General features: G+C 41.3%; 1 protein-coding gene across 1 annotated transcript; it reads left to right on the forward strand.

The window, feature by feature from the left end:
* The first annotated feature begins 8,216 nt into the window (after positions 1 to 8,216).
* Positions 8,217 to 98,948, forward strand: cdh22 (cadherin 22). The gene is made up of 11 exons (XM_018755729.1): positions 8,217 to 8,432; positions 18,796 to 19,090; positions 40,048 to 40,167; positions 42,876 to 43,043; positions 45,247 to 45,434; positions 46,486 to 46,742; positions 52,855 to 52,991; positions 63,720 to 63,841; positions 76,330 to 76,447; positions 86,396 to 86,647; positions 98,366 to 98,948. The coding sequence occupies exons 1-11, from the start codon at positions 8,217 to 8,219 to the stop codon at positions 98,857 to 98,859; spliced, it is 2,367 nt and encodes a 788-aa protein (XP_018611245.1). The 3' UTR covers positions 98,860 to 98,948.
* Positions 98,949 to 144,179: the final 45,231 nt, after the last annotated feature.

Here is a 144,179-nt window from a genome sequence, read left to right on the forward strand (position 1 = left end):
TTCTCTACTGTCTTCAGTTAAGATCTAGATAAGGTTGAATGCTGTCTCACGTAATGAGAAGCAAGTAACATCTTGCATTCTGCTTTACGTTTCTACATCTTGTCTTCCATATTATATTGTATGTCCTGCAGAGATTTTGGATGACATAATGTTATAAGATCTTGTTCCATATCTCAATTTATTCCTGCAAAAAATGTAGTTCAAGATGAGATTAGTTGTTCACGTGCAGTAATCATTTCAGTTCCTGCAGTCTGAGGGAATAATTTGAGGTGTCATTTTGTGGCCAGTACTGCGTGGTTTTTGTCTATTTTTCACTCATAGCGGCAGCTCAGTCCAGTGTCAGTACTTGTGTTGGTATCATGAAAAAAGTGGGTGTGGGGGTTCCAGAATTCTGGTAGAACCCTGTGTCACTTTGACAGTTTAATTTAAATAATTATTTTATGTCTATTTACTTAATACAAATGGTTATCCTAATTCCTGTCCTTAGCTGGTGTCTCTAGGTCTGGGTTCCACTCCAACTCAGTGTGAGGAGTTTGCATGTTCTCCCCGTGTTCATATAGGTTGTCTTCAGGTGCTCTGATTTTCCGGCTGTTCGTTTTTGCTTCAGTTGTTCAACTGCAGTGGACCGCAGTGTCCAGACCTTGGGGGCGGACAGCAGCCAGCTGCCCCTTACCGCCCTTGAGTTCAGGAGAAGGCAGCCGGTGACGTCCAACCGGAGGTGGGCGGGGCTTATTTGCCAAGCATGCGGTGAATGACTGAGTAATTGTGCAACTGCAAGCTGTATGGGATGATGAGGGTGGGGAGGTGGGGCCAAGTGCCAGCCATCCCGTTTGACCCCCACCGCTAGGCCTGCAGCCTATCTGTGGGGGGGGGGGAGTTAAAGAGAGCCGTCTCCGTGGACCAGCGCTGCCAGGGGACCGTTGAGGTGGCGCCCATGTTGGAAGGAAGCAGCCAGGAGGGAGCGAGCAAGGGGATGGGGGAGGAAAGGCGTAATTAGTATAATTAGCAGACCAGCTTTAGTGAGGCTCCCACAATATATGTCACCTCTCATTACATCCACCAGGCAAACACAGGCCTTAATTTGAGACGGCATCCTTTATATATCTGTTGTCTTGTTCTTTTTACTTCCTGCTATGAAACATTTAATTTGCGAGCTGCCAATCCTGTTTTTTCAGACCGCAGGATTATTTATTAATTTACTTTCCATTCCTTGCTTTCTTCTGCGTCGCGACATGGGCAGCAGCGCAGAATGATTTGGACAATGCATTTGCTGAGTGGAGGACAGCGGTGTCATGGAATCAATGCCTTTCTAAAGAAATTCTTCTTCTATTTTCAACTTTCTCAAGAAAATGCCAAAAATAAAAAAAAAATGCATTTACTGCATTTTGGTATACTTCGGTAATTGTGCTTCAACAAAAACTAATAAAATACATGTTTTACTGAAGACATAAGCAGAGTCTATAAAAATTTATTTGATAGCTTTTTTCTTTACATTCAAGCCTTCATGTACTTTTTGTCCAGTGTACGCAATGTTTCTATGGCATCTTTTTCAAAACGATTCACAGTCTTAGGTTTGATACTAAGATGCTTACAGTGATTTACCAGTTTATACAGCTGGGTAGTTTTTACTGTATTAATTCAGGGTAAGTACCTTAGCCAAGGGACAGCAGTGGGAGCAGATACTCAAACCTGGGTCCTGTGATTAGGCAGGACCCACAAGTGCTGTAACCCCCACACCACCTTTTGGTCCAAATTTAGCCCACATTCAAAATATTAAACGTATTCATTTATATTAATTTAAATTTTATGTGTTTTGAAACAGTTATTGTATATCACACACACACATTTTCTGAACCGCTTGTCCCATTTGGGGTCACAGGGAGCCAAAGCCTAACCTGGCAACACAGGGCATGAAGGGAGGGGACACCAGTCTGCCGCCATGCACCCCAAGCAGGACTCGAGCCCCACACCCACCCAAGAGCAGGATCCGGTCCAACCCACCGCACCACCGCGCCCCCCTGTCGTTATTGTATATCACACACACACATTTTCAGAACCGCTCATCCCAGAGGGGGTCGTGGGGAACTGAAGCCTACCCGGTAACACTGGGCGTAGGGCCAGAGGGGGAAGGGACACACCCAGGACGGGACGCCAGTCCGTCGCAAGGCACCCCAAGCGGGACTCGAACCCCAGACCCACCACAGAGCAGGACTGTGGTCCAACCCACCGCGCCACCGCACCCCCCTGTCGTTATTGTATATCATCAAACACTAATTGTTTTGAACACAATCATCAAGCCCATTAATAGCAGACCCTTCTGACATCTCAAACTGTCTGTTCTCCGCATCTTCAGGAAGGCGGTGCATTGGTGAGACAGATGCCTTGTGCATGCTGGGTCTTTTCGTTTGAGGCACCTCTCTCCAGTTCTCTGACACAGGCCTGCGGAGCTGAGCATCTGTGACAAATTGGGGGCTTTAAATGACAAAACTGGTCTGCTTTAATAAGGGCAGAGGTATCTGAGTCTGGCAGCCGACTTGCGGAGGGGGGCCTCGGGGTTTGGACTTCTCTTGGGGAGCCCTGCTTTGATGGCTGCCTTTATCCCTCAGATCCGAGACGAGAAAACATAAGAGGTCTTGTGCAGCAAATACATGACAGGCGAACAGATTACATCTAATAATTTTAAAAAATTAACTAGACTCATGCAAAATATGTATTTTTGTTTTTAAAATTATAGAGAGAAGACTGTATAATAAGCTGCCTACACATCAGTTATACATAGAAGATCAGTTAGCACCTTTCAGTCTTAAGTTAAGTGCACTGATTTGCCTGTTTATACAGCAGGGTAAATGTTACTGTATCAGTTAAAAGTAAATTCTTTTTGAACGGTACTGAAGAATATTTATTCTGTAACCTTGCTCAGCTCTACTTATGATGGCAAAAATCACTATATAATATGGACGGACACCAAAGATGTCAACAGAAAATGAATCGCATCAAATTTCAGCATTCCTTTCAGTTTTAAAATTCCACCCATTTATGCATCTACCCAGATTACTGTATCATTAGAAGGATTCATAGGGCTTCATTTGTGGGCCCTTCAAGTGTAGGGTACAGTTTGATCCACTATATCATCCACACATCTCGAGGTACTAGTTCACCTGCTCTTCTTACACGTGTATTTTCGTTTGGCCTTCATTAGCATACAAGAGGAGGGTTGGGGCGGCGGGGGGAGACGATGCAGGTGACTGTTAACCTTCTTCCCCTGCTACTGGCCTCAAGCCCATCACTCTGGGACTGATTAGTCCCCAGTCATTCACTGGATGCCAGCTGTCACGCCCCCCCCTCCCCCCTCCAGCCACCCCCTTACGCCACAACAGATGAGAAGTAGCAGTCGTGTCTTCTAATCAATCCACGACCTAATAGGTCACGAATGGCTGCTCCTGGCTTGCCAATAGCACTCGTTGGTGGAAAAGACGCCTCACAACTGTATTAGCAGGCCGGCGCCTTCGGAGGGGGCACTAATTGACAAGGCACTAATTAGCTGTGTCCAGCAAGCTGTCGAGCGAGGCCCCGTCTCCTTCCAAGCCATTAACTCTTTGTACTTTCATTCCAAATTAAAAGACAAAATGTGTACGCAGTTAATCAAATCTTTAACGCGGTGCTGGGACGGGAGAAAGGGACCCTTAAACAGCTTTAATCTCACAAATTGTGTTTGTTTTGGTCCAAAGAACTACTTCAGAGGAGCACTTTGGCAACGGGAAGGCCTCGACGCAAATGGTTCATAATTAATTTTGCACACGCTCAAATGCACAGTGGAAATATTGCAAATAAAAGGAACAGTAATTGTTGATAGCCAAAAAAAAAAAATCCCTTTTCGTTTTCTTTCCGAAGTAGCTACCGGTTGAGGCGAAACAGAGGACACAGGGTGCTTGTGGTATGGCTTTGAAGTGAAGTCTTTGCAGAAAAGACACATTTCTATCTGACTTGTTCTTGATTATGTTAATATCAAAATTTATAAATACTTTCGGAAAAATACTGTCTGTAAATCCTTCAGAATAAGCCGTTGCCCTCTAACGCGTATATTTCTCATTCTTTAGAGTAAAAAGTTGCATGATAAGTGTCAGAAACTTATTGGTTCTCAGAAGGCTATATATTGATTCCACATCAAAGGTCCATGTCATTTCATTACTTTAAATAACTTCTCCTGTGACATCAAAATTATAAGGACTGCACGTATATGTTTCACAGCAACTATCAGGGCATACGTTTCATTTTTAAGCAGCGGTCACAAAGCAGGGATATTTTTCCTGCTGTCCTTCCTGTCATTAATAATTGGATATTTAGTTAATGAGCTTCTAGTCTCTGTCTGAAATGGGCAGGGTGATTTATATATACATTTTACATTTACAGGGTGATTTTAACAGTTTTATCTGTTTTCAGCTGAAAGTTGCAGAAAAATTTTGATCAGAACATTGGAAAGGCTCCTCAGATGGTAGTAACCACAAAACCTGGCTGGCTTTGCAAGGCTGATGTTCTCTAGGTAATGGAGACCATTATCTCTTTGTAGCTTTGCAGGCCAGTAGTACAATTTTGATCTCGCAACACAAAGTTGCTATTTTGAGGTTTACAAGTGAAAATGAGTCCAATTGTTGAAAGTCAGACCAATGGAAAGTCCACAATGGACACTTCATATCCACAGAGTCTGGCAGTATTTATGGTGCAAAATGTTTATGAAACCAGCATCTGGGAATGGTTTTCGCAAGTGGAAGCTTGCAAGTCTCTGACAGCAAGTGTGTCAAACACTGTAATCTCGCACCTGAAGGTTCTGACGTCTTATAAGCAGAAAATGGAGTTGCTTTTTTTCCCTAAAGGCCCCCACAAACTGCCATTAATGACCACCACCCACAATGCCACACCTCCTATGCATACCCTTCTGCGCTTGAGCACTTTAGTTGCCTTCTTCTGCAATATTACCCATAACGATTATGGTATTTGCAGTAAGGTGGCGAGTTACCTGATGAATGCCATTTATGTTTTTTGCCTTCTCTGTTTTCACAACCAGCTGATGACTTCTGGATCAGTTCTCTTAACCTTGCTGGTCTTGCTTATTGTTTTCTTGGTCCAGTCCCAGTCTGTCAGTGGCTACAAGTATTAGACTATGACAGTGCATTTGGGCAACTACTAAGTGTACTTTCCATCTTCTCTTTCAGTCCACTGGAGGGTTTGCACTTGGTATCGTGTAAGGTTGTTGAAGCTCTCTTGGGACAAAATGAAGTGTAGATATGAGTTTGGGCTAATGCTGTACTCACCTCCCAATATTGAATTTTTGCAAAACTCCAGTTTTGTACTTTAACTCCGCTACTGCTTACTCACATGCATCGAGTAATCATATTCAGTAAGCAGTAATTATTTTTGTCAAACATTTGATCTCAGATACAGCTACCAACAGGTTTACTTTTTTCTTTCAACACATTTCTATACACTACTTTGATTTCATGCTGCACAGTGAATGCCTGGTGAAAGTCAGTATTTTTAGAACATCAAAATGAGAGCATAATTTTTATTCATGTTGCCGTTCATGTTGTTCTACTAAAATCTGACACCAACATTTAGCATAAATTAAAACCAAGTACTTGTGAGGTCCAGGTTAGGGTGCTTACCTTGTCAAAACGGGTACTTTTTATTGCTTCGATTTTAAGACATTACAGAAGCAAAATGCACACGGATATACACACACACACCCACACAGCGATAAGAACATAGTCTCTACTAATGCATTCTGAACAATGGCTAACATATCATGGAACAGCTAGCATGTCATGCAGAGAATTTTAATAGAGTGGTATTTTATGAAACAAAAGCTTACGTCGAATGAATGAGGAATAGTTAAAACACTAGAATGTTCCTCGGTAAACATCCGCCGTCGGTGCTTATTTCATGAAAGCTCTTTTTTGTTGAAATCCCTGTGTGGTCAGAGCTGCTTAATTTGGTCCCAGCATGCCTTTTTACCTGAACACCACTGGCAGTGGCTCGGCGAGATGCGACACATATCGACCGTGTCTGCGATTTCATTCAGTTAGCTCTGATAACCGAGGAGACGCTTGACCCTTCTGGGACAAGGGGACCTTAAACCTTCGTGCTCTGCCCTTGTATACACTAGTAGTGGAAACCCAATAAGGTCTGAGAGATCCCTGAAGAAACCACAGACCTTTGCTGCAGATCAACAGGTTACACAAGTGCCAGATGTTGACTGGAGCCCGTCCCATCGCAGGGGCTGGCTAATTAACCACGGTATCACTATATGCACTGGAGCACTATTTGTGTTGGAAGGCAGAAAGGACATCTGCTTTTTATTTGTTCATTTCCATTTCATTACACCCCAGAGATCTGAATCAGATAAAAAATACTCTGAGGTCACTTGATATTTTGCCTTAGGAATTTCAAAGCCTCTTATATTTACAGTACATTTACATTTATTTGCTTAGCAGATGCTTTTCTCCAAAGCGACTTACAATGGATACTATGTAGTGTTACCAGCCCACACACCTCGTTCACCAAGGTGACTTACACTGCTAGATACACTACTTTCACTGGGTCACTCAACCATACATCAGTGAAACACACTCTTTCTGCAACACTCACACACTATGGGGGAACCTGAAAAGCATGTCTTTGGACTGTGGGAGAAAACCAGAGCACACTCTTCTTTAAGTTGCATCACTACTACTGGTTTTAATATCTGAAATGTCCATTTATTTTCATACCCTGTTTTTTGTCCTGATTCAGATTTGGTTTAGCAGCCTGTTTAACCAGATGAAAAGTTAGTAGTCTCTACAGCATGAGTACATTTGTATTGTATTGTTATTCAGCAGAAGGAATACCTTGTGGCGGGGGGGTGCTTTTCTATTGTGCATTTGACAGTGGCTTGACTCCTGTTCCCTTGTGTCTTTCAGCTGGCCGGTGAGAGAGTTCATGCTGTTCCTCCCGGGACGTCACAGATGGGCTGCATTCTGTGTGCACACGCTTTTGATGAAGGATCCATGAATATGGCACTCCACGGATGTTAGCCCCAAATCAGCTGAGCCAACCACCGCCAGGGAGCAATTTGAGACTGTCACGACCACCTCCCTTTGTCTAGCCTTCAAGAGGACCGAGCATCTAACACAAGGAGGAACCCTCGAGTGCTTTTGACTTGTTCTTGAAAGGGGACAAAAGGAACCATTGGGGAGTTCCTCTCATATTCTTATTCTTCCGGCTCGACGTTCCTGATGCTTTGAAGAAGTTTACAAGGATTAGCCACGCTAAAGCTTCAGTGGATTTCTGCCATCTCCGGTAGGATGAATGGATTTGTTTGTGTTTCAAAGATGTATACAGGACATGTCATTTGCAGCCACATCTCACTTTCCCAAGTAATCGCTGACCGGAGTCATCCAGAAGAAACGGCTTCCTGGTTTTCTGCATAGACAAGTTCCTTCTGCTGGCAAGTTTCTGATGGAGTCCTCTCTTTCATTCTTGGCATTTTTCCTGACATGGATACCGAGCAGCAAGCAAAAGTTCCCTTATTGATTCTACTGGGATTCGGTTCTCTTGAGGATATTTATTTTCTAAAGATCTGAAAATGGGGATGCTGCTGCTTCTCAAAAGGAGATTGCTACGTTCCGACCATGCAAAACTACAACGGTACCCCTTTTCTCACTCGTCCTCTGCCCCACCGGTCTCTTGCAGCACAAGAGTCCTGTAGCTTAAATTCCCTTCTGTACCAAGGATGTTGAGCTGTATAGTTACACAAAATACCCCATTTTGGTAAATGATGTAGCCCTTTTTGACTTAAGGGGTTCTTTTTAACAAAAAAATTTGCAGTTGAACTCTTCACACTGAATTATCTAGAGGTGTTTTGTTTAGCATGAATCAAAAGGTCTGAAACATTATTCGACTGAGATAAATGACTTGCAGTAGCTTCATATGCATTATTTCAAACTCATGGAGATGAAATTCATGCACTATGTTTATATCCAGATCAATTTAACAGTTCAAAATGGCTGAAGTGCCTTGGGTTTTGGGAAGACGTAACTAGGCCAAAAACAAACGAGGATCCAGGTGCACAAGCTGTACTTGATTTTGAATTTTGGTTTGGAACCAATACCAACTGGAGGACAGAGGATACCAGCCCTGCCCTAATTCCTCCAACCCATGTAGGACTTTAAGAGGTGTACCTCATGGCTCCTACTCAGGTTCTGGGGGGCCCATTCCTTCTCCTGTTTCTGGGCGTCTTGCACTGCGGATGCGAGCTGTCGGCCAGGACTAGTAGCACTGCTGATGAAAAAGCCAACGCCGAGGGGATTTCTCACGGGAGAGTGAGGAGAGGCTGGGTGTGGAACCAGTTCTTTGTGGTGGAAGAATACACAGGAACGGAGCCGCTCTATGTCGGAAAGGTGGGTTCCTCACCTCTACTGTCCCTGATGCTCAGCGGAGTTGTAATGATAACAACTCCAAACAGCCTCTTTGACAGCAGACACTGTTGCACATACTGCCTTGTCATTTTGTTTGTTTCCACGCGTTTCTGTAGTGGGACATGTGATTGACAGGATCACAGAGGAAATTCCCACAGCGTTTGTCTGCCTCTTCTGGTCTCCAGTTCAATGTTCATTGTTACACAGTCAGAGTTACTCATTGTTTCCATACCACGGCCAAGCACAAAAGAATACAACAGCAAATTCTGCGACTGGTGGGTGTTGTACAAAAAGAACTGTTGCCAGCATATATGTTTGATATCAGCGAAGCCTTTATCTGCTCATATTAAAATTTGCTAACCAGTCTTTCACAACATTAATATCAAAGTTGAAGAAACTGCAAAAACTGGAAGATGTATACAGTCATGGGTTTCAATCTGCTTTACTTACTCTTTTAAACAGATTAAGGGGAATACCGTACAGCACGGTTCTATAACTACACACACATCGACCGAAACTGCTTGTCTCAAGCGGGGTCACGGTGAACCGGAGCCTAACCCGGCAACGCAAGGTGCAAGGCTGAAGGGGGACGAGACACATCCAGGATGGGGAGCCAGTCCGTTACAAGGCACCCTAGCGGGACTCGAACCCCAGACCTTCCAAAGAGTGGGACCTGGCCAAACCCGCTGCTCCACCACGTCCCCCACCAGTTCTATAAATAGCTATAAATAAATATTTATTATGAGTTGGTGACTGACAGTGGAGTTTTTGTTTCATTTGCCTAAGACACAAAAGCATGAATATACTAAGAGTGGGACAAATTATTGCGAGTCCGTCTGAAAATTGCAGGTGCCACTGTTTTCCAGTTAGATGGCGATTCTGCAATGAATGATTATGTAAACAAACTCGGGGGAAACCTGCTTATTTGAACGCTGCCATCTCGAATTAAGGCCTGTGCTGTGTACGTCGTTCAGAGAAAAGCTGAATTTACACCTGTGGAGCTGGTGGCTTTTCATAGAGGAAACTGAAAAAACAAAAGTGTGCATTTGCAGAAATGCTTGGATCCATCCCCTACGGCTCTTCGTGCCCCCTCCCACACAGCCCACCCTCCATACTCCCTTTCACATACAAATATCGAAGGAAAGCGGAAACGATTCTTTTGCAACTAGAAACTACAAGGAACCAAAAGGGGGAAAAGAAAACTCCTAGACAGTGATGAAAAAAATAACAACTGAATAAAATGCTGAAATAACACAAACATCTTTGTAAAGCTGCAAAATCTAATGCGGTGATTAATTTAACGCGCGCAAGCAGTCGCCCATTATTGGATATTTTTAGCAAATGAGCATAAAACGGCATAAGTGCAGAGCATTACTTTGTGTCTTCCATTTGGTCTGTTCCCTCATTTGCATGCATGTTCCACCTGGTCGAGCCGATCCGGGCGACTCTCTGAGCAGCTTGCTGGGAGCAGAGCATCGTCGATCAATCCGCCAAGTATGTTTTCCTGCTCACAGCGGCTGTGAGCAGCTCAGAGACACAAGTCTTGCACTCTCCCCCGAGACTCTGCAGAGCCGAGACTTGTTTTTATTTATTTATTTAAACTAAGGGAACCATGTATGAATGGTTTCCCGCACACGCAGTTATCACAGTTATTGTCAGCAGTCATCTGTAGGCCTATTCTTATCTTCCTGAGGTTTTGCCCGCTGTGAGACATCAGAAAACGGGAGTCACATCAGACAGGTTATTGATGGAGTGCCCCCATCACATCTCTAAGAGAGGCACGGTTCGCAGATGGCTGACTGTGAAAAGTGGCCGCTTTCGAGCATCCTCAAGCCGACGGCACCTCGTCGCCACGGCGTCACATGAACTCCCTGACTTTTTCTGATTTTCGCAAGGTTTGAAACTGAACATGTTTCCCCTCACTGTTTACTTTTAGCAAACCAAAGTTACAGTTAAAGGTGGGAGGTCTCGACACAGACCGAAATGTAGCTGAGCAACTCCATCATTTAAACAGTTGTCTTGGGTACTCTTGCCTCCTGATTCAATATTTCATCCAAAAAAAAGAGAAATGCTGGCTAGTCTTTTTCCCAAAATGAAAGATTTTCTCTTGGCTGCTGTAGACAGCATGGTACATAACAGTATGCTCAGATGTGATGTTTTTTGCAACATTTACTCAGTGAAATGCTTTTGGCCCCTGTAGCTAGTAGGGGACTTGTGGAAAGCCCAGATACTGCAGTATTTAAGCAATGAAAGTATGAAAATCGTATTTCTGGCATGGTGTTTCCTGCAACACTTTGTTACATATAGTTGTTCCGTATTTTATTTGGAATATGCTAATTGGTATAAGGAGATTATTGAATGTATTATTTATATTTGGAATTCCTCCATATCTGAGTAATAACTTAAAATTGGTGTATGCATCAAAATGTTGTTCTGCAAATAACTGCCTCATTTGGTCAAAACCAGTTGCAGTTCACAGGATACTCGTTGAACATGCATTAAAAGAAAAATGAAACATAAACTCAAAGGCAACAATATTTGAAGAGTCTGTGTAGTATGAGCAGTCTGTGAAAAAAATAAAGAAATAATATTTTTATTGGGTTTATTTTTGTCTTGGACTGGAAGGCCTGGACATAAGGAGATTTAAAGTGTGCATGAGCAACTGACAAATGTATTGGCTCACTACATGTTTCACTTTAATTATTTATTTTCTGACTTCATGCTCAAAAATATGTTCCTGTTTAGTTTGTAGTATCATGGCAATGTAACATATTAGTTTTACAGTTGATTAAGTCTGAGATCATTAACTTTGAATTTAATTACTCTTTGAGAGGTTAATGCAGCTTCCAGTAATTACCATGAGGACCATAACTGATCATTTCGAATGGAGTTTATTATACTGTCAAGGTTTTTCTGTTTTGCAACCCAGTGCAGCTCTTTCTGCCCCAGTTGTAAAGGAGACTTGAAAAGGCCATTGAACTCCTTGTTGAATGAAAGAGACCACACATCATCTACAAGGCAGGTTGATCTTCAGAACTGTCACTCCAGTATAGTGGTTCCTTAGGGTGTCTCAGGTTTGTGTGCTGAAAGCTGTTGCTTCTAGGTTCAGGAGTTGCATTGGAAATCCAATGCGTTATGGTTTAAAATGAGGGAGTCACTGCAACTGTGCATCAGGGGCATATGGTAGTAATCTCCTGGTGTGTTTCTTGTGCATAACCACACATGCATAGACTTCCTGCAGAACACCAGTAAGGTGAGCATGGTGAGTTTGCATGCTCTTTCCTGCCGGTTTGCGTTCTCCCTGCATTCCTGTGCCTTTTCTCCAGGTGTGTTGGTTTACCTCCAGCATTCCAGAGACATACGGTACGCTGCAGCTGAGTCTATGAATGTACCGTAAATCAGTGTGAAGATGTCCTGCCATGTGCCAGCGTTGCACCCTAAAGGGGAGGAAGGGGGCAGCTTCAGAGGGGAACGTGACCCTTATGTGGAAACAGCCCTCTACCTCCCACACACATCCCTGGCAGACAGCTGCTGGCCACCCATGTATGGGACTTAATACACGGATGCATTATTTAACAAACGTGATGAGGTTCCATTCAAAACAGTAAGTGATGCATTGTGGCTAACAGGGGGCTTGTGTTGCCTGTTCACGGGCATGTATAATTCAGCAGGGGCAGTCGAGTGCGGGAGGAGACACTCAGGCCAGGCACACTTGATGTGTTGCACAAGGCTATTTGTCTTCCCTCCCAGCTCTTGAGGCCATCCTCTCAAAAATGCCAATTCCCTGTCTCATACTTTCTGCCTTCCCCCACCCTGTCAGTACCTTGCGCTCTGCTGCTACGCTGCATTATTGTTAGCAAACATTACCTCTACCAGTGGGCTTGAGGTTGGGTTTCAGGCTGGAAGAACCCACTCATTATTGCATGCTGTTTGGGTGGGTGGGGCATAGAGAGGTCAACCGCTGTGATATCACTGGGAAAGCACCAGGAAGAAAGATGAGTTTATTAATGAAATTATTGAGTTATTGCACTCCTTGAATGCAGGACAGGAGCCAAGACTATCAGCATAGGCTCGTGATGTTGCTGGACTCATCCCTGTGCAGGAGGTGTCAGAAACTTAATTAGGGCAATATAGGATTAAATACAACCAGCATGCATTTTATCAGCAATGCCCCATTTAGGATAACTTTCATCTAGCTCAGCAAAAATTCCCCAAATGTCCTGCTTATTACTTCACTAATGAAGTGCATGTCCGCGCGTCCGTGTGTGTGTGGATGTCTATTTTTTTCTCAGTGGGCACACACAATGTAATAAACTGCTGTCTTTATTTGATACATTTAGATGATAAGCTTTCATGACCTGCGGTGCGGTGGTGCAGTGGGTTGGACCGGGTCCTGCTTTCCGTTGGGTCTGGGGTTCGAGTTCCACTTGGGGTGCCTTGCGACGGACTGGTGTCCCGTCCTGGGTGTGTCCCCTCCCCTTCCAGGCTTTCACCCTGTGTTGATGGGTTAGGCTCTGGCTTCCCGTGACCCCATATTGGACAAGCGGTTTCAGATGGTGTGTGTTTTTGTGACCTGCAAGGCCTCTCACATGTTGCTCTGCTACCAACCATAGTTAGCCATTATTATTCCTTATTTGCTGTAGCTGTTCACTTTGACCACTTACAATTACAGAATATAGAATGTTTTTGCAATGCTAAAAGCTATGCTGGCAGCTGGTGGCATAGTGATTGAAGTCGTTGAAATCAAAGGAGCTTGGTTTGAATCCTTGCTCCTTCTGCAGTACCCCTGTTCTTACCCTGGATTGATACTGAAAAAAATTGCCCTACTGTAGGAGTGGGTAAAGAAATAGAAATGGTGTACAAACCTCACATAATAAGTTGCCTCAGAGAAAGACTCAACTAAATTAAAAATAGATATGTGAAAAATGTTCTTAAAACAGTCAGAAAGAGAATACAATAGGCTGCATCTCCCCAGTGATCTAGTATACTGTTCATACTTAAGATCCCCTCCCCTTCAGCTCATGTCTTCATTACAGCCTTATGTACAGTATGGCGTTGCTCAGTGTATATGTGGCTCATGTCGTCCCAGGTGGCGCGCAACGCTTCCAGTTGTTTGAGAATCTTATTCTGCTCTTCTCTGTGTTTCCTCATGCCAATTCCCCACATTTAAAAGAAAGATGAAGTGCTAGAAGCAAACACAGTAAAACATACATAAATATTCATTTCAGTTTATTACACCAAAGTTCTGACAATTCCAATATGCATCTGAAAGGAAATGTTAATGATAGGAAATTAATTCTTCACTCAGCTATTGGGTTTATTTCACCAATGTTCCTAAATAAGAGCCTACAGATCAATAATGTAATGTAATCAATTTGACTGTAAACCCAGCAAGAAAGTATCCAATACTTTAATATTAAAATATTATAAACTATTATAAATTAAAGTAATAATAATCTTCTTATTGTTATCATTACTACTGGACAGCAGGCAAGCTCTGCTGCTGTTTTCAAATACCCACTCTTGCTGCTGTATCATTGTGACAAGTATCAGCTTATCCTAAATTGATACAGTAAAAATGACCCAACAGTGTAGTAAATGGTAAATCAATGTGAATATCATAGAGTAGGTCTAACATCATAGGTTACTTTGGAACAATGTGTCAGATAAAAAATAATTGCAATAATATCTCTAATAATTTCACATATTTCAAAGTGGTCTAGATCCACAAAATTTCCAGTAAACACTGAGACACCTGGAGTTTCTATGGACCTCACATCACTGTATCAATATCAAAGGCCAGAGAACCCTTGAAATCCCCCAAGAAAACCTGGTCAAGACCCCTGTTTTCCACACAGCAAACATGGCTGTCCTGAAGGCATGAGAAGAAATATTAAGGAACAGGTGGAAGCCAAGCTCAGGGAGTATATGAAAGGGAACCTCCCTTTGCAATCGATCACAATGTTCCTCCTGGAAATTTCTCAGTCGCCACACTGAAAAAAAAAAAAAGTTCCCGAGTCACCATTACAGTCAGAGGCCTTCTCCTTTTTTTTCTACTAGCATTTTTTTCTCCGTTGCATTGCATCACTTGATATGACAACTAGATGTTGAATTACAATAATTCAGGTAAATTGCAAAAATTAATAATAATGAAAAATAAATGCAAGAGCACTAAAGAGAAACATTTCTAAAGATGCAGGGTATATAGTACAGAACTATGGTTGGTTGGAAGGGCTACAAATTGGTCAAACCCTTAACATGTTTAGATTTGATAACATGCCTAAATTTTCACTTCAGCATTCATGAGGTATTTTCCTTGACTGTGCTCAGCATCCTCATCAATATTACAAAGGACTGAAACTCAACCCTTTGCTCTGCATTGAGGTTGGCTCTGAATCTATGCACTGCGGCCTGGATGCTTTTTGCCAGGTTATTTTTGGGGCTCCAGCTACCACTAATGGGTTCTGCCCCTCGGCAACTCTCAAGGTGTCATGGCCAAGGAATCGCTTGTCCTGCATTGTGCTGGGTCAGACAGAATGGATTAAGATCATGCATATGGACTATGACCCAGTAATCAGAGGTTCTTTACATCAGTTCAGTTCTCATCCAGTCTTTGGTTTTCTTCCACTAACTGACTCACATCACAATGATTTCAGAATATCTGAGATCTCCTCTTACTTTTTGTTATTGTACAGGTGGTCCCCGATTTACGACGGGGTTACGTTCCGTGAAACCCATCGGAAGTCGAAAATATCGTAAGTCGAAAATGCATTTAATACACATAATACACACCTATGCGTGGCAGATTGGGAGATGCGGATTGCTGTCGCTGCCCAGCATTGGGAGAAAGTATATCGCCGCATATTGATTGCCAGGGAAAAATTCAAAATTAGAAACTTTTCGAAAAGTACGGTTTCTACTGAATGTCTATCCGCAGCTCACCATCGTAAAGTCGGAAAAATCGTAAGTCAAACCATCGTAAATCGGGGACCACCTGTATTCCAAAAGAGAAATGACATTTACATTTTTTCATTTAGCAAACTGTTTTCTCCAAAGCGGCATACAGCTCAGGTCATTTTATAAAGGCAATAGGTGGCACAGTGGTTAGGGCCATTACTTTATCTTAAGGGTCATGGTTTGAATTCCCCCTTCTGCTGTATTGCCCTTGATAGAAGTATTTACCATGATACAGAGAAAATATTTTGCACCACTGTGTATAGTGGAATATCTAACATTGTAAATTCCTTTGGGCAAAGAAAATGTTAAAATAAATATTAATAAGAAATAATGTGCCACTGTGCAGTATGCCAGCAAGGGGCTGTTTGGCATTGTTTCAGTTCTGTATTTAATGTAAGTTAAAAATACTTGAGAGGATATACTTGAGACAATAACCATGTTATTTATATGGCTGCTACTATGTCAATGGCCACAATGAGTTCACTGTCACAGTAAAGAAAGGGACATGTTCACCTGACTGAAAGCCAAGTTGGAGGCCATTACTGCTTCGACCTCGCCGGTTAAGGTCATTTCATATGTGGGCCATATCTTTCTGCTGCAAACAGGTCAATAAATGCTTTCTGCACAAACAGCAAACAAGCAGTTATCACTTTCAACAAAAACACATCAAAACTAAAAAAGTATATATGAGACCTCAGTGATCCTGGGGCCATTCAAAATTGTGTTGCTTTTTGGTTTTGGCCACCAAGAATAGAACTGAGCAGGATGACACCCTCTATTCCTGGCTGGGGTCAGGGAATAAGTGCAGATATCGTACGGGGCGTCCCAGCGTAAAAGAAACATAACAAAGAGAGGCTGTTTCCCCATTTTCAAGCAAACCAGATTCATGGGACCTAAAGTTTACTTCAGTGACTTTGAAAATATCTAAAAGTTTACATTTTGGTAAAGAAAGCATTTTAAAATAACTTTTGCATTGATATAAAACATCTTGACATAGTAACATAAATTTTACAGGTACAAAAGTAACTTGAAATATGATTTCATTAGTGACATGAAGTGGATTACATTATATTTACATTTACATTTATTTATTTAGCAGATGGTTTTCTTCAAAGGGACTTCCAGTGAACACTATGTAGTTTTATTTGCCATTTTAATTGAGTTAATTGCCTTTCCATTTTTAAGTTCATTGGTTTACTCTGACTTCAACTTTTTCCAAACTAACAATTTCTCTTCCAAAGCTTTGTTCTATTTACATCGTACTATTTCTGATTTTCTTCTTAAACAGAGGTATAGTCAAACTGTTATATTGGGTCCTGATCCTCCGGGTGCTCTCGTTTCCTCCCACAGTCCAAAGACATGCCGCTCAGCTTCGCCCACAGTGTGTGAGTGGCAGAGAGAGTGTGTTTCACTGACGTATGGATGAGTGACACAGTGGAAGTAGTGTATCTAGCAGTGTAAGTCACCGTGGTGAATAAGGTGTGTGGGCTGGTAACACTACATAGTATCCATTGTAAGTTACTTTGGAGAAAAGTGTCTGCTAAGTAAATAAATGTAAATGAAGAAGAAGAAGAATTTAGAAATCCGTCATCTAGACTGTTACTCTCAGCTAATTCATGCTCTAAAAACTTGCTGAGTAAAATTCCCTGGGCTTTATTATCGGCTGTGCCTGGCTGAAACACACAATAACCACATTCTATTAGCCGTAAAACAGGCGAATAATGCAAGGCCAGGTGACTGCAAAGTGACTGAATACTGAATAAAGAAACACACATTGTATTAAAGTGTTGCACTAATTGTTGTGTATGCTGTAGAACCATTGCCACTGTATAAAAATAAACGTTTTCTTTTTTGAGTCTCACACTGAGATATTGCAGAGCTCTCCATATCTGGCTTCCGGAGATAGGCCGTGTTTTATTATTGCTGAAATATTGATACTCAGAAACTGTATATTTTCTGGCCACTCATTTATTTGACTTGGGGTGGATTCAAAATGAAAAGGGGGGAAAATGCAATATTGTATCTGGCCTTGCATTATTCGCCTGTTTTACGACAAATACTTAATGAAAATCCCTGCAGGGGGAGATAGAATCCTGTATTTAATTAAGGGTTTATAAAATATTAACATGGGAGAAAGGTTTTTTTGCTCATTCTCTTTCCTGTTTGTGTGAAGAGGTCTCAGAACATGGTGATACTGACTGTCTGAACACCGCTTTCTTAGATTTGGAAATATGGAAAGTTCCGCAAAATTTTGTGTATTCTTTGGAACTTCATGGTTCACTTTGTCAGACATTCATAACTTATAATTCATCGCCAAATTCCGCTTTCTCAGGTTGTTACCACAGTTTGTAGTTGCTCTGAGATTCCAGTTCATGGATCATATCGTTTTTGGAGCCTACAGGTGGCATTGCGGAAAGGACTGTCATCTTTTCTGGTGTAAATTCCTTGCTTAAGGTACTTCCTGAGAAGTGATACAGTAAAAATTACCGTAAAACAGGTAAATAACTGTAGGTATCTTAACACTCTAAGTCACTCTCAAGTGTTATAGAAATAATGGTTAATATTGGCCTATAATGAATCAATAATAGTCATTTTTACCCATCTTCTATAAATAATGCATATTTACACTTGTCAGTGTGATAAATAGTATGTAGGACAGTCTGTTATAATCCAACATCTTTGCAAACACTCTGAGAATCTATAAATTTTATGGTAGCGAAATTGCATACATCATATTATGTATCAGCCTGAAATGGGTAAACCTTGCAGTAGAAGTATAAGTACTAAATTATACAGGAAATGAACTGAAAATAAAAAGAGGGTTAATAGATGGATTATCATGCCTGTAATCACTTTTTTTATACAACTGGTGATTAAATATTTGAATGGAGGTCAAAGAATCAACACAGTAATTATGTATTTGTCAAATGTTGATTTTAAACAGTGTTGTCATATTGTCCAAAAAAATCGTCTACGTTTTCCTTTCTCTCATTATACTTTTCAGTCAGAAAGTGAACTGGGATTTTTTGCAAAAATAAGTTTGAGACCTAAAAATTAAATATGCATGTATTGGCTTGAGGAAAAAAAGAGCAAGTGTCCTGCACTCCGAGAGGGCTGCAGTCATGCAAATTGAAGAGATTGCACTTTTAGGCCTTCTGTGCAGCGCGTTCTGTTGGCTAGTCAAGCAAAAAAAGGAGTCTGTTGGAAATTTCCTTCAACAAGACATGTTTCTTTTTTATTTTTTATTGCTTTATGCTGTTCACTCAACATATGGTGTAAAACTTAATTACGTAACTTTAGTTGCATGATACTGTTTTGTCTGTCGTTTAATTAATGAAAGAAGGCTTTTTTTTTTTCTGCCCTGCACGGTTCCTCTCTGCTCCGACAGATCCACTCAGACTCGGACGAGGGCGACGGCTCCATCAAGTACACTATCTCTGGGGAGGGAGCAGGTACCATCTTCATCATCGATGAGATCACGGGGGACATCCATGCTACCGAGAGACTGGATCGTGAGGAGAAGACTTACTATACCCTCCGGGCACAGGCCAGGGACCGCCTAACTGACCGGCCACTGGAACCCGAGTCTGAATTTGTTATCAAGGTGCAGGACATCAACGACAGTGAGCCCAAGTTCCTAGAGGGACCCTACATTGGAAGTGTGCCTGAATTGTCTCCCATTGGTAAGATGGCCAACTTCAACCAATTTATTGTGGGGCTTCATGTTCTGTACAAGTATACAAATGAGACGGCGAAGGGCGTATTGATTATAATCTATATGATATTATTTTGTGGCCACTTATAGTTCATACTAAATTTATTATTATTGTCATTGTGGTAATACTGCATGACTTTGAAGGATGTGAGCATACCAAAACAGATTGTCAGATATTTGGTTGGCATTATGGAGGATGAGGAGTGCCATGTGAAAGCAAAATTAATTAACCATAATTAATCATTAAACAAGTTGAAATGAATAACAAATGCAAAAAGGAAATGGCAATTAATAAAACAAATTAACATAACAATAGAAAAATCTAGAAAAAGAATCTGATAGTCAGTAAAATAATTCACAAATCAATGTAAAACTAATGTGCAAGTTAAAAGTTAATTTATTAATACATGTTTTTCTTTGCCTCTTGTTCATTGTTTTTTTGTATTTTCTCTTTGCTTATCGCCTTTTTTTTTGGAGCTTCACTTGTCATTAGTGCAAGTTTTTGGACCTGCCCTATTATAGGATTACTTTTTAATGATATAACGTTCCTCATCCACCATGCATTTAAGCAACACTTATATATTTGGAAGCTCAATGGTCATTGATGAACATTTGAATCCGTCCTATGGCACTCCTCATCCTAAAGAAGGCTGACGATACGGTCATTTGAGGGGAAACTTTTAATATTCCCATTGCTCTTGTTGCTTCTCACCTGGATCAAGAATTCAAAATGTTGTCCTGAGAACAGGCTCTTGTGGAGAGTTTACTGCAGAGCCAATGACCCTAACACTTCTGTGCAGCTGATCCTGCAATGATGACCTTTGTGAGTTCGGGGTAGAATCCTATACCTTGACCTCAGTTTCTAGGCCATGTCAATCACCATTTGTGTGGAGAAGTTTCCGGAAAGGAGGAACACAATCCGTTTTGTTGTGCTCTGGTGGGGAGGGTGTGCAGTAAATTGGCAGGGTTATCTCAACTTACTTCTTTATAAGCAGATTTGTGTGTTACCGAATCAAATCTCACAGTTTTGGGCTGGAGGAGGTGAGGATGCGCTTTTCCAATGACGGGAGTCTTTTCTGTTCCTCTGGCTGTGTTTTAAAAGTAGTTAACATTTATAAAAAAAGGGATTCTGAATTACTAGGCAGTGGGGATGGGGCTGTTTAAAAGCCAATTGTGTGTGTGTGTGTGTGTGCCAAAACAGCAGGGGTGGGGCGGTCAGTCGGTTGGTTGAGTAACTCTAATCGCTCCAGCTTTCCTCCGAAACGAGCCACCTAATCAGAGCAAATTCCTGCCTCCTCAGCATGTTGGCAGCCAGAACCGGGGAACCTCTAGTCCTTATAGAAACAAGAGGGAGCGTAAATGCTTCATGTTGAAGCAAACCCATCTCTTCCTTCTTCTCCTCCTCCACCACCAACCCACCCCCAACCCGTCTCGCTCAGATTACACATAAATGAGTGCGCACTTCATGTTTTATACATTGAATGGCGCGCCGGAGCTAATGAGATAACACAAGTGCTTAGTTAAGCATTTCGGGTCCGGCCGTAGCACCACAGTGGTTAATGACGACCTGTTAGCTTGGCCACCACCTCCACACATACTGTGCAGTTGGTAAACTGACAGGGAAGTATCCAGTGGGGGGTAGTCTGGCAGCGCTACCAGCTAACCACATGTTCGCAGGCAGCTGGGTTGCTGTGCCACAGCTGTGCACGCGGCTTCCTCAGTAACCGTGACAAAACGGCACTTTGCATCGCACCTCCGGGAGTTAACAAGGGCGTCTCCTTGTGTTTCGATTCATTCTTCACCCGAGGGTCACAGTACGGGCTGTCGTGTAAAAATGTCTGGGAATAACTGTCCGGCGTATGAGGATTTAAAATACACTCCGAGCGGTCAAGTTGGCATCGGATATATGAAGCACTTTGGGCTTTTATTTTTTAAAGCTCTTTCGACTAAATTAAATCTAGGTTTTGTTGGTGCACTATAATTAATGTCTTTTCTTTATTACATATCACTGGTGCCATTAGCAAGTGACAACAAGGCACTAAATAATGTTTGTTACTGCATCTGCGCAGACATTTTATTAGACAGGTTGAACCGTATAGGTGCACCTTATAACACAGTATTCCAGGGAAGCATATTCCGGAAGATGAACACTGTTCATGGAAAAGGAAAAAGGCAAACTGGACCAATGACATATTGGATCCGTTGTAATTTTTAATATTATTTAGTTTTGGCGCATGATTGTGGTAATCTTTTATTTCCAGGGTGCAAAAACACTGTGTTCCCTCAATCACTTATCCTTCCAGTCTTGCGTGGGTGCGTGTCTATCTGTGCGTATCCATTTCTGTGTGTGACTTCCATCTATCCTCGATGAACGACACAATGTTGAGCGACGCAGAGGTGCAAAAGTATGCTTGTTAAGAGCCATTTGTTTAGTAATCACAAAGCCTTGACAAATACAAAGGGTGTTCTGGAATATTCCAAATATGCGAGAGCTGCCGAACACAGAGAAGCCAAGGCCTTTTTTTGCCGAGTCTGCTGCACAACGTCTGTTTGATAGGACTGCCGGTATAAATAGCATACAGCAGCGTTACATGGTACCTGTTCCGCTGTTAATAAAGTTGAATTATATTTTCACACTTCTCCTAACAGTTTGAAGAGGCTCTCCAGACTGTGAAGCCATGGCCGTAAGATTATCCTTCCGTGAAATTGGCTGAGGGGCTTGAGGTCTGTGCTGGCTACCTTTGAGAGATCACGTCTTCAAATTTGGGGATGAACGGAGCGGACTGGATCAGTGACAGGGTGGAGGGTTAGTGCTGAGGGTTAGCTGTGGACCGGAAACCAGGAGGCTTTTGATAACCGAGCTGGAATAGGATGTTTCGCACCTGATCTTGTCAGCTGAAGGGGATTCAAATCGCGTTAACATGGAAACTGCCCAGCTATCATCTGCGAGTGTGCCACTTCATCTCAACGTTATTGAAAATGGATGCCGTAACACAAATGCCGACAGAAAGACACGTGTCTATTGTGACTATAAGTGCATTGATTTACGATCTCAGTGCATGGCGGTTTCAGATGGGCGCTTTTGCTTGGGACGTCATAGAGCCAGAAATGAGTCTGGGTTTAGTGCGGGGGGAAATGGGCCTTTCACTGAGGATATGCGCCCCTGCCTAACGTGGGGGTCTTACATCTGCAAGCAGTGGCAGCTGTGAGCCCCATTTAGCACACACAGCGATGGAAACGATCGCATCCTGTCCTCATCGATGTTGACCCTGGGAGGCCCAGCCACGACAGATGCAGACAGGGTTTCCTAACAGTGTGAAGCAAGAGGATGATGAAGCAGATGGCAGATAGAAATTAATAGTTTCTTTTTCTTGTCCTTTCTTTCTACTTTAAATACGTTGCTTGGCTTGGTCACTTGGCCGGAGTCTTTGCTGTTGATTGCGAGAGGAGTTACTTGTGGTCCGCTGATGTAGGCATACATGACCAAGAGGGGCTTTATTGATGAAGACACTTGATCCCAGTCATATTTCATTTGAGCGCTGGGCTATTTGACATGACTTTCTATGTGGTATAGAGCCAGACTGGGTTGATCTGGGTTGGGCCGGATTGTGCTGGGCTGTGCCCGAATGGGTTGACTTGGGTCAAGATCAGTTGAGCTACGATTACTTTAACTCAGTTGTGCCTGCATAAGCTAGTCTGGGCCAGGCTGGGACAGTAAAAAGAAAAAAAAAAAAAAAAACTGTTTATACTCATTTTCAGAAAATTAACAGCATAAAGTGGTAGCGCCATGTTATGGACAGGGTACAATAAACACAGCATAACTGATTAATACAGTCTTTTATTGCTTTCTTTTCCATAATAAGAAAAAATGAATATTAATGAAGTAATGTTAGAGGACATAAGTGGAATCTAAGTAGCCATAAGAAGCTTGACTGCAAATTTGCTCATGTAAGAAATATCAGTAATGATTATGTTGAGGAAAAGTATGTTTACTGAATAATTTTTATTTCATATTAGTGCCAAACGGGGCACATTTGCCAACTGGATATATACAATTTTTCAAAGTGCATGTGAAACAGCTCACATCATCCCCCCCGAACCACCACTTGACGCTTTACCTGCACCTGGCACTGTTGTAGAATTACTGCCGAGAGGTGTTTTTAAGAAGGTGAGTTCAGAAATGGAGTCTGAGAAGAGCTCTTGTGGGATGAAGACTTTGGTTTGTTTCGGATTTTTGGAACGGGTTTCAAAAACAAGGCCAAAGCCCCGGCACCTGGAAAACCTTGTAAAAAATGCTGCCACGGTGTCCTCAGGAAGAGGGGAGGCCGTGTCAGCAGCATGGTGGCTTCGGGAGAAATCTGCAAGTTGTCTTGGCAGCTTGAGTGTATTACAACATTAACCTTGGAGTGTCAGAGAAGACCTGTTTCCATCCCTCTTTGTTATTGTGCAGGTTTTTTTTTTTTCAGAATTTTTAATTTTTTTGTGAATTAGGATCAAAATGAATGGAATTATTAAGATCTGGAGGATCTGAAGCACCTTGAAAGACAGGAGAAGAAAAAGAAGTGTGAGCAAAAGTAGATCTAAGGTTGAGTCAAACAGAATATTCTGGATGAAGGTTTTCTGCGCTTGGGGACTTTTGCCCCGAAGAGATTTAGTAGCTTTTGTGAACTCTACGAACATAGTTCCAATATTCTGTGTTTCAGGCATTAGGTTCCAGGGTTTCCTTCCTATGGTTATTTTTGTTTTTAATTAAGTAAAGTACCAGCTTGATGACTCAGTGTTTGATAGCTTCATTTTATTGACCTCTATTCATTTGGCTGACCTGTTATTACAAAAACCACAAATCTTAGAGTAAACAAAACAGATAAGGAGCTTTAGACCTCAACACAAGATCATGCATTAACCTTGATTTGAGCATTTCAATTGGCTTGAGTACTGTTAATAGTATATCAACAAGTGGCCCAGTGGTTGTGAACCCAAATAAATGTGAAAAAGAATTATAAGCATGGCTGAGAAAAGTGATGTGAAATACAATTTTGAAGAGCTGAAAATGTTGACTGATAGGCAGTAATCGCTGGACTGGAGGGCAGAGTCTAATTGCTAAAAGCAAACAACAGCTGGTTCAAGACCCATTGATAATAGAATTGTCTTCTTCAGTGCTTTAAATCGCAGGGATCGTGTCTGTAACATATCCGGCTAATTAATTCAAGTGTATAATCGTCCAAAGATGTCACTGGAAGCTCAGACGACACGGCTTCGGCTCTCTGACTTCGGACACATGATGCGGAGAGGACAGTTAACGGAAAAGGACATCATTCTGGGCAAAGTGGAAGGTCAACATAGAAGAGGAAGGCCAGCTACGCGTTGGATCGACACAATCACCACAGCCATGGATGCCCCATTTTCAAGTCTTAGCCCGTTGGTGGAAGACTGGACTCTTTTCAGGACAACTATCCATAGAGTCGCTTTGAGTCACCATCGACTCGATGGCGCCTAACAACTAGGAAGCCGAGAGAAAATATGAGGAAATCATACACGACACAATGTAATTTATAGCTTGTGTTGGACTAATGGTGCTGTATGTATAATGTCTATTATAAACAAGATGATTATATTTATTTATGTATTAATTTTACAGACTCCAGTTGTTTATCCTGAGCAAAATGATAGACAATAACATGAACAGAAAAATGAGTAATAAATACAAGTCATAAAATAGTATTATTTGCATCTATCAGATTTTATTATACTTTGTTGACTTATTAACTCCCTAAAGCGCAATACTGCCACTGGGCAGCAAATTAGAATTTTGACCCTGTTGCTCCAATGTATATTACAATGCAAATGTTTTCACACAGCTTTACCATTACATCACAGAGATTAAATCTGTATGGGGAATGGAGACACCAACTGAACTGCAATCCAGAGATGAAGATATCTTTACAACGAAACACTAGGGATGAAAGAAAAAAAGTCTAAAATAGAAAACGACTCCTGATGCAACTTTGCACATTACTCCCTCATGGCAGAGTAGTTCTCCCCTAACAGATGGTCTACAATCTTCAGATGGTCTTTAAGTATTTATAAGACCTTCTCCCAGTGCATCCTTGAGAGCATCATTCCGCTCTCCACTGGGTGCACATCCCCGGTCTGCTATTAAGCTTGATGATAACAAATTTGGAGTGATTTTTCTGTCACTGTCCTGCACGTTTCTTTTGATGGGGTAACACCAGTGCTTCTGCTGGTGGGGATTCAAGCTGAAGAGTTACCAAAATCCAGCACAATACTCCTTGGACGATGGGAACTCATAAAAAGGTTAGCACATCTAAATGACAGCCACAGCCAGAAGGGCGAGACTTTGATGACCAGCATGCAGCCCCTATTCGAAATGACAAATACATTGTAGAAAAGCTTCCAAAAGTTGAATGGAGACCTATGTGTGGATGGGCAACTAGTGCCCTTTTAAAGATGACACCAGCTGAGGCAATACCTTCTAAAGGACTGTAAAAAAATGGGCCTGTAAAATAATGACCTTTGGTAGCAGTGATGAAATTGTGTTCGGGTTCAAAGTTTACAAAAGCAAAAAAAAAGAAAATCACTTGCCTGACGGTGCAAGGGATCGTTCATGTTAGTCGAGCTAAAAAAGACACGTTCTTTACAGAAAAGATAATACATTGCTGAATCATATCTTTCTGCATGATTTAAGGTCACAAGATTATTATTATTTTACCTGAATACTTTGTCCAAAACAGCTGGAAGTCTTGTGTTAGTGCAATAATCTTCTTACAAGGATTCTATAATCCCATCTACAAAGCTGGGTGAGTCTATTCGTATCTATTCAGGGTAAGTACCTTGACCAGGGGTACTAAAATAGAAGCAGGGATTTGAACCGAGGACCTTCTGGTCACAAAATTATGGCTCTAACTACTACAATACCAACCTTCCCTTTCTCAACACCAGTCAATACATGGAGGTACAGCACTCAAACTGAATCAGCGTGCTGCTCGTGTCCCATCACCTGCGAGTATGACACCATTTGATCAATATCTACAGATGATCTTGGAGACTGTGGCAGATTTAACACCGAGAGAGAGTTTGAGTAAAAGTTTCAAAAGAAATATTGGGAAAAAAGAAAAAGAAAAAAGCAAAGAGAGCTGCAGATGATAGCAACTTTGGTCACTTTTACAAACCTTGACTGATGGCCAGACCCTGACTGGGCTCCTCAAGCCAAAGGGAGCCCAGGTGCAGCCAGCTGACAAGCCAAGAATGGGATCTTGATGAAGACTTCCTCGATGGGACTCGAGAGTGCAGGGGGTGTGAGAAAGGTCAGCTGGGGTTTACCATGAGTTTTATTTTTGTTAGTTTTTAAATCTTTTCCCCAGCGAGCAGAAAAGGTCTGGCTTTCCTCTTACTGTTTTGTCTCCTGAAAGCGCTTTCAGTTTATCTTTTTTTGCCAGAAAGGACTTTTTTTCTTGTCCATCGTTTGATTTCACTGGGTTTGAGGGTTTTTTAAATGCTTTGAGCTCACTTTCAGCTTCTCTCTGAACCCACATCGTTCACTGGACCAGACGTGTTCCGGCGTGTCGCAGGACCACGGGTGGCTCAACACATCTACCGTATATGAAAGTTCCATAACCAGTCCTTCATCCTTTTTCACCAGCAGGATATTTTTCTTTCTTTGAGCACTGAACAGGTTAGAAAAACCTACAAATGAAACACAGAAATACATTACAGATATGAGCAAGACAGTTGTTACTGTAGATTAATTTACCGACATGCCTTATTATTAAAACCATATTGCTCTTCAGGAAGAACCTATATCTCATGCATGTGTTCTTAATATTCTTTTAATGGGTTTATTGCTCCAGGTAAACACTTGACTTGTTCCAGGTTGCACTGTGCAGATAGATATGGTTATTAGGCTTCTTTGAAACTTAAAACTGAAAGGGGAATTCTTGAAAATAGACATTTTAACTTTGAGAATATATATGCCAGAAGAACAACACCTAAGAATGACAAACATGTAGAATATTTTATTTAAAAATGAATTTGTGGAGCACATTTAGAGAACATTTTTATTTTTTTTTTTTAGACACAAACACTACTTGTCACAGTAATGTCAGTATATTTAAATTTGCTCATGTCAAACAGACTTAAAATGGTCAAGCTGGCAAGGTTATGCTGGGGTTCAAGGTTTATATCCTTTTCTGGAAGCAGAAAAAATATGTAAGATGAACCACCTCCAGGGTTTGTTGCTTATAAAATACAACTGTAAGAACTTGAGGTATCCCAGGAAGCACATGTGCAAGACCAGGATGTGCTCCACACCATAGCAAGTCAATGAGTCTTTGAAGTTCTGCACATAGCAATGGAGCCAAAGGCCAATGAGCTCTGTTGAATATTCACTTGAGGTGCCAAAATGTGGATTTAAAGCAAAACATTGTAATGTTTTATATAAAATAACCTCCACTGTGGTTTGTGCAATAAAACACAAACACACACACATTTTCTGAACCGCTTGTCCCATACGGGGTCGCGGGGAACCGGAGCCTAACCCGGCAACTCAGGGCATCGGACTGGAGGAGAGGGGACACACCCAGGACGGGACGCCGGTCCGTCGCAAGGCACCCCAAGCGGGACTTGAACCCCAGACCCACCAGAGAGCACCACCGCGCCCCCCCCCCCGCAATAAAACAAATCAGCAAAATAATAACATATGATAAAGCTGGTGAAGTTATAATTCCGACCTAGTACTCAAAGAACCAAGGTTTAAATTCCACCTCCTGCTGTAGTACTGTTGATCATACAATAAAAATTGCCCACCTGTATAAAGGAGTAAGTAATTTAGGAGAACAGTGTTAGTGAAATGAATAAAGACTAATATGCATTATGAGCCATTGTGATTTTGAAGTAGTCTGGTTTTGTTTTACTGGTATTGCAAAACATGTCCTGCAGTAATGAATGTTAAACGCAAAATAAAAAATGAACTGCAGTACAACAAATGAAAACAATTTAGTATGAAAAAAATTACAGGTGGGGGAATAAACTAAAGCTGCAGTGTTAGTTTTTTGGGTTCTTATCCTGATTTGACAATGCTTGATTTATTCTATGACAAATTATTGATGTTTAAAATGTGTAGTGGTTTAAAGTCTTTCTAGGTATTTATGTTGGCTCACTCTGGTTTTGAGAGTGTCAGAAAATGCTGCACCATTAATATTTCACAAGGAGCCATCTCCTTCCTTGTTCCAACCACACCAGACCATTGTAGAGGTTTAAATATTTAGGCCTTGCGCTTGTCCCAGAATCTTGCATTGCAAGCAGAAATAAATTGAGAATCATCAGACAGACAGCACACCCACTGTGGCTATTCCACGTTTGATATAAAATATGTAAGGATATTGATTCAAAAGGGGGGCAGAAAAGGTGGTGAAGTTGCACATTTAGAGAAAAAGTTGCAACACAGCACACAGGTATATAACTCTGACAGTTACAGTAGATTAACATCACGAAAGAGAACATGGCTGTTGTGCAAAGGGAGTTTTTGTTAAGAACTGTGGAACAGATCACTCGTGATTCTCATGCTGTTGCATTTTTTCGGTTTTCTTCAGTTTGCTATTTTGGAAAATGCTGAATATGTTACAGCAAATCTAATCAATCCCCATTGCCAAAATAAAAAAGTTGCTCTTTATTACTTCTTTAGGCATTATTATTATTATTATTATTATTATTATTATTATTATTATTAGCTCCAGTTTCCTGGAATCAAAAGACATCCTGTTCAGCTGGATGGTCAACCACAGTGTGTGGGTGACAGAGAAAGTGTGTTCCACTGATGTATGTATGAGTGACCCAGTGTAAGTAATGTATCTATCGGTGTAAGTCACCGCGGTAAATAAGGTGTGCGGGCTGATAACAATATATAGAGTTCATTGAAAGTCACTTTGTAGAAATACATCTGCTAAATGAAGTCATATAATGTATTATTATTATTATTATTATTATTATTATTATACAATGACAATAGTTCACATCCTGCCGCCTGCTGTAGTACCCTTGAACAAGATAGTGTCACGACCCCAGCGTGCGAAAGCCCAGAGGTCCCCAGAAGCACCACCATGTAATTCCAAATCCACGTAATTAAGCCAACACATCTGCTGTCAATTAATGATCAGTTCCCAGCCCTACAAAGGGGTTGAAGTCACTGCAATAGTTTGTGGATTCTTGATGAAGCTCTTTACTGCGATTATCTAGTGGCTCTTGTTCACTGATCCGGTTTCTCACGTTACTGTTCTAGTGCCGAGCTCCTATCCTGTCTACGCCAGTCCATCGTGACTCTGTCCAGATCCTGTGCATCACCCTGTATTTGCCACGCCTCATTGTATGAGCGCTGTTTACGCATCACTATTTCACTTACTGTATAACACCGTCTGTGTGTCTCTCTACTCTGTGTAGTATCACCCATGCACTTTAATTCCCTGTTAGCACTGTGCACTTGTATTTACACTCCGCGGTTGGGATCATTGCACTTTACATCTGTGTCCGGACAGTACAATAAAATACATCCATGTTCGTTTTACATCTGGACATTACAGGTAGTCACCCTGAATTGGTACAGTAAAAATTACCCAGCTGTGCAAATGCATAATTCAGTGGCTTAGCACTAAAATACTCTGGAGAAAAGCATTGGCTAAATTAATAAATAACAAACATTGTTTCTGTAAAATAAAACAGAACATTATTTTGTCAGTTCTTTGCTTAACCTATGACTTCGGTCTGGATTTCTCAAAGAGCGTGAATTGTACCGATGCGACAATTGCTGCTGTTCCTTTTCTCAAGCTGTCTAGTTCTTTATCATTTGTCATTATTATCCCACTTTGCAGTGTCTTTTTTTTTTTTTTTGCATCATAGAGAACATAAGCTTGAACTGCAAAATACCAATAAGGACATAATACCATAGACTCTAAAGGTGAGATGCTAAGAGGCACCGTGACCTGAAGACAGCCGTGAATCATTCTAAAAGCAGCGTGCACAGTGTGTCGGGTCACAAAAATGTAGCTAAAAGCTTTACAATTAGATAGAATTAGTCTGTAAGCCTCCTGGTCCCCTGGAATTACTCTGTATTTAATAGCCCAATGGGAATTTCTATGCATTCAAGGGAAACTCGTGATTCACCACACATATATTCTGCAAAGCATTAATATACCCTGCTCAGAGCTGGGTCACAGGTCCAAAATATGTTGCCCCCTCAGAATTTAAACATGCAGTGCCCTTGGCATGATGGGTAGAGGTCGTTTGACCAGCACCAAAATGTGCATTAGCAATTAAACACTTTAAGAAAGAATTTTTTTTTTTTTTTTTTTTTTTTTCAGTATGATTAGAGAGGCATGTGTGGTATATAAATATTCATTTAAGGGACAAATGTATTTTAAAATGACTGGCACTTCAGTGATTTGATATTTCTATCCCTCTTTGTCCGGAGCTGCAGCCGCCACACAGATGTTGTTATGGCAATTTACTGATAATGAGCTGTGTGAAAAGTAAGTGAACACACTTCAGATTAATATTGTCTTGCATACTCCAGTGGTAATGCCATGCATTTTTAAAATATTTTTTTATTGTGTAGACTTCTTTTTTTAAGGGGAATAAACTTTTCTGCTGGTTTTGAGATTCTGCCATTGAATCCAAGATGTGGAGGACGTATTAGCGGCTGTTTACGGTGCCACCCAACACACCTGCTTGCGAAATCAGAGTGATGGCTCGCCCTGAAGAACATGGGGTAACCAGGTGCTTTGGAAATTGCTATACCAACCATCTGCAAACAAAACGGTGGCAAAAAAAATGAAGTAAGCAAATAAATATTTAAAGAATCCTCATTAAATAAGAGAAGACTTGATTAAATATTTGTGGAAAGGGACATCCTTGCAGAAATTGTAGCAGCGGCGCACACAAACTATCAGTAAGCAGACCATTAGCTTTGATAGTGCAGTCATTTTTTTTTTTTTTTTCCCCTCCAAATTTTTTATGTGGGGCGCTGAGAGATGAGAAAGAGCGGAACTGGAGAAGAAATAACTTTTAAAGAGAAGACTCCCGGGCTTTTACATCTTTCCTGAATGAGCAGCAGTGTGGGATTTAAGGTGTGAATCATAGTGTCCCGTGGACGAGGGCTCCTGTGCCAAGGGAGCCTGCCAGGAGTTCCAGCCACCCGCTGTGGTCCAGGCAAACACAAATCCTCCTTTTCACGACATTGCTTCTTAAACAATCATCAGTGAAGGCACATCAAAATGTGGCAGACTCCTCTGGGGCCCCAGGCGGTAATTGAGCCATCTCGCCCCAAGTGCTGGGCTCCATGGAAGCCATTGGTGCGGCCTGCCCTCAGGCCATTAAATAAAACTGCACATAAATTGACATTTTGATTGGGAGGCGGGTGGGGGGGGGTGCTTTATTCCGCCATTATACCTACTCCTCAATCCAGAGCGTCATGATAGACCTAGAATTTCAACTGTACTCATTATGAATCCCATCTCCTCTCTCCCCATCCATTCAAATCATCCTCTCCTTTTATAAATGTTGATCTTCAGACTATAAAGATTGGCATCATTGCGCACTTAAAAGTCATTTATGTACGTGCTATTCAGTCCAAAGCACCATTAGCCTTCAGCCACTGGTACTTGTTTTTCTTCCAGTTTACTTCCTTTTTGTTTTCTTCTCCTCATCTGCCAGATGTGTATTTCAGCACAGTCCTTTTATAAGTGTCATCTTTATTTTGTCTGTACCTTTTTGTATGACTTTTTTGTGTAATTGGTGGAGGATTGTGAAATTAATGTGTATCAAAAGCAGTGAAGTCAATACTTTGATTAAGTATACAGTCAATATAAAGTAGGGAGGTGTAGTAGTGCCAAAATGGGAGTGAAATTTTCCACCAAGTCTAAGATGTGTTCTTGAACAAAGGTCAGATGTTCACTGTCACTGATCATGAAGTCGAATGGATAACGTAGCTTTTTACTTTTTTGATTCTCACACCTACCCAAATAGTCATCTGCATGACGCCATTCAACCCTGACAGCAGCCATGCCTTGTGGGCTACCGTTTCCGCACTCAGCGAGGAACTCTTGACCTAGGGTACAGTTCCATTCATGGGTTCCACTGCAGCCAAAGGGGATCAATATCAGCCTTCTGCTTAATTTTCAGATGCGCTCCTAGCTGAAGAGTATATTTCTTCGTGCTGTGTCACTGTTGCTAAGCAAAGCCAGACCACTACACAAACTGTGTAATGATGTGAGGGTAAAATTCGCCCTCAGTGTGAGAATTCATATCCTTGTTGGCAGAGCATCCTGTGCTCGCCAGCAGGATCGAGGCCAAAATGAAAACCACCCAAAACTCCGGTGAGCTACTTCTGTCTGAGTCCTGCGTTGTGTTCAGATTCAGAAAACCGCAAAACAGCAGACGGCTCTGTACGAAGTGCATCAACCAGGAAGTTATTGTGAAACACAAAAACAGTGAGCTGCTTGCTGCTTTACATTACTCAGGAAGGTACAAATACCCAACAGCTACCCATTTTGACAGTAATATTGACCAACGCTTGTGATTTCCGCATCAGCCTCTCGTGTCTCGTTCCCCTTCTTCTGACACAGTTCACGTAACACAGCTTCATGTCATACTGCCATTGGGAGAAGCAAACCATGAACATCTATTCAATAAAAAGTTAATCTGCAGCAGATTTGTCTATATAAGTTATGATATTAACTTAATGTCTGGTTTATACTCTTGCACTGATTTACCGATTTGTACAGACGGATCATTTTTACTGTATCAGTTCACGGTACGTACATTGATCAGGGGTACTAGAGCAGGTGTGAGAATTCAATCCAGGGACCTTTGATTGCAATGAAATGGCTTGAAACCCCATGTTACTTGCTTCCTCTGTTCATATATCATTGATAATCATTTCACAGTTTACTTTGATACAGGGAGATGACAAGCACCCAGGTAACACCCTGTTGTGGGACTGTTTTGCCAGAAATCTTAATACCTTCATGGCATTCTTTCGAGGGACAGAATTTACTGTCATAACTTGTCCATATTTTAAAGGCATTCAGCCTTCTTTGTGTAATCTAAGACTGGTATTGAATTCAGATAAGAATAAGGTGAATTTTCCAAATCTTTTTTTTTGTCAGTTGTGTGCACCTGGAATTATATCTGCTGTGAATAGTTACCACATAAAAATATTGTGGGATTTGGATGGATGATAAGCTTAGTTTTGACATCCATCAGAAATGCCTTTTGAGAAAAGTGCGGTGTCTTCTACTGGAAAAAAAGGATTTTTTCACCGAACATTAGTCATGGAAACATTTTATGTATATGTGTTGCTTCTATAACTTTGCGTGTATTAGAGGTTAATCAAGATGCATTGCAATCTATTCTCTAATTTTTTATTCATTTTTGTCATCAATCATTTAACACAGGGTCCCCTGCTCATGTAGTCATTTTGAGTCTGGATTTTTTAGTGGTTTTTACAATAATAATTATAATATACTGCAAACTTATAACAAAGTGACTAAAAGAACCGTTAGGAGACGTCTTGTTCATTGCAGGAACCTTGTGTGTTGTCATGACTGGGTTATAAGATATGCAAAGTATACCTTTATTATTATTTTTTATAGATACACATCAGCATGGAGTCCTTATTGATGTCAGTGCATTTTTGGCAACATCATCCCAGAACAATCAAACCATCTCAACCGAGACAATGGCTAAATCGAATGGTGGGGGGTGACTCGCTGGCCAGCAGGCTTTATGGCTTCAGTCTGGGAAGCTCGTCTTTAATGTATTTTTTATGACACACCCGTCACTGCTAATCTACAACAACTGTTTCTACAGCAAATGGACGTTGTCAGATGTGTAAAACAACGCCAGGGCCCGTAATTTATGTCAGGAGAAGAGCATGGTTAAGTGACAAGCCATAATAGAAATGGGGGAAGTGGGCCAGAATGGGGATAAGGTTGGGCTTCCCAATATGCTCCGCCTACATTTTTTCTTTTCCCTCCAAAATCTCTTAGCATCTGCCGTTTCAATGAATAAAACACCGCCAGTCCAATGCAGAGCACTAGATTCCTTGCATTTGCTCTGATAGCGTTTGCTCCAGCTGGAAGTAATCGCAGCTCTGTGATGTCCCATTCCAAGGGTTGTTAATCACAGTCCCAAATGCTGTACGTTTTTATGTCCTTAGCAGATGCTCCCGTCTGTACTGGGGGAGAAATACATCCTCCAAAAAAAAAAGAAAAAAAAATACTGCTCATTTTGTGTCTGCGAGGATTAGGGAGAGGAAGATTATCAAGGGTATTGCTTCTGTACCACTGTGTAAAATCAGCATCCATGATCTCGAATGCCGACTTTACTGTTGGGGCCATTGCAAACATCCCCCCAATGATGGAAATTATCCAGCAGGTGTTTTACAATTATAAATATTATTGTTAACTATTCTCTCACCGACGCCTTTGTCCTGGGTGACTTGCAGTGTTAGATTTGTATGTTAAGCTGCTTGCAATGACCCATTTGTACAGTTGAGTCATTTATACTGTGTCAATTCAGGGTATGTGCCTTGATCAAGGGTCCTACAGCAGAAGTGGGGATTAAACTGAGCACCTCCACATTGCAAAGCCATAGCTCTAAAACCCTGCCACCTGCTACACGTCCTCTCAGGGCTTTCCACCCATGCAAGGTACACCCATCGGTTCCATAGCACTGTGACCCTGACGTAGTGGTTGTAAAAATCAATGCATGTATAACTTTTATAAATTCATACAGACTGGTTATATAAGCATTTAAGATTTCATAGCCACTGAAGGGTAATGACGACTCCATCAGGCCTCTTGCATTTAACGCCGCAGGATTTACGGGATGGGTACAGTTTGAACCTCAGCTTACTGACAGTACAGCACAGAATCTGTTTTTATCCATGGTGAAGTGCTAAGACTCTCAAATATATAGTTTTATACAGTTATAGTTCTAGTATGTAAAAACAAGCAGGGATTTAAAGTGCAAAACAGTGTTGCTTTGCTGGCATTACACTGTCAGCTATTCTCACAGAAGCCATTTAAAAAAGTGCATTTCTTTAACCTGAAATGCAGTAAAAGTTCTGTTGTATCCTGGAGAGAAGATTTTTTCCTTTCAGTGCAGTTAAATCAAGTGGAATAATTAAAATGTGTATGTATTTGTGCCAGTTGCCTGCAAAGATAAAAGAAAAAATGTTCACCTCCTTGATTTCCAGATGTACTGAATTTTCTTAGTTAAGCTACTTATGGGTCAAACATAAATAAAATAAATTCTGATTTATTCCCAATTCATCCATTCATAGTCCAGCGGAGGGTTGCGGTGGTCTGGGTCTTTTAAAAGTTTTGAAGATAATGCCTGTGTCCAGGAGTCTTAATTTATTAGAATGGACATTATACTTACATCAGTCACAGTCATCCTTTGTTTCAGTTCATTCAGTCTATGTTAACACTCCTCATTCTTTATTCAAATAGCTGCTCCTACTGTATCTTAGATGAATAAACATGACTTTGGCCAGCCTGTCTTGTTTAAAATGCAGGCTTAATGTGCCATATGTGTGAGACATATTTTCAGCCATGGTGATGCCGAGAGCTGCACACACAATTATTCACATCAGGGGGCTTTTCTGTTTCAGGAGCCACCTGGTAAGTGCTGCGTGAAGCCCCCAAAAGCACATATGATAAATAAATAAATAAATAAATAAATAAATAAATAAAATTGGGGGTGGGGGGGGGGGGGCGTTCGCAGCTAATGGGTACTGCCACAGAGACGGATGCAAGACGTGGTCAACGAGAACATGGGATAAAGCCCAGAAAGGCTCAACAGCTGGTTCTGCGCTGATAGCTACTGATGTGGCTCACCTAGGCCGTCCGAGCAGCACTGTAAAAATCTTAAGTCCGACTGGTTTCCTTGTCCTCATGTGAGTTCTTCTGCACAAGTGTTAACTTCTGAATGTACAAAGTCTGGTGAAAAGAGCAAAGCCAAGCACCCATAACCAGCTTGGTTTTACAGCACATTGTCATTTTTATTACTGGCCTTTATTTATTGGTTCCTTTGACCTGCAATATTACAAAACCATCTTTCATCGATTTACTCATTTATGCATAGTGTTATTAATTTGGGGTAAATACTTTCCACTAGGGTATTACACCCAGGTTTGAGATGCTTGGGTAAGTACAATCACTCAGTTAATAAATTGCATCCAATACCTTAATGGAGGTAAATACAAAATAAATAAAAATGTGTTTAATATGCTACAAATTACTGTAGAGTGCATTCAAATAATCAAAATACAAAGTAATTGCATTGCATTGATAATGTTTTCAATCAAACAGGAACAAAGAATCTTGCTGTGAGTGTAAATTGATGAAAGACGAAATATGTTTTCTGGCAGTTTCATCAAAATTGCTGTGTACCCAAACCTCAGTTGTAAATTTGGGAAGTTACTGTTATGCAATGAAACAGTGGTTTTTGTTTGATGCATTGACTTACTTTTGGAAGGTGCACATTATTGGATTGAACTGCATCAATGTGCCTTTTCCCCACCTGTTTTCATGTAGGCATACTAGTGGAGGCTGCACCAAATTAGCAGATTTTTTCTGCTTTGTTTTTTATTAATTTATTTTATAGTTTATTCAAGGCAGCTCATAATGTTTGTACATCATAGTACTTATAATTATTTACATATTCTTTGCGAATGGTACGGCAGCAGGAGGGACAATCCAAAAACAGTTTTAACCACCACAAAACCTGCTGCTCCTATATGTGGCACAGAAAGAAAATCAAATATTTTTTTACACAAAATAAATCTAATCCTAATTAAAAATATTTGGACTAGAAGCTAGATTTTGTTTCATAGGTATTTGGGCCTGAAAACATTTTAAAAATCTGGAATAGTTATGTGCCTCATTTCAGAATGTAAGTTATTTCTTTTTTCGCCCCCTTGGAATAGAGATCATTTTTCAGCAGTACTGTAATTATAATAGAATCAAAATGAGAACTTTATTAGAAAGACCCATAAACTGTTCTACTTCCAGAGACAAATACACCAACAAGTAACTAATGACTGCTTATGAAACTCAAGGCCACACTTTACGGTGGGCTGGAGTTTTTAATATGAACTCCAAAAAAAAAAAAATTTGCATTTATATAGGCCTTTCATCCATTGCAAACTCCTGCACCTCAAAACTGCTAAGATTATTACCTAGGGAAAATTAAGATAAGAAAGTAATCCCATAAAAAGGAATGACTTTCCTGTTACCAGTAGGTGTGCAGAATGAACAACTGTCCGTTTTAATAATAATAAAAAATTATACAGATTATGTGTCCCATTTTTAATCTGTAATGAGCTTGCTCTGGACGGGACTGGGAGAGTCAATGACATGTTGGAAGATGAATAATGCATAGTTGTCTTGGCATATTCCTTACTGCAATTAACAAAGGGACCATGAAACACACACAGAATATACTAGAAGGAGCTATAAATGAAGGACAGTATAGAAAGGACTGGGCTGGATTAACTGGTTTTGCCCCACATCAGCACCCTGCATTGCATTAATGAATGAAGGCTTAGTTTTTATGTAGCTGGATATGTAAGCATAAAAATATAATCCATCCTATGGCCAAGTCTGCATTTCCCTCCGGAGTTCTGACTTTAGCCATGTGACAAGTAACTTCTTTGTATAATCTACTTCTTATGAAGCATTCCTGATCACTCCTCACAATTGTTACATATTAATTACACAAGAGGTTATTCAGATGTACTGCAACTCTCCTTCTGACTCATGAATTCTTGTACTTCCATGCAGGTACATCGGATCCATCTCATCATCATGGGTACTGATTTACCAGTAGCATGGGCCTGTAAATGTCTGATTTAAAATCTTTCAGGACAGGCCCTCCTGCTTGAGGGGGAAGGGGTGTTAACATATTTCAAGCAGTTATAGGTTTGCCTTGGGAAAAAGAATAACTCACAGAAAACAGCAAGACCAGTCATAATGGCCAAATGAGAAGTGGCTATGAGATCCTGGCATTATTAATGATTTTGGTTCATGTTATATTTACTTCTAAAGAAAGATATGCCTCCAAACGCTGCATAAATCGATGAAAAAGTAATATATGTCTATAGAAAATATTTTTGACAGCTCTTCTTCACATAGGTGATGAAGGACCTTTGCCTGAAATATTATATGGTCTTCATATCTGGATATCCTGACCATCTCATTGTCTGTATTATACTGTACAATGTATGCATATGTGAGTGTAAATGAGATAGGGTGATAAGTGTGTGTTTGTGTGTGAGAGAGAGAGAGAGAGAGAGAGAGAGAGAGAGAGAGAGAGAGAGGAGTGGAGCATGTTTCGGACCATAGGGGAGTATGATCAACAGACAACCACCCATCACAGGATCTGGAGATAAAGGTTTGTTCACTTTAATGATGACACCCTGTATATCTTCCCGTCTACCTCCCTTAAACTTTCAACCTCCCCAAACTCCCCTCTGCCCCCAGGGACCCCCAGGCCATGACAGGAAACAAACAGCATTCTGACACATCCCTTTAATTAGCGTAATTACCTTGGAACTATCATGTCGCTGGAAAGTAGCATGACAGGTCTCTGGGAAAGCTGCAGCTGTGACCTTTGCGGACAGCACCAGCTGTCAGTAATTACAGACTGCGCAGGCCACGTCGTGGGCGAAGGGGCAGCCGCTCCGTCCTTGAGCGCTATCGGCCCACCCAACCGAGATGCTGCTGCAGTTTTATTCTGCGAAGAGGGTGTTTAAGCAGTTACAAAGCTACTACCCCAGGACTCTGGTCTGCTGAGCTTCATGGGCGATTGGCTGTAAGTTTTGAGTAACATGGAGACACAAATGTGTGTGACTATCTAAATGTAAATATGTCCTATTCACTCTGAAATATAAATGCAAGCCTGCTCACTGTTACCTGTGAACGGGAAAATAGAACAGTATATTTAATCAATGTCTACCTCGCTCAATAAAAACTAAATGATTTTGTTGCCCAGAGTATGTGGTGAGAATTTTTATTCGTAATCAGTCATGATTAAAAGTTTTCTCCTCCTTGGTGGAGATGGGAAAATCTTGATTATATTGAAATGACTACTGAAAAAGAAATGTAATCTGTTGTTTTTCTCTACATACTCCATGTGGCCCAAAATTTACCCAAAAGCAGTCCAAAGAAGTTCATTTTTAATGCACAGAATTATGTACCTGTCCACCCATTTCCAGGTATTGTACACAGCCTTAATTTTTACACGTTTTCATGATAACATGTTTGCTGAGTGGTGTAGAAGGATGGTGTTCTGACAGTAGTTTTCCCTTGTGGTATTGAAGGGTTATTCATGTAAATTTGTTGCCAATGGAAAGCAGTGGAGTTGTGAGACATGGAATGAAATAGGATGGTCAGTAGATTTTAGTTGCCATGCAGGGCACAAAGTGATGCTGTACTGAATGACTCTCTCACGTGGGACCCAGTGGAGTGGTGAATAATGATAGTTTCTCCTTGCGATAGAGAGGGGTACTGAACTGATGGTAGATGCCCAAGTGGTTTAGTGGAATGATGAGCTGATTGTAGTTTATATTGGTTTACTGTGAGATTATTACATGATGTTCTTTGCCCCGTGAGGGATCATGGATTGAGAAGATGATGGTCGTTGCACTATTGGGTACAGTTGGATGCTTAGATGCTGGTCTTTACCCCATGAATTACATCAGGATGATAAGTTGATAGTTGTTGCCTTGTTCAGTAGATTCGAACAGTTAGATGGTAGTCGTTGCTCCATCTGGTACAGGAGGTGATGAGTTAATGGTCTTGCCCCTTGGAGAAGAGTGGGATGACTGACTGATGGTAGCTGCTCCCACAGGCACGTCAGTGATGAAGGTAACGGCATCTGATGCAGACGACCCAACATATGGCAGCAGCGCAAGGGTGGTGTACAGCGTGTTGGACGGAGAGAAGTTCTTCACTGTGGACAGCCAGACAGGTAAGTCTCACCACCCCAGTACTGCAGAACTGCCCCTGCAGTGGAATGCCGAATGTCTTCCTGCTTGTTGAGAGAAAACCCACACCGTGCAAATGTTTTCTCAACCATTATTTGTCCCTGAGTTTCTCCATGCTGGAACAGTAAACACCAGTCCTCTGTTTTCCCTCTTGTGACTTGGGAAATGGTTTTGTACATTTTTTTGTAATGTGTACAATAGGTAATACTGCACTGCCTCCTTATATCACTTCGGCCTTTAATTTGATAAATGAGTCACTAGTGCACATTTGGTATTCTTCTCATCCCTCGATATTTACCCTGAGCAAGCAGTGGAAGCTGTGGCAGCATTGTGGAGGAACAAAGGAGCACAATGCTAATGGTACCTGCTTCATTCCTCCTTTGCATCATGCGTGGGTCTTTTTGTGTTTGTAGTACACAGTGGGGTTGCTTGTGTGCATTAAGTACTGTTTGTTGATCCAGTACAAATTCACAGCAGAGGAAGACTCCAGACTTACAGGTCGTATAGAAGGAGAACCCCTGGGGGGAATGACTGAACTTTTCATGATCTCTTTTTGAGGGTTTTTTTCTGGCTTGTTTCAGTGGGATCTGGAGCGTTAATTAATTAAGAGTTGTCCCTTTCCCAGATCACCAGTTGTGGGCCTGTCTGCTTTTGTTCCCAAGGCATAGTGCAAGAGTTAAGCAGTTGAAATCCAGAGGTGGTCATATTTGTGGTTCCCTTTTTTGTGGCCAGTATTTTACCAGTTATAAAGCAGCACCGAATAATGACAAAAACACCAATGTTGCAAGCTACTGCAAGCAGTTAAGCCAGCATATGACAATTTTTTTCTTTTTGCCAAAATTATTTCACAAAATTTTTTATTTGAACAGTACAGAAAATCTAAATACAGTACAGACTTTAAAATGTGACTGTTTTAACTGTGGGTTACTTTAAATCACAATAGAATGATGTCCCCAACAGTTACAATTTAAGATGTGATAAACATTATGCGAGGTATGTAAAGCTTAAAAAATTGCAACATAACAGGCTAAAATATGACTATATTTAGCCAAAGGCTGGTTCTGTGAGCCAAAGTGTACCAGTTTTTATATACCGCTGTCTCAGATTTTGGTTTTGTGTGACCCTGTGCAGCTGGGGGTCAGTATTTCATATTTTCCCTCATTTTTCATATGACTCTAGTTCTAACATATGTTATAGTTCTTCAGTTCTGTACTTTCCTGGTGATGGGCGATAGTCTTCTACAACAGAGATGTTGAGATCTACATGATAAGAATTGTGAGGAAGAATGAATCTGAGATGCACACTTAGGACACCACAGCAGCCCACAGAGAAAAAAAATACCACCCAGGTAGACATGTGTGGAATTTAATCCAAGGTGCTTGGTAATTTAGTTAGTATCTGACTAGCAGACTACAGCTAGTCTCATCACCTGTTCAGATGTAATAAAAGAAGTTGTATGCTGCCATCAAACTTTTATGTCTGAATACACAAAAGGTATCACAGAGAATACAAGAGAACAAAACTGACAGTTTCATAACAATTTAAAAAATTTATTATTGCTTTTGTTACTGATCACAAGATAGTATCTGCCACCTTTAATGCTACACAGGTCCACTGAACGTGAATTTGTATCTAAAGTCAGGCTTTGTATTAACATAACCTGATTTAATCTTCCTATCCTTGCAACAGTTGGAATATCAGGGAACAAACAGAAACACAGTGGTCTGAAATGCATGGGTGGATGTTTCCAAATCTCCCAGACAACTGCATTAGTCCCATGCTGTTGCACCATCAGGGACTGCACTGCTCCCTGTGAAAATTGTTCAGGTGACCGTGACCGTCCAATTTAGCAAATAATTTAATTAACTCCCTTCACAGTGATTCTGTTCTTCCCTCGTCTTTCCGCTTTGCCATCGTTTGCCAGCTACACTCGCACATAATGTCAAATGTCAACTCTGAGCCCTGGCTACGGGTGTCGAGTTTGACAGCCTAGTACTTAATAGAACTGACATTTGCGTGAGTGTCCTCTGAATTATACATACTGGCATAAACCAAGGCGCCAGCACTTGGAGGGAACTTTTTAAAGATCTTCTTTCCACATTTTGGAGGGAAATCATTGTCTAACATTGTATTTCTTTCTACACTTTAGACGACACTCCAAAGACTCTCACTCTCTTTACTTCCAGATTTATTAATGCATGTAATTTTATGTGCAGCATTGCAAGAATCAAATGAAATAACTGAGGAAACCGAATAGGAAGGGAGATGGCCGTGCACATGCATGATTACGTTTTTCGTCTTTGAAGAACTTGTTTTTTCCCTGATTTTGGAATGATTTTCAAAAACTTTTCATTTCCACATTCACAATGCCTTCAGCACTGACAGCACTGAAATAACTAAGTGAAACAACTGAAGAAACTGAATTGGGGATTTCAGTATACGTACTATTACTTTCAAAATTTTGGAGGGAACTCTTTTCCAAGTCCTTCTCTCCTACCAATTTTTGAAAGGAACTATTTTTCCCTGGCTTTTTGCCATTTCCACATTCATGTTTCTAATAATATGAGAATTGTTGAAATCAACAAATAAATAAGGCAGTTAAAGCAATTTGTGCAGGCGCTGAAAAGACGTGCGATTATGCAAAGGGTGACTGATTAATTGATCTTTCCATTTTTTTTCTGTCTCTTCCTAGGAGTGATCCGGACCGCAGTGGCTGACCTGGACCGAGAGACCCAGGACCGATATGAGTTGGTCATCAAGGCAACTGACATGGCCGGCCAAATGGGTGGTCTCTCCGGGTCGACCACAGTGACCATAGTGATCACTGACGTCAACGACAACCCTCCACGCTTCCCACAGAGTGAGTGATTCTCAGCACAGGTGTAATATAAAAAAGTTACACAACAAGATCCCTTAAAATAGAAGCGACAGGTATTACAGCAGGGGTTAAACTACTCCTCCATCAAGGAAGTACGTTTAAAAGAATTACCAGAAAAGAATGCAACAAACTCATGCTTGTCTCTTGTTTTTTCCGAAAACTAATATGCCCTGCTCTTGACACTCAGAGACGTGGCATGTTCTCCACCTGGAAGTAATTTGTCGAGTCTGAAGAAACGGACTTTGATTCTAGACGGAGTAGCTCTCAATAAATATGTCACCCTAAACAAATGGAAAGCATTTTTTTTATATCCCAGCACACGTGTCAGCAATCACCTGAGAAAACGTATCTGTTTACTCAGTGCCTGGAAAAATAAAATCTCGGACATTTGTGATTTTCTCCAGAGGTTCCTCAACGCATTTGTCTTGCCTCGCTTGCACTCCCTTGTGCGCGAAACAACATTACTTTTATTACAGTGGAGATGCACGCTATTTCAGCCTAGATTGTTCTGTATCACTGTTTTATTTTATTTATTTCTCTTCCCTCGCTTCTTCCAACAGCACCGCACAGACAACACATTCTCACTTACTCTCTATTTAGTGCCAGTGTTTTCAGTGCTCTTTTGTTATCAGTTCAGGGTGGTCAGGCTTGGCAGGAGAGGTCATCACGTTTTTTTCCAAGAGATCAGTAAACAAAAGAAAAGGTCACATATATTTGGGGAAATTATTAAGCTCAACCTTGTGCTTCTGTTTATTTTCCTAGGTCGCAGTTTTCTGAACGTAGGCGGAAATTGAACATGAGCATGCACGATTTAAAATTTATTCATTTTTTCATTTTTAACGAAGACTTGTGGCCTTCATTCTGTGAGAACGTCAAGACTGGTTGCACGAGTAAAATGCTATGAGGATGCAGGTTTTTTTTTGGTCCATATCACTGTTATTATGACAACAGTTATAAAAGTTGCAAAGGATGCTGCCATGGCAAAGATGCTTTTTGAGGATTTCTCAAAACAGATCCACTTCTCTCAGCTGTACTACTGCCTGTGAGACCCAGAAAAAAGTTTAATACCACGAAGCTGATTTGTGTTGCTATTTCAGGTGTAATTAGTACAGAATTGATAGCGTCTTTTGTGTGGGCAGTAAAAGGACACCCACAGTTATGTTGTTTTACTATGGGCTATTAGTGATTAATAGTCAGTAATAATGGATTTTTATGCCAGCCACTAAAAAGAGAACACACTTATGGCAGGGTAGTTGGGTTTATTTATTTGCCCGACAAACAAATGGACAGGAGACAATGACAGAGAAAAACTGAAGCACATCACAGTTCAAATGATCAAAAAGGGCTAATAGAAATACTTCCAATAATACAAGTAAACACACACATGCGCACATGCACACACAGCAACATTCGCAGTTGCATGTTTTCTCTTTTTGGTACATCATCTGTTGTTAGGCTTAATGACACAAATAACATGTTTTTTGTCAACTAATTTAATTGGTATTTAATCAGGTAGTGAAAACATATTTCAGATTGCTTATAATCAGAGGCGGGGGGCACGGTAGCGCAGTGGGTTGGACCGGGTCCTGCTCTCCGGTGGGTCTGGGGTTCGAGTTCCCCTTGGGGTGCCTTCCATCGGACTGGCGTCCCGTCCTGGGTGTGTCCCCTCCCCCTCCAGCCTTATGTCCTGAGTTGCTGGGTTAGGCTCTGGTTCCCTGCGACCCTGTATTGGACAAGCGGTTCAGAAAGTGCGTGTGTATAATCAGAGGCCTTGAACAATGAAAATATACATGTCTTCAATTGTATACCCAAAGTTGTACATTACAGAGTGAACTAAATTAATAAATACAAATATCTAAATGTATAAATTAGAGTAGATGCAAAATCAGCTGTCATTATTCTGTTTGATTTACATTAGGAAATCCTTTAAGTGATATAGTGGTAATCTTTGGGAAGTAAAGTCAAATATAGCATTTAAAAAGTGTAAGTCATTATTGCTTTCTGCTGTGGCTCAATAGTTCACTTTTCACTTTATTTACACTATATTTAACCACTATATATACTGTCATACTGGCAGCAGGGGATGGCTGTCATTTGCTGGCTGGGGACAATTCAGCAAATGGATTCTGGCCTGTACTGGCCCTGAAGTGAGACACCAAACCAGCCTTTATGACCTCCCCTTTAGAGATGTACCAGTTCTCCGTGTCCGAGAGTGCGGCGGTGGGCACCCCGGTGGGCCGGGTGATGGCCACAGACGCCGACATGGGGGAGAACACGGACATGACGTACTTGATCCGTGACGAGGAGGGCGGAGAGCTGTTCCGCGTGGCCACCGACGGGGAGACGCAGGAGGCAGTCATCACCATCCAGAAGGTGTGTGTGTGGACTTTGGGGGGGGGGGGTGGTGGTCCTGCATTCTTAAAATACCATCTAATGGCTGCGCCTTCATTAGTTCATCATTAGACAGTGTTTATCCAAAGTAACTGATACACCTGGATGTATCACTTAAGCACTTCAGAATTAAGCACGTCGCTAAGAGAGCAGTGTCCTTCCTGTAGGCCGTCTTAAATACTTAAATACAAGTTCTGACGATTTACTCTCACAATTCAATTTGAAAACACCTTTGATTTCGCACTGTCCGCACTCAGACAAAGGCCATTGACTTTCATTGAAAGTGGCAGTGACAGCTTAAACAGTTTTGATCTCTCAGAAGATTAAATGTGTGTGTCTGTTTCTGGGTGCCTTTGAGTATTTAAACACGAAAAAAGCCGAGCAAAATTAGATTTTCTTTGGTTTTCTCTTTTTTGCCAGGAAAATTATTAAACCCAGCACTGTAGTTCTTTTCTGCAGCCACCATGATTATATCCTCCGTTTAGAATCCCACTTAATGTGATATATAGGCTGTTTTATTGCCTTTTAACAAAGAGTTGTGAACTGCGTTCAGGAGCACCGAGATAAACTGTAAAGGTGGGCTTTTAAAGCTCCATGGTAAGCGGGACCCTACAAGGACGGTCACAGCCTTTAGACGTGAAAGCGCTCCATTAACGTGTTTTGGTCATCGGTCCTTAACTCCGAAAGTGCAGCTCTTACGGTTCATCAAAGTGCCTGGAATTTTTATTTGCCAAATGTGTTGTTCAGTGCCGAGCTTTGGAGAGTTTACTGGGGCTCTTGGGTATGTCACTATAGTGGTTTACTCTGCGACATGGGCACTGCTTTTAGCATGAAAACCCCTTGTATAACCTGTTTAGATGTGACACCCCCTCAAATTATGATCATTGGGGGCCAAAGCTTGGTGCTGTAATTAACATCTGATTTACATACAAAATACAAGGATGGGTGATTTCCTGTCTGAGCTGTTACTGTAGGAGCAGAGGTGAAGCTTGAACCCGCATTGATAGGTATTCTCTCTCACGCCACTGCCCAGCCTCTGGACTATGAGAGCAAGCGGACCCACAACGTTGTGGTGGAAGCCATCAACAAGCATGTGGATCCGCGCTTTGTGGACCTGGGCTCCTTTCGCGACCAGACCATTGTCCGGGTTAGCGTGTCCGACGCAGATGAGCCACCTCTCTTCCGCCCACCAGAGGGAGCTGTGATGGAGGTGCAGGAGGATGCCAGGGTGGGGGCACTGGTGGGCATCGTGACTGCCGTGGACCCTGACATGGAAAATGCCCCCATCAGGTATGCTGCAGAAAGTGACTTCCATGCATCAAAATATAACACAAAATACTGTAGAGCTGATGGTAAAGCATGTTCTGTGTTCCCACAATGCACTGCAGTTAAGTTTTGTGTGTTTCTGTGCAATTCATTTGATCTAGTTCCTTGTCTTTAAATGTTCGTAGTCGTTGAGTTTCTGTGTTCTGGTTTAATGATGTGTCTTTATCTATATCTCATATAACCGTGATTGTAGTTTATTTTGCCCTCCTCCATTCTGATGAAAGTGTTCTTCCATATCTCCCTGTATGTCTGACAATGTGTTTCAAACATGTTGTGGTACAATTACATATGTTCTCCGTGCTTCCAACTACTGCTGATATAGCAGGTGGTTACTACAATATAACACTATTGCATAAATAGTAATGGAACTAGTGTGATTGAAGCAATAAGACATAAGTTCAACTCGACCTCTGTCTGTATGGCATTTGGAATTCACCTAATGTTGGTCTGGACTTCCTCCCAAAGATACGCCTTTGGGGAAACTTATTTTGGCTTTAATATATGAATATGTAGGGGGCGTGGTGGCGCAGTGGGTTGGACCGGGTCCTGCTCTCCAGCGGGTCTGGGGTTCGAGTCCTGCTTGGGGTGCCCTGCGATGGACTGGCGTCCTGTCCTGGGTGTGTCCCCTCCCCCTCCGGCCTTACGCCCTGTGTTGCCGGGTAGGCTCCGGTTCCCCGTGACCCCATATGGGACAAGCGGTTCAGAAAATGTGTGTGTGTGTGTGTATATGAATATGTGATATGCTGTTCTGCTGTATCGATGCATAAATGATTATAGGGACTTTAGAGCAGAATATCCCGCCTTGTATGTTGCTTTGGACTAAGATGTCCAAATTTTGTCATGAGCACAAAGTATCTTATGAAGGACTTGGCTCTTTTGGAGTCCTGCAGTTATTTGATGTTCGTAGTGAATTATTTAAACCCGGTCACAATTGGAGTCTGTGTGATGAGCATCAGAATATGGGTTGGGACAGGCCTCGACAGGCAGCTACGCGAGACCCTCAGAATGACTCAGTACTCGAGGTAAAACAGGGGCCGCCCCGGGGGCCCACACTGGGCTGGCGCTCTCCACAGACCCAAGGTGTGCCCGTTGGGTTAGCTCAGGGCCCAGGGCACTCTCAGGGCCCCGTCTCTTTAAATTGCATGACGAACGCATCATTGAGGTCGGGGAAGCTGCTCAGTGGACCATTAAGGATCCCGGTCTTCTGGCCATTTCATCACCAATCAAAGTACTTCCATGTGCGTAAAGGGGCAGCTACAGACAGAAAACAATTATTTGAAAACATAAAACAATTCAGAATGTTAAAAGATGGCACGGGGTTGATCTTGACACAAAGTCAACACGTAGAGACCATAGTAGCAATTTCCACAGTTTCCATCAGTATTGTGCACCTTCCCATCGTGGGCACTTTGTCACCTCAGTACTGACTGCTTATTTACAACTACCACAATCTGTCTGTATATTTATTAATATTGTTGACGGGTGAGGAGTAATACAGCCATAAAACTGTCACAGAATTCAACAGGAATACATTAAATGGCTTTACACTGTGTTTGGAGCATGAACTGTGCACAAAAGCACTTTTCTTCACTTTTGGCTAAGCTGCTTGGTGACCAAAGCTGGGCTACCTAGTAACCATTCGTAGGCAGTGTCCATAACATTGATACTCATTATATTAAATAAATAAATATATATACGGTATATATAAATATATCATTATTAGCAGATAAAGCTTCACTATTAGTATTGCAGACAAATTATATTAAGCTACATATATCTGACATGCATGAAGTCAGGATGCTTACATTATAGATACTTTTTGATTATGTTCTGCAGTTTTGTTCACCAAGACATAGTACATTTTTACACATTCTGTCTACACAAAAGCATCTTTTGGCCTATTTCGAAGATAACATCTATTGCTATAATAAGAAATGCCTTGGAAAAGTCTTCAGGACTGTGAAAGCTTTCATAACAGTACATCTTAAATAACATATTTCAGTGTTTCAGAACACTAACCCTCAATCTACGAAACAAGCATATGTAAATATTTTTTACATTTTGTGTGACATGAAGACACATATTTGTATTTATACAGACAAATAGATTAAACTTTCCAGAAAGCATTAGATTCATTCATTCATTCATTTTAAAGCAACTTTTTCATTAATTTATGCATTATTTCTATAGCATCAGGTTGAGGGGTGTAAAGTGTATGTAGCATACACAGGGTACATTCAATGACCACCATCCCACAATAGGTATCCCGTTTCTCCTTTTGAGTCCCTGGCCAACAAGTAGTCCCATCCGTGGCGTGGTGCCCACTCCTGGCCCTGGTGCAAACTGCAGCTGCGGGGATTCTCTCGGTACCAGGCACGATGACACGATTGCTCTGACCAATAGGGGGCTCCATCCTCAGAGTCCACAGCTTAGTCCTTAGACTCTGTAAATCCATTCCTCCACTCATCCACTCATTCATCCAGTCATCCATTTGTACTGGAGGTGGAAAAAACTAACTGTCGGGAATGGGTCAAATGTTTTTTTTTTGTTTCGAGATCCCGAGCTGATTCGCAATCGTGTGCTGATGACAGATTCCTGAAAGTAAAAAAAAGAAAAACCTGAGCCTGTGCTAGTGCACTCAGTGGAAAAAGACCAATTGTACTGATGAAGACGGTCGTTTCCGATCCAGCCTACAGTTCTGGTGTGTTTCCCAAAGCATCATTTTCTTCGGAATCTCCGCCGTACGAGATCCTCCTTTTCTCTATCTTGCATCACTCAAGAGAACTGAACCTGGCAAAATTGCACTTCACCACATAGCTGCGGAGACGCAGTGTAGGGGGTCGATGCTATGGGCGTTAACCGTCGAGGGGTGTCGCTAAGCCGTTGCTCTGCTGAAAGCCCCGTTACCTCCTACAGAAAAAGTACACTTCTGAAATACACACATGACCAAGTGAATAAACAAGCGGTATACAAACCCAGCCTGGCTTGTCGCCCTCTCAGTTAGACTGACTCCGTTCCTCGCCCCAGAAACTGCCCGGCACCGCTGTGATTTGCACATCTGTGGCCTGTTCTGGCCTCTTCAAGAAGCGGTCCTTTCCGGCTCAGGCAGGGAGAGAAGCGTGGGAGTTCGACACCCTCTCAATTAGCATCCGCGACCCGTGAACCACATTGACTGTGTTCTCTATATGTTTTTTTTTTCTTCTGTTAACATAATACTGTGCTCAAAAAACAGTTACGTTCAAACTGACTCCTGATTGTGATCTGTGACCTTTCAGAGATGGGCAGCGGAAAACACCTAGTTAGGATGAAATTGAGACTTGAAGATCAGATCATGGAGATGTAGAGCGAGACTATGGTCCCATGGCTGTCTGGAGGTTCAGTTGAGTCATGTACAATGTGTAGTATTTATTTATCTTATTTATGTATATATATATTTATTTTTAATTTCTTATTTATCTGACTCACGATGTAGTCTGCAAGCTGGGTGGAGCTATGCTTCTGCATAGTGCAAAATTTATTCCATTGGCTGCTGAGGGTGGGAAAATGACTCCTCAGTGTCAAGACTTTGTTCCTACTTTTGACATGTTCACCTTAAACAATTTCAGGAAGAGGATCCAAGCGTATGATTAATGCTGCATAAAGCACACGTTGCCTTGCTTCATTTTTTCCTCCGATCGGATCACTCTGCATTTCATTTTCCTCTTTATGTTTCAGTCTCTCTGACTTTTGCGAAATGATATTGCTGCCGCTGCTGATCTTTCTGCATCCAGTCATTTCACACAGGCGTTTCATAAAACTAAAGAAAACAACAATAATTATTATTATTTTTAAAAACTGCCAGGCGTAGATTGCGGAGTGGCACGCCTGGGCTGTGTGCAAATTACCTCCATTAAAAATGCATGAAGCTGAGGAGAAAAAGCTCCAGGTGTAATAAAGTGCCACCCAGTGCCCAGTCCGCCTGCCTGGCGCCAGGCCTTGCCTGCCGGCACCGCTTTAATCATCTCTATTGGATGGCGCCACGGCAATGGGCGCCCTCCCCAGCCACCCACGGCTCCATCGCTCACACCACAGCACTCCAACGGGGCCGCGTGCCGCAAACCGGGGGAGCAAAGCTGGGATAACCGGTGGGGGTTCGCTTAGCCGCTGTGTGAAATGGCCCCGTCACCAATCGGACCGGAGGGGGGTCTTCCGGTCCAGCAAAGAACCTGTGCCTGTTTGTTCTGGCCTCCACCTCATTGGAATTCTCCCCTCATTTTGTTTTCCATTTTTTTATTTTTCATTTTTCTGTCCAGTTTTATATATATATATATATATATTTTTTTTTTTTTCCTTTGTTCTAGGTGGTCCGGTGTAAATCACAAAGAAGGTAATTATTAGACTCGCTGAATGTACTTGGGATTATGGGAAGAGATCTGTCACCCATTCTTTATTTCTGTGTACAGTGTCGCAGCAGCTTAATAGACATACATTAAAAAAAGTGAAAGTGATAGCAGTATTATTAGAAGCAATGTTATGCTGGGTATTTAATTTTATAAAAGCATCAGAAGTGCCGTGGAGCCTCAGCTGCTAACCTTCCTGCCACATCCGCTCACGTGTTGGGGTTGCCATACAAGTAGAAAATAATAAACTACGTAATAGATACATAATAAAATAAATGTTTCTGCGAGTGAATATAAATATTTCTTAAAGGCCTCGTTTCTAATTTAAATGTCAGATTTATTAAACTGAATCATTGTTACACATGATATCATGTCCGTTATGACAAGCTGTGCTGATGTTCACATCAAAATGAGGCAGCTTTATATAAACAGCTAAGATGTTTGGAATGAAAGTTATTTCAGAATAAATCAAGTTCATCAATGAATCAGTTCATTATGAATTTTTTCTCATCTTTCTCCTGGCTGTTGTGTGTATAACTTCTACAGGTGTCAAAAAAAGAAAGAAAAAGGTAAGCTTAAATAATAGTCACGATAGGATTCACAGGCTAAATGTGTACATTGGGTCCTCAAGTTTTCAAAATACGAACATTTTACAGTCTTTTTTTATTTAGTTTTCTTAAATTCTTATTTTTCTCTAACATTTATGTCTGGCCCCCCAGACATAAAAAAATAGGAAAAAAATAGGACCTGTGTTTATCCATAAAGTAGACAGGTGGCGGAAAAAAGCACCCAAAGAGAATACCAGGACACTTACATCCAGTGTTTACAGCTGTGTGTCAGTGATCAGTAACAAGATGAGCATCAAAGCACATTTATAGGATGAACTGATGAACTGATGAACAACCATCGGCAGTGAATAGGAGTTTGTGGAAATAAAATATTTTCCTTCTTTATTTTGCTATTCAATGGGGTTGCGGTGGCGCAGTGGGTTGGACCACAGTCCTGCTGTCCGGTGGGTCTGGGGTTCAAGTCCCGCTTGGGGTGCCTTGCGACGGACTGGTGTCCCGTCCTGGGTGTGTTCCCTCCCCCTCTGGCCTTACGCCCCTGTGTTCCCGGGTAGGCTCCGGTTCCCCGTGACCCCGTATGGGACAAGCGGTTCTGAAAATGTGTGTGTGTGTGTGTATTTTGCTATTCAATATAAGTTATAATATCAATCTATCTTGAAGTTCATAAAAATGTTTAAAGCTCTCCAAGGATTTTTTTTTTTGTTTTAATTATAGAGCACACAGTGGCTAACCAGAAAAGTTCTAATATTCACAACATAAATGTGTTTTGGCAGGATGCCTTTGTTAGCATACATTTTTATTTTTCTTTTATTTTTATTTCATTTTTAAATAAAAAAAAGAAATAATTTCAAACCAGGAAATAAATACTTTTATTTCTGTTGCTTCGTTTCTGTTTATTTTTTGTAATACAGAAGGTAAAAGTGAATTGGGTTACGAACAAAAATGAGTTACGAACAAACTTTCAGTTCCAATTGTGTTTCTAAGTTCAGTAACCAGTGTGTTTTTTTTTTTCATTTATTTTCTTTTTAAATTTTCCAATTCCTTTCCAGGGACCATCCGAGGCCTCTTCTCCATCCTCTGAAACACGGAGAGAACTCTAATGCCTGTGGCTTCCTCCTACTTTTCCTCCAGGTACGCTATTGACCGGGTCACGGATCAGGAGAAGATATTCAACATCGACACCGTGACGGGTGCCATCACACTGGGGAAGATCCTGGACAGGGAAACTGCGGGGTGGCACAACATCACCGTGACGGCTGTGGAAGCAGGTGAGGCACCTGACAAGAGCATCTTTGAGAAGACGATAGAATAACAACACGCGGCACACTTTCCTGGGCCGCCGTTCTCACATAACCTCTGGAATGAAGTAAACAGGAGGAGACTGTCAGGGTTTACCTTCATGTGCTTTATTCATGTTCAGAACATCACCAACTTACCGGGTCTTTTGTACTTCTGCTCTGGCACAGCTGCAGAAGATGAATGGTTGTCACCATTTGCTTATTATTAAACCATGCCTTCAGCTGATACGGCTCAAAGTCGATGTGACGGATGGAAAACCTCTGCACCCGGTCGTGCCCCTCGTGTAGCCTGGTTCGGCTCTTTCGCTGCAGCGCAATCAAAACCTCCTCACTTATTCATTTGCTGGGCAGTAGGTGGCGTAAAGGTTAAAGAACTGGACTTGAATTCAGTTAAAGGCACAGAACTTGTTGTACCCTTCATCACCAAAATTATATAATTACTCACTATATATATACTGAGGCACCTGGAGCTCTTCAAACGACCTCCAAAGTAAGGCTGCTACCATGAGTTCCCCCAGCAAACATCTATCTGAGTGAAAATTAAAACTGGCATTTAGTCTGGATGAAAGCATCTGGAAAGTATATAATAATAATAATAATAATAATAATAATAATAATAATAATCATCATCATCATCATCATTGTCATCATCATCATCATCCAACAAAGAAATATTGTCTCCAAGATAAGTTTCATTTATTGCCAATGAAAAATTCATATAAATAGTTTATAAACATTATTCTCCAGATAACTTAATAATTTAAAGCTTTTCAATCAAAAAAACTGAAAAAAAATGTACTTATGTAAACAATTGCATGGTGAATTATGCAATAGTACCAGAGCAGCAGTGTTTTCTTCCAAACAACGGATGCCCCTTCCCCAGTAATTCAAATGCACTGTTTGAATTAGACAGCTTTTGGAATGTGAAGTTCCAACTACATACTTGCGCTGTAGTCTCTCTTATACTGAGATTCATTTTACTGTGGTATTAACAGTAACCTTGGTGAACTGTCAATGACAGTCAGTTGTGGGTGTCTGTGTATGTGTAACCATGATACAACAGCACTCCTTTCTTCTGTTTGCTGTCAATACAGTTTGTTTACTCCGAGTTTTGTTTGGAAAAAAAGTCTCTGCTAAATTCCGACGTTTTATAACTGAGCAAAGCTAATATTTTGTCATAAGCATCATCAGAGACAGATGTTGAGAGGCTCTTGGATATAATTAAGTATTGAAATACTATCATACCTTTGTAGAGTTTTAATTTAACTTTAAGTTGCTGAAAGCAATTCAAAAATTAAGAAGCAAATATTTCCGAACATTGTTAATAATAAATGAAGATTCTGGCAGATCTCTATCATAAAGCTCCCTCGGACCTCATCCAGACTTTTGGCTTTATCCGGAGAACCGTGCTTGTGTATATGCGTGGTTCTCCATCCACAACGATCCGCAACAAGCAAAGACGATCCTAAACCCCGTAATCGTTTAAATCCATGTACTTTTGTGTTTTTTGGAGATTTTATCTGTTTAATATCATTCCAAGGCTGATTCCCTCTGTCTTGCTGAGGTTTATTTGAATTTGTGTCATCTATACATAATGTTCACCCAGTGGGCTAATATCCAGCTCAGTTTAGAGGGTAATAACCAACCCAGGGAACATGACTCTTGGGATATTTTAAGAATTGAGAAAGATATTGTACCAGCATGGAAAATGGGGCTGTAAATTTACAGGAAAATATGCATTTCGAGGGTCTTGATGTTGTTAGGTGGGCGTTGGATCGTCGTACCAGCCGGTGGATGAGTTGTTCAGGCAAATTCCTGCTTACTGGAAAAACTGCTTTGGCAAGAGATATTGGATTTTTTTTTTTTTTTTTCCTTCCACTAAATTTGTTGTCATTTAAGGGAGCTACTGGACACCCTGAGAGAAACCATAATTCTCAAGACAAATTGTGCACTTTTGTGCGCTTCTCTTTGTGCACTGGAGTCTGTCACACGCACATTTAAATGTAAATGAACTGTTTTAAGGGGATGGGACAGACAGTAATTTCCCAGCGTCTGGGATAAACAGAGGGCTGTACTTGACAGATAAAGAAAATGCAGTTTTATTTTGCTTTTTCTATTTTTTTTTTTTTTTTTTTAATTTTTTCGCCTCGTCAAATGAGAGGAAACAGCGTTTCACCTGATTAGACAAACAAAGTAAATAATTGCCTGAATTAAAACTCTTCCCAAGCATCCTTGTGCCATTCTTTCATGTTTCTGTCATGAGCATAACTGAAACTAAACTGATAATAATGGGTTGGGGTGGCAAGGGATGGGGGTACGTGTATTTTGAATATTTCAAGCAATTTAGAGCCCTTTCATGGAATCATGGAAGAGCGGCAGTGGAAATGACCGCCCTGACCCCCCACAAGCGTAAGTCACAAGGAACCATGTGGAAAACCATCACTGAAGCGTAAAATTCTTACACAAATGCTGAGCACCATCTTCCTGGCAGGGTGCGCAGACTATTTCAAGACCTGTGACACACAGTCATGTTGACTTTTGAAGTGTTCTAGACAACTGTTAAGTCACAAAAAAAGAACTAATTCAGATGCAAAAGTGAAATAAATATATTATTGTTTATTACATTCACACCTTTAACCTAGGTGACTTTATACTGTTTTACTCATTTATACTGCTGGGTAATTTTTTTACTGTATTCATTTATAGTGGTTTAGACAGTGTGTGTGTGTGATTTATAGTAAGTGCCATGTTTAAGGATACCACAGAAGTTGAGATTCAAACAAAAATCTCCATCTTACAAGACAAAGTAAAGTTACACATTAGAAAAGCAGTTTTAAAAAAAAAAAAAAAAAAAAAAACACATTTACTGAATACCATATTTTGTCAGGAATGATAATTAAGTGAGAAATAATTCATTTTAAAAAAGTGAACAGCAAAGATTGATAGAGCATCTATGTGAAGTGTTGTATATTTATATATATTATATACAGTTTATATATAATGATTTTGGAAGTCATATTACATATAAACTGTATATAAAATATATATATATATATATGTAGTGTCACTAAAACAATGCTATTTTGAGTATAACAGCCTTCAGTTCAGTACTCTAACTGACCATTTGCAATTTTCTGAATGTTTTCAATATGATGAGCACTACAAGTGCAGTCAGTACTGCTTAAAATATCATAGTGAACAACTTAAGTCTACATATTTCCCTAGCTGGACAAAAGAAAATTTGATGTAATGTGGTTCACATTAAATTTCACACTGTACTTGCGACACGCTCATAAATAAATGGCGCTGTAATATATTATATTGAAATTGAGTTTCAAGTATTCTTGTGCACTGGATGAATTACAGATCCATAAAGTGTAATGACATCTCCCAAGGACTCCTAAGCTGTCTTAATCAGTTGGCAAACATCACTCTTATGTCATGGAAAAAAGAGTGATGATTGATGATTAATAAAAAAGAAATGTGCTGTGTTTAAAGCACACATGTCTAGTCTCATCCTCACCGCTAAAGCGAATTGCTGAAGCGGATCACTTCATTTGGAAAAATTCCTAGTTACGTTAACTTTTATGTCTATATCTCAGGGTAAGTCCCTTGATCAAGGGTACTACAGTATGAGGTGGAATTTGAACCTGGGTCATTCTGGAGCAAAACAGTGAACTCCAGCCACAACACCACTTTATACCATTTCTCCCCATGTGAGATCTAACCTGGTCAACATCGTTCTGCACTTCCATAAGAAATCTGATTTAATTAAGTGGCTTTCGTGGAAGAACACACTGACAGCACTTCCATGGGACCCCCCCAGGGTATTGAGAAACACCTCTCGTCTGCAAGAGAAAAAAAAACAACTTGCTGAAGATAAATGCGACACAGCAGTTTGGTCATCTTATAATTTCATGGATCCTGGTTTGAACCGCTCTCTTGCTGCAGTACAAGAGGATACTTGATAAAGATACTTAGCTGAAATTGATACAGTAAAATACCCAGCTGTATACATGGGAAAAATCAGTGCCAACTTATCGAACATTGTGAGCAACCTTGCACAAATGTCTCATATAAATAAATAAGTCATCCCTGTGCACTGGGGCATCTTTGCCCCACAGCCCTTGAAAGCCCCTGGCTTGTTTAAGAACTGCATGGTTTCTGGGCTGCTGCTTTATCTGTCCCCTTGTATGCGTGTTGGCGTGAGTCAGCCAGACCCCTGTCCATGGTGCTTAACTTCCTCACCTCAAAATTAGAGGCACTGCTGGCAATCTCTCCTACGCTGTCCGTGGTGCTGAACTGCCCCATGACCTCCGCTGACCATGGCACCGAACACTATTCTCTCATCCGTCGTCCTTGGTGCTGAACCTTCAAGCCATCTCCGCTGTCCACAGCTCTGAACCGCAATAATCTGCTCCAGTGTTCATGGTGCTGAACCTCCCACTATCCCCTGCTGTTGATGCTGTTGGATTTGCATCTCTAAACTGTCCGTGGTGCTGAACTAGCCTCTCGGAGTTCACAGCAAACTGCTATTTGTGATTGAAATCTTTTTTTTTTTCTGTTGTTGCTTTTTTCCACTTCTAAACTTGTGCAAATTGTGGATCTGAGCACTCTTACAAATCCCTTCTTTCCTCCTTTTTGCCTACAGCATATGCTGTCATTGACTGTTGTAGTTTTAAAAAGACTGGTTTAAGCACATCATTTGCTAGTACAGCATATGAAGAATTTCACTCAGTCATCTGCTACCACCATGCATTTTATTCTGTTAATTGTTAAAATTTCCATAACATACCCCATGTATATTCATTTTACTGCATGCTTTTCATTTTTTTCCAGTGTTAATCACTAGTAAACCATGGTCTACTGTTTTAATACACAGAACACATGCTGTGATTTCCAGTCCATTGATTACGCTCGATAACACGGCCCAAAGTATCTATGCCGTAAAGTCAATTTTGACCAAAACAGGGAGGACCAATCAGGTTAAAGGCGGTAAGGGATGTCCTGCTGCATAAAACAGACGTGGGGTGGGTCAGAGTAAAATCAATACAAGGAGAGTGTGGTTAGTTTTGGAAGCACATCCACACTGTTAAGCACAATTACTGTGGTTTCCTGGCTGTTCTGCAATGACTGGCATTTTAAAAAGAGGGCTTTCTTTGATCTGCTCTGTGTAATACAAAATGGTACTGGAGCCCAACACAAAATGGTGCACATGCTGCGGTTCAAAGACCCTCCTTCAAATGTCATCACCCCGCTTTCTCATCTTTACATTCTCTGTCTCGCCTGGATTGACGGGAGCAAAGTGCCGTGAAATCCAACAGAAAGCAACAAGCACCCAACGTGTGTTCTGCTCATGTTAGTCTTTAGATTTTGAAACACTGTTGACATGTTGCACCATTTAAATTGGAAGGATGTGTTTTCTTTTTGATTTTTTAATACATAAGATTTTTGTTTTTTTTTTTTTTTTCTTTAGATTCAGCAAAGCTAAAACATTTTGGTTCTTTTTAGTTGTTCAGATGTGTTTTCAAGTCAGTTTTCCGAGGTTTTTCTGCACGCCGCTGTGAAAAGCAGAGTGACAGAAATTCCGTTTTCCATTTTGCTCTACTTCAAACTTTGATCTTGATGTCGGCCGTCATATTAGCGGCTCTCTGTTTATTCCTTAATATGCATTTTTTGTGACAGCACTTCTGAAGACCGTAACGAGCTGCATGACGGGAACCATCGGGCAAGTTTAGGATGAGACATGTTTCACTTTGAAAAAACAGAGAAGATGCATTTCACTGTTAAAAGTAAACTAATATCAATGGGAAATGTTTAAATCTGAAGCTACTGATGTATTATTCAACTAGTCACACTTGAACTGATATAACTGATATAAGAAATAATAGTAGAACTTGTCAAGCAGCAGCCTTGCCATAGTTTTTTCAGTTTCCTGAAAAATTTCACACTTCGGTGTCCACAGCAAACCTCCGCAAAGATAATCAATACCATTTGTGCCAGGGCAGCTGTTGGAAAGTACTTTATATTTCTCTTCCATGGCAGTGTAGTGAAAGAGTGTTTATTCCCCTGCTAGTTAAACTGTTATATCATAAACCAATAGCCTTCCAAAAAGAGGTCCTCTTTCGCAGTCAGATACCAAAGACCACATGCTCTAAAATGTGAGAATTTGGCAGACCCATTTCTCCAAAGCTACATACAGCTCACAGTAATCAAACGTTCAACAGAAGAAAAGCTTTAGACAGAGACACAGGATTATTGACCCATAGTTTGTTTGTCTGTTACCACCATGTTGCTGTTTTACATTCCTCAAGTAACTGCCAAGAGAAGTGACTCTCAAACATAGATAGCAGATGGTGTTGGGCTCATTTATGGAGCTGTCAGGAGATCAGGAGAGAAGTGGCTCTGGAAGAGATGGATTTGAGACCCTTCTTGAATGTTGGGAGGGATTCAGTAGCTCTCAAGGACACTGGGGGTCTCATTCCACCACATCAAGGCCAAGACTGATGAACTGTCAGGGCAGCAAAAACTCTATAATTCAAGACTATTAAAGGGTTCATTCATCAGTCATAGGAAGGAACAGGTTTTAATTTGGTAGGTCAGAAATTTTGTACCATTAAGATGACAGTATTGGCAGGACCGGAAAAGGAAGCATGACTGCATGCTTGGTTAAAGAATATAGCTCTTTAGAAATTACACACTGCCTTAAACAGGATAACATGACATTTACCCATCTGCACACCAGAGTGATGTAACATACATTCATGCACACTAAAGGCCACTTAAAGTAATCAGTTCACCTGAAACATGTTGCGAGGCATCAGTGCTACCTGCTGTGCCACCGTGCTGTTTTTGTAGTAAATGGGTACTGGATTATAACAGTTGAGTGGCTCCGTCTTCAAGAGTCCTTCCCACGTAAAGGGCCGCAGCATATACCTATCTGACATCTGAAGTTCATAGGAACTCATTTGTGTTGCCAGGGTGATAGGGCACAAATGGGGAAATTTAAAAAATCAAGGCCACTGTAAATTTGTTGCTTAAAGTACATGCAGATTAACGCATACATCCATGGCGCTCCATATGTTTAGCCGTTCTTCTCTATTAAGGTAAATATGACCAGTTGTTGAATGGGAGGATGACAGTTGGATTCGAAACTGCGTGTTTTTCCTCTTTTGTTTGGCTGTAACCCTACTGCTGGAGGCTTATTGGCTTTGTGAGAGCTCCTCTGCCATCTGGAAGGAGGGTTTCAAGGAGGGCGCCACCGCTAATGAAATTGAGGCCCTTACGCCTGGTTCTGGATGTCATCAGTTGCTCTGAGCTTTGATACTGATGCCAATTATTTTGTGTTTAAATGCCTTTTCTCCAGGCGGCATCGGGTGCAATAACAGCACAGAACAAAGGCAGCATGTTGCCTTTGACTGCACACCTGCATTTCAATTGAATCCCGTTGAGGCATCGTGTACAACTTTAGCGCTGTGTTCAAGTTTGTCTTTATGTATTGTGTGAAGAATTTCACATTAACGTCAGTTTAATTCCTTTGATCAATTAACAGAATTGTGGTTATGTTTTTTACACATTTGAACATTTTTAGCATTCTCCCTTAAAAAACAGGATCATTGTCAGCATCAAGTGCCTTATTGACCTTAAATAAATGTGGTTGGGTAGTTTCGGGATCCATCCATCCATCCATCCATCACCACTTGTCCAATGCAAGTTGGAGAGGTCCTGAGCCTATCCTGCAAACATGGAGCATAAAGTTGGATTCATCTGGCAGGGACACAGGCTCATCAGACTCGAGGAGGCTATTCCGAACTTCCTTGTTCAGAACTGGATTTGTGATGCAGTGAACTTATTCATTCTAACGTCTTCCTAGGAATTTCATGAAGTTAGTGGCTTACTTCAAGGCTTGTTGAAAGTTTGAACCAAGCACTTTCGGTCAGAATAAAATATCACAATGACATTTTGGACTGAGGCGGTTTACCTCACAATGGATCCAGTAAGGCTGGATGAGAAATAAAACATGGAGCTGAGACACATGGCCGAGGCGCATGAGTCCCATTCCTGTACATCCTGTATGGGGAATCTGCTCTTACCTTGTGCCAAGAAAAATATTTTCTGTGCTTTCATGTTAAACACTTCCTCGGGAAGCTAATTTGAAATAGACATATATTTTAGCTGGTAACATAGCATTTAAACCCTTGCTAGCTGATGGTCCTGGGTTCAGTTGTCACTCCCACTGTAGTACCCTTGATCAAATTTTTTACTTTCAGTTGAGTAAAAACATCCTGCTGTATAAATAGACAAATCGTCATGAAATTAACAGGTTGCTCTGAACAAAGGCATAGTAATAATGATGATGATGATGATGTATGGCATTATAGCAAATGTAGCTGATTCATTAGAGGCTGACCTTGGAAATTCTGAAAAAGAAAAAAAAAACCTTTGAAAGAATCAATGCAGATGATGTTTGTGCCTTACTTCGTAGCTGGATATTAAGAAGCCTTTTGAGTCGCCCAGTCAATATAGTGGATTGCCGCTTCAAAATCACAGAGCAAATTACTGTGTCCCAGTCCATTCTGCACACTGACAGTAATGGGAAGATCTTCAACGAGAAATTAGTGCCAGGCAATAAGTTAGAAATCAGGCCGGTTGCATAACTGCAAGCAATTATTGTGTAATTAAGCAGGGGTTTGGAGTGTATCTTTATGTGTGCGTGGCAGACATATTTTGAAAACTTTATGCTCTCTACTTTTCAGAACAGATTTTGAATTATGCTCACATTTATGGTATTCTTGAGTGCGACTAATGTGAGGTGTATGTTTGATGTAGGAACAATACACACACACACCATCTGAAACCGCTTGTCCCATACGGGGTCGCGGAGAGCCGGAGCCTAACCCGGCAACACAAGGCGAAAGGCTGGAGGGGGAGGGGACACACCCAGGACAGGACGCCAGTCCATCACAAGGCACCCCTAACAGGACTTGATACCCAGACCCACTGGAGAGCCGGACCTGGTCCAACCGACTGCACTACTGCGCCCCCCTGTAGGAACAATATCTAATTCCAAATTTTTTAAGCGTAAAGGTATCCTTCTGTGTTGCACACGTGTCATTTGCTTGTATTTTATGAAACTCATTTTTTTTCTTTATGACACTGAGGAATACGGTAGCGGAAAGCAGAAAACTTCCAGCATCTGTAGGATTTGCAGCAAACATATTCTCAGAATCCGTCTCAATATCTTTTCTAAACGTGTCATAGAAAAACTCCACAGTTAAATTTGCCAGCTTTTGGTGAGAATGAACGAACTCACCACGGTATAAAGTGCTTCGTGGAAGGAAGCACAGATTTGTTTTGTCTGATGTTCATGTTTTCAAATCAAGGTTCTCTTCAAGTTCTCCTCCAGTTGATGTGGAACTAGCAAGAAACGAAGATTTGTCTGTCTGTCTGTCTGTCTGTCTCTTTCCATTTGTTTTTTTTTGTTTAGAAAAAGTTTAAAATGATTGATTCTTCTTATATATCTTCACTTGAGAGGCCTGTGAGATTCAGTTAAAAAAAGTTTTGCATATTTTCATCATGTTACTCTAGGTTTACTTCTGTGAACATTTGCCCTCAATGGGGAGAAAAAAAAAAACGTACTGAAGTGGTTACGTTAACTGAAATAATTCAGTATGTATACAAACGATGATAGAATCCGGGGATTCGGCAGCGGGGGGCCACACGCCCGCAGAAGCGATTATAGCCATTCTGCCGTGAGGCCGCAAACTGGGAGCCAAGATTATGCAAATTGATAGGAAGCTCCTAATGAGATTTGTCTAAGCCGACAGTAATTTGGGGGAGTATCGCCAGATGATTATTTTTAAGGGATTTAAAAACGGGTGCCCTGTAACCGTGCCGTTAAATGTATGAGAAAACAAATGTGATCAGTTATGTGGCTTCACTCGTCATTGTCATCATTGCCAGGTTTATTGCTTTATTCTCCAGCAATGCCTTAAAATTTGAGGAGAGAACTGTATCTTCCTTAAGGTTACAATTGCAGGATTTCATTGATGTTACAGTAGCTGAGATTATTGTTGCTCACAAATGCTTTACGAATGCTAATATCTCCCCCCCCCCCAAATTGAAGACCTTGTTTTAGATTCAAATAATAAAAATAATAAATTACTTATCTTCTATATACAGCTGAACATGTTTACACTGAAGAAGGGCATAGCACTTTAGTGGCAACCATATACTTATTTATTATTGAACAACCAAAATTCATATTTATGTTACGATCACATCACTTCTGCTACCCTTATCATTAAACATTAACTGTAATCTTGCAGTCTTTCACTGTCTATAAATATATATAGTCATTTATTTTTTTGTGTATATATAATGGTTAAACACTTTGATTTGGAGAAAAGTTGTATAAGTAAATTTATATTTCGAAGTTAAGTTTAAGTACAGATTGCACACTGATTATAAAGATTCGAGCACACAGATTAAAATGTTTATCAGTTGATTTGCATCACATCTATTGTTTGAACAAAGGCACTGGAATTATGACAGTTCATGCACTAATATGCTTATGTAAATGCGGTAATTAATATTAATGCGAAACCAATTTGTGATGCCGTGCCGTTCTGTCCTGAGTCAGTGTTGACCCCCAATGGCCTTCTCCCTAACATACCCTTCCTCCTCCTCTCCACCCAGATAACCTCTCTCAGGTCTCGCAGACCTCTGTCAGCATCCGCATCCTGGATGTTAATGATAACCCCCCTGAGCTGGCCACCCCCTACGAGGCCTCCATCTGCGAGGACGCCAAGCCCGGACAGGTAGAACAACTTCCTTCTGTTGAACACATTATGTAAGCCCCTCGCCTCCCCCGAGATCACACCTTGATAGTGGCAACACAGCATGTCTTCTCTGTTATGCGACAGATCATATTCAGTTCTTCACCCAAAGTGGGTCAAATATCTGTCAGTTGTATTTTATTTGCACATGAAGTAGGTACAGTTAAGCACAACACTCAAGTGTACAAGAGCAGGGCTCCTTTTTGAACTTGAATCTGCAACCTTCAGGTCACCTGTATAATTCCTGAGTCCTGGCAACCTAATGCTGAAATTAAACCTTTGGTGCAGTCCTGTTAAACTTATAGTTTTTGAGGATAAAATTTATTAAATACTCTTTATTCCTTTCCATTTTCATCAACCAGATGAAAGACAAGAATGGAAGCATGGTGTGAGGCAGGGTACAAATTGCACAGGACATGAGCCCATCTTAGAGCAGCCACACACACACACACACACACACACACACACACACACACACACACACACACACACACACACACACACACACAAAATGGGCATTTGATGTTGTATTTACAGAAACCCGTCAGAGCTGATTCCACTCTCAGAGTTTATAAGTGGTGGCCTCTGCAGAGCTGCAAGGGTTCAACATTTGACATGTTTGGAATGCAAAGTCTTATTTCGTTCCTGAAAATAAGAAAATTAATAAGTAAGCAAATAAAGAAATGCAGCTGCATTGTTATCCAGTGCATAATATAGCAGTTTTTATAATAATAATAATAATAATAAATATTATTATTATTATTATTATTATTATTATTATAGTACACTGTGGATTTAAGGATGTAAAGTTGAAAACATTGTTATCTCGGAACAGTGCTTGTGTGCAAATTGAAAAACTAATTATAAGCCAAAATTGTAGTTACCCCCCCATCCCCCGCCACCGTTACAAATTTACTTCATAGACTGTGCAGTTTGAGCTTGTGAATCCAAGAGATTCGGTGCAGCAGAATCACTGCTTCTCTTCTGTGATGTTATACCTGAATTCTTAGACCCCGAAATATACTGTATTTGAAATGTTAGATCATTTACACTTTAGTGAGTATAAGGAATCACACAAATGAAAAGATTATCAGTGCTGTTTTCTTCTTGTATTTTTTTCAACTTCAACAAAAATCAAAGCACAAATTAAGATTCGATTACTGTTTTCTTTCTGGAATAATTTTCACAAAAATTCAGATCTGACACTGCATGTAATTAGACAACCCGCATTACAACAGATTTTAAAGTCCAGAATTATTTGTGAAGTACACAGATAATTAAAAATACATGTTGATGTTACATTCTTGGTTTAGAGTGTTTGGCACATTGTGTGGTTGGTCATGGGGCTGAGGTGGCCACATGGGTAAGACAAAGGACAACAGGACCTTCTCACAAACTAAGACTTTTATTGGACGACAGCCTGGTACAAGGTTCTTTTAAGGCAAAAGTTAAAGGAAAACCAGAGACAAAGTCACATCACAAGTGTCCACACCCAACCCAACTACATGTTGTCCTCCCTCTTCATCTACTTAAGTCTTTCACCAGGTTTCCCTGCAAATCGTCCCTCCCGAAATCAGCCCAGCAAACCTCCCGGAACTCTTCTTCCCCTACAATATCATTCCTTAAGCCCTCACCAAAGTCTACCTTCAAGTCTCTACCAAAGTCTTTCCCTAAAACATTCTTTAAATCTTCCCCTCAATCATCCCCCAGGTCTCCCCCCTAAGTCTTTCCCTCAGGTTGTCCCCTTATCAGCAACAGCTGTACTCTTCCTTGATGGTCCTTTCAGGTACTAGCAGCTCGTCTCCATGAGCCGAACCTGACAGGGCTTCATCCCCACCCCATGCCATGGCTCACCAACTTCCCAGCTCAGATTACACAACCATATACACAGCAGACATCAGATAGTCACAACTGAGCATCCTGCGTTGTTGTAGCAGATGTTCAACTGTGAAACAACTACTTCCAGGTTCTTTTGCTGGGGTTCATTCTGTTAACTGTTCGCAGTTCAGTACACTGCCAACAAACAATGAGCACTTTTTTTCACAAATCTGATTATTTACGTGTTCTTCTGAAGCCTTCCTCCAAGCCTTTCGCAGTTTACACTGTTACTCATTTACAGCTGTAGATTTTTTTTTCTTTTATTTTTTTTTTCACTTCCAAGGATAACATAGCAGCAACCCTTCTGAGACTTGAACTCGCTACCATAACAAGCTCAGTTCCTTAACTAGCGCTCGGCTTCCGTGATTTCACAAGAGCCATTTTTCGCCTCTGAAATCCTTCAAAGCACCCAATTATTCATGCTGGTTCTAATTAATTAAAATTAATTGACTGTGAATCTGAAGCTGACTCCAAATCTCCTGTCAGTGAGAGGTGGTAAAAGGTATTAGGTGTACCAAATTGAAAGTAAGTCAATTTAAAGGACACTGAAATGCAATTATGTGTGTAATTTATTACAAAATGAATATTTATGTTCCAAATCTTTTAAACAAATATTTGTGGGAAAGTATTGGCGGTGGGGGGGGGGGGATGAAATTATAGCAGTTCCACATTTTACATTAACAGTTTTTTTTGTGTTGAATGTATTTATAATCACACTTAAGAAAATTACAAAAAATTAAGTGCAGGTTATGATAGCTTGCTAACAGTAAGAATGAAATTCTACAGGTTTTTTTTTTTTTTTTTTTTTTTTAACTTTAGAGCAGCTGATCGGATCCTTTGGATGACACAGAGACATTCTGTTATTCTGCTGATCTCTGAGATGGTTAGCAGTCCTTCATAGGGTTTCACTTTGAAACCATGGTGCCTCTGCCCTTGATCAAGGTCCTTTTAATGAACAATGTGATGGATTAAATCAATTCCAAAACCAAGGAGCCGGTCAATATAGGCACCTTTGCCACTTTCACTGAATCCTTGATGCCACTCATTACTGATACCTTCTGGGGAAATAAGAGCCACCATGGCTGAAAAGGAGGAGGATGTTGCTAAATTAGTTGTGCGAAGCTCATGAGGGTGGGATTGTTCGCATTCACCCTCTTTCTTTACTCGGGAAGAGGAGGCTGTGAATAGGAAGGTGATGGGCTTGAACATGTGACACATACTGCCATTGTATGTTTGAACAAGGTGCATTACTCCAATTTAAAAGATTTGAAAGACTTAGGACTTCATCATATTTATGATATTAATTTATATACTCTGTCAAAAGCAATGGGCTGTATTAAAATGGCTGATGTATGCGAAAGGGAGAAAGTCTTATATTTGAAGGGAAAATAAAGTGCCTGTATGCCGTCTGTACTCTATTGAATCAGACTTGTACAAGGAATGAGAACTGATATTATTATTCAGATTTATATTTTTATTTTGGTAATAAAAGTTGGATACCTCCACACTACTTCTAATTTTACATCCCATGTGTAGGTTGTTGATCCCAACCACACTTCATGGGTTAAGAACAATACTCTAATGGAGGGAACAAGTCCATCCCCAAACAAAACATGTATCTATTTATCATATATTAAAAAATGAGGACTTGTTAAACAACACAGTTTATTTTCATACAGTGCATAATACCTTTATTCATTTAGCTGATGCTTTTCTCTAAAGTGACTTACAACAACTTACCCATTTGTACAGCTAGATGATTTTTTTTTTTTAACTGATGCAATTTAGGGTAAGTACCTTGCTCAAGGGTAGTACAGCTGATGGTGGGGATTGAACCTGCAACCTTTGGAGCCAAAGGCAGTAGCTCTAACTTTTCCGAAGACAGACTCCAACCGCTTCCACAGGTTGCAGATAATGCAAAAGACAAACCATCACAGAACACGTTTGTTTAGAAAACATTGTGAATTAAAGTAGGTCTAAAATAAACGGACAAGATACTTCAATAGATACAATAAATTAGAGTCATAAACGATGATGAAGGGGTGGCGATTATCTATGCGCTAGATAGGTGGCGGTAAGCAACATTGCGGTTAAGGTCCTGGTGTCGTGAACCATTCACGATTGGCTCGAGTCCCAGGATGGTTTCTGATCTTGTACCTTTAAGCGAGATACCCACGCAGAATCATTTCAGTAGAACACCCATCTGGCTTTCCTACTGCAGCGGGAGTAAAACTATTAGCCGTTGGACCGATCGGGGCTCCACTAAGACCCCCTATGACTTAGCGTAATGACACTGAGGGAGGAGGTAGACCCCAATCCGCGTCGGGTTCGGGTTAAATGAGTTTTAGCGCCGGTTCAGTGTCTTGGCGCACCAATAATCAGCACAATAACTTGGGTGGAAAAGAGCCTTGCAGGAGCATGTATAATTAAAGCTATCTTTCTTGCACCTGCAAGCCAAACGGTGGCCCTCCAAACTTTGGCCCAGCCAAAGCGTTTCTCCTCCAACGATATCCTCTGTGTACTTTTTCTCCATGAATACTTTATTACCACCAAATGAGTGCCAGTCCTCTATATGAGTTTCCCTGTATTCCGGACGTGTTCATTAAAAAAGCGTGTTTTGCAGCTGCCTGCACTTACTTATTTTTTTTTATTCTTATTGTTTTTTTTTTTTTTTATCCATTTCTCGTCTTTTGTTGACAATCGCAGCGAGCCATGCTGATGGACGACTTACATTGTTAAAGTTGTTGGCCGAAATGAGAAAAGCAAATACACCGGAGTTGGGGGGGAACGCATTCTTATGGAATTGTCATAACAGTCCATGAAAAACAATCATTCTCCAGATCCGCAGGAGGGTTCGAGAGCTGCGTGCGCTGTGCCTCAAAGTATATTGCTCTTTTTATTTTTTATACGTCCATTAAAAAGACCTATATGTCACATATGGTGTATGAACACATCCTTAAAATGTGCTCACAACGTACACAAATTTGTCTGCTAGTGATGCCCTGGAGGGATGTGTGTTTCAATCAGGTGTACTAAGGTTGAGTCATAGTTACTTCTTATTTGTTAAAAGCTTATTGAACGGTAGGTCACACATTTATTTGTTTATTGATTTTTTTTTTTATTTTTATGTTTTTCAACTTATGTTCTTTTTTTGTCCTATTTTTATTTTTACTTGTCTTCTGCTTCGTCGTCCTCGTTTTTATTATTACTATTTGTATTGCTATTATTACTACTTCGATTTTACTGATTTCTATATTAATTTTTAGTTTCACTTTTTTTTGCCTTGTGTCTAAGTTAGGCTTAAGCTTGGAGTTAGTTGTTAAGGTGTCAAACAAACAAAGTGGTAATAATAATAATAATAATAATAATAATTTCCATTCCTTTTCTACCTTGGTATTACACGACACCTTCTTATATGACCCGACTATTGCTTGGGTTACAACACCGGTGAAATTACTGCCAGGTCAGGGTAGAGCAGGCAGTAGAACAGTTCAGGGTCCAGGCAGGAGGTTGAACTAACAAGCCACTTATCGAGAAATGCTCCAGCCGCTGAATGAGCCACCTTTTTTAAATTTAGCTGAATTTACAAGCTTTGAATGAAATCATGCCCCAAGCAAGAAAATAGCAGTAACAGAAGTGATAACATTGCTATCTGTGGGCATGAAGAAAACAATGTGAGGGGACAAACTAAAAGTACAAACAAACAGAGCTGACAAACTCGCCTGGAGGTGGGCTGAAGTTTTTCACCCGACGGTCAGACACAGCTGTGTAGCCTAATGGACAATTTGGTTTTTTCAGACACGTTTGACCTCCGTTAGCTGTCCTTGCTCATCCAGTTTTGTCTTGTAGCAAAAACAGGTGAGGGCTGAAACTCGGCCTTCTGTCCTGCTGTTATTGGGGAATAAACAACAAGCTGCTTCTCCTCGAACGCCTGCAAAATCATCACCCTTATTCAACCAACTTTAATGAAAATGTCCTCACTGTTTGCTCCGTGAAGTAACAGGCTGTTTAAAAACTGAGTGATTTTTATCATTATTAATTTCTTAAATCTCAGTTTATGAATTGATGCCTCAAACTCCTCTGACTGGAAGGGACAGAATAACAAAAAGGTTTGAGAGTAGAACACACGTAAACAATTTTCATCAGATGGAAGCGGTACGAACACCCACCTAATGACCTCTGTGTGTAAGAAAAGAGCACAAACCACTACACCACCTGCTTAAGAGGGCAGGGCATCTCCTCTATTTACCTCCCTGTATGAATGCGTAAGTCATTGCCAAGGGGACTAACTCTGTAGTTGTTTCTGCATAATAATAATAATAATAATAATAATAATAATAATAATAATAATAATAATAATAATAATAATAATAATAAATTCCTTCATCTGTTTTAGGTGGTCAGGGGGGTGCGGTGGCACAGTGGGTTGGACCACAGTCCTGCTCTCCAGTGGGTCTGGGGTTCGAGTCCCGCTTGGGGTGCCTTGAGACGGACTGGCGTCCCGTCCTGGGTCTGTCCCCTCCTCCTCCTCCAGCCTTATGTCCTGTGTTACCGGGTAGGCTCCGGTTCCCCGCGACCCCATATGGGACAAGCGGTTCTGAAAATGTGTGTGTGTTTTAGGTGGCTATATATCTAATTCATCCGCATGATTTTCCTGAGTCTATCTCAGAGGCAAAGGGCATGAGGCAAAGTACAACACAGATGGGATGCCAGTCCATTGCATAATAATAATACATACATACTTTCTGAACTGCTTGTCCCATACGGGGTCGTGGGGAACTGGAGCCTACCCGACAACACAGGGCATAAGGCCAGAGGGGGAGGGGACACACCCAGGATGGGACGCCAGTCCGTCGCAAGGCACCCCAAGCGGGACTCGAACCCCAGACCCACTAGAGAGGAGGACCCGGTCCAACCCACTGCGCCACCGCGCCCCCTTATAATAATAATAATAATAATAATAATAATAATAATAATAATAATAATAACAATAAGAAGAAGAAGAAGAAGAAGAAGAAGAAGAAGAAGAAGAAGAATACTATCACCATGTATTCTGAAAGTTTCAGTCCCAGTCATGACATAGAATACTTGATCAAAGTTCCTGCCCTGAATCAAAACAGTAAGAGTACCCTGCTGCATTAATGGGTAAAATATTGTAAAATCCATTGTATAACATTGTGAGTCTCAAAGAAAAGAGACAGATGAACAACAGTTGATATTAATACTATTCTGTTGCTTGCAGTCTGATCAAGTTTTGTTTTCAAAATTTCTTTCATCTACACACAGAGGCATTGCAATGCTGGACATGCTACAAAGGAGAACATGTGGGGGTTGGGATACGCAGTTTGTTCTCCTTCCTTCATTTCATGGTCCATATCGCTAACTGACATGACCTCCCCATCGTTACCCTCCCCCGTCATGATTGACACATGAAGCGAAAGCGGGTTGTACTTCCCCCTCCCTCCCCTACATTACCTCGCTGACCCAGTGGTATTTGCCGGACCAAATGCAAAGAGACAGGTATCATATAGTGCGCTACGCTCGGGGAAAGGCCTGCCGCAAAAGCAAATACTAAGCCCGGCCCTGGCGGAGGAGGTCTGTCAGGTCGACGCAGATTCCGGAAGGATCCTCTGTCGGCCGCTGTGACAGATCACAAGGGCCCAGACTTTTCCCCGGAGACAGTGCGAGCTCGATGACTAATGTACGCGCCCTCCACCGAAACACGTACACAGGACGAGTACAGTCTCCAAAGTTCATTATTACAGAAATCTGCATAATATTTATATCACTTTGTTTATTTGTCCAACAGCCAGTCCAACGTTCTATGCCTGACTTAACAGGTACATAAGTGGTCTTTTGGATCAAGAGAACTCAGTGGAAAATTCGAGATTTTACTCATTACAGAGCATAAGTGTGCTTTATTACAAAGAATATTTCCTTTTTTGGTTTGCTAAAACTTTATCCTGTAATTTTGAGTTCCGTCACATTGTAGATTACCTCAAAAATAGAACATTTTTATTATTTTCAATTTTTTTCCTATTTTTTTCATTTTATTTATTCATTTTTCATTTAAAAAGCATGGTGGTGCCAGTAAATGCTTTGGAACAAGAACAAACTGACATTGCAATCTGAGACTAACTAGATAAAGTGACAAAGCAAATTTAGCCCAAAAAGCACCTTTAATTGTAATAAGCATAATGTCCTTTCCCTCCGGCTGAGGGACACAGTCAATATTCAAATCGCAGAATGGTGCGGTTAACGTCAATGACTTAGCACAACCAACCAACCATTGTCAACAACCACTTGCCCCAAGCGGGGTTACGGTGAGCAGGAACCTTACCCGGCAACTCAGGGAGCAAGCCAAAAGGGGGAGGGGACACACCCAGGACGGGATGCCAGTCCGTCGCAAGGCACTCCAAGCAGGACTCGAATCCCGGACCCACCAGAGAGCTGGACCCAGCCAAACCCGCTGCGCCACCACACCCTCCCGACCGAACTCGTTTATAGCTAAAGTTTGACAGCACAGCATCTGTGGGCTGCGTGTCCAAGAGCGTTCCCAAAGAAGGCAGCTCCTCTGCTCCATCCCAGGTCCATTCTGGAGAAAGTTCCTTGCTTACCGTGCGGTGCGAGACATGGGGGTCAGGGAAACTGTGCTGACTGACAGAAATCCAATTAAGCGATTGAGCTGGAGGGTCTCGCGTCGGTTACCCAATAAACTCTTGCACGCCAGGGGAGCCCAGACCAGTTTACGCGGCAGGAGCCGTTCCGAGCACCACCATTGTTGTCTTCTGTTATTCTGCGCTTTGTCGAGCAGCAAATATTAATGGGGCTCCCATAACGCATTTCGTCTTTATATAGATTCCTGATTGTGTTTTTACGAGGACAATGAGTGGGGAGTCGCCTGAAGGGCCCACTCTGCTCAGACGCACAGTCACAAAATGACATGTTGGAAATGGAAAGAATGCGTGTTGCTCTGGATGTTTCTCTCGTCGTTTTGCTGATGGGTTGTGCTGAATGGATGCGCCAACTCAAAGGGCGCCTGCGAGGTTTAGGCAGCAAAGAACCGGATCACCGCCTTTTTAGTCTATGATTTGTCTGGCGGAAACAGACAGGGGTGTCTGGAAAACACAGGACAATGAAAGTTAAATATAATGTTAGAATTCTAACTTTCTACACATATAAATGTTTAATAATATATCATATACAGGAAGTACAGCACAGCAAATTAGGATATTTCGCACTCTTGGCTCTTTGATTCATCGTTCTTGGCAGCGGGATGTGTAGTGCTTAGAGTTGCCACAATGAAATCTGTGGGACCCAGGTTCAAATCCCCTCCCTTCCAGTAGTACTCATAATCAAGGTTTTTACCCTGGAATGATACAGTGAAAATTACCCAGCTTTATGAATGTATCAGTATAGTACAGTTGGGTAAATCTAATATTACCTTGAACAAAAGCACAAGTTTAACGATAATTGTCAATATAATGATTGCTTTGATGGCATCGTCACACACAATCTTGAGGTGGCGTTGTGATGTTTGTAATATTCACAATCAAGACCAGGAGAATAAATTTTGACTCTTGACTATTGATATTTGCAAAGTCCTGTGTGAATATAAAGTGATTAGTTCTGCAGATTAGCTAACTAATCTCTTATTTGCATCAAGAACCTCAAGGGACATTTTGTATATATAGCATACTGTGATAAGAATTTATTCACACCACCTTATTCCATGCTTTTACACATAACACAGCAGCACCATATTTCTAAATAACTTTAAAAATGAAAACGTCACTACACACTAAAATTACGGTAACTCTGACAAAAACACCATAGATCCACAAATCACATAGTATACCAATACTACAGCAATCATATACCAATATCACAGTCCACACTAGCTAACTAATTAAAACACATAAATTATAAATAGCAGCACCCCAAAACAAACGGACAGACAAATCAAACGAATAAATAAATGAAAGAATGGAAGAATCGAAGGGTGTTACATGGCTCATGATAATATTGACCTTCATGGTGGGTGACAAAATATTACAAATTAACATAGAAAATATCCCACCTCAGTAGCAAATCAATCAATTACAGTAGGACAGTTCTAAAACATTCACAAAAGAAACAACAAAAGTTCTTAAACTGCATGAAAACAAGATGCTAAGAGGGGGCAAGGCATGGCATGATGGGAAGGCTGTGCTCACCTTTTGCTATACTGCAGTCATCAGTAAAGGCCTGGTCTAGAGTTATGACTAGATTCATTACAACAAAGCCAAAGGAAATAACTTCAATATGTCACTAGACCAATATGTTAAAATCTATAGTTGTAAAAAAAAAAAAAACTTTAAAAGCAGTGGCTGCTCTAGAAAAAAAATAAATCCACAACTAAAGACTCATTAAGAAAAAATCCCATTATTGGAATTAAGGAAAGCGGAAAACATCTGCATGTTAAGTACAAACGGAAACTGAAAGCATGGCTTTGCAAATTTTTTACTGAAATCATAATTATTTAGCAACAAAATGTCATTGCAGCACCATCACCGCTGCAGTTCCCACCTGATATGAATTGTTTTCCTCTTAAAGTCATTAGTTTTGCATCCAAATGGCCGAGGCATTTTAGCAGGGGTTTAGAATTAATTCATATAACCAGTCCCCCGGGGTTTGGTTTGAGTGTAAAATTCTGATGGGAAATGTGTATTCATATTTGCATTTACATTTACATTTATTCATTTAGCAGAGGCTTTTCTCCAAAGCGATATACATCTCAGACATCTCAGATGATATTTAGTTCTGAACTGATATATTTACTGTGGACATTTTTTTTTTTGAGTAGAACTATTGACTTTTGTTTGACTTACGAATGGTGTGTGTAGTTTAAAGCTAAGTTCGAATTGCATGCCGATTCCATAAAAAAAAATGCATCAGTGTATGGTGTGTGGAAATAAGAAACTTTTTTTTTTTTTTTGCTTTGTGATTTCTTCCTGTTGAAGTACACTATCAACACATTGCTTTTATTCGTGTGTTTGTGCTCATCTGCACTGTTGTTTGTCTGTGTGCCAGGCATTTCTCAAACGCCCTGCGTATCAATGATATTTACAGCAATTTATTACTCGTGTGCCAGTTTTGGGCCTTGCATCATTTTTTGAAGGTCTTTCTAGTTGACAAAACATGATTGTGCCCTGAGAGTCCCCAGCCCTCAAGTATTTTTAGAAGTGCCATTTTGCTCAGCCATGCATAGTTTGGCAGAGACATTTCGAGTCTTACCCTCTTTGTCCCACGGTAAGGTGGAGTCATCTTATCCATGGCAATTCAGCCAGTGGTCTACACACTGAGATTCACTTCAATCCATCCATCCATCCATCCATCCATGAGGGCAGTTATTCACATTTCTCATTTTATGTTTACACTCGGACCCTTGTTTAATCAGAACTTTTATTTTTGCAGTTTCCTTCACTTGCAGGCTTTATTCATTTACTGAACCCAAAAGCAGTAGCTGTAGTACACCGGTCACAACAGCTGCCTTTGGATCTAAAAGTTGCAGGTCTGAACCTGACTTACTATTGCAGTACCCTGAACTAGTCTGTTTAACATTACCCAGGTTTTTGAAAAGGTAAATAACTGTAGGTTTCTTAACAGCGTCGGTCGATTTAGAAAAATGTGTCAGCTGAACATGCAAATGCAGAAGGTGCGTGCCATGGGGAGTCGCACTCAAGTGAACTAAATCCGTTGGTTAATGGAAACCTATTGCGCAGCAGCACTTCAAAAATTCTTAACCTTTATTGTATATTTTTGAAAAGTTGCATTGCGAGGATTCGGGCCATTTGTCTTCAAAGGAGACAAGCTTCATATTACAAACAGTGACAGAACATTTAGTCCCTGGGGGGGCAGAGAGGGAAGGGGGGGGGGACACAGTGCTTGTTTTTAATGCTTTGCACACAATGTACTTTGCCCAAGAAAATGTGCATTTGAAATGCATGCACTGGACGTTCTAATTTTGATTTCCGCTCATTCCCCACAGAGGGAAAAAATTCAGCATGAGCCTGTTGAAAGGCACATAATGAGAACAGATTGGTAATTGTACATTGTTTTTTAGGTCAATTGCCTCAAGTGTTCTCTATTCCTACTTCCCGTTCTCCCCCCACTATAAATACATTCATCTGTTTTGCAAGAGCTGTTGATTTAATAACTGCGGCCAATTTTTTTCACCGTCCTCACGACAACTTGCGCATCCCCATCCTGTGCCATTTGTCACTCAACCGCAAAGATTGATTATTGTGACCTTTATTTTCATACATTCTCACATATGTATGTATACATGTACTAAATGTATTTCTTGCTTAGTGAAGTGATTTGTACCCCGTAGGCTTTACATCTTATGTGGAAGAATTCCCCCCACATCCCGCTTTTTGTTATAGCAGCATTTCGGGTTAAGGAGATTCTCAAGGCAACAATAGTGGGCTACCCCGCTCGAAATTGAGCAGACACCCATTTGTATGTACGTTGTGAACCCTAAATGCCACACTGGCTGCTTCTCCCATATGAAAACCATGAACATGTTCTGTGTTCACGTGCACCTCCAGCTCATTCACACCATCAGTGTGGTGGACCGGGACGAGCCCCAGTCTGGACATCGCTTCTACTTTACCCTGGCGCCGGAGGCAGCCAACAACCGCCACTTTACACTCTGGGATGTGAAAGGTAAGAGATGGCCCCTATGAGGGGAGGGGGTCCTGCTTGTGTGGGTGCTGTGGGTGCGGCTTTAGACCAGCGTGCGGAAGGAGAGGGTATTGGAACGAGAAACGTGGTGCCACCATCGCCCCAACCACAACGTCTGCAGTCTGTATTTCATAAAACTCAGTGGAAGGAAACAAAGCCAGAACAATGATGGTGAAGTCATGCGAAAGAGAACTAAATGCATCAAAAGCATGCTCTGCTGTAGGGCTGCCTCTGTTTCCTTTGAGGATGCTTGTTGCGTCCTATAGGAGCTTTTGTGGGCCTTTTAAACATGTTCTGGAAGTGTTCTTCCAAAGCAGGACAATAGCATTTCTCGGGGAAAAAAGATGCTGCGAAATGGGCCAGGAAAATGACTCCCTGCAGTTCACAGAGAATGGTGTTTTAGAACATTGCTGTTTTTCCGTCTTCTATGGGGCCCGTGCTGCTGTATTTGAGTTTACCACAGAGCTTTGTGGTCCGCGGCATAATGTTGCGGTCCTTTTGCTTTCGTTTATTTGCGGGTCACTTTTGAAGTGGAAATAAGTTCAATTCCCAGCAGAGTACTAAACGCAGGGGTCAACTCAAGGAAATCATAACTGCGTTGCTAATTGAAATAGATTATTCTCTTCTTATTTACTGAGCCTCTAATTGAGATGGAAAAGAATCTCTTGTCAGTAAATTATGGCCATTCCATTTGTGCCCGCTTCAAAGGGGTTGTTTTTCTCCTTTTGTGATGCCGGATGTTTCTTTGTCGACGTCCCAGCGTAGCCGGGGAACTGACAACGAGGTACAGCTGCACGGCAAGGTAGAATATACAGTATTTACTAGCTGAACAAAAACTGACCGGAAAAAAGAAACCTGACTTTTTGTGTCGCAAATATTCTACCTCTGAAATGAGTGGAAACAAAACAAAACAGCACAGCAATGCAGGGGGGCTCTAATTAGGGCTGTCGCTCATTATAATCAGTGTGCTACATGTGGGGTTTTGTCGCATCGCCTGGCATGGTATACCTCCTGCAGGTTCCAGATCTTTCCAGGCATCCCGTGACCAGTACGGACCTCATTGCTCATCTGATCAATTACGGGGCCAATGCCAACAGGGAAAATACATTGCTATTTCATCGCCAAATCATTAAACTAGTACAAGCTTCCATTCACTTTCAAACAGTGCCGTTTTATTGCTCAACTACTGCTGTCCTTCTGCTTAACTTCTAAACTAGTGCTACTTTACTGCTATAAGACTGAGACAGGTTGCTATACCCATCTTAGCCTTGCACTCTGTGCTTCTGGGATGGGCTCCAGACAACCACAACCCTGACTTGGACAAATGGATACGGGTGGTTAGTGAGTGAGTAAATGAGCACTATGAGACTGTAGCTGATGCTAAACTAGGGTTGGTTTACACTTTTACTAGCCAGAAATTTCTACCTAAAGCTAGAAACCAGCAACTAGCTAAAAACTGCTGTCAGTTGCTACACTACAACTCCTACTGTATTGCTGAACTAGTAAAAGTGTGTTGTTCTAGCTAAACTAATCCAGTGTTACTGCCAAACTAGTTAATGTTTCCAAAATAGTGTTGTTTCGTTGCTACATTTGTTCAAGTTTCCAACTGTTGCTAAAGCGCACGCACACACCGTCTGAAACCACTTGCCCCAAGCAGGGTCACGGCAAACCAGAGCCTAACCCGGAAACACAGGGTGCAAGGCTGGAGGGGAGGGGAGGGGAGGGGATGGGACACACCCAGGACGGGACGGCAGTCCGTCCCAAGGCACCCCAAGCGGGACTCGAACCCCACACCCACCAGAGAACAGGCACAGGCTAAACCTGCTGTGCCACCGCACCCCCCTATGTTGGTAAAACAGTGTTTTTCTTCTTAATAGAGGTATGTTTATTGGTAACACTGCAAATGCTTCCAGCTGTTTCTAAATTCTGAAGTTTTGATTGACTAGTAAAAGCTTGTAATTTTTGCTAAACCAGTGCTTTTTTTATAATTAAACAAGTAAAAGCTTCAAACTGTTGCTTAGTTACTGTTGCATTTACTGTCTGCACCATTATCGTGCATTTTTCTATGTCAAAAATTTTGAGGGAAGCATTTACTTGGACGAGTAAAAGAAATAATTCCACATCGACGGTGCTAATGTTCTAGTTTGAAACAACCGCAAAGGGAGCCACCTCTATCCTGCGCTCTTATCATCAGCGATGTTCTGTTGTATAGCTTTAGCACTTACCTTTACCTGAATCTAATTGTATACACCAACACAGAGGAATATATAAATGCTTTCACAGGACTTGATCCAGTCAGGTAGCCTTGTACGCATTCTGTTCTTTTCAGAAAGTTTCTACAGTAGTAGATATAACAAATTGCTTTCAGTCTTTGGGAAGACTTTGGGGTGACTCCTAAGAGATACATTGGGCTGTGTGTTTTTATAACATCCCTAGGGTACACTTTATATCTTTTTTAAGTATGGACTTTGAAATGGTTTGCTGGAATAAGTGTGAATATTTTGTTTTCCATTTCCCCCCAGGGGGTGAATGCCTGGGTACACATTGGTGCTTGCCTTTATTCTCTAATTGTGTAGTCTTCTTAATAGAATTTTATTGTATATTTTCAAAACATTTGCAGTGATTAATATTAGACACTCTATGTTTTGATGAATTGTTCATGCGTTTTCATAATTCACAAAGAGAAAAGTAACTGCTACTCTGCTTTTTATAGCAGTTAAATGTAAGTGTGATTTTTGTAGTACGTGTGGTAGAGAAAATAACTACGACAAAACTTTCCATATTTAAATAAAAAAAGTCAATCTCACGTTTTTAGTACAAAATATAGCCTTTTAAGGGCAGCAGTGTTTAAAATACACACACACATTTTCAGAATCACTTATCCCATAGGGGGTCGCGGGGAACCGGAGCCTACCTGGCAACACAGGGCATAAGGCCAGAGGGGGAGGGGACACACGCAGGACAGAATGCCAGTCTGCCGCAAGGCACCCCAAGCGGGACTCGAACCCCAGACCCACCGGAGAGCAGGACCCGGTCCAACCCACCGCGCCACCGCGCCACCGCACCCCCTTGTGTTTAAAATAGTCACTCATTATATGTTTTTGTCAGTATCTCTTTGCCTGATGTGTTCACAAAAGACATTCAGAGATATGTAACTGCCAATCAGATCTGAAATTCCACAACATTGTCTTAGTGATTGTTGACATAAAAGTATACTTTTACATCGTAATGAAGAAACGTAGCGTGTTAACATTATAGCAGCACATGCTGACTGCTGGGGTTTGTTAATTATCAAAGAGTTTACACATGTCTGGCCGCTTAAACATTATTGATTGCGTTCTTTCAGTATTCAGACCGCAGAAAAATTGATTTCCTGTTTCGTTGACATATGATCAGTGAATTACAGACCTCTCACTGCTGCTCACATGCTTGTTTATGCAGTACTCTTTTTTTTTTAGCATTATAAAATAAATCATTTGGTGCTCAATACTTGGAAATTTTTGCATTCTTTAGCATCACTTTCCACTGATTGTATATATACATCTATAGCGACAAATGTATGGTGTAATGCAAAATATTTTGGAAATGCCCCCTGAAAGTCTAAGTTAAAAACATGGTGCTGTCCTACAGGTTAACCTCACCTGACTTCTGACCTTTTCTGTCATCCTCTTAAATCCCCTTACGTGTAAGAAGCGAATAAATGAATAAGTGTAAATGCACTGATAATGTTCACCTCTATATATACAGCAGTTTACCTAAAGGGTGCCATGTATAAAATAACTGGAGTTACTGCAACCTTATGAATTTCCATATTTCATACATATGTCTAATTTCTACGGAAGACATTCTGTGTTACATGTGCAGTTCTTCCCTTCTTATGTACCAATATACACAATGCACATAACAGACCTAATTAATTCAGTGAAGTCACCCCATCCGGTCGGGGTTCCGTTATTCAAAGTTAAGTGTCCATTATTTGTAAACTGGAATGTGAAAAAATAATGTGTTCATGGTCGCACAAAGTGGCACCTAAAATTCAGAAAAACACCAAAATAAAGCCATTGCAAGCGATACAAATTTAGCACACCAGCATATTTTGTTATATTTGTGGTAATAACTATTACACAGTCCCCATTTATTTGCATTTCAGAACAATACAACTAATATACAGTACATCTTGAGCAATGTGTGATTCAGATCAAGTGAAGCATAAATATGGCCTCTATAACAATGAGAAATCCAACTGTATTGAGCCAAAGACCCATTATGTAAGCGAAAAGGTCCTTATTTTCATAAATGGCTATGTCAAATTTGTCTTGTGTAGGACCCCGCTCTGTGGGGGATGAGTCTATTGTTATATGACATATTTTCTGTGTACTGAAGTGAATTGAGTCATTTATTAGATTTAGTGTCATAGCTGAGGCTGTGACTGAATGATGGAACATTTTTTTAAATGTCGCAAAAAAAAGTGGAAGTTTGCGAGAATTGTTAAAGTCGTTGCTTCTAAAATATAGTCGGCTTCTTCAAAATGAGCTGTCACAATTTGTGTCTTTGTTCTAGCCCTACAAATTGACAGCAATTTATCCTTTTGCCACAGTCGCTTTTGTAAACGCGGTATTGTAGAGGAATTAACGCATTTTGTATTATAGCAAGCCCCCACAGGGTTAACGGGACAATTGCAAATCAAAGCTGCCCATCACAATACATCACACTAATTATTATGTGTCCTGATGTAAAATTCCATAATAGTTTGCCTCTGATCAGAGTAATGTTCTAGCATGTGAAAAATATGGTTTACATCAGCCTCCAGAGACAGAACTGGGTTATACAGCAAAGAAAGCAAGGCTTATTATGGAAAGAACAAGAATTAAATTGATCTTGAAATGTCACTGGGGTGACATTTAAAAAAGGTCATTCATTGTCATATATAGTAGTGTCATACACTGTATAATAAAATAAAAAAAGAAGTAATGTAAAAAAAAATGAGGACAGCACTTCAACAGCATTGAGATATCAGGCTGAAAATTTTAATGCTGATTGAATGTAATGGAGTTGCCTGGGAGAAAAAGCAATTGGGAGTATTTTTGTGTCTCATCAGCAATCTTGTGTTCTTGTCTTCTTGACTGATTTACGACATGTCCACATCTTTACATCACTGTGTATATAGTCTTTCTTTGCCCAGTGCACCTGTAATTATCTGACATCTTTGTCCCTGATGACTTACAATTTTTGTATGATAAGCAGCTTGCAATGATTTACCTATTTATAGAGCAGGATCATTTTTACTGTATCAGTTGAGGGCACATACCTTTATCAAAGGTACTAGAGCACGAAGGAGATGTGAACCCAGTCAGTGGCTCTAACCAGTACACTACCTACATGTGGTCCTCAAGGGGCGAATCCTACAGGTCCTTCTGCTCTCTTTCATGAAATTTGGAAATGGAATTAAATAGATTCAGCCAAATCTGTGGGTCCACTGGCTCACCGGAGCAGAAACCTCCCTGACTCGGCCCTTGAGAGCAGTAGCTGTGTAGTTCGGGACCTGAAGATCGGGAAGGTCAAATGACTCTGTTGAGTGGTGGATTGCATGAGTTTCGAAAAACTTCAGAGCGCAGCATGAAAACACTACTCTTCATTTCCTCGCTCTTCATTCAACACTACTTCTATTCATTTGCTATGGATGGATGGATGGATGGATGGATGGATGGATAGATAGATAGATAGATAGATAGATAGATAGATGCCAAAAACATTATATATATATATATATATATACCCCACTCACTCATTAGCAATAAACTGTAAATAGCTCTGCGTTCAAATGTGAGCATTTCTTAAAAAAACTCCACTTCCTTTAGGTGATTATTCACTGGAGTCAAAGCGTGGGAGTGTCAAGGGCCTTTGAAAGCATGCCGTTGGAGAGAAGCGAATCGGCAGCGATGGCGGGAGAATCTCACCTCCTTGCCACCCTTTGCCTCCTGCCAGCGCCGTTCTTATCTGGCCAAACAGGATTAGTTCCTGGCAAATCCCTCTTTAGAGATACGTACATAACTGGATGCGACGTGTGGGTAAATCAAAATTGATCTGACACAATGAAAATGTCAGGGGCGAGAGCGCGGGAAATGTCAGCGCGGAGACGTGTGTTCGGATCTCGCGCTCCTCCGTGCTTCTTGGCTCTTCTGCATGGGCGCCCATCGCATTCGCCTCCCGAGCTTAATCATGGCCCCCCTCCTAAACCTCCCGAAACATTTATGATATTTTTTCAGGCGCTCCCCCGAACCGCCGCTCTTTCACTGTGCTTTTGTTTGCGCAGGCACATTTGTCATCCTGTCACATCCAATCTGTCACTTTTTACTCCGCATTGGGCGCGGTAGCGCTGAGCTTTGACACATGAGGACAAACACACCTTTTTTGTTTTTGTTTTAAAACTTGGAGGCATATGCGTTGCCGACGCTTTTATTTCCTCATGCACTGAGCTGATGCTTGAGATGGGGGTGGGGGGGAAGGTGCTAGCAGGACAGTAGAGTGTTGGGGACACAGGTGTGCCACAAAAAGACAAAAGGGGTCCGGGGAGGACTGTCTCACTGCAATCTTCACCATGCTTCATGTGAAGGGCCTTTTAGTGCTCTCTCAGCTGAAAAAGCAAAAGAGTAAAGTACATAAACATAAGGTGCACAAAATAAGATTAACCTCTGAATTACACATACACACATTTTCGGAACCGCTTGTCCTATACGGGGTCGCAGGGAACAGGAGCCTACCCGGCAACACAGGGCGTAAGGCCGGAGGGGGAGGGGACACACCCAGGACGGGACGCCAGTCCGTCGCAAGGCACCCCAAGCGGGACTCGAACCCCAGACCCACCGGAGAGATGGACCGGGTCCAACCCACCGCACCCCCACAGCTCTAAATTAGTATAATGATATTATTTCATAATATTAATACAAATACGTGGTAAAGGACACGTGTATAACGTGTTTAAAACTTAACCTGTCTTTGGGAAACCGGAAGTTGCACACATATACAAAGAGAAGGAGTTTTAAAATGTTGGATGGATGGATGGATGGATGGATGGATGGATGGATGAATGAAAGCCCATCAAGCCCATCCACCCACCACAAAAGTTCTGTAAAAAGGTCATAACTTAATATCATGCTATTAAAGTAGTCACAGATGCCATGAAAAGTTTAAAGTCATCAGTTCACCTGAATCATGTCTTTGGACTATGGCAGGAAACCAGAGCACCCAGAGGAAACCTACACAAATATGGGGAGGGCATGCAAACTCAACACGGACTGAACTGGATTCAAACCCACAGCCCAGTGGCTGTGAGGAACCTGCGTCCCACATTTTTACCCATTTATGCAGCTCTGTTTTACCTTTCCAGTAGAAACAGCACCGTGATGAAGGAACCAGGGGCAGGGATTCGAACCCAGGACATTTTCCCATGAAGCAACAGCTCTAACCAGTCCGCCATTCATAAGCTCACACTGATTTAACCCTATGAATCACAGTCTAAAAATTGCCATGTTATGAGTGATTGTTCCAAATTCAGATGCACTGATTGTGCTTCCTGGGAAACTGTAACCGTTAATTTAAAGAGATCACAGCATATTCGCGTATTTGCCCCCTATGCCTCTTTGCAATAGTAGCTGACATGACATTTATAATATTCTCCTTCAGTCACTATTAGAGAGGGAGATGAAGTAACGCAGGCTGAACAAACAAAACTGGAAGAGGAGAACAATAACAAGCAAAGGGTTTTCATGGTTGCCACACGGTCCCTGCAAGGCAATAAACGCACACAGTTTTCCATAACAAAGGAGCTGCCAGGATGTTGACACAAGTCTGTGAACGACTTTCATACTTAATGGAATTTTGTTGACACTAGGAAGGTAAGTATGATTTCTTTTTCCCCCTCTCTTCGCGCTCGCATGGCGCGCCTCGCTCGGCTGCAGACAAGAAGAAGTGTCTATAGTTGGACGGAGTTGCTCGCAGAGTGTTAGTCTGCAAGAAAAAAAACAGAGCAGCACTGGTGACGGGAATGTGTTGGGTCTAAGTCTCGTGTTAATTGATGCTGGATTCTGACAGTTATGCATTTCCGGAAAACCTAAGGGGAAATCCACACCACATTAAAATAATTTTGCAGCAAAATTCAAATTCCCATCAAAATAATTGAAAAAATACACACATGCATGTGGTGGTTGGAGCTGCTGAACTCCAACTGATAGGCCTTGGGTTCAAATCCCACCTCCTCCTGTAGTACCCTTGATCGAGGGTTTTACCTTAAACGGATACACTAAAAACACTCCGCTGTATAACTGAGTAAATCCTGTTAAAGGCATTACCTTCACATTGAGGCATTAGCTTCATGGAGGGAAATTCGCCGCAGTAAACGAGTGAAACAGGTGCTTAAATACGATACGAAAACACACCTCGCGCTCCATAGCCGTTGTCATTATTTTTTTCCTTTAAAGCCGTGTCTGAAATACACGTCATAACACTTTTGTTTTTGAAAATTAATTTTTGGTTCATTTCACATAATTAATCAGGCAAAATAAGAGAAGCAGCTCCAAACTCTCAGTCGCCAGAAAGTGTTGGGCGAACATCTCCGACCTCCGCCCCGCGTGCGGGTGGCGTTCGAACCCGAGGCGCGCGCCAAGGTCGGGCAGGCGCCTTTCCCGAGATGCTCCTCGCGGGCGCAGCGGGACGTGATGGATACGCGTCTCCGAAAAGCGTCCCGTGTGAGGCGACAGTGATGTATGCCCCCCGGCAGGATGGATTGCGAGGCACCTAATAGGGGGAGCCGTCGGCTGTGACCACACTTTTCACTCTATTTGTCAAAGCCCCCTCTGTATTGTTTATGCATTCATCTAGGTGTCCGCCGAGAAGTGCGCTGCCATTTTCCGTGGTGTTCGACACTCCTGTGTGAGCCAATGTTGTCTGCTCTCCGGCGCTGAGACAATAAATATCTGCGAGAGGAAGCCTGTCCAGATAGCGCACACGTGCGGGGATGCGCTAATAGTTTTATTAATCAAAGCGGGAACCCGGGTACCTGTCGAGATCATGGCGCGCAGGTGCAGCTGTTGGAGATCACATTTTAATTAGAGCCTCGTTTACACCTCGGGTACCGCGTACGGGCAGCGGGTGGGGTAGGGGTTACAGTGGTGTCTTGCCAGCAAAGACACTGGTTCGAATCCCTGTTCTGGCTAAAGTACCCTTGATCGAGGTACTGACTGTGAACTGGTACAGTTAATATTACCCTACTGTATAAAAGGGTAAACAGTTGCAAGCGGCTTAGTGTACAAACTTAACAGTGTAAGTTGCTTTGGAGAAAAGTGTTTGCTGAATAGGGACAGCTCGTTTTAGTTTGGAGGGATGCCTTTGGGCCCAAAGGCTGCAGGTTTGAATCCCACCTCCAGCTGTAGTACCCGTGAGCAAGGTACTCGCCCTATAGTTGCTCCAGTAAAATTAGATGGTGAGAACATGTAACAAAGTACTGAATATTTGTATGTGACACAGAGTGTGACAATATTTCACTGTGCAGGTCACAGGTGCAAATACACGCATTTTTAAGACGCTTTGGAGAAAAGTGTTAAAAACGTGAATAAATGATGATAAAGTCATTGAGAGCCAAGAGTAGAATCCATGGTGCTATGTAAGAAATACTCTTTTAATGTATATTTCAGCACTACTAGACATAAGAAGTATGTTACACTAAATTTGCTTTTGCATCATACTGGATTCTCAGGATTTTTTAGTTTTTCAAAGGAGTGCAGGCGGAAAAACTTTAAAAGAAAAAAAAAAAAGTGTGTTTTTAGTGGTCCTCTCTGTCCTGTGTGATCACTGTGATTGGTTGTGACATTTCCAACCGGTTGTTTTCTTGTCTCCATCCACCCCCCCGTTTCCCATCACATCCCCACTGAACAGACAACACGGCGGGCATCAGGACCCAGCGTGCTGGTTTCAACCGTCAGGAGCAGAACGTGTACCTGCTGCCCATCCTGGTGGTGGACAGCGGGCCCCCAGCTCTCAGCAGCACGGGAACGCTGACCATCCACGTGTGCGGCTGTGACGCGGACGGCGCCATCCAGTCGTGCAACGCTACGGCCTACGCCGTGTCGGCGGCACTCAGCCCGGGGGCGCTCATTGCCTTGCTCGTCTGCCTGCTCATCCTCATCGGTAAGAATCCTGTCCCAAACACTGAAAGGGAAAAAAAAGATGATAGAAATAGAGTTGAAAATGTTCCCATTACAGAAGAGGTCAAGCTTTTGCTTTTAAAATCATATGCATAATTAAAAAACAGAAATAGGCTGAATGATATGTTCAAAGTTAACTTGATTATTTCTCAAATCATATGCATAATTAAAAAACAGAAATAGGCTGAATGATATGTTCAAAGTTAACTTGATTATTTCTCAAATTACATCATGTCTCCTGTATTTTTTATCTACTGTATCAAAAATCCTTAAAGATAATTAAGTGGATGGATATATTTAATGATTAGCACTGTAATGAAATACAAAAAGCAGTGTACTCATAAATCAAACACATTGCATTACAATTAATATTGCTGTTATCCATCAGAAATGGGATATCCTGTCTTTTTTTATTTTATGAGTAGCAGTGGGTCACAGAAACACAGGGAAAGACAAAGCACACTGAGAAATTGCAAACACCCCCATGCGCGTAAAGCAAGGGCAGAAGGTCAAAAGATTGCAATATTTCACAGGTGTGATCATGTAGCAGTATCTCATAATTGCTTGACGGGTGCAAATCCTGCTGAATTGTCATGCAGATCAAATGTTAGTTTCTCAAACAGAAGGAAATACATATAGAAAAAAATAAAATAATTTTAATGCTATAATTATGTAAATTAATTTTATGTTATGTATATATTTACAGAGGGAATTTGGGTGACCAACCCAATAAATAACGTTTCCTAGCTAAGCGTGTAATCAAATCAAGACAAACAAATCAAATTTTTCCTTTTTGGTTTCTTTAACAGTTAAGTGAAGCCCACATGTGCGTTTTTTTCCTTCAGCCTTCAGTAAATTTTCACACGTGCCTTTATTAACGAACCACACGAGGAAATATCAGCACTACGTTTTAGGGGCGTGAAAAGGATGGAAAAGTAGCACAAGCACCGCGCGGCACCCTCTCGCCGCACTGATGTCCCTTTTCTCGGATGTGCGCCTTAATGGGCCCTCTTCTCTTTATAGCTCCACTTTGTCCTTTTTTTGTTGTTGTTGTTGTCATGTTTTTCCCTCTCCGGTCTTTGAAGGTTCAGATCTCATGTAGAAAGGCTAAAAACAAGAGTGAACAGCATAAAAGACGATCAATTTTTCATCTTCTCCCGGCCACCGACTCTGCGCTCGGACGTCTGCTTTCATGAGTTGGCTGCTGGTGGTGGGGAAGCTTTGATGAAGTGGAGAGCACGACTCCGGGCCTCATGAGTGACACTGAAACGTTTTCTCAAGGAGAATGTGGGCCGAGATGGGGGTAGGAGGGGGGGTGCCGAACGAACCAGGCCCATCCGATGAGAGCCCTGCCTCAGCACCTTGGCCCCGTCAGGACTGTAGGCTGTAAATAGATGAGACTTTCCTGACGTCTCCCAGCTATGCGTTCGCTCAATCCGCACAACGGGGCTCCTGTGGAGACTGAGGGGTGTGTGGGGTGCGGAGGGGGATGTTGAACTGTCGCTTATGAAAATTTTATGAGCTCTGTTCCGCTGTCCCGCTCATATCCGTACGCTGGAAGTCCTGCTTACACAGTCTTCTCCTTTCTTATTTATCTTGTATGTGGTGCTTTGTCCAGAGTTGCCCTCTCTGTCCTTGTCCATACCCCAGGGCGTCGTCCCATCACCTCCTCGATGTTAACTAGAAACAGGAAACTGGCATGCCTATCTATCTATCTATCTATCTATCTATCTATCTATCTATCTATCTATCCTCAGACAGTGCTCCCAGACTACTTCTATCTAACATATGTTAACCTTTCTGGTGGATGAAAGTTAGAAGCTTGAATTAATCACATATTTGTGGATCAAGACTCTGTTCTGGTCCACAGCTGTGGTTGTTGCAATTAATGACCGAAGGCCTTGGTGATGAGTTTGCCAAGTTTTAAGTAAACCAACTTCTGGTTTCTCTTTTTTCCAGTGCACTTCTATTAGGTTTCATTTCTTTTGCCGGAAAGACATTAATTATCACCAAAGAGATCAGGTACACGAAAGAAACAGGACATTTACAAAGATACTACAGTCCAATGAATGGCAGAAGGCCAAGAGAGGTCAGTCAGAAGTGGATATAGTTCTCATGGTTGCTGAGTCACTGAGAGCCGTACAGTACACTTGCGCTCCCCGATTCAGCTCTGCTTCCAAAGAGTTGAGCATTTGAAATGCAGGTGTTGATGATCTGCACTTAAAATAATGAAAATAATGCCGCTGTCATGTTTCTACGTCTGATTTTTGTCTCTTGTAGCTGCTGAAAAAGCCAAGGATTCATAACAGATAAGAATCTGCTAATAACTCACAAGACTCATTTATTTTTTAATTTGTTCAGTTATTTCATCTGATACTTTTCTCCAAAGCGACTTACAGTGCTGCATTTGTACACTGAAGCACTTTAAATCATGTACCCATGCATACAGTATACAAGTGGGAAATTTTACTGAAGTGATTGAAGGTAAGTACTTTGATTAAGGTCACAAGAAAAGGAGCAGGGACTTGAACCCAGGAGATGATCTTTATTATGTCCATGTCCTGTATCGCAGTTGTTGCCGTTAAGTGCTGTTTAGACCAGTACCGTGGCTTTAGAGCTGTATTTATGGAGTGTGCACCAACTTCTAGTGTTTGTGAAGAGTTCTTGGCAATTGTTGGTGACCAGATAAATAGAGTTCCTCTAGAGTGTTCTATCATTCACTGGTGTCCTTAGTGCTGAAAGAGGTGTGTCTGTTGTCACTGTAATTGAGTCCATCCATCTGGTTGCTGCTCTTCTCCTTCTGTTTTCTCCAATATTTCCAGTCATCACGTCTTTTTGAGAATATTCAATCGGATGTGTTCAAAGCATAGCGACCTCTGTCTCATCACATGCCCCTCCAGTGAACATTCTGATTTCATTTGATCCTGTATCTACCTCATCGTTTTCCTCATCCTCACTCATGTCCCAAAAAGTCTCATCCAGCACCACAATTCAGAGGAGTCCCTGTTTTTCCTGTCCTGCTTCTTCAGTGTCCAGCCATTGCATCCATAGAGAGTTACGAAAAATGTCACTGATTGAACAGTCGTAATCTCCGTTCTCTTGGACAGTACCTTATGGTAAGTAAGGTACAAAGCTAGCAATTGCAATGAAACTGGCATTGCAGTAACTGTGGTATTTCAGTATGGTTTCAATGTGGTAAACATGGCATAATTCACATTGACAAGTGCAATGCAGAGTAAAGACTGATCGGTTATACTAATGGCAGTTCTCCCGCAGTTTTCGCTTGCTTGGAAATACAAATGTTCCTTTTTATTATCTTGCTAATTATGTGGTGGAACAGCACTTGCTTCGCTTCTGGCAACGTAACAGGAATATTTACTGGAAAAAGCAGGAATTCCTCTGTCGAACATTGAAATCTCACATTTGGTGCCTACAGTTTGCCCTGTTTTAAATTTAGTTCCACGGTAGTCAATGCCAGCAACAACAACAGCAAAAAATATGATCCTGCAGCCTAACCGTTGGCGTCCAACCGATCAGAAGATTTGCAGCTCTTTGGAGACATCACACTTGAAATGTTTAGGGGAGCAGCTCAAAGGAACTTAAAGATACCACAGTTATTTATCAGTTCTGCAGTTCCACGAAGTTTTACAGCTCAGAAGACCTGAAGCAGCCATCATGAGCTTCTCCACGGCGCCAGGTCCCTTCTGACCGCACGCTTTCATAATAACTCCTTAAGTGTGTACTCCATGCCAGAGCTGCTCTTTTTGTCAGTTACAGACATATTCGTCAAAAGTGATTTTTTTTTTCTGGCTTTAATGAGCCGTTCCAACCTAAAACACACATGCTGTCACGAATATGATGACAGGTCAGCCAGGATACTTGGGCTCGACGCTGAGCAGCTTAAAAATGCATCTTGTGCTATTTTTACACCATACATCCCCGAGCTTCATCAAGCACATCTTTCCCTGGTATCATATTTGGACAGATAAAAGTCTAATATAAATATGAATGTGTATAGCTACATAAGGGACACCAGGTAGCATAGTGGATAGAGCTGCTGCTTTTGGACCCAAGGGGTCGCAGGTGTGATTCCCACCTGCAGCAGTAGTACCCTTGACCAAGGTACTTACCCTGAGATGCTTCAGTAAAATTGCCCATTTGTGTAAATGGCTAAATAATTGTTAGTAGCTTAACGTTGTAAGTTGCTTTGCAGAAAAATGTTTGCTAAATGAAAAAATGTAGATGTACATAGCAACTTTAAAGTGGCTAGAGTTGTTGCTTTGGAATCGAAAGGATCTGCACTTCAATTTCCTGCTTTAGTACCATTAGGAAAGGTACTTGAAATGATGAAAATTACAGTGCTGTATAAAAAAGGTAAATCATTGTAAGTCAAATTGTAGACAATTGTGTCAGCCAGCTAATGTAAATCACACACACACACACACTTTCAGAACCGCTCGCCCCATACGATTCACGGGGAACCGGAGCCTACCCGGCAACACAGGGCGTAAGGCCGGAGGGGGAGGGGACACACCCAGGACGGGACGCCAGTCCGTCGCAAGGCACCCCAAGCGGGACTCGAACCCCAGACCCACCGGACAGCAGGACCGTGGTCCAACCCACTGCGCCACCGCACCCCCTAATGTAAATCATATATAGTACAAATGCATCCGGCCTATATAGTTATATTGTACAAACATCCACTCAACAGACTGATCAGAGATTCAGTTTGGTCCAGACATCTAGTTCCAGAGACGAGAGACCAATCCCACTGAGTCTGTTGTCGGCCAAGTATCAAAGTCCCACAGGCGACGTCTAGCGCAAATCCAGTGCTCCGGCCGGGATCGACGGTGGCTTTGCGCAGTACCGAGAGCTTCCCGTTAATCGTTCCTGCTGATGACAGAACCTAATCACCTTCACAACCTCATTCACAGCTGCCCCACACAGCAACCGCAAGCTTCCTGTTAATCAGCCGCGCCGGCAACAGATGATAATCACCTTCATAATGCCGTCCGTGCTCTGCTTTTCCAACACAATGCATTTGTTTCACACAAGGGTTTATCTCTGAATGTGTTCCAAGTGTGCGTGATAGGTTTACACTGTTTATTATTCTGATCTAAATGATTGAAGGGAGGACCAGTCTCCTGTTAAATCTCCACTCTTTTACACAATCATCGCAGTGAATCATAGGCCCATTATAAGTGACTCATTTAATAGCACAGCAACAGCATACATGCTCGTGGTGGGTGATGTAATATTACATTCAAACATATAGTATAACCTGCTCAGTACAACAACAACAGTGAGCACAGCAAACACTGAGACAACACGCAAGAATGGCTCTTAAACATCATTAAAACATCAACAAAACACTACTCAGCAAGGGATGATGGGAAGGCTCCATCCACCATACAGCTATAACATTATCGCATTCGGTTTCTCAAACTAGCCAAAGGTCATAGAAGGTGCAGAGATCTCTACAAGACTTTGTACTGGGTATTAGGGAATAAACAGTATTCTTGTACCATTTCGAGGGCAGACATTGGTTTCTGCCACTGTAACAATTCCCTAATAAGAAAAGCTACGTGATGCTTTAATTAAGTTCATTGGAATACAAAGGGTATTGAGATGAATATTGCAACTATTTAAAGTTTAATAGAGTTCAGGGAGAAAGTTTCAGCTGTTGACTCAGACGGGACGGAATTCATAACCTCATAACAGCTTTGCATGCTGCTGGTGATTTTCTTGTTATTTATGTTTTATTTTAATTTAAACGTGACAGAGTAATATTCATTCTGATGTGCTCACAGGCAATGTGAAACGAAAAATGAAGGCTGTAACTTGCTGTCTTCTCCCGTTGTTTCAGCTGCAGGGTCTGTGGACGCGTACAGTTTGCAGATTTTTTTTCTTTTATTTAATTTATTTTTTTGTGCCAGGGCCTCCCATTTCTATTTAATGGTATGACAACTGCAACTGAACTGCAAGGAAATAAGGATATACGTCAGCATGGCTTGTGCTGCAGCGTTAGCCTAGGAGTTATCAAACGCTGTCGGCCGCAACTTAGTGTCGAATAAACTTCTGGCCAAATTCAATCCCTGGGCTCGGCCATTAGCCGTATGCCTACGACCCAATGCACTTTGCTTCAAGTGCTTTGCTCCTTGAGTGATCTTTACAATTTATTCCTGGCGCAAAGTCATCTCGTCTTGCCACTTACATATAGGTAGCTCCTTTTACAGCCTGTACCCGCACTCCTCCTCTGGATAATAATGTCTTGGGTAATTTTTCTTTTGCTGGGTCTCAAGCTGTTTAGTGCCTACCTTGTATGGCCAGGCAGATGTGTTAGAGCTTTTCTTACTTTATTTCATTTCATTTTATTTTAGTGATTTTGTGAACAGAAATGTGACCACTGGCCTTCTGAACTTTTTTGCGGGAACAAAATAGCGTGACACATTTGGGCAGTTGAATTGGTGGCACATGCTTTCTTCTGAGGGGCTCTGATGGCAAGGGTGGAAAAGGTGTTTTTTTGCAAAAAAACGTGTGCGTGTAGTTTAGAAACAGGTTTTCAACTTTGACATTGTTCCTATTGCTTTCTGGAAGAAATTCCAGGATTTTTGGGGAGGTGGCCACTTTGGATTTTGGGGAGTCCTTTAAGGATGGATTGTTGTTTTGTAATGACGAACGTTTGCCTCAACTAGAAACAGGGGTCCCTGATCTGTACCATTTATGATACCTATTCAGATTTTGGAGCAAGTCAGACAGAGACCCAAGAGCTCATTTTAGACATTAAAGTGTTCTGGGTAAGAAAATTAGTCAATCAAGAGTTTGCATCTGCTCTCAATTTTAAATAACGACCATGAGTTTTCTAACAAGATAAGGTAGAAAAGCAGGAAAAAAATTCCAGGTAATTTTGAACTGCAGAGTTAAAGTTGCTTAGTGTACTACAAAACTGCAGCCAAAATGCTTCATAAAAGAGCGCTTGATCTGAAGGTACAAGGAGAATGTTAGAGCAACACTGGTTTCAAGATGGAGCCAAAAGAACAAGTGTCGTTCCCCCGAAATTCAGTTCCCTGTTAGGCATCTGATAGCTAAGAAAGCTGGCACCTGCTCCTCAGGAGATCTGGATGCTGTACAGCTACATGGCGTTAGCGCCAGCTACGTTCGAGCGTGCACTCGCAGCGGCGTCTGCGGGCACCCAGCGAGAGTGGTGCGCTGAAGCACTGCCAACCCTCGCATCTCAACAACAGCCACATCAGAGCAAAACGCAACTTGCAGGCAGGCAGCGTTTGTGCACTTGAGATACAAGCCGAGCTTCCAGACCAAGATTGGTTGGGATACCAGGGATCCTAGTGATTTAGTTAGGGGTTGGGGTCGCTAGGGGAGTTTGTGGGGGGTTGCAGGAGAGGTCCGTGTGGCACCTGCCGCATGATTAGATCTATTGCGGCGCGTTGCAACAAATGAAAACAAATTTCTGCCTAATTACCCACAAACAAACAATCCCTCCATCAGTCCATTTAGGAGCCGACGTGATAAATCCACGGGCGCGCAGGGAAGGCATCTGCGCACATCCTTTCCAATTATAGCCCATCTGGCATGATGAGTTCCCGGGCGCACGTGCAGCGCCATTGTGGCCCCAGGGTAAATTAGCCGTCTTGTCAGGAACGCTTACGGGAACATCTGTATGCAGGTGGGTGGGGGCTGTCCTTGCGGGGGTGGAAGCATCGGCCAAGCTCAAAGTACCAGCACTTCCTTCACCGGTCATTTTTGCATTTCACCATTTGTAGGCCCAAACTCCTGACTCCGGTACTTCTTCATAAACTCATTGACATACGTGCATAGCGCATGTTTTACATAGACATACAGTATGTCCGTATTACTCAAGCACATATAGACTCGCGACAGTTGTTTCTCAGCCATTGATCTGCCCAGTAAAACCCTCCGCAGTTTATTTTGTTATCATAATACACCCCAATTTTGATGAAGAATAGAAAATGTGGCAAGCATCCAGAGGTGAGTGTTAAAACACTTATTTGCACGATGCAAAGCACTCAAACGAAAGCCCACGTCTGATACCTTGTTTGTTCTGAGCACTTGAATTTTTATGAGGAAATCGAGGATGTTTACTGGAAAATGAGCTGACACCAGCTTTGAAATTGCCAAGCAGTCACTAAGTCACCAGTACTACATTTAAACGCTTGCATGACATTATTTCCCCATCTTTTTTCCCACTTAAATAGGGTAGTTCAGAATATAAATAGCGCCAATTGACTGTGGTGTGCACAAAATGCATTTTGCGTTGCTTCTGAGGTGCCACGGCGGTGCAGTTATCAGAATAAAAAAGGTATTTAGCGTTCCGCTGCATAATTACTCGAGTGAAAAGGGTGAATCAAGAGCAGATGCAATCGTGTTTTTTCCCCTCTCGTACTTTGATCTCATCTATTGGTGCATTAACAAAAGACGCCATAAACATTGAGGTCTATCCAGCCTATTTATAATGGAGGTGCAGCTCCATTATCCGGGTCTGCCGTTCAATACATTGCAATGTATAGCTCTTGATAGTTCCATAGTGCACACGCAAAAAAAAAAAATCAATATACATTTAAAGGACAAGTGGCCTGTTGGCTTTCCATTTCCATCGGGGGTTTCATAGCTAACTGCAGTACAGATGCAATTTAATTTAATTTTAATTAGGCTGTTAAGTATGAGCTATACATACATAAATATATCACATTTTAGGAGCTCAGTTCAAGGTCTTTTCTTTTAGCCCATCTTGGCGTAGGAACCACAAACCATACATCCACGCCATCATCTTCCTAACAAGAACTTTCCAAGTAGCTCATCATAAAAACAGTTTCTTTTAATGTTATTTTTTCAAGTCATTAATGCCAAGCAAAGGCATTTAATGGGTCCCTACACAAACTCTTTATACAAATTATTAGACCCGTTACAAAGGTTGCAAATCCATTTCTCATAGAGCATGATAAAAGAAGACGAAAGAAAAAAGCAAAATTGCCATCAACACGATGGTACATTAGAGGGCGCTTTTCAGGGGAAAATATAAAGAGCTCTGTCTGGAACCTGAATGTATCCTACGTCAAGGCTGCAACTCTGTCTAAGCTCCATAGGTCTGCCTTCTGGAGCAGCCATGGTGCTTTGGTTTGCAGCTTGGGTCCAAAGCAGTGGCGCAAAGACATAGTCATAATGCTGTGATTGGGTGACTATTTCATGATCCCCGGAGATTAGAAGAGGCACACAGGACTGGACTGGGTTATTCATGTTGGTTAGTCACATTGTGCACACTGTTCTTCTCTAAGAAGTCAACAGGAATCTGGAACACACTTCCAGAACACTCTGTCTGCACGGTCAAATGTGGACTCAGTGTGTCAAGACAGCTGGACGATATAATGACATTGCCGAGTTATTATTAGGAAACGAGCCTCTTGTGTACTTATGAGCCTCCTCCCTTGTGCGCAATATTTCCAACTCTGCACAACTTGCCATTGTGGAGATCCTTAAGGAGTAAATATATAATGTTAGAATTAAATCTGGAACTGGGCAGCCTCTTCATATGTACAGTTTTTGTATGTTGAACATGACTTTAACTGTGTGTTTATAAATAAATACTCACCACACCTCCTAATGGTCTGTCGTTCCTGAGGCTAAACGCAGCACAGGCTGGATCTGGGACACTTAAGCCAAGTTAGATCCAAATGGAAAGAAAGTTTTTTGTCAGGTCTTGACATCTCCTTTTTTATCCTCCATAGTTTCAAGCATTTGAACCTGCGGGTAATGGCTTGCATCCAGTAAAAATTATGTACTTGCTGTACTCATAGCTGTCCAGAGACTTGTGATAACGTCGGAAAATATCTATCCATCCATCCATTCAACCATCCGTCCAAGACACAGGTTTGAAGCATTTTCTGCTATGGTACCCTTGATCAAAATATTTACACTGAATTGATACTGTGAAATCGACCGAGCTGTACAAATAGATAAGTTATTGAAAGTAGTTTATTGTACAAACCTTGGAACCTCGGTGGTGGAATTGGGTGTGTGAACCAGCAGCGCTGGGAACAGAAACCTTGAGGTGTTCCTTTGCCTCGGGTGTCCATCAGACGTACAGCAGTGCTGTTTATTGTAAATCTGTGGCCTCGGTTCACAGTTCAGCTCATTGAAGTGACCACTGCTCCATCGGAAATCTTTTAATGTACTGTAGTAATAAATCAGCGATTTCGGGGGGAGCTTTTTAGCGGATTCCTGACAGCAGTTGACAGGGGAAAGTGTTACGTGTGCACTTTTAGCACTTGTGTCTGCAAGTACTTTCTGTACCAGCTGAAACATTACAACATTAATAAGCAAAATTTAAAAAAAAAAAAAAAGAATGAGTCATACTGTTAGCAGAGTTTGAAATTTGGTCATTTGGTCGAATTTAAACCATGGTCAGTTTAAGGATCATCACATTTTTTCCTGCTTTGATCATATCTGTGTAACTGATTGTTAATTTTAGGATTTAAATTGTAAACAATGAAGCCTTTGATATTATTATCTTCTTTTAAATTATATTTTATCTGTTCATCATTGTTTCTCGCTTACCAATGAGTTTTTCTGAGTGCTCTCTATATTTAAAATGTTATAGAGAAGTGCTTGTCATTCTATATTAAGGCAATAAAATGCACCATCTATGACTTACCATTTTCATACATTTTATGAATGTTCATGAATACATTAATACATATGCAGACATGCTGCCTTGAATCACCCAGAATCCACATCTATAATCTGTTTCTTTTTTCCTCCACATACAAGGATAGTAGGTTTAATCCTGACAGACATATGCAGAGCTTATGTCAGTCTTCTCCGCTGCCTGTTTACTAATTCCGTAATTTACTCTATCAATAGGCATTACTGTATGAATACTGCCAAGACCCTCCACATTATGAATTATCTGGGTCAAGAAAGCCCTATATTTTGAGCAAATTTATTATTATTATTATTATTATTATTATTATTATTATTATTATTATTAACTTGTGATTGATGACAGTATATCTACATATCTACAGTCTTAAATTCAAATGCTAATTTGTATTCAGATGCATGTATGTGTTGTTATTCAAGTGCCATTTCCATAGCTGCTCTGCTGATTAGGTTATGCATTTAGTATCTAGAGGGACATGTGTATTAATAATTCAGAGCGTTGTAGCCATGAGTCGTTTTCCACGAGGGACGTGACACTCGATAAACCACAGCAAGAGTGCTGTCCTCCACCTTTGGGCAGTTGGTAGTCTTACTCAGAAGAGGTCCAAAAATGAGTTGCGTCCCAGCTGTTGCCCCAATGCGGTGCAATGAGCTCTCGCTGTCTCTCAAAGCTGCTGAATCTCTCCCACATTGAAGGCTCTCGAACCCATGAGCCACTTTCCTCCTGATCTCCTGACAGCTCCGTAAATGAGCCCAACACCATTTCCTATGATTACCTACGTAGTACACTACTGGAGGGATGTGAACAAGCAACATGGTGGCGTCAGGCACGCAAGCTGTGCATCCACAATCTTGTGTCTGAGTTTAAAGCTCTTTGTCTGTTGTCAGCACAATTTTGTTTGCTCTGAACTGATCGTCGCTTTGGAGAAAAGCATCTTCAATACGAATACTGTACATCTAAATGTAAAACACATTTCACAGCTTTAGCCCTGTTTTCTCCCCACAGTCCTGGTGCTGCTGATCCTAACACTGAAGCGGCAGCGCAAAGGCCAGCGTATGTCTGAGGACGAGGAAGACATGCGCGACAATGTCATTAAGTACAACGACGAGGGCGGCGGGGAGCAGGACACGCAGGCGTACGACATGAGCGCCCTGCGCAGCCTCTATGACTTCCCCGAGGTGAAGGCCTCCGAGTCGGGGCCAGACCTGCGCTCGCTGCCCCAGTGGATCCAGAGCGGGTCGGCGGACTTCTCCCTGTTCCGCGGCTACATCCGCAAGAAGGTGGAGCAGGCGGACGGCGACTTGTCGGTGCCGCCTTATGACTCCTTCCAGACGTATGCCTTCGAGGGTTCCAGCTCCCCTGCCCTCTCCCTCAGCTCCATCCACACTCTGTCCACCGCCTCCGAGCAGGACTTCTCCTACCTCAGCGACTGGGGGCCCCGCTTCCGCCAGTTGGCCGGCTTCTACGCGCCCGCACACAGCGAGGAGGAGGGCTCCTAGCACCCTCGGCCGCCCCTCGAACCCCACGCCCAACGATCCACTGTGCTCGCGACCCCGCCAGCCCCGTTCCGATGAGTCCAGCCACCATACAAGCCACCGTCGCCCTTGAACCCATGGAGGATTGAAGTCGCTTTGGTTGGGACAACAGGTGGAGAACATCGAGCTCCCCCATCACCACTCAGTTGACCCACACCTGAGATGTGTACGTATGAAAGAAAAGGAAACGGTTATATCCAGTGTATTTCCTTACACCCCATGCATTTGTCTCTGTTCCTCTTTTGGTGGAGGCAAAGTCTTCACTGTGCCAGTTTATTATTATTATTATTATTATTATTATTATTATTATTATTATTATTATACTTTCTAGGAACTCAAATTCTGGAAACATCACGTTTAGCAAATTCCGCATCAGATGAAAAGGTATTTCCATGCCAAGGCAAATGTTCTTAGCACACTATATATTTATTTAAGATCAGTATATTTATTTATATTTATTTGTATTTATTTATTTATGAACCATTGAAATGAGTTACAGACTGCAGGAGTATATTTCACCCGAGAGGTTTATTGAAATTCATGGGATAACGTGAACTCTTTGGAATATACAGTGGATACTGTGCTTTCAAGTCTGGTCGAGGAAGCACAGCGTGGAAGAATATTCCGGATTTCACAGAAAACTGTCAGGAGCTCCTCCTGAAAAAAAAAAAAAAAAAGGAAAAAAAAAAACAGACAACAAGAGTCTTCAAAATATTTTTTATTTTCTAGGAACATTTTTGTAATTCGAGGCAATGAAAACAGAATACGCTTAACTGACGGATTCTAAGGAAGAACAAAGTTCTTTTTTCGTGGCCTGTGGTTCAGGCCAGTTTTACTTCTGTGATGACTCTTACAGGGAATTCTGGGAGTGACACGCCATGGACATTGTGTTTCAGTTCACCCTGTCTTTCTGGGCAGTTTTAAGAAATTATATTTGTTAAATAGCAGCAATAAGAGACAAAAAAAATACAACGTGATGTACGATTCTGATATACAGGTATTTGCTTCATGACGTCGGGCTTTCCACGACTTTTTTCCCGGGTGATTTCTGTTCATTCTGGATTTGTAAGCGTGACTTTGTCTTTATGTCCTTTTTCTAACTTGGTTTTTATCCTAAATAACTGGTTTCTTTTGTTCCGGTTCACTATGATTTCGAGTGCGGTGAGAGAAGCCAGTCGCCATGATCAGTGCTACTGCTCCGTTGTTGTTGACCTTTACTTGCAAATGTATGGAAATATTATTGAAATCAATAAATCTTTGTTATATAAGAAATATACTCCTTCTTGGGATACGTAGAAGCGTGGACCAAATTTCAGCTACAGACAAAATGACAGGTGTCACAGTCTGTATGATGTAGTGAAAAGTTTGGATTTAAGATAACGTCAAGGACTGCATTTGAAAGATGGATATTAAAAATGATTTAGCCTCTTTTAGTGGCCTCTCCCACACCAGCTTGACCAAGGAAGTTTATTTCCATAAAAGATGCTCTTTGAGTCAGATCTCAAAGATAGAGCAATGACATTGAAGTACAGAACACAGATCCATTTTTATTTTGCAGTCATGACATTTTCTCGGCTTGCAGTGAGAAATAACCCTAAAATCAGAAGAATCTCTTAGAGGGGAACCCCAGTAAAATCTATTATTCAGTAACTTGTATGATTCATCAAATATTAAACTGGTGTTGCGGGAGCTCAGTTCTAAAGTACTGACGCTGAAGTCACTGAAAGTGGGGTGACATGATGGTGCTGTCGTTGCTTTACTGGTTTTGAGTTTTGAGTTCAAAGGGGTTGCAAACCCTTTCCTGCACAACCTACATGTTTTTGTAAAGAAAAAAAATAAATATATATATATATATATATATATATATATATATATTTATATATATATTATCTACAAAGTACAGAAAAATGTTCTGTTATTTTCATGCAGCACAGACTTCTCTTAAATCCCAAGGCACCTAGCAGGTTTGTAGTGGTTAAACTCATCGCCCTTCAATTAAAAGGTTGAATTCCTACTTCTGCTATAGTACCTTTGGTCAAGACACTTATCCACTTATATATATATATATATATATATATATATGTGTATATTTTCTGAAAAAGATATCTGGAAAAACCCATATCCATATATACATATATACAAATGTATCTACTGTATATATATATATATCTATATATATTCTATATGTATATATTACTTCCTTCCTTATAATCCCGTATAAAGACTGCACTGAAATTATGACATAATTTGTCATGAAACTTCTGCCCTTTGACACTGATATCATTCGAAAGCATCTGAGGAAGCTCAGAATTTCCTTTATTGAATGAAATAAATATATGTATACGGCATGTATGTGACAAATGTGAAAAAGACATACATGGACTGCATAACAATATGCATACTTCCTGAAATTTCTTGCAGCAACCAATCAAGATCAAGGACCAAATGTATATTTTTTTATTTGTTCTAAAAAAAAAATTCCACTGTTTTGATTCGGTTGTCACTTTGCCGGACACAGAGAAATGCTGTAGCTTGTTTTAGAGACGCAGTAAATTGAATAATAATAATAATAATAATAATAATGAAGAAGGATTCTGGAATGGACTGGCCCTTAGTGGAGCCGTGGCGTTTGTTCCGCAGCGCACGCCTACGAGCCGATCCAACCCTAAGTGACCGCGCTGACCATCAGATGACAAACGGCCATCCGTCCCACGCTCATCTTCTCATCGGAATTTTAATGGGCCGCTCTTCAAAAGGACTGCGCTCGAACTGCTAGGGAGAGGACAAGTAGCCCTCCGAAGCTCTCAGCACTCCATAAAAATATACTCACTTTTTATCATTCTAGTGTGGCACTGAAAATAGAATCAGCTCTTGCCGACAAGCCGACCAGCAAGATAGCGGCAGTTCTGCTAAGTCTTTCCTGTACACACCTTTAAGATATTCTAAAAAAGATTATTAAAAGAGAACAAAACCCATGCAGAATAATTGCAGGAAATGCACTCATAATGCAATAAAAACGTATTTGGTATTCTTGCAATTATCTCGGCACTTGAAACGCAGCAGACGCTACTGTAAGAGGGAAACAAATAATTGCACTAATTAGCTGCTCGTATGAGTTCCTCCTTAGGTGTCGAGTTTGTGATTAAGATGTCAAACAACTGTTGAGTGAATTGCATAGCAGCTCTGGTGGGATGAAATCAAACTTTTATTTAGTATATCGATGATATGATGCACGTTTAAAGGCCTCATTTTCGTCAATTTATTTTGCTATTACTGATTAAACCACAAAGCTAATAACACAAAGTACCAAAATTTTATTATGTCGAGTTTTTTGCATTTTCCATTCAGTTTTGTTACATTAAGCATTCTTTTGGCATTACTTCATGCTATATGTCAGTTTTTAGGAAAATATGTCATATTCTTGAAATTAGCCAGTTTTGGCGAATTTTGACACCAGGTTCAAAGCATTGAATATTCCAGTACCTTATAAGATCTGATGCTTTCAGTTAGAGTGTTTGGGTACTTTCTAGAATCTTCCAATGGCTGTAAAGTATCAGACTAACACTGACACTCTATAAAAACTGGTAGTATTTTTGTAATTAATAAACTTTAACTGATTATAATAAACACAAAAAAATGACATAAGTAAGCACTTTGAAAAATTTTGTTGCATTGTGTAATCAGGCAATATCATAACCAAAAGACACCTAAAACCAGCATAAGCTTTTTTGGTTTTCCCTGTATGATGACTTCGGAACAATAGAAGTAGATGACATATTCAACATTTTTAAAATAAAGACTTGTCGCCCAGTTTTGGCATTCTTCTTGGTAATTCATCGGCAGAATGGTAATTCCTGGAGCCCGCTGTATTACCTGTTCAATACCGATGTCCCACAAAGTTTAATGTAAGATTCACAGCACAATCAGGTAAGTACCCTGCCAAAAAATGCAGCATGAAATGAAAATAAATTTAGCTGTCTTCATTATACACATTCTCAAATTGTAGGGAAAACGTCCAGGTGATCCCTATTGTCCCTGGCGTATCACAAACTTTAGCATCAGTGCGTGGGGATCAGAGGGCAACATCCTTCCTGCATAGCGTGTTTCCTCACTGGAAATCTCATATCTCATCTGTAATCTAAATGTGATATTTACAGCTGAATCTTTTCCTTCTGTAACCGATTATTGTTTCTCCCACTGTCTCTGTTCCAGATGACATGACAGTCTTTGTATATATGTTGTGGGTATTTATGCCTCTGATCTCCACAGTTAAATATTATCATACTGGGTAAATACGCCCCCCCCATTCAGTGGATGTTTTTATTCAAAGGAACTAGTAATGTTGGGTTTGTTCAATAAGCTGCTTTCTATAATTCCTCTGTTTACACAGCTGGGTTATTTAGGGCGTGTACCTTGATTTAGGATGCTAGAGGAGGAGTTGGGATCTGAACCCGGGTCCGTTGAGTGCAGCTTCAACAACTGGACTACTGGCTGCACTAGAGGAGGCTAAAAATGTTCATATATAAAATTATGCATCAAATCAAAGGTTCATTTATAAAATTAAATTTTGAAATTTAACTGACGGTGACTAACAGGAAAAAAAAAAATTATTTTACTAAGTGGAACCCTTTATGTACATTTCTTAAAAGAACACAGAGCAGACTGGAGACGAAACCGGGACTGAGAAGACAGCTCACAGGGAAATTAAATTAAGACTGAAACCTTAAAGAAAATTACAAAAATTATGAGTAAAGGGCCCAAAGTTCTTGTGCTCATGTATCGCAGAAGAAAAGCAGCGTGCTGAAGCTTTGCCAAAAACAAATTAGTCCCTCAGTGCCATCTTGACGGGGGTCTCCTGTCATTTTGGCCCCAACCCAACTGCGGTGACTGGTAATAAAAGTGCTCTGACAAGTTAATGCAGATTGGTAGGAAAATATGCAGAAACCGTGACAAATTTTACATCTGATTTCCCTTCTTGGCCCCGTTTCGATCGCTGGCAACTTTCATCCAAGCAGCCTTGTGAATCCTCCAATCTGGACATTCAAGGTCTTTAATGCTTTTGCCGCAGAGTCAGGAGGTACCTTGTAAGCGTGTTGTAACCCACACGCCGAGCTGAGAGCCAAGCGCACGCCCGGACAAAAAAAAAATAGGTGTCGCATCTGCCCGACTGTCTGCGGATCGAAAGCAGATGTAAGGAATTAGGCGGATGATGGGGCGTGCCGATTGGCCTGCGGAATGACAGCCGAAGCCGCGGCTCCTCCCACCGAGACGACAGGCAGGTCTTGGCAGGTGCGGCGAGATGTGAAATAACATCTCTGCCCGCTAAATCACGTGGCAAAGGAGAGCGGAGGTACCAGAGCTCTGAAGGTCAGTCGCCGTCACCTGCCTTGAGCCCAGGGCCGTTGGTCCATTTCAGCATTTCAGACCGAATACCACACCTTCGCCTTCTCCAGACGCCTGAACTTTTGCATACGGTTGAAAATTTACTGACAGCAGCCCGGGTTTCTGTCCTCAAATTTAATTTGCTCCCCTCTCTTACCAGAATTAATAACAACAAATGGATTTCCCATCGATTAAACATTATATAAAATATGAGGGTTTTGCAGGAAAAAGTATTGATCTGGAAATGGTGTAATGCATTAGCGCTGCACCATTCAGCCTTTTCACATGATGCGGACAAAGATGTTTTAGGGAGGGAAAAAAAAAAAAACCCTCAAAGCTTCAGCATTTTGAAACATTTCAAACTGGATTGTATACAGCGCTGGCAGAAGAAACACAAGAAGAAATATACCCTCACCCCACATTAGGAGAATATTATATACGTAAAATTAGGAATTTGGTCACATTTGTCAGTTACTTTTCTCGAAAGTCAAACAAAATACTTTGCGAGCAAAATAACTACGCAAAAAGTGGAATACATCAGACACGCCTCATGAGCTTCCTTCTCCTACTTCAGTTCACCACGTGTTATGTCACACTTCCATTATTATGCATTTCACGTACATTTGATTTCTGAGACATTTATTCGTGTTTATTTAGCAATATTTATGAAACATTGAATATTACATCTATTATACAGCCAAAGATAAAGGTCTACAACAGAAACTGGCAGTATAGCAAATATGAACATTTGACTTATTATTTTTCTCAAAAAACCCGTTTTTACAAAACCGCTGTACTTTATATAAAGGACCCCTAGGTTGCCAAGACAACATGTCCTTCACGATGCTTTTCCAAGTGTTACGTCATTGCATGTCTCTTGCTACTTGTGCATATAGGCTTCTCATACCAAAATAATTTGTGATGAACTGTCCAAATTGTTTTTTTTTTTTTTTTTGAGATTCCCTATCCATTTAATCAACGATGATATTTTCACCATGGCAATTTTACAAGCATCTTTCTGCTGATTAGAAGCACACCTTACAGAGGTATTCATTAACCGCTCAAGATCTTTCAGCATACATCCATTTGCCCTGCAGAATACACAAACATCATGTCTCCATCTGGCAAATGGCTAGAAAAAATACACTCTTTTGTGGTCAGATTGCAATATTCCATGATGAAATGAAATAACTGGGCAGTGACTTCTAACTTCCAAATCTTTTAACTGCCATGTCAAATCCCTGTCACAATTTCAGTGAGTCTAAGACCCTGGCAAAGGCACTTTGCCACTTGATGCGATTTGCTGGAACCACTCAGCTCTCTGTGTGTATCAGCATGATTCAAAGCTCCCTTCCAAATTGTTGTTTGCCTCGGCAGTACGCAGACGGGGTCCGATGACCGTGGAGCCAATAACCAACCAGCCTCCTATCCAAAACAAAGGCTGCCATGACATATAACATATTCATATTGGAAGAGGAAGCACTACAGTCATTCATTTCTGGTGAGTATCAAAAGCGGATCTATCTATCTATCTATCTATCTATCTATCTATCTATCTATCTATCTATCTATCTATCTATCTATCACTATACTACTGGACATAACCAATTTATTCTAGTAAAGGGTCATAAATGTTTCAAGTCTACAGAAATGTAGACTGAGAAGACAAACATATATTTGCAATGTCAGTATCCTGGAGATTTAGGGGAAATGCTGATTTTGCATACTTCCCAGCACTTTAATTGAGTTTAGGAAGAAAACTTCCACTGTAAACAACTTTCGGAAGTGGGAGTCGACACCTAACGCGCGCAAGAGGGAAAGTCAAGGAGGTACAGTGCTGAACACGTGAAAAACTAAAAGGAGATCCAGAACCCATGTGGGACACATCTACGCCTCCCATGATGGTCCATTTTCACAAAACAGCAACAATAATCAGAGGGAAAATAGTTTATTTTCTAAAGCACAGAACACGGTTTTCGATGTGCTCAATCGTTTATATCACTTTGAAAGCAAAAGTGGCAATAGTCAAATGTAAGGATTGTTATCTTAGTTTTACGGCATGATAAATGGAAGCTCTTTATGTCTGGAAGGTGTGTGTGCCGACTGCAGGCGGAGGCGCACACACACACACTGGTTAAGGCAAACTACACACAGGTGCAACCAATTAATGACGATAAAGACACACAGGGGAGCTGAAGGAGAGGAGGAGGTGTCTGTTGGACCGGAAGATTCGGGATGTGCTGGATCACAGGTATGTGTGTTTCCACTGAGTGTGTATTCATACATCACAAGGTGTTTTCCTTTTAGGCCTGATGATATTTGTTTATTATTAAGGTGACACATGACAGTCGGTTTCTTGATTTAGACACCTTCCTTAAAATAATAATTAATTTTGTGAGTGTGTGTTTGTCTATACATCAGCATGTAAATAAATAATTAAAATAAGTAATTATATATCCACACAAGCTGCCTCATGCATTTATGACTTTTCAAGTGCAGAATAACTTTCTGGTAAAGAACTGGGTGATAAAACATTTAATGGCCACATAATTAATTTCTTTAATAATTTAATATGAATAAAAATGAACTTGCTTAAAAATTATGCACAGAAATATTTTTTTTTTTTTTTTTGTCTGAGGGAGAAGATTCTGCAGGTGTTGGGGAAACAAGGAAAAGAACAGGTGTGGGGGGGGGCTGATGTTGGACCTTGAGAAAGCCTATAATTTCATTTTATTTAAATATTATTTGGTTACAGCCATACTGGATTATCTAAGATGGAAAATATAAGTTACAAGAGGGAGAAGGAAGGGTGGTCATTTTTTCCCAAATCGAGGTATAGGTGTAATATGTCGTTGCCTTTTTGATTTGCAGCATTTTATGATGCTCTTTTCATGACCCTCCTCTTTCCCCAATAATTCTTTTTATTGTACACAGCCTTTTATCAAGAATTAAAAGAAAACTTTTATGGTGCAACAGACGAGACTTACAGCTACCTTGGAGCAAATTGCACTTTGATGGCTTTTTTTTCTTTTCCCTGCTGCAGTGAAACAATATGGTGGAAGAACATAAACTAGAGATCGAATATAACCGACCCTCAGTTAAAGAAAAAGAAAGATTTCCAAGTGATGAAAGAAGAATTATCATATGATGGGGGGAAAAAAACACAATGATCAGTTTATTTTTAAAGTCACACAAATATATGCAGGCCAGTCTGGAGTCGTCCTTAATACATCCACTGCTCTAATATTTGTATTTGTTTATTCAGACAACACCTTTAGAATGGTGGCTCCAAGTTGACTTTTTTAATATGCCATAATATTTTCTATGCCCCAGCATGCTTACCTTGGAATCTTGGAATGAGGAAAATCTTCTTCATTTCTTTTACATTTGCTGCCAGACGAATGACTGTGTTCCATGATCATGAATGGTCTGTTTTTAACCAATTCCAAAAAAGTTACAACGTGTTGCTGCTCTTCATTAATTTCTGTTCGGTGTAAGTTCAGAGAAGAATGACGATGAAACGATAGGGGAACAGCAGGTGGCGCAATGGTTAGGGCCGTTGATACCTTTCAGTCTGAACCCCTCTTTCTGCCGTGGTACAGTTAATAAAGGTATTTATCTTGAATTGATGAGGTAAGGATACTAGAATGTTAATCTAATATTGCAAGTCACCTTCAATAAATGATAATAAAGGTTAATAGTAATTAATAACAATAATGGTGTTGAAGACATGATTAAAATTGTTTTTTGGTACTTGGACACGGACACTTTACACAGTTTTGGAAACTTTCTCCACTTATGTGCAGAGTCACATTTGATCGTTCTACACGAATTTATGCAGACGAGTAGCTGTAGCTTTCGCTCAACCGTCTCCGGTACATTTCACATAGCGCCGATTTTGAACAATGGCCTAACGTTACTCAATAGCGCCGACAGAAAGGCGCACCGTGACCCTCCTTTCTCCTCCCTTTCCAAAGAGCGTTTCAGAGACACCACCCAAATGAAATATAAAAATTCCTCCCTCCAGTCCTAACAATCCCGAACACCGATACAGCAAATAATGTCATAATTAAACAAGTTTCTGAGCCGAGCGCCTGAATTAGCATGATAATGAAAGTGTAATTAGTTATACCTTCAATAAGGACGGGCCGTCTTGGACTTTAGCTACGTTGTAATTTCTCATTTAGAGCACTTCTGATTGAAGGAATTGTCATGTTGTGGCTCTCAGTGCACCACTGAATTAGTCTGTTGTGGCTTTGCGAAATTAAATAATGTGAGTGCGCTATCTGGGCATGCGGAAGCCGAGGAATTATGGGTTCTCAGAGCTATGTAATTACGTTTTTATTGTTTCTTTCGCCCTCTCATTTTCACTGTACGTCTCTCATGCTTTGTAAGCCGCTGTCCCTCGGAGGAAATTCCTTGGTGCGGTGCTCTTTTTGTGCGAGAGCAACGGTCTCCTTGCACTATGCAAATCCATTTGATTTGGACTAAAGAAATACAAAACTGTAGAGCAAGGAAACCAAAGAGATGAAAAGGACACGGAACAGCATTCATTCGGAATAAAGAGTATCAATCGTAAGAACGTTTCTATATCAAGCCATATTGTTCTTAGGGGTCCATATTCAGGGAAACCAAAACACATTTTTTCTGCTGATTCTCATTTCTCCCTCTCTCTCTTATCATAATTTAAAAAAAATATGAGTACAAAATATGCCATTAATGTTCATTTTGAAAAATTTCTTATGGACTGATGAGTTTATTTGTAAGAAGGAGAACTAGTTTATACACATTGCATAATTCTGTCTTTGCCTTATAAATAAAAGTGTCCAATTTTGTGATCCCAACCTGCAAGATGGATTTTCATCATTTAAATCATATGCAGCTTTTTCCCTGCTATAGATTTGGACTATATATTTACAGAAGTGACAAAAGTTTGACAAATTCCTCTGTCGGTTTCCTCCCGAGGCTGTTGGAGGGAATATTTCAGAAACTCATTTTAGAAGCAGCGCTGGACTCTCACAGATACGTCCAGCATGAAACCACGGCGGCTTTGCAAAGCACAGAACACCAGGAGGCCTCCTCAGAAGCCAGGCCAAGGAAAGGGAAAGGGCTGCAGTGATTATTTTTAAAATTTTTACAGTTTTTCGACTTGCTGACCATCACCAGTCCCTCACGCTCAACATAATATTTTTCTACTGTATTATAGGATAGCTGCATTTGACATTTGACCCCGAAAGCATCCTGAGGGAGCAGTAACTACACAGACTCTGTATTATCAGGGTATGAACGACGCGAACAGCTGAGTTCCATTAAAAGCGCTGCTGTCCCCTGAGATGCGCTATCTTTATATCAGACAAATAATATGCCATAATTTGCCATCAAGCTCACTCACATCATTCTGCCATGGTCTGAGGGAAATGTAAATAGTGCTGGGCACCAATACCTGTCCTCCTTACTGTGCTCTGTACTTCATAATAGACCTTTCTTTTGCACGCACTTTGCTTAAATATCAGCCGACGCATCTGTAACTTCCAAAAGGGTATCGCTGCTGTCGTAAATGTGAACAAAATATTCTAAACTAGACATCTTAATTAATGCCTTTTTCTCCAAACATGAGAATTTTGCTTTATTACGCTACACTCCTGGATAATGATATCTATGGGGCATTAGAATATTCAGATCCTTTGTAAGTGCCTTTTTTAGAGGCTAAACTGAAATAATTGAACTGGGCTTCCATTTCACCCAGAGCGTGCATTGTTAATTTCTACAGAGAATAAAGAGGAGGATAGACGTGCCTTTCCATCTCAGAAATGATTAGTCATATATAACTTTTTAAATGTGCACACATGCTGTGTAACACTTTGTATACTGCAGGGGTATAACAACATTTGAGGGACCATGAAATATTAACAGTAGTACTCAATGAAGTTATGCTCAAATACTGGGAGTGAAATGTTAGGCTTTTTGTATAAGGTTATACCTGTAGCATACGGTATAATATACATACGATATATGTACAGCGAGGGGTGCGGTGGTGCAGTGGGTTGGACCACAGTCCTGTTGTCCAGTGGGTCTGGGGTTCGAGTCCCGCTTGGGGTACCTTGCGACGGACTGGCGTCCCGTCCTGGGTGTGTCCCCTCCCCCTCCGGCCTTACGCCCTGTGTTGCCGGGTAGGCTCCGGTTCCCCGTGACCCCGTATGGGACAAGCGGCTCTGAAGATGTGTGTGTGTGTGTATATGTACGGCCAGTCCCCGAGTTACGAACGTCCGACTTACGTACAACCTGTAGTTACGAGCCACCTCCTTAATGATCGGAAGTTGATTTATTTTGTCACCATTAAGTATGAATCAAATGAAAACTTCATAATTAAGCCTATTATATTCAAAAAAATTTGAGTTACTGCATACACAATGGTTCGTAATAACAAACGGGCGTTACTTTGCAACGCGCATCGAAACATCAAAACATTGCAAGTCTGCAGTGGTTTGTTGGCTCGTGGACAGGGCACGTGAGCCCGAGGTAGGACGGACTTCCTTCTTTTCTTGTTAACAGTGTCTCGTGCGTTACTGTATTTGGCTTTGTTTGTGTTTACCCTCCTAACCATGGCACCAAAGCATAAATGTGATGCAAGTGATGGTGATGCATCTAAGAAAAGCGAAAGAATCATGATTGAAACTAAAGTGGAAATAATAAAGCAAAAGGTGAAATGCCAATGAACAATGGAAAAGCGAACATCATTAAAGTTCCTTTACGCACGTACACTCTCCCTGTCTCTCTCTGTGAGAACTCGGCTACAAAAGACACTTCTTCCCAGTTGCGGATCTAACTCCACATGTTCTCAAACCTACCTCGCTTTGCTCTTCAAGTCCCTCATCGTTCCCCAGTCCCGTTCCACATCTCGTTGATAACGGCCTCCCGCCTTGTCCCTCAGCCATGATTTTGGATCCTCACCTCTGTTCAGTTCGCCAATCGATCAACCATTCAACCATCCTCGACCACGGGAACACGTTTTCTGAATAAACGATCCTGCACTGATTTGGGTCCAGCCTACTCTGTGTCCTCTGTTCATCATCACAGTACACGCACACACACAGAGACACACACACACACACTGTCTGAAACCACTTGTCCCAAGCCAGGTTGCGGCGAACCGGAGCATAACTCGGCAACACAGGGCGCAAGGCTGGAGGGGGGATACACACCCAGGATGGGACGCCAGTCCAACGCAAGCCACTCCAAGGAGGACCCAAACCCCAGACCTGCCAGAGAGCAGGCCCTGGCCAACTCCGTTACACCACCGCGCCCCCCTATCATCCCAGTAATAACATGCATTTTTTTTGCTGTCTATGTCCTTCTCTATTATAAATACTGTAGTTACATTTTTATTATTATTATTATTAGTAGTAGTAGTAGTAGTAGTAGTAGTATTACTGTATTGTTATATTAAAGATGTTTTAGTGTATCCAAATTGTTTCTTTAACGTTTTTTATGCATAGAAACGTACACAATATACTAAGACAAACATTTGACAAACTGATGTTAGATATCCACCATACCTAACTGTTCCAACTTAAAACAGACTGAGGACATGGAACTCGTTTGGAATTTGGGGACTGCTTGTGTGGGTGTATGTATATATATATATACACACACACACACACACACACACACACACACATTTTCAGAACCGCTTGTCCCATACGGGGTCACGGGGAACCGGAGCCTAACCCGGCAACTCAGGGCGCAAGGCTGGAGGGGGAGGGGACACACCCAGGACGGGACGCCAGTCCGTCGCAAGGCACCCCAAGCGGGACTCGAACCCCAGACCCACCGGAGAGCAGGACTGTGGTCCAACCCACTGCGCCACCGCACCCCCTATATATATATATATATATGTATACACACACATATTATACTGTGTAGTACAGGTTTATATATGCATGTAATAGTGTCGTATTGTGTAAGTATTATAATAATAAGTAAAATTTTAGACTTGCATAATGCACAAACTCTTCCACCAAAGTGTTCATCTGAACTTGGGATTTCCAGCCACATTAATACTAATCGCACGCGTTTTTCATAACATGTTCATAGTGTGGGCTGGAGGGGGGGGTCGCAGTGGCGCAGTGGCGCAGTGGGTTGGACCGGGTCCTGCTCTCCGGTGGGTCTGGGGTTCGAGTCCCGCTTGGGGTGCCTTGCGACGGACTGGCGTCCAGTCCTGGGTGTGTCCCCTCCCCTTCTGGCCTTACGCACTGTGTTACCGGGTAGGCTCCGGTTCCCCGCAACCCCGTTTGGGACGAGCGGTTCCGAAAATGTGTGTGTGTGTGTGTGTGTTCATTGTGTGCATTGGCAGTAACCATAACTGTAGCCCTGTGTTTACATATATATAAAGGCAGTGTCTAAACTGAGTTTATTCAAGTGGGGCATGAACTATAACTGCTGAAACTGCATGAGAAAGATATGGAATCACCACCATTGATCCTTTGCATGTGTCCAATTATGAATTGGTGCTTTTAGTTTCTCGTGGAGCTCCATATAAAGAAATATTGCCCTTTTGCATGCAACACTTCACTTATAGGAGCATCTCTGTGAGCATCTCGATGACGGCAACTTGCGTCTTCTGATGCACGGCTATGCATAGAACAACAAAGGGTCACATCAATTTGTGGATTATCGGTAACAACTTATCAGGGTCACAGTAGTTCAGGAAGGAAACCACCTCCCCAAATGTCATGGAAGTCCATTTTGTTTTTCATAATCTTTTTGACTTCTACAGGTTTTGGGTACAAACCAGAGCACCTTGAGTACAACCCACCACAACGTGACGTGCTGCAAGTGTCTGTTGGACTTTTGGTGAGTAAAGATTCCTGCCATATCGCACTTGGCATAATTACAAAATTACCAACATAAAACTCCCTGCTTCAATTCCTAAGTAAAACTAAACGGCCCCATTTCCCAGAATTAGCTCATAAATACATCAGCTTTATGCTCTAATTTTATTTGGGCCCCTAAATCTAACGTGTATTAAATAAGATGCTCATTATACAACCAGTTCCAGTACATATTAGCTTGCTCAGCAAGAAGCAAACACACCCTGGCATGGCAAGTGAAAGGATGGCAAAAGTTGTCTCACAGTTAATTTGAGGGTTTGTACATCATTAATTTTTATTGAACTTAGATGCAAATTAGCAAGAAATGACTTGGTTATGGTGGACCAAAAATAGGTAAAAAGATCATTAAAGTTGAAATGGGTCCCAAAATAGGGAAAAAAACAAGGTCAAGGGTGTTTTGTAATGTGTTTTAACTTTAAACATGTTGGACATTCTGCAGAAAGATGCATAAAGGAAGGCATTTATTAATAATTATTTAAAAACAAAAAAACAAAAAAAACTGACATTTATTTTTGCAGATCACTGTCATATTCAAGATGGGGGCGTGGTGGCACAGCGGGCTCGCCGGTTCCTGCTCTCTGGTGGGTCTGGGGTTTGAGTCCCACTTGGAGTGTCTTGTGATGGACTGGTGTCCCATCTTGGGTGTGTCTCCTCCGCCTCCAGCCTTTCTCTCTGTGCTGCTGGGCTAAGCCTTGACCCCTGCTTGGGACAAGTGGTTTCAGCCAGTGTGTGTGTGTGTGTGTGTGTGTGTGTGTGTGTCCGTCTGTGTGTCTGTGTCATATTCAAGCTGTCTAGACACTAATTTCATTAAATCAGAAAACTGCAAGACTGGAATGTCTGGTAATTAGAAAGCAAACAGGCTCTTTAAAAATTAAACTTTTACTATAAATATTAATCTGATTTAATATTCCTCCATGAAACATTATTTTCACAAATTATAAGTTGAATATTATATTTCCTGGATACACAATGTCCCCCGGTATTATTTCTTCATGAAATATTTTTAATAGATTTAACGATAGGGCAGATTTAATATCTAATCGTAGGTGTTTCCATTTGGCCTCCATAATGCACCTGTAGTGAAATATTTGGGATGTATAGCTCCAGTTTTTTCCATCTATTTCTAATTTACTTAAGTTGAAATATATTATGACTATTGTATGGGACAAGCAATTTCAGATGATGTGTGTGTGTGTGTGTGTGTGTGTGTGTGTGTGTGTGTGTGTGTGTGTGTGTGCATTTGCCTCTTTCATGAACAGGACATTTGTATAATTTTTAAGAGTGGATTTATTGCTCTCTGTACAGAGTTATATAGGTTTACAGAGAAGGTGAGATTAGGGTGTATCTAACAGTCTATCATTAAATTCATTCTAAAAAAATTGCACATTTAATTGACATGACTTAGATAATGTCTATTTTAAGTGTAGTCATCTAAATTTCATTACCACACTTAGTGTGGTTTTGAAATCTGATAACTGCAGTCACCTTAATTTCATTTTGCAAAAATTATTTGTGTGGATTTTTTAATTACATCTCACATATTAATCAGTTATATTTGCAATTAATACACAGATTGATTTCATTTTTGTGCTTTAATTCCATTCTTACTTCAACTCAGATAGAACATGTATTTGGTTGAGATCAGAATCTGGGACTAAAGTGACAGGTGAAATAAATAATGGTCATTAAACAGTGTTCAGCAATGTGTCATTGCAAGTAAGTTGCTCATTTCCACCCTGTTAGATGTGTTCTGTGGTATCATAATTTTTTTTTCAGCAAGATTTATTGAGGAATAAAAATAGGCCGTGAAGCTGATTTACGACAGCGCGCCGCCCAAATATCGCAAGGCGCAATTAAGGAGCTTATTTCTGAAATGGGCTCCTTGGCAAGTGGCGCCGCCATCATTTCATCGGAAAAAAACACATGCGTCAAGGTGTGGAAGGCGTTTCACTCTGGGTTCAAATACTGAGACTAATCCGTAAACAAACTCAAACGAATTATAATACGGTTTGCAGCTCCTTAGCAAAACTCGCATTGTGCGGCACTGTTCTGTATATACAAACGGTTTAAAGAGGGATCCCATGGTGCTAAAGGGATTAAAACCTCCCCTTGTTAGCCTGGGTCATGTCATTGTCAAGCTGACTGACACTAAACAGGGTGGTTATTAAAAATTTTAGTGGAACAATTGAATTGGATGCTGAGAAATTGAATTTAAAAGGGAATCTTTAAACACATTTAACCCTTACTTAGCTGAGGCTTATGCCCAAGGCAAATTGATGCACAGGTGTACAGAAGAAACAAAATATGTTTTGCACAGGTTCAGGTGTGACATAAACTGCACTGTAAATATAATTCACACATAATGTAGTTAAATACAGATATGGTAATAAAGACAAACAGGGCAAACCAATGCTGTAATGTTTGAGGGAGCGGTAATGAAACACATTTGCTCACAATATATAGTAGAAGGCCCTTAAAATAAGGTGCACACACAGTGGCATATGGAGTATAAATAAGTACAAATCCTATAGGATAAGAGTATAAATATCAAGTGTGAAATGTGAGCAAATGATACTGTTTATGAGTAAGAAATAGCTGAGGGATGGGGCGTGATATTGTCAGTTCGAGCATATTATTATCATCTCATATATTTGTCATTAATCTGACTCCACGATGACTTTCTGTACACAAAATTACTGTCGTTTACCGTGTCTATCCAGAATGGTCGCTTTGCTCAGCGACATCGCAACAAGAGCGAGGACTCGAACCTGGATTCTTAGACTGCGAGGCAGCGACTCAAACCACTGCGCCTCCTGCTGCTCGTATTATGAAGACCAGACAAGTGACTATTAACTTGCTCACCGTCCAAGCAAGTCGATTAAAAAAACCAAGTTTCAGACGTGAATTATATACGCTGTCTGCAAGTCATTTTTCATAAGGTTGCTTTACACCGCAATGCCACTTCGCCGGAATGATTGTCATGCTTGCGATGTTTCTCCACCGCTCTCGGGGTCCAGCTCTGCTCCCTCCATTTAACAAATCCCACGGGCCTTTTTCAAATCTGATTCGTTATTTCTGTTTATCAGTCGCCGCCACCTGCACATCATCTCTCCTCAGGTCTCATTTTACACTCGACCAAACATCCGAAATGAAGCGGCCGACACAGACGGCGCGGCGATGCTCGTTCTCGGGGTTTCGTTCGCCGCGAACGTGCCGCTATAATGCGGGCCCCCGACTCGCCGACGCCTTCCCCGGCCTCCTCATCTCCTTAAGAGGCTCCTCGGCTCCGGGCGGGATTAAGCAGGCCCGCGCCGGGTATTTCTCCCCACATGCCGCTGCATCGCAATGAGTCCACCTGGAAGCACCCGACCCTCTCCATCCCTCCTTAATCACGGCCGGGGCGAAGACGCCCTCGCAGCCGTGCCGAAGAGACGACGCTAAGAAGGATTTGCAAGTTTCCTTCTGCGTGATGACATTTAATATCTCAGGTGTGCGAGCCGTCCTCTGTTGGACTTTGATTGACGTGCCCGGTGCGGCGAGAGCGTGGAACTAAAGAAGGAGCGTGCCCGTAATAATGATGGTGTATGCCAGAGTGCGGCTCTCGTACCGCATCTGATATCGTAAAGACACGGCTGTTTCTGTCATTATGGGCCGACTGGTCGCGGGAGGATGCGGGAGCGCAGGGCAACAAAATTCAGCATGCATACATTCGGAATACTTTTTTATGTAATTATTGCATTGTCATTTCTCTATGTACATTTTCCATTATGAGAGGATTTTTTAGAATATTGGTTTTAAAGCTGATACTTCGGCTTCGTAAGCGTTGTACGCGTACGTACTGCACTGTAACAAAATTCGATATAAACAGCAGTTTCCGAGAGCGTGCTCAAACTTTAACTTGTATTTATATCTAATTTCGTATCGTGTTGAACAAAATGAAACGTGCAACTCGAAAAGCGGTTAGTGACAAGGAATGAAAGCAGAGCATCCAGACGCTCCAAAGCAGATCACAAGCAGATGGACATATATAAAGATAAACGCATGCATAATTCACTCTGTTATGTGTGCACTTTAAATTACTAAACTAAGTTTCCTTTAATGGTTTGAAATAGTATATATGTAAGAAATATATATAAAAAATTTGAAAAAACATTTTAACTGATCAAACATTTTTTTCAGCAGCTTCTGCACATTTTTGCACATTTCATCCTCTGCTAATAAATATAGTATTTATACCTTGGATGTAAAAGCATCACAGTCTATAGGTGGTACAGCAAGCGTTCTGTGTTGCAACACAGCAGTTGTTTTCAAAAAATCTTGGTGGTATTTTTAATGTCTTGTAAATTTTTTGAGTCTTTCATTGTGACCCTCGGTTGTTTCGTGATATTACGTACATTATTGATATACATTACGAACAGTGTAATCTTGCATGACAAAATCAGTGCATGTGTCATGCCAGGGACCATAGCCACAAGAGGAATTTCCACACAATAATTTGATAAGTAATGTATGAACGGATAGAAATCACTGAAGTATTTTCCTTTTAACAGAAATGCAAATTATGCACAATAATTATGCTGATATAATCACACATAAAAAAATCTGTAGACTGACAGCTCCGCTGCGGTCTAATAATTTTTTTGGACAATACAATGTTCACATTGTGTTCTGTTATTACTGGCCTTATTTAGACACCATGGTAATAATGAGTACCATTGATATCAATGGTGAAGGAAAGGAATTAAATGCACTGTATTCATAGACTTACAGTGAGCAAAAAAAAAAAAGATTAATCTGAGCAGGAGTAGTGAGATGGGGGAAGCGTGAAAGATCGCTACATACATTTCAGTGCGACTGCAGACCTGTTGCTTGGCGAAAAAAATAACAGATGAGCGGACGATGAAGAGTAAAGTAATAAGCATTAAAGAATCTCCCAGCTCCCCCTGCCTTGTCAGCCGAGCGATACATAACCGTGCTTGTGGACCTGCGCCACCCCGACTCCCAGGCAATATTTTACCGTGCTGATACATCTTCAGTGATGTGATCTGATGTCCCCATAACTCCTGCTTCAGCGAGAAAATGTTTGGTGGCATAATTCACTGCACCGTAAATATAGGAGGAATAAGAAATACAGCCTTTTTATTAAAATAGTAAATCCCATCTTCCTATAAACTGTAAGGGGGGGGACATATGCATTCCTTATGTCTCAGCACCTTAAAACAGTAACACGTAGTTGGTTTGTGATGTTGGAACCATTGCTATTGGCTTGAGGGGGTGGAGAGGAAACTGTGTAAAAACTCCCATGATGCATTCCTGTCTGTACAGTGCCAGCCACTGTGTGTCATGGTGCTTAGGCAAAGGTCACCTTTGTCTACAAGAGGAATTAATGGGTTAACTTCCTACCGCTAAAGGAGATTTTGTGAAAAATCATGATGGGAAAAATAATGATGGTTTTTATGGATGTAGATACCTGGTTCACACTAGTACTGACCATCTAGAGTTCCTCCAGAATGTTCTGTCCTCTATCTAATCTTCTTATGACATGTCCATGGTATGATGACCTCAGTCTCTTCTTTTCTGATTTCAATAAGAGTTTTGGGTTGATTCATTCCAACATCCATCTGTTTGTTTTCCTGGTCATCCATAGTGTCCTTAAAAGTTTCCTCCAGCACCACAGTTTCAGTCCATGTTTCTCCTGTCCTGCTTCTTCTGTGTCAAACTTTCAGATCCCTAGAGTGTTTTTGAAAATGCAATTGGTTGAACCTCTGGAGTACAAACTCAGGTTGGGGTCACCATGACCGAAACTGAGCAAACAGACTGGTCACTGAGAATCTGTGGGCTAGATTAGGGGTTTTCAATCCTGTCCTCAGGGGGCTTGTATACAATATATCCAGGTTTTAGTTCTATCAAAGCACTTAAACACTGGATCGACCAATTTGTTTTCCTTACTGAACTAATTTACTCTTGTCCCTCAGTGAAAACCCAGAACAGCTGTTCCATGCCACAGTCTGGGACTCCAGGAGGAGATGCTGCTCTACACTCTGATAAGTCTATGAATCTGTCTGGTGCAGAGTGGAAGTCCTATCCTTTTCAACGTCCATCCTGGAAACAGAACCCTCTACAGCAAAGGAAATGCACCGCGGAGCAATGCCAGGTAATTTGTCACAGATTTTGATCCACAAGAATCTTGTCAATTTGGACTCAAGAGCTCATGGACAATACCTGTATTTACACATTACAATAAATGTACACAGATTCAACATGCATACCCCTTTCTCCACTTAATTTCTTTTACAGATATTTCCTTTTTCAAACAAATTTCTCCAACGTGACATACAACTCAGAGTAAACAAAATTCCAACAACAAATGAATAGCTTTAGAGACAGACACAGGAAAGAAGTACAGTTGTACCTAATGTCAATTACATACAACTGCTTAATGCTGGTTATGGGAGTGGCAACTGATAATGTTAAGATACTTAAAATATTTTCCAATTTATACAATAGTCATTTTTGTTGTATCAGTTCATGGTAACGACCTTGATTTGAACTAGGAACTTTTGAATCATGAAGTTTGCAAATTGACAGCTCTAACTGCTGTGCAACCTACTGTCCAGAGCTCTGTTTTTAATACTTTCTGCTTGAATTTTCCTTGTATAAGAATTCAAAAAATGAGAGGTATGTGTTAATTTTCTGATTATTAAAATATATATGGCAATACAACAGACACAAAGAGATGATATGATGACTATTGACAAGTTGCCACATCAGCTTTCGATTCAAGATGAACACATACTTGTCCTTGGAAGGTTGTGTACAGAAAGTGCTGCGATCTTATTGCGGACGCTTTGTGTACACTCAGATTTGCATAAACCAACGATTATGTTTACAATTCATTTTCATGTAGATTGAAAAAGAATGTGCCGAAGATCAGACGGGGTGCAGGCATTTGTTGGTGTTTTTTCTTTCATTACAAGAGATACATTTTAAGTACATTAAGTCCATCAAGCTTGTTCCACTAAGGTTTATCTTTCATCGAATTTGTTTTCCATTTTTTTTCAATTCTGTTGTTCAGAAACTCTGTTCAAACAATGTCCCCAAGATTACAACGCTTCACAATTAAGCACATTTCAAAGTGACAGAGAACCCATCAAAAAGGTCCTTCTGAGAACCATAATGTCAATTTCTTTCTTTTTCTTTTTCTTTCTTTTTTTCTTTCTTTCTTAATTATTAATTCTAAATACAATCAAATTACCTGTATGATACAACAATATATTCACATGGTATCCAACCAAACGTTTGGATAAGTAAGCAATTTTTATTGAAAACATTATAGAGAATATTCATAAATACATTCAAACTGATCCACAGATAAATATTACATGTATATACGTATAAACAAGGGTGCAGGTAGTAAGGGGACTAAAAAAATACCTCGGAATAAAACAATGTATTTACAGAATATAGTAATTAATCAAAAAGTGTTGCATTAGGTTCAATGGCTCAGTGGGCAAAATAAATAAATTTAGTAAATGAGCCCCTTAAAGTTAAAATTATTCTAGAGCTTTGACATATTCATTGTGAGAACAAAAGACCTAAAGCACCTGTAAAATGGAGAGTACAGAGATCGGAACCGGGTGCTGCCCTCAGGAGCGCCCCCTCCTTGGTTTGCCGCTCAGGGATAGAGAGGCTGGCTGGGTTAGCAGGCCACGCACTCGAGCCTCTAATGAATTTTCATTAACGATAACTCCATTGATCGGGAGGAGAGCGGAGAGCTGCCTGCAAAGTAAAAACATCCATTTAGAGTCGCTCTGAACGGGACGCCAAGACCAAGGCCATGACGGACGGGGTTAATGGCCACACGCTGCAAATTGTGATCGTAATTACCTTCTTTTAGCATCTTTCTGGTCTCTAAATGCAGCAGGATGTGGGGGATTTGAAAACCTGCAAAAATAGCAAAAACATTTCAGTTCCATTGTTTACGAAGGAGCAGGTATGGTGGTCAAGAACATACTCTTGAGTTGCTGTAAGTACTTATCCAGATCTGCTCAAGTGGAATATTTCTCTTCTTAATATGAAATATTGCTCTTGATAACAATAGTCATTTTCGGACCGCACAAGTGTTTCCCTTAATGAGACGATGATATGCAAATAAATGCTGAAGGTTGAAGAGAAAAGCAGGAAACTTCAGTCGTATTCCAAACTTGTGCCAAGGTCATTGCAAACCTAGTGTGTGCCAGGGCATCACAAAGCCAATTGGGCCAACTCCTCTTATTGACCTTAAAAGTTACTGCAAATATCTCATCTGCCATCTATGATTCTCCGTGTGAATATATTTCCAACATCTTCTAGAAGCGGTAATTAATATTAAGTGATAAGGTCAATTGCTGATTGATGTCGTATAGAATAAACGGACTGTAAAGGAGGGAAAAAGACAAATGACTGTGATTTTATCTCTTTCTTAAGGTTATGCTGAAATAGCTGTGTTTTACAATATAAAAATAATTTTTGAAGAATGACATTATTGGCATTCACAAGTAATAATAACAGAAAAGGCAGCCGGAGGAGGGAAGTGCAGCAGTGTTCGCTCGACAGCTGGTTTGACGGCGGTATGGATTATGGATGCATATCATGGACAAGATTCTCATGTAAAGTCAGAGTCGATAATGGAAATGCAACAGAGAGCACTGTGGGAACAGTTCGTCAAATGCCAGTTGCAGATGTTTGCTACATATAAATGTTTACAGCAAATGAAGTGAGTGTTTGTGCAAGAAAAGAAATGATAGCCACCTGCATGCGGGAACTAAAGTGACTGCGATAAGCTGGACTTGTCAATAATAAGAAGTGATGAATATGATAAGGTATGTACATAATATCATTATACTGTTAGACCAGGACTCGCTCTGTGCTGACCAGTAGGCTATTGCCCGCTAGAACTTCTGGTGTGAGAAGCCGTTTATCTTTTTTAAAAACTACTTAAAAATTAACCGCAAAGTTGGGATCTCAAGAGAACATTTAAAAGGTAACTTGATTATTTAAATTCTTTTTCCCCAATGAAATACAGAAAACTTGTCTATTTCTGAGGGATTTCACAAGAGCTAGTGTGCTCTTTAAGATTTTTTACCGTATAACTTCTTGCACTGCAAGTGATGCAGCCATTAAGGATACAGCTGTCACTCCTGGAAGTTGTTGCTTCTAGGCCCCCATCCCGCTATAGTATATCTTTATGATCTAATTCCATGTGCACCTACAGCAGCACCCCATGGTTATGAGTTTGTGAAGCTTTCTTGGTGGAGATGCTCAACCATGGTCATGCTGTCAAACAATATGTTGACATATTGTTTTATTGCCATGGTAACCACAGATACCAAACTGTGGATACTCATAAGGACCAGAACTGTGATCTTGCCCTCACTGCATGAAATATGATTAAGGATTAGGTTTCTTTACTGGCAATATCATTTCTCTTGTCTCTTTGACACATCCAAATGGAAAAATGGCTAAGAGTTCTGAAACTTGAGCTCTTTTAGGATGTCTCATTTCAAAATGTATTATTATTATTTATAGTTATTCAGTTAAATATCTTAACCATTATATAGGTGCCACTGTAATAATTTTTAAAAAAATGCTGAGAAGTGGTATAATATTCCCTCTGTGTTAATAAGATGTGAAAATCCAACAGGAATTTTAAATACCAAGGGGTCACTGTTGAGGTCAAAGAATGTGGCATGGAGAACAAAAGTAAAATATCATATAGACTTATTAAAAATTTGGTTTCCTCTGTGGTCTTTTATTAGTCACCTTGGTTTTTTTGCTTTGAGAGGTGTTGTGCTATTCTTTATTCATATAGAGACATCATGACATTATTCTGCATTACTTATTCTCTGCCAGCAGTCATTCTTGTCAGTATACAGTGTGATTATACTGTATGTACATATAAACACAAATAATCTATACATACTGTATAAATATTTCATGAGCTTCTAAAACTTTCTGAAAAAGTATATATGCATTTATTTTTCAAGAAAGTTTTATAAGAAAAAAATTTAAGTAATGTACATTCTTCTGCCAGAAGTAAACAAATGTGTACATGTATTTGTTAATTTATTTTTGGTGCTTTCATCTCAATTGGCATCAGTCAGCATATTTCTAAAAAAACAGACTTACTGCATATCTTCTTATTGCTTATTTATTTTGTAATATCATTTCTTAATTTTTTTTAAATACTTGGGAAGGAGACGGCATTTTTAAATGCAGTTAAGGACACGGATGTGTAACCTGAATGTTGCTAGATGAGGTCCTACTCCTGCTGGAGTACCTTGGAGGAAGGCTCTTACCTGACCTGATTCAGTAAAACACCCAGCTGTGAAAATGAGTTAAAAACAGAACATAGTTTTGGATAAAATGATGTGCTCCGCAACAAATTAATGACAACGCAAAGAAAATTTCAGCTGTTCAAATGTGATGTGTGACTTTATACAGATGGACATTTTACTGAAGAAAATAAGTTGGTTTCCTTAGCTCAAGGCTACAACAGCAGGGCTCCTTCGGGATCTGGAACCAGCGACCTTTTCATTGTTAGTTCACATCCCACACATTGTGCACTGAAACTACGCTTATCGAAATCTTTCGTGACATTTCTTCAATTAATACTCCTTCATCTGCCACAGGAAAACCACTGTGCCCTTTCATACATTTGCTACCGCGGTTAGAATGAGTCGTGACCCACCATGTAAAGGTAATCGTATGGGAGGGAGGATTACCAGGGTAGAAACGCCCTCATTTCCACAGGTGGGAAGGGCTACCAGACGCATTAATTTTCTCGCCACTGGGCCTCAGTATTAAGTTCGTACAAACAAAACAGGGGCCGTGGTAACACCGTAGTAACAGCAAGTTTACGTTTAGCACCTTTAACACTTCTCCTCCAAAGCAAATTTCAGTGTCAAGCTGCCTACAGTTATTTGCCGATTTGTACAACGTAGCTAATTTTACAGGAGCAATTTAAGGTTCGAGGATACCGCAGATGTACGCAGGACTCAAAGTAGTAACCGTGGGCTCCAAAGGCAACAGCGCTGTCCACTATGCTACCAACTCCCCCAATTTACCTTGTTACAGTAAAAAACACATATTATTTTGTTGCTGAAGATTCACCACTAAACTTGTATAAAATTTCCCTATTTCTGGCAAACAAGAGTTACATATTTGAAGAGGTTCTTGTTTGTTTTTGCTTGTCATATTTTCCAAAGTGCGTACCGTCACGTCGAGTTGCTTTCTCTCACTTAGTGGGAGACACTACACCCTTCATAATAGGGGGACAGCTGGTAACGTAGTGGTTAGAACCACTGCTTTTGGATCCAAAGGCCTCAGCTCAACCTCCACCTCTGGCTGTAATACTGTTGAGCAAGATATTTCCCCTAAATTGCTCAAGTAAAATTACCCAGCTGTATAAATGGGTAAATAATTGCAACCTTAACGTTCTAAGTCCCTTTGGAGAAAAGAATCAGTTAAATGAACAAATGTGAAACAATTATAAAACACTTGATCCCACTGTGGAAACCGATATGTCCTTAAAGGTGTTTTTTAGTGAGATGAGGTCACAAATAAAGAGCAATATATCTGCGAAACAATGACTAGTGGGGATCATCTCGCTTTCAAACTTATTCAAACAGAATAAAGGGTGCTTTTTAAGCAACGTCTTCATTTGGGACACAAGAAACGAATCACAAGAGCCACAAAGAAGCAAAAAACATGGAATGATTAGCATGCAACCCCTAGAGGGTGAATCATCCAGCTTTCTAACAAAGAGTCCATGGTTTATGGTGGATTTATTCTCAACAACATATGATATGAATATTAAACTGAAGACATTTGAAGATAATCCTCAGGATAACAACCTGACTGAAACAACTGGTGACAAATGGAACGGTGCTCTTCGGCTCCAAACTTCCTTTCGGTTTTTCTACCCAATCATTAGTACAGAACATATAAGGATATGCACAAACATGTTTACTATCTCTCTTTTATGTAATAAGCTCTTAATCTTCAAATCGCAGAGAACAACTTATTGAGCTATGAATGATGGGGAGAATATCTGCTAAATGTACTTTGAGTAGCTCATCATCCACCCCCCAAATTATGTATCTGAATATCTTTCCGTTGACATCTCGGTAATCTTTCCCGCCTAATTAAGGGACGCGTTTGTGCCGGGCGGCCCTGCGAGGGAACGCATGCACCCCACTGCAAATGCCACGGTGCCAGCCTACAGTTCTTGCCCAAGTTTACGAGAGTCAGCGGTGCCCGTAGCAGAGCCAGCGCTTCTCGCATTCTCCACTGGACGAAATGTTAATGTGTGCTGCAGGCTCTCCTGGATTGGGGGGAAGAAAGGACCTCATTTCATTTTATTAATATGATTATTTCTACCGCAACTTCCCCTGCCTATTTTCTCATAGACGGGAGCTTGTTCCTCAGCCTCGTGATTTTTCATCCCTCCTCCCTCAAGGTGACCCTTCTTCCGTTGCAGCTCCTGACCTTCATCATTAGACCTACGAAATGACCGCCCTCGTCGCCTTCCCTCCCCTACCCATGCTTTCGGGTTCCTCGCTACACAGCAGGCTGTATATAAAAATCGTGCAATTTACTAAATATATCTACATAGAAAAGCCACGATGCTTCAAATGCTGCTGGCCATTACTGTCAGGAGACATTACTTTTGTCAGGGAGAGATTTCCTAATTGGAGAAAAGCCTGACGTTTCCATCATGTCTGAATACAAGTGCAGATGAAGAATACGAGTTAGTGCTCGAAGCTTGGCCACGAGGAAGTGGGACATTTTCTCATTAACAGTGTAAATGACACAGTATGATTCCAATTGTCAAGTCAATCAGTATAAAGGCGGTCGGCAAATCGAGAGCTAGTGGGCTCTGTTCTAAATTTAGCTCAAATATAAGCTGCTGGCATATTTTTTTCTTATTGTTATCATCATTTGGTTTTTCATCTTTTTAAGAGCCAATATATGTGAAGAGCACAGGAAACTAAATTGCCATCCATGACGCATTGTTCGCAGATCAAAGAACTGTCAGTGGGTTCTTGCCGAACTTCCTTGGACTTGGAAGTATGTAGCCACTAGCTCTTTCCTCTTAAATGAATTCATTTTTCTGGGAAATAACACTTAATTAAAAATATGTATATGTGTATGACCTGGGCTCTCCTCATATTAACCTTATGTTTGTTAAATGACCTATGCTTTTCTATAGACACAAACCAAGAAGAACATAAATAAACATTTAGAATGTGCTGAGGCTGCATGTGTAAGTGGTTTTTCCGGTGCTTCTAACAAATATATTTTCTCTGCAGTTATAAAACTTACTTTGGTATGTAGGATGGGATGGACTCCAGTAGTCAGAGCTGTTGCCTTTCAATCCAAGGCTTTGGGTTCAAATCCTACCTTCTGCTGTAGTACCCTTGGTAAAGGTACTTGCCCTAAATTGATGCTGTATAAATGGGTGAATCATTTCAAGTAACTCAGTATAGTGTGCCTGTACTATTACAATTGACAACAAAATAATAATAGTCATGGAGCCTATGATAGTAACCACTCAAAACACAGAACCAAATTTGAGTGGAGACATCAGAGGTCATGGTGGTGTAAACCAGCCCTACTCCACTCTTTGTTCTCAGAATCTGAAGGATAGGGATGGGGAGAAACCTGGTTCTGTGTCACTGCTCCCACTGGTGGAGAAGGTCACATCCCCCACTCCTGGGACTGGTGAAGCTATTACAGCTCGCCTGTTCTTCCTTGAACCATTTGTTGTACTCTGTGGGTTGATCGCTACTGGGAACACAGACAGAGGAAGTGGCTTTTTCTGCTATCAAATTGCTGTAGTGAATAAAAAAGAGTTCCTTCTGGGGGGAAAAAAAAAAAATCAGGGGAAGATGCAGAAGACAAATACAAAAGTGAAACCCAAACATTTTCCACAGAATATTCCTCGGTAGTTAACTGTCAAAATAATCATTGGAAAATTAAAGAAAAATCATGCATGTTGTTAGGTTTGAATACACTCTGGCATGTATGTAAGCTTGTATGTGCATGTCATTTGACACACATTTACATTCCTCCCCACTATATGGTGCTAATATGCATCAAAAAGCACATCGAAACAAAGAGCAGCAGGGTATTTTCCAAGCAATGATGGAAATCGTGGCTAATGTGGACTGATGTAACACAATTTGTTGCGTCTCGACATGAGACCAACACGTATTGCTGTAACATCCGGATACGGACTTAAAGTATAATGATCCCACATACAGAGTGTATTTAAAAGTGCACAGTGGAAACTGGGAAGCGCAGGTGAAACGATGAACTAAGCGATGGACCTTGTATCTTCACAAAGCTGAAAAGTTAAATGCAGATCTGTGAGTGGGACAAAATCCTGGACTGGAACCCTGGACCTGGACTGGAGCACAAAAGGCAGGCGTTGACAGGACGGGTGCTTGGGAGTGGAACGTAAACACCTATGGAATAAGACTGAAGAAAGTGGTAACTAAAGTTCACCAGGAAATCACACTAGAAGGCTGATTAAGAATCCGCAATCTTGCCCCAGTTGTTTGCTCCTTTTATACGTGACCGATTATCAAACTGTGGACAGGTGGACATGTCTGGACTAGTGAAACTGAGTGGCGCCTCCTCTGGCCACTAGGAGTATTGTCCCTGTGGATTATGACACAATTAAAAGACTAAATGCTGTTTGGTCCAAATTCGCCCAGGGTTAATGGGACCAGTCAATACAGCCTCTATGAAAACCTCACTAAACAGCAGGGAAGCTGAGAATGGGAGGGAAAATGCAAGTTTTGTTGCAGGGTGTATATTAAAAATAGATTAAGGGTAACCCTGAAACACGCAATGTTTAGGGTTCATGTTTAGTTTTTCCCTAATATAAATGTTTATAACCAACACTTCATGTGGTCCCATTATGGTATAGGTGTATATGGTATTCTTAGATGTCCCATAACCCCAACCATGGTTGCGGTGTGTTATGTGTATGTGTGTGCTTGTGTGCGCACACACCCGCAAGCCCTCAAAAACTTTTGCTGAAACACAGCGTGGCACCGTTTGTATTGCCTGACCCACTGTTACTGCGATTCACCGTGCCTCAACGCTACCTCACACCTCCAAGAGTTAGTTCTTCAAAGCCGCCAACGTTGTCTGGGGATCAGAGCAGCACCATAACTGGGCTTAGTGAGGCTCGGCACCCGGATAACGCCGAAATCCTCATAAGGCAACAGAGCAGACTCAAAACATGAGAAATTATGCATAACGATTCATAGGTGGGGGGGGCGGGGTATCAAGTTGGAAATTAATTTCCTAGAGTGTGCGTTCAGCTTGTTAGGCAACAAAGCGGCTATATGTGACCAGATAGCGCAAACACGTGAATAATTCCTCTTGATGAGATCGTCCCCTGCTTTAGGGATGGAGAATAGGTCCGTTTCCTGAGTCGCTCCCTCGCGTCCTGGAGAATGAGGTCCAGCACATATCTGATCTTTTTTTTTTTATTTTTTTCTTTTTTTTTTTTTGCTTCCAATAAATGACTGTAGCAGTGTCGAGTAAGTGGTTGGAAGTTCTGGATTTGAAGTTAATGAGCTGAGTTCTCCTCATTTAGCCGCTCCTTTCGCCCGCAGCCCCCCCAGGGCAGGGCGCTACCGCTACGTGACTGGAGATGGCGTCCCACTTTGAGCAATTACTGCGGCTCTGACACGGCGGGGATGTGGAAAAGGTGCTCCTTCATTCCGCTCGGAGGGCTTTTCGATCCCAGCCTGGTGTCCTCTGTAGTCACCCTGCCCCGAGGGGATGCTCTTGTCACTTCCCATTAGTCCTCGCTCCGCACGCGTGGGCCTGCCCGCTTTCCATCGCTCCTGCCCTTTCCCATTGCTCTCATTTTTATTAAATGCTCAAAACGCACTATTTTGGTCTTTGTCCTGCACCTGGACGCCTCTCACAACAGGAGAAAGGGGTCAACACACCCCTTAATTTGTGTCATAATTTGGCTCCTCAATTGCCATTTGCCCCGAAGTGAATTTGCACAAAGATGAGAAGCGCCAGTTTTGCATTTTCGTTCCTTTGCAAATGTATAGTACTGTGCAAAAGTTTTAGGCACTTGGTTGGGGAAAAAATGCTGTAAAGTGAGAATTCTTCCAAAAGTAATGCTCTTAATTAATAAACGCCATGGCCCCGCTCAGGACAAGTGGTCTCAGACAGTATGTGTGTGTGTGTGTGTGTGTGTGTGTGTGTGTGTGTGTGTGTGTGTGTGTGTGTCTATACTTTCTTTCTTTAACGACATACAAAACCCTTACTGCAATACTGTAACTTTTTACAAAAGGAATGCTTGGAAATCTAAAACAGCTCTTTCAAACTGACATTGCAGAAGACATTAAATAACCGTCTAAAACAACTACTTCTGCGAAGCATCTAAGTGCCTAAGCCTTCTGCACACTGATGTATATAATACTCATTTGTTAAAATATAGTTGGTACCATCTGGCGTTTGCACATTCGCCCCATGGGTTTCCTCTAGGTGCTCTGGTTTCCTCCCGCAGTCCAAAAGACGTGAGTTTTCCAGGCAAACTCGTGACTCTAAATTCCCTTTATTGTGAGTGTGTGAGAGTGAATTAATGTGTGTTATCGCCCTGTGATGGACCGGAATCCTGTCCAGGGTGTACCCTGCCTCGCGCCGTGAGCTTCCAGGATAGATTACGGACCACGGTAATCCTGCATTGGACAAGTGATTATTGATAATGGATGGATAGGCAAAATAAAGTAGAACATATAGAGCCAACATTGAACAATATTGTGAGCTTATCTTGTGTTCCTGGGGTGCCCAACTACACCAACGACTTAAATTATGAGAATAAAATAAGACTTGTCCTGCTCTTGTACCTTTGGGAAGGTACTTAACTTGAATTCCCAACCTGAAAGTATGCCATATGCCTGGCTACGGTGTAAAATTAATCTTTGTACATTTCTTTATAGGAATTATCTGCAAAGGTGCTTACATAATAAATAATAATAATACCAACCGATACCATTTAAATTATCAGTTCAAAAATAATATGCTATCTAGCCACAGCTACATATTAATGTGAAAGTCATTATTTCAGTAAGCCTTCATGCTTGACAATTAAACTGGGCTTCAGAAGCAATAGCAAAATTTGCTGACAGTCATTGCCTCATGTTAAAATTAATGGTCTCATCTAATACGGTCTCTATTTAGTTTCCATTTAAATAACTGGAAGATTTAATTTATACAACACATTCTTGTTCCATAATCAACTGACTGGTTTTCTCAATTACCCAGACTGTTTTATGATTACTTTAAGTTCCGGATGAATTGCTTTGTAAAACACAATCAGATTAGGCCCGAATGTGGTCCTTAACCGCTTCCTTCTTTGGCAGAGACCACAGAGCCTGTGAACTAAATTGGCTGTGTTATTTAAATTTTCAGGTGATGACCCCCCCCGGTCTACGGATGCGCTATAATTCTGCTGTTATCGGTGACATTGATGACATGCCCTCCTTTCTGTTGAGCGTGAATTCCCTCTGGGGTGTTTCCACCAAGCTGCAGCAACATGATTTCCGTATGTGTGCATGAGCATTTTTTCTTTTTTAATCATGTTTAATGTTTCCTCCAAATATCAGCAAGATCCAAGATCGTTTTGCTTTTCCTTTAAAAGTGAGAAAGTAATATTTGGAACATCATTACACCGAAAAACTGAAAAATTGGCATCGTTCGAGCGAAAACATTTTGGCCTTATGTGGAATATTATGTTTTTTTCTTTTTTAATGTATACACAACGGAGAACCTACGCTGTAATTACATTAAACAGGCATTTTTGATGCACGGCCAGCAAAACATATTCGTATAATTTAGCTTTCCCAGCAAGAACGTGCATTAAAATGCGTTTGACTGTGTGCGCTGTGTGTCGTGGAAAAGGGTCGAAAGGACCTATGCAAGGCAGCCATACAGAATCGGGTTCCGGTCCAGTGATGCGAGAGGCATGTGCACTGGACTGCAGAGTGGTCGGGTGGGTGTGAAGTGGTCCGAAGCGTCACCCCGCACCGGATTTGTGCGCATGACCCATGCGGGGAGTATCGGAAGAGGCCTTCAGCTTTATATGCTTTATTCAGCAATATAATCAAGGGTTTTGGGTTCATTGCCGTGCGATGTGTGTTACTCCATAACCTCACTCTCGAACTCCATTTCCTCGCTCATCTGCGCTTTTCAAGGTGCTCTTTGTTGTTTGGAGTTAAGTGCTCATCTCAAGGTGTGTGCTGCCTCTAGTTTTATGTCCCAGCAGAGTGCGATCCCTGCTATGTGGTCAAAATTAGCAGCCTGGGAACACAAGGCAAACCACTAGGTACTATGGGTCTGGGAAAAGGGTAGCTAGTGTCTGCTAAGGAGCACGTTTCGGAAAATGCGTAGAGGCACCGTCGCCAACGTCTTCTGAATCTCTTGGACCTCAGTGAACGTCCTTTGTGGAGCTAAATGGCCCAGCCCCTTGCCAGCATTACCCACCTATAATAGACCCTTTCAGCCAACTGTGACATTCCACTTATGTTTCCATTTTTACAACCTCCCCCCGTGCCTTCCAGAGGCCCCTTTCACAAGAGCAAGCCATCGGACACCCAACACAATCGGGGTAGAATGACAAACATTATCGAACACAATCCGGAATACACATTACGTCTGAATGAATGTCAAGTGAGAGCTGGCGTTTAATACCAACTCACCATTAAACAAGTTATCCGGACGGAGGTTCTGCGTGACTAACGGTTGCAGTTTCTCAGCAGCGGCATCATCCATATCGGCCGAGACCCGGCCGACAATTTCATTTGCAGACCGGCCGAGGGTCTCTTCATCTTGTTAATGCATATGTTGGCCCACAATACCGACCGCCACTGCTATTTACAGCGGAACCTTCCAGTTAATGTTGCACAGCTCTGCTGTAGGAGGCGCCATTGAACGAACGGATGGACGAACGAAGCGGAATTTTATTAAGTCCGAAGGAATTTCATAAGGCTATACTTGGTGTACTCGCGGCAATGCAACGGAAGAAAACTGACCGAGACAAAAGACGGGAATCTGGGTAGAAGTAAATAAATATGCACCTTTTGACAAGTATAGAGGAATAAAAAAGGCTTTTTAAACCATAACTGGTTCCACTGCCTGCACGCCTGTTCAGCAGTAGGTTTCAAAATCATGATCTGAAACGGTCCCTGCTGGAAAGTGCAATAATGGGCGCATATATTGAGCCAGGTGTAAGGAGAGGAATACGGAGAGCCCGTTGAGCGTCTTGCTCTCCCGACTCTTATTTTGAAAAGGTTTACAACTGTCTGCCGAGGACGTTCACCGCGGGAGTGTGAAACCTCTTATAAACCACGACACACATTTAGATGCGTTCCTGCGAGGGCAAAGAATGCGCCACCCTTGAGCAATAACCCACACGGTGCTGGGAATCACTCAACATTTCCTTATCTAATTAAGATTAATGGGGAGTTATTAAAGGTTTAAAAACTCAAGGTGCACTCAAGTTCAGCTGCTATCAGCTGTCTTATATCCTGTATAGCGCATGACAGATTGAGCTCAGGGGCAACAGAAAGCGGCAGGTTGCAGGATCGCAGTCCCAGACGTCGCCCACTAACAAGATGCATAATATGAGGGATGCTTAACATTGAAAGCTGAAGTTATTATTTTTCATTTGTTGAGCTGTCATCCTTGTGTGAGGCAACTCATGATGTCAGATAATAAACTTTACAACAACCTGCCCATTTAAACAGCAAGGTATTTCTACTGTATCAATTTAGGGTAAGCACCTTTATTAAGAGTACTATAGCACTAGGGGGGTATTGAACCAATGACCTCACATTTGTAACGCTGCAGTTCTAACACTACGCCACCCGCTTCTTCCACATATTTTTGATTACAGGTTTTTTTTATATATATAAATAACGGTAGGGGGCGCGGCGGAGCAGTGGGTTGGACCGGGTCCTGCTTTCCGGTGGGTCTGGGGTTCGAGTCCCGCTTGGGGTGCCTTGCGACAGACTGGCGTCCCGTCCTGGGTGTGTCCCCATCCCCCTCCGACCTTATGCCCTGTGTTTCCAGGTTAGGCTCCCGTGACCCCAAAGGGGACAAGTGGTTCAGACAATGGGTGTGTGCCTATGTAAATAAGGGTATATTTTGGTATGTCTGGTTTAAAAAAATACATTTAAAATGGATTTTGATTTATTTTGATTGAAGCGAGAACGGCGTGTGGCATAAAGAGAATGTGTATCGATGGCGATTTGTTGAAGTGTCTTCACCGCTCCCGTTTCCCTGGGACACACCTCGGGATTACAAACTTTACACGAGCCAGTAATCAATCACTTAAGTTTACCGCTAACAAGAAAGGTGTGTTTGTATGACTTTGACTTTCTTAAGCTCAGTTTGTATCATTACAAATTGTAGCAATTGCATGGAGAAATTACGAAGCACGTTTTCCTTGGTTTTCGCATTAAAGTGAACCTGTCATCTTAAAGTCGAGAGTTCCGCTTTATAGATTGATTGCGCAACTGTTTTCGAAACCAGCCAATCAAAGCAGACTTCTACGGCTTTGTTAGCGCAAATGCGTTTCAGTCACCGCACTGTTTGCACACGCCTTGAGCAAACAATTACAAGGAGATTCAAAGTTCAGATCGATATTCCATCAGCAGCTCAAACACACCTCGCTAATTAAGAGCTTAAGTGTTGAAAAGTACAATAGAGAACAAGTGGGACAGAACAAAGTCCTTAAACATAACAGCATCACATTGAGTTATTTCACTTAATCTTTTTCCCCTTCACAGACAAACCAGGAAATGTGTTTACATTTACATTCATTTCTTTTCTTGGCTAAAATTTTATATTTATATAGCCGGGTATAAATGAGCAGCGATTCAAACCCAGTACCATTTGGCTGCAAAGCAAGAGCTCTAACCACAATGCCACCTGCTGCCTCAAATAAATATTAATATACAAGACATGGCCTATAAGAATGAGGTTTCTCAACAGATATGACAATAGCCATATTTTTACCATATTTTCATGCTTCATGCATTAAACTAAGTCCTCTTGATTCTGGCTGTACAAGCCATTGTGCGTTAAAGTAAATATACATCAAATTACTGTTGATTTACTGCTCATCTGAAGCACTTTTTCATACTGTTTTCATGGCTGACATGGTTCCTGCTCAGAGAAAACCATCAAAAAAAACACATTACTCATGGTTTGCAGTATTAGAGAAGGCTACATAATGACTTTTACCCTTCACTCAACTGTTGCACAAAGAAATGCTGATCATTAACCTGTTTTTGTCCAAATAATTATGCTGTAGTATTTGATTGATCCACATGAAAGCATGCTTAATGGAAATTCACAATGGCGAATCCCACCCTTCGGAGGCAAACGATGACCTGCTAATTGCGTAATGTGTGCTAATGTGTACTAATGCACAGGTAACCAACTGGAAACCCTCTGCGCCTCATGTGGCTAATTTATGCAGATCAGGACTGCTTCGCTGCGGCTCAGTTTTGAAAAGATTATATCCATATGCAAGTCAGGTGACCTGAGGACAGCAGGTGGCGTAGCGGTTAGGGGCCTTGCAGCTGAAGCGCCTGGGTCTGAATCCTTACTGCTGTAACCATACTTTTTAGTCAGGTACTTACCCAAACTTCACAGTAAGAACACCCTGTTGCATAAATCACTGTAAACTCAGTTATCTAACAGTAAGTTGATCTTGACAAGACTGTCAGGTAATTAAAATAAGAATATGCACATTTTGAATGATAAATCTGAACAATCATTTAATTAACTTCCCTCAACATCATTGTAAATTATGTTAAATGTAAAGAAGGAATGTAGTCTTTTATTGTTTAGGCCAAACGGTACATGTATTGGCACAGATTTACCGTGGTCACGCCTCATGTAAATGTATAGGTTCTTCCTTTTCCGCGAACTGGTCCTGCCCCTTGTGAAACGTCGGTAAAGTGGAGCGCCGGGTTCGAAGCCATTTGCCAGTGTGACAAATTATCCCGTCACAAACAGGAGCAACGAGGCCTGGCAGGTCCGTTCGCCTCCCGCTATTGATTTGATTTACCTCCAGGTCCCGCGCTCCCTCGCCCTTTTGATGCCGCGCTTGTTATTTAATCATGTAAAAATTATTTGATGGAGCTCTTTAATGCACGGACCCAGCGGGACTTTCGGAGGAACGTAACTCAATTAGACAAGGATGGATGGCTTGCCTCCGCAAAGCAAGCAGCAGGGGGCGTAGTGGCTGAAGAACAGCACTGTCTTTGTCAAAATCTCAGGAGGGGAATAGCTATTTGACCACTGAAAAAAATCGTTCTGGTTGACTTCCAAAAGTAAACCAACTTAAGAAATGTATAAGTGCAAGAATGTTCAAAAAAAAAATAATAAATAATAATAATAAAAATAATCAAAGCAGTAACAATTATGCTAGCTCAGTCATTAACCTTTTCAGGAGCTTAAAAAATGAATAATTTACTGAACTGGGATGGTGATATGCAAATCTCCAACTGTGGGTCTGATTATGTATTTCAAAATCTAAATATATTATTACTAATATTTGAAAAATATAATTAATATTAATAAATACTGCTATTAAACCCCTTCTTTATCTGATTGATTTATATATTAATTGCATCAATCACAATAATTTCGACATGCAGTTGACAAGCCCGTAATGAAATGGGGAACCCACAGAAGACAGGTAAATTTTACCACAGTATCAGAATAGCGAGTTTCATGTTCTTTAATATCATAATATTTGTCAACATGAGCAAACAGCTTGTAGTTTTTAAGTAAAAGTCATACTGTATTTCAGTCGTTGAATTCTCACCAGTCAACCCTTAAAATGACTTTTTTGCCCCTCTGGCTAAAGTATGTTCTGCTGTTTACCTTTAGTGTAAAGGTAAATGTAACTAGAGGGGGGTGCAGCGGTGCAGTGGGTTGGATGGGGTCCTACTCTTTGGTGGGTCTGAGGTTCGAGTCCCGCTTGGGGTGCCTTGCAATGGACTGGCGTCCTGTCCTGGGTGTGTCCCCTGCGTTACCGGGTTAGGCTCTGGCTCCCGCGACCCTGTATGGGGCAAGCGGTTCTGAAAATGTGTGTGTGTGTGTGTTGTGTGTGTAAGTAAACATAACTATCATTAGTTCATTTTGTCTGGCAAGCGGCCGGTACGTTTACCATTGCGCTCCCTGACGAATGGGCACGCAGGAGGTCATCCTACGAACGTTTCTGAAAGTTAATGTAGCATCCGTGGATAAAGACAGCATCGTTATTCAGAACGACTGTCAGATGTAGACAGGAGAGCGAAAGCGACACCTCAGCGGGAGCTCTTGCCTTCAATGTCACCGCGACTTCACGGCGACAGTCACGGAAGCGATGAGGGGGCCCCCTTTTATCCGTTTAGGGAAAAGAGATGTTTTCAACAATCAGAATGCTGTCAGATACCTACCCTCTTATCAGCAGCACTGATCAATGTTTCAAATCCTCCCTGTGACCTCAGAGTCTTAAGCGCAACCGATATTAATGTATCAGACAAGTACTATATTTGTATTGCTGTTCATTCGCTGGCCGGTACTGTTTAAAAAAACTGTGTAATAATAATAAGTTCTGAATAACCTCAGACACAGGGGGTGCGGTGGCAAGGTGGGTTGGACCGGGTCCTGCTCTCCAGTGGCTCTGGGGTTCAAGTCCCGCTTGGGGTGCCTTGCGATGGACTGGCGTCCCGTCCTGGGTGTGTCCCCTCCCCCTCCGGCCTTACGCCCTGCGTTGCCGGGTTAGGCTCCCGTTTGCCGCAACCCTGAATGGGCCAAGCGGTTTCAGATGATGTGTAATCTCAGACACATTGCATAAATCAGAAAGTAACAATCACTTACCCATTAAAGCATTAATGAAACGAGTAAATAAGTGCATTAAAAAAAGTCAATGCAAAAACTTCGCCATTTGCTCAGTGAATGTTTAATACCATCACACATTCAGTGTATCAATGGAACCCTTGGATGTTACACTGAATATGCAGGACACCCATCGTACATGTTATTCGTACGTAGCTCTTTAATCTCTCATTCTGGCTATAACTAACAAGCAAACAAATACAAATAAATAAATAAAGCTAACCGTTGCCCCCCCAACCCTGTAATGTGCCCGGTTTTCGTAATAATGGCCCTTTGTTGTCCCCTCACGGAGGTGAGCTTCCATATTTTTCCACAGCTCAGATGTCGAACCCGTGAGGCTACATCTCTGAACCTGAGTCGCTTTCGGGCAAGTACTTCACTCCCTAATGAGTTGCATCCCCTTGTTAACCGGGAAGCGCTCGTCCTTTGTTGCGGCGGTACGACGAACAGCCGTCGCCCGTGGGCGCGTCCGGTGGCACGTGCAATTAGGCGCGGCTCAACGTCAAGCGATCCCTGGAGCAACGCCACGTCATGCTGCTATGGTTCAGCCAACTCATGTTAGATTTATAAGCTTTACCATCTGTAGAACTGATGACAAAAGTGTCATCTTTAATCGCCGGTTGGCAACAGGACAGCATGTCCCATTTTTTTTCCCCCGGTAACTTGCAGTTGTAATTATCCAGCGTCTTATCCAAGGCAAGTGCCTGGTTTAGGAGATGTATCTCGCTTAGATGGCTTGCAGAAGGGCCCTAGTCAATTTGCCGGGGCTGACAGCGCTGCGGCTCCGCTGGAATAATGGCATTAATCCCGAGGAAGGCCATCTGTGAGCGCAGAGTGCCTAGTGTAAAACGCATTCATCCTCCGCACGTTCATCCCGTTACATCTCGCTGCCTCGCTAAGGATAGCTGACGGAGAATTTCACTCAGGTAATCGGAAAGCGTTGCTAAACTCAGCGGTGAGCTTTGAGCCAAATGCCGCTGTAGTCATATTTGAACACGTGCGGAGGGTCCCTAATGGGGTGTGTGAGGGATGCAGGTGCCGAGATGCGCGCAGTCAAATGAGACGCGGGACCTTGGTATCCAAAATATGTGGTGAACATAGAATAAGACAACCGGGAAGGTAATTAAAGACACACAAGATGCCAGCAGTTACAGCTTTTGTGCAAAATATACTTAATAGAGTAAAATTCACTCAACCTGCTTTCGGATTTTTAGCTCACAATATGATCTGACATAGTCGTCAGCAAACTGCAAATATGTACTTGATGGTGGAAGATCATGAGTCCGGGCCATTTTCTTACATGGTTCTACTGCTGCAAGAACTCCTGACTACGATTCTATGACGTGTTTGACACGATGACGTGTTTTAATTTTTTTTATTGACTTATGTCGTTGAAATAATACTGAAAAATCTTATTTCGCATTTTATACCACATTGCTTACATGGTGCATTTTAAATTGCACAAGATGACAGAAACGCTGAATTTTTGTTGTGCAGGTCGATAGTGTTCAGTGGTCATTTTTATAAAATTGTGTACCTGTGCAACTGAGTCGTATCGGACCGCACCCCCCGAAATTGCTCACTATGTATGTGTATGTAGTCAGCATCAGACTTGTGAGTTAATAGTTTGTTGCTGTAAATAGAATCACGCTGGAAAAATGTAAAGTAAGAGTTATTCAGATCAGCGACGATGAAGACATGTTAATATGTGAATCCGGTGGTTCTCGCACAAATTTGCCACTTTAACGGTCAGTGGTATCGGCTCTCCTCTAACAATGAGTTTACATTTATCTAACACTTTTCTCCAAGGCAGCTTCCACTGATTTACCTGTCTATATAGCTGAGTAATTTTACTGGAGCGATTTGCTCAAAGGTACTAGAGCTGGAGGGGGGATTAGAACCTGCAACCTTTAGGTCCAAAGGCAGTAGCTCTACACTATGCTTCAACCTGTCCCCACATTTATTGTGAAATAATGCTGGCAATGATGATAATAAAAAGGCTCATAAAAAGCTATTAGATTTCAAGGTACGTCATAAACAAATGATACCTTTAAACAGATAAGGACCTTATAATAAAAGTTATGACTGCCAGTCACCATCAAAACCCCGTAGATTTATACATTGTTTTTATTATTTTGAAAAGGTGAATTAATATACTGTGTCTTTCAGTAATTTTCCCTGCATGTTTGCTCGTATGTCTTAAAGCCATTAAGAACCCGTGCTGTCAGGGTCATACGGACCGGGTGGCATTGGGCTGTCAGCACTACCTCTTATTCATTTGCTCAGCGTCTACATTTAGACTCTTATACAATTCCAAGTATGACATTTATTCTTTTTTTTTCTTTCTTATATAAAGAGATCACATGCATTCCACTCAGGCCTCTATGATTCTAGTCCAGCTTGAATATCTGGGCTGAATTTGCCACATTCTGATGGTTCAAAATGCACATTTGCTGGAAAACGTACTTGGAAATATAGGAGGAATTATGCACGCCGGGTGCGTATATTTCATTTTGGAGCAACACACGGGGACACTTTCCTGCTAAAGATGCACGGCGCGGCTCTGCGACTCTTTGGGAAAGCGTCTCGCAGCGTCGCACCGGCAGGCGGTTCTTTCTTTCTTTCTTTCCTGCATCTCATCGCCAGGATGCCTGATTACTTTGCGACCCACAATCAGTCGTCTAATCCGTGCGATTGAAAGGCAGACTTGGAGAGAGAACGCAGAAAAGAAATAATTAAATAAGGCGCCCATATTTGAAGTTTATGGCTGGATGCTAATTATCCCTGTGAGAGGTGCGAGCTCCGCCCTGCAATTACCACCCATTAAACACGGCACCGCAATCAGTGCGGCCTTAACCCTTCCGCCGAGCGCAGCTCTGTCCCTGGCTCGGGAGTGTCTTACTTCTCCAACTTTTCACATGCGACGTCCACGCTGTTTTGTTTGGATTCGTTTTGTCTTCTGGTCTAATTGAAAGTCGACTTTCTAAACAGCTCCATTCAAAATGAACTGGAACATTTCCAGCACCGTGGGTGCAGAATCGCGTACAGCAGCATGTACCGAACGTACGCGTTAAAACGAGCATTTTAATCGGTTTATTTATCTTTATTTTATAGTGCGGTAACTTATCTACACCATTACACTATAAAACTTTTTTTTTGATTTACCCATTCTCACAGCTGGGCGATTTCTACTGTACCAATCCCATGTAAGTACCTTGATCAGGGGTTTTACAGCAGAAGGTGCAATTTGAAAATGATATATATGTGCATGTATGTACAGAATCTACGAATCTATTTACAGGTGGTCCCCGATTTACGATGCTTCGACTTGCGATTTTTTTCGGCTTCACAATGGCGAGTTGGCGATAGACATTCGGTAGAAACCGTACTTCAAATTTTGAATTTTAAATTTTTCCCTGACAATCGATACGCAGAGCGATACACTCTGGGCAGCAACAGCGATCCGCATCTCCCGTTCTGTCACACGGAGGTGTGTATTAAATGCATTTTCGACTTACGATGTTCTCGACTTATGGCTTTCGGGGAAAGTGACCCCATCGTAAATCAGGGACCGCCTCTATTCGTAACCGTCTAGCCTCGAGCGCAGTACTTTCGGGACACATAAATCGCACATCAGTATGTTGCAGCGTTCAGAGAGTGTACAAGCGGTTTGATGATACCTGAAATGGATGTAAATGAGATATGCTAAATACCAGAAATATCTGTTAGGGTCACAATCAGGAAAAGGGCTGAGATGCAGTAAATGGAAATATATATCACCAAAGTAAAGTACTAGTACCGCAAGCTGTGGTAAGCTATCAGTAAGAGACACAAATAGAGTCCAATGTATGTAGGGATTGTTTGGAACAGCTAAAAAGAAACGAAATAATTACAGTGCGGAAAAATAAATTGGCATAAACTCTTGTCCTGTGAAATCAGTCTCTGCCTGTTTACTTGATGGGATAAATGAATACCGTACGTAGCCAGGGGCAGCGGCAGTCTTACTCACGTGTCTTCTTCCCATGCGTCATGCATAAACAGCCCGAAGGGGTACGGAATATCCACACTGATTCGATTCTTGTGACTGCATAAAAGAAAAAGAAACAGAGCGTTTTTTTTTTTTTTTCCTTTCTTTCTCAGCAAAACTGAGGTGAATACATGAGTGAAAGGCGGAAAACGGATTGGGGCAAAATCACGCCAACCAAAATCCCAGGGACGCCGCAGGCCACAAAGGACGACACGGCTGCGGCAAAGACCGAGGACCTTTTAGGTCTCGAGTCCCGTGCCGCGCAACGGACTGACGCACGGAGCAGCCGCACGTCCGCAAAACCGTCCTGTTGTGAACATCATAAATATACTTTTGGTTAAAGTCCAGGGCAGAAGGTGAAATCTTCCTTTCGGTTTCTACTCACATCCTGGGAAGCCCTCTGAGATGCTGATGGACTTTTGGCCGTGGCTGACAAGGAAATGGCCGCGCTCCCATCCACTGCGATCACCACCAACCGCCAGAGATGGACGATCCAAGTCCCACGTGATACATTGCTATCAAAAGAGATGAATACACATGAACATAGACGGAAGATCCAGATGCCACATGATCCGCAGTTATTATATGAGATGATCCCACATCATGAAAGTTGAAAGTCCAGGTATCACATGGTGAATGATAATGATATAAACAAATCCACATTACTATAGATGAAGGATCCAGAGGTCACATGATGAATGATACTGTATATTGTATCACACAGACACACACTTTCTGAACCGCTTGTCCCATATGGCGTCGCGGGGAACCGGAGCCTACCCGGCAACATAAGGAGTAGGGCCAGAGGGGGAGGGGACACACCCAGGACGGGACGCCAGTCCATCGCAAGGCACCCCAAGCGGGACTCGAACCCCAGATCCACTGGAGAGCAGGACACGGACCAACCCACTGCGCCACCGCGCCCCCCCCGACTAAAATAATATCAGTCTGAAATTTCTGAATTACTTATTCATTTTTACTTTGAACCCTGAGAATTTATTATAATTTATTATTGTTGAAAAGAGTTTCATAATTTCAGTACCATTAATGCAATCGATGCTCTTAATAAGGGTTCATTATAAATATTTTCCATACATTTGATCAATATCAGTATCAAAGCAAAGGTGTGTGTTTTCTCTTTTCCTTGATCAATGTGCATAATGAACAGAAAATAATGAACTAAAGTGTACAATGTTATTTCTACTTCATTAGTTTCACCACCACTAATTTCTCGCACCTAATTACTTTATATGAGATTTAATTATCTATCAACAATGCAGAGAGGCACAGGAAGCCATTTTTCAAAAGCAGTACCTTGATTCATAATATTTACCCCTGTACTTTACTTCACACACCAAAGAAAATTATTTTGCTTTTGTGTTCAGACTTACTTTCATTTGCCGGACATTTTCGACAATGAAAGTTAAAGTACGGATTTATTGCAAGTGATTAAATTTCATTTTAGCATATAAATTGTGTTATCTTGAGTCACCATGTTTTCAAATTTTAAATTGTGTTATCTTTAGTCACCATGACTAGAAATTTCTTTGTATCTCTTCAGGATTTGCAGAACAAAAGCTCATAACAGTTGACATTAATATTACTTAATTGGATAAATCACTATATATACACACATATATATATATATATATATATATATGCACACACTAATAAAATGTTTGGTTTGCCTACTAAACAACAATTTACCAATTTAGCCAAGGTAAGTACTCTAATCAAGGAAAGTACAGTAGGAACTGGGATTTTAACCTTTGACTTTTCAGAGTGAAAGGTGGGAGTTTTAACCACTACATCACCTGCTGGCATTTGTACTTCCTGTGGTTGGCTCCAGACCACTGTTACCCTGGACTGAATTGTGCTTACTGATGGATGGATGGATGGATGGATGGATGGATGGATGGATGGATGGATAAAGGGCCTCATAACTGTCCATCTGCTAACGTCACATCATGTCTGCCACATGTCTGCCACACACCTCCTGAAACACACATTATACCCTATGACTACATCTTCACGTTTCATAAGAACAACCCTGTGCAAAAATTTGCAATTTTGATCACGCACAGATTGCACACGCAGGCAGCTGAATGCCGTAAGTGATCATACTTTAATTCCAAAAAAAATTTGAAATGAATGAAATGAATGAATGAATGAAAATTTGAATTAAAAAAAAAATTGAATTCTGGGTAGGTTGTGACTCTTTTTCTGACACTAAAATAAATTTTCACTGCCAAAATAACCAGCTTCAGACATAGCATCAGATTGTGATATGCGGTTGAATCATTTTAGTCAATAATGGAGCTCCTCCAAAACTAGAAATTTAATGGGACATTTCTGTTTTCTAATTACCTTGTAACTACTGATTTTGGTATATTACTGCCATGTTATTGTCAACACCTGCTTGTCCCAAGTCGTGGCAAGCCGGAGCCTAACCCGGCAACACAGGGCACAAGGACGAGGGGGGGGAGGGGACGCACCCAGGATGGGGTGCCAGTCCGCTGCAGGGCACCCCTGGCAGGGCTTGAACCCCAGACCCGCCGCACAGCGGGCACTGGCCACACCCTCCACGCCATCACGCCCCCCCGTAAATAGATTCATTTCAAAGGCAAATATAATATAATGCATTGCACTTAGAAAATACTAATTATTTCTTGTAATATTTATGAAATAAGAATGTTTTTTATCTAAAGAACAACTGGATACACAGCTAAAGTATATGACAAACAGTAATAATTTGTTAAGCATAAAAATATATACATTTAGTCAGAAATGTGAATGTGTCATTATTCTATTAAGTGTAGATTGTGGGCGGAGCTCCTGCCAATACACACACACACACACACACACACAAACACACACACTACAGGCAACTTTGAGTCACCAATCCGCCTGAATCCCAAGTTCTGGGACTGTGGAAGGAAGCAACGATTTTATTTTTCTTCCATTTGTACGATGACTCAAGTCATTATTAGAGTGTGAGTGGAGTC

This window comes from Scleropages formosus, chromosome 24 (assembly GCF_900964775.1).
Source record: "Scleropages formosus chromosome 24, fSclFor1.1, whole genome shotgun sequence".
Taxonomy (NCBI): domain Eukaryota; kingdom Metazoa; phylum Chordata; class Actinopteri; order Osteoglossiformes; family Osteoglossidae; genus Scleropages; species Scleropages formosus.

What these genes read in the sequence shown, in the direction of transcription:
- cdh22 (XM_018755729.1), top strand. Translation starts at nt 8,217, where the DNA reads ATGGCTCCTACTCAGGTTCTGGGGGGCCCATTCCTTCTCCTGTTTCTG. An exon ending in CACTGTGGACAGCCAGACAG is followed by an intron (nt 40,168 to 42,875) that starts GTAAGTCTCACC and finishes GTCTCTTCCTAG; the next exon opens with GAGTGATCCGGACCGCAGTG. An exon ending in CGTGACGGCTGTGGAAGCAG is followed by an intron (nt 52,992 to 63,719) that starts GTGAGGCACCTG and finishes CTCTCCACCCAG; the next exon opens with ATAACCTCTCTCAGGTCTCG.